The sequence below is a fragment of the Mytilus californianus genome, unplaced genomic scaffold (genome assembly GCF_021869535.1).
Source record: "Mytilus californianus isolate M0D057914Y unplaced genomic scaffold, xbMytCali1.0.p SCAF_11, whole genome shotgun sequence".
Taxonomy (NCBI): Eukaryota; Metazoa; Mollusca; class Bivalvia; order Mytilida; family Mytilidae; genus Mytilus; species Mytilus californianus.
The window spans coordinates 8,157,394-8,301,572 of record NW_026262593.1 but is presented as its reverse complement, the minus strand read 5'-3'; the positions used below and the strand labels follow the sequence as shown (position 1 = coordinate 8,301,572).

Here is a 144,179-nt window from a genome sequence, read left to right as displayed (position 1 = left end):
CCGCCTAAATCGCCAGCCGATATCTGTTTCCGGTATTTGGTATCCTGGTATATTTTTTTTAACACGAGGTGTTCAAAATTTCGAGCGATTTGAACACTGAACATGTAATGTTAATGAAATGAACGGATCATGAAATAAGATAAACAACGACATATTTTTATTACGATATTATCATAACAGGCATCATTGATATGCATAATTATGTCACTTATAAGTAAAACTAGTATATATAAATAAATAATAAAATAAATTCATAAACTATACATATATGCCAGCTTGGAAGTTTAATATTTCACAATTACTAAAATATTAGCCAAAAATTCACAAGATCATCATCCTGCGTATACATTCATATTTTTTAAAGAATTTCTTTTTGAATTTGCCAATTGGAAGGATAGAAAATCGGACAAACGACTATCTTCTTTTTTAGATCAGAATTTGAACACCGGTTTTCACTGCGTCTGAACACACATGTTAAGGATGTTCGCTCCTCTTGTTTTTGAATTTTTGCCAGATATTCGGAATCCTTTGGTTTTATCCATGTAGTGCCATTAAAAAATTTTCCCCACTAACCCTTACTTTTCTTTTCATAATTTGATTAAATGTAGTTTAAAATGCCATCTTTGAAAATCTTATTAAATCCTTGTTATTTGTTCATACTTTTAGACAGAAAAAAGGTGCTAATGTCAAATGTATGAAAAATCTAGAGAGAATCATTTCCCGTCAAAATTTCAATGGCTTATATCTCGAAAATAAGCACACGGACCCTTCATTTTTATCTGCTTTTTAAGTTCCTTTATTTATATACTATCAATTTATAACAGTCTTTTTAAAAGCTTGTTATTTTGAAACAGAGTAGCGAACATCCTTAATATTTTTAACACAAACGTTAAAACTTTGAACACGTCTCTAAGCATGAACATATGACGTTAAAATATTGAACATTCGGTGTACAAATTTTGAACGCGTCCGGACGCGTCAGGCGTCAGGTATTTATTTTTTTATAGGAATTTGTAAAATTGTTGAAAAATGTTTAAAGTATTATATGACATTGCCTCTTTAATATTTAATTTCCAGTAGGATTTGACAACTTTTAGAGTATGAACCTGAGAGTGATAAAAATGCATCAGAAATTGGCCATACTTCTCTAGTACTTTTGATCAGCGTTTTGTGTTAGTATCTGCTGACAAAGTAGCCAACAACGTTGTCGTTGATTGTTGTAAGTACAATACTGAAATACATGTACATGCATTTTCAAAACTGAGATCACAAATTCGAATACGTACATACCTACAACTTCTACTGAAGAAAAGATCGAAGATGAACACACTTCAACAACGGCTGAATTGAAAGTTGCTATGATCACACCAAGGTTCCTGCAATTGGTTGTCTTCTTAAATTAAACAAAGAACCTTATAAAGGAAGAGACATGACGGAATACGGGAGAAAACCACCCCTAATCCTTCATTGAGGGACAGACTACAAAATTTATTTATTTGAACTGTTTGATGCGCATAGAGAAATGTAAAACAGTGCATGGGAACAAATAATTTCATGGATATGATTCTGATGTTAGGTTACATTTGCAACCAAAGTATAATTATGCATCCGTCTTCATTCGTTAGGTTTAATACTGCATTCATTATTGTCAAAGAGGGTGGTAAAGGGTTATTTCCGTGCAACGTGATCGCCGTTTTTTATTTCACGTTCAACGTGTTTTTACTTTTTTATTTGACGTTCGGTCGTGCAAGACAGGTGCCTCGTTCAATGTGTTCTGCTTATTTAATTTTACGTACATCGTGATTTTCAAATGCTTATTTTGCGTGCTCGGTATTTTTCAAATAAAATTCAAACACTTGGCAGGTATCGTCAAGAAAAAAATGGATTCAATTTTGTTTTTTGATAAAACGGATTTGTTGATGGATTGCTGTATTGCCATATATGTCTCTAGTTCATGATTGTAATGTTAGAAAACATAAAAAAATAAAAGGACTAATGAGACCTGCATGGTATGAATTACTAGGGAAAGCTGTAGGATTAAGGATATATTACAATCAACTTGTGCGTCTGTTCGTCAATCCAACAAATATTTCCGTTAGATTTTTCTGAGAAACAACTTTACATAATGACTTCCTATTAAGTTCAAATCTGATATATTTTTAACTTGTGAACACTTTTCGGATCTCCTAGATACATGCTTCCTCATTGCTGATTCTTTGAATTTTTTGGTAAAATGAAAAGAATGACTTTAAATAGGATCGACATCTTAACAGTGATGACACTTAACGTGTTTGCACTTTCCATCATCTGTCAGTTCAAACTTCCTATTTCTGATACTTTTAACCACGGGTCGTGGTAGCTGGTGGCACGGATAACATGACAACGTGTTTATTCTTGTTAATAAAGACAATGAAATAGATCAAGAATACACTTTCGTGTCTGCGGGATATTTGCATTTTAAAAGTTAAGAAGATCGTTATATATACTTTTTTAAAAGCCGTAAACAATATAAATGTGTATACTAAATCGGGAATATCAAGTAAAACAGAGAGTTTATATATACAAGAAGACAGTGACTCAGTCACAAAAGGTTCACATCAAAGTCTTTATTTTTCGTGCAACGTTCATGACAGAAATTATAAAATTTCACGTTCAACGTGAAATTATGTCTTATTTCACGTTTTTCCCGTGCAAGCACCCCTTTACCACCCTCGTCAAAGTCGGCTGAAGTAAATCCAGATATAAAAATCAATCAGGAAAACGTAGTTCCATAATGAATTTTAAAGTTTTACTTTTTATTTTATTTTTTTCTCGCATACGACAGTATAGGGGCATTATGTTCCGGTTAGTGCATGCGTCCGTCCATCCATCTGTCCGTCCTTCTCTCCGTAAGTCCGTCCGTCCTATATAAGTTAAAAGTTTTGGTTTAAGGTAGGTTAAGACTTTATTTGTGTAGTTTGTGGTAACATTAGCTAGAAATTAGTGCAGATGTTTGTTATGAAGTGAACTGTTTCATGCATGTTTATGCAAAACTAGTATTTTGATCCAGATTTCATGGTTCACTGAACATGGAAATGTGATGGCTTAAATTTTGGTTTAAGGTAGTTTTTTGTCGCATAAACTCGAAACTTAGCAGTTATGATCATTATTCAGTGAACTATTTAGTATATATACCAGATTAGGACTTTGATCACGAATTCAAAGTTCATTGAACATGGAAATGTGATAGTGCGAGCGGGGAACGTGTCCTATGGAGTTGTCCATTTTTCTAAATGTTATAGGAACAATAAATATAGTTCACATTTCATAAGCTAACTTAAATTTAAATATTCATTGAATGGTGAGGTTAGTGAAATAAATCAAATTTTAAAAGATGTTTACATTGATCCTTTAAATTTTAAGATCTGGTCATAAATCGTTAACTCTTTAACGGTTGATAGGAATAGTTATTTGTATACGAAATCGGCAATTTTATTATCTACACAAACCAAGCTTATGACGTATGTTTTTAAGTTTGTACATTGTCTGCTATATAAGCTGACGTCACATTTTGTAACACTAAAGAATTGTAAACAGTTGGGATTTTAATTCATTTCTAACAGACGTAACGGAAAGAAAGAAAAACAAGTCAATATTCCGCGAACAATTGATATTACCCTTTCCGGAGCCCGTCTCACACCCGGTTTATTGATGGGACTGATGTTCAATTTTGAGTTTACAGTGTACTGTATTTCTGACCTGTTGTTTTTCTTTTAACTTTTTTATTGTATTATACCCGCTTTATAAGATAAGATAAAATATTTATAAGTGTAAACCCCAAGCAATCGGATTGCTACCAAATACATGAAATAACACAAACAAACAATAAACAATATAAATATGTAAAATTCACAAAAAAAATATTAAAAAAATAAGTTTTTTTTTTCTTTATAATGCGGTCGTTATAAAGTGACGTGGGAGTCCATCTGTCCCACTTTTGTATTCAAAACTGCACCTGAATGACTCTACACAATTTTGTGAAACTAATCACACGATGTACAAGTACCCCTAAACTTTCTTAGAATCTTTACCATATAATGCCATTGTGTACCTCCTATTTTGTTGTTGATCCGAATTGTTTTTGGGGTTTCTTTTACCAAAGCATGGACTTTGTCATTGCTTTATTTGAGGGTATCCATTTTTATCAACAACGCCTACTAAAACCTTTCTTCGATTTATTGAACCTTTTTTTTTCACAATCTTGATCATATAATGCCATTGTGAACTTATTATATTGTGTTTTTTTTTTGGTCCGAATTGTTGTTTTAGGTTTTCCTGAGCAAAGCATGAAATGTATCTTGCTTTATTTGGAGGATACCCAATTTGTACTCTTACTTTACTCCTGAATAAAATTCATTTCAAATTTTTCACAATCCTAACCAAATTGTGCATCTCCTATTTAGTCTGTGTTTTTACCTGAACTATTTTTAGCTCACCTAGCCCGAAGGGCCAAGTGAGGTCGTCCGTCGTCGTCCGTCGTCGTCGTTAACTTTTTACATTTTGAACTTCTTCTACAGAACCACTTTATGGAATGAAACCAAACATGGCATGAATGTTCGTTATGAGGTGTTGACCAAGTGTTGTTATTTTGTAGCCGATCCATCATCCAAATGGCCGCCAGCGGGGGACTTCGTTTAACATAGGACCCTATGGACAATACATACAAATGTCGTCTTCTAGAGAACCACTGAATGGAATGAATCCAAACATTGCATGAATATTCCTTATGAGGTGTTGACCAAGTGTTGTTATTTTGTAGCCGATCCATCATCCAAGATGGCCGCCAGCGGGGGACTTCGTTTAACATAGGACCCTATGGACAATACATACAAATGTCTTCTTTTAGAGAACCACTGAATGGAATGAAACCAAACATAATATGAATGTTCCTTATGAGGTGCTGACCAAGTGTTGTAACTTTGTAGGCGATCTATCATCCAAGATGGCCGCCAGCGGGGGACTTCGTTTAACATAGGACCCTATGGGAAATACATACAAATGTCTTCTTTTAGAGAACCACTGAATGGAATGAAACCAAACATAGTATGAATGTTCCTTATGAGGTGCTGACCAAGTGTTGTAACTTTGTAGGCGATCTATCATCCAAGATGGCCGCCAGCGGGGGACTTCGTTTAACATAGGACCCTATGGGAAATACATACAAATGTCTTCTTTTTGAGAACCACTGAATGGAATGAAACCAAAAATGGCATGAATGTTCCTAAATAAATGAGGTGCTGACCACATCCAAGATGGCTGCCAGCGGGGAACTTAGTTTAACAAAGGACCCTATGTGAAAAACATACAAAGTCTTCTTTTGAAGAACCACTGAATGGAATGAAACCAAACATGGCATGAATGTTCCTTATGAGGTGCTGACCAAGTGTTGTTACTTTGTAGCAAATCCATTAACCAAGATGGATGCCAATGGGGAACTTAGTTTAACAAAGGACCCTATGGGAAATATATACAAATGTCTTCTTCTAGAAAACTGCTTAATGGATTGAAACCAAACATGGTATGAATGTTTCTTTTGAGGTGCTGACCAAGTGTTGTTACTTTGTAGCTGATTTGTCATTGTCCTTATAAAGTCATTTTCTACAGTTTCAATGAATTTATTGGTAATTTCTGTAAACTTTACAAAAGTCTTCTGCTTTTGATTAAATAACGGGGCCAATATTAAACCAAATTTGGCCTCAATCATTATTATCGTATCTGTTATGATTTTAATCTATTTTTACATGATTTCCAAAACCAAAGTATAATCAGGTGAGCGACACAGGCTCTTGAGAGCCTCTAGTTTGGGTTTCCCTTAGGAAATCATGACCTTTGGAAGGTCAGGGGTATCGTTTTGCGAGTTTTGCGAGCAGTATTCTTGGTTTCTATTAGTCGTTGTGTTGTCTACCTTCTTCAAACTATGGATTGTAAATACCATCTTTGTAAAAATAAGAAGAAGTATGCTTGCCAATGGTAGCCGGTCTTTTTTTACTTTTTTTTTAAACCTACACTGTTTTGATTTAAGTATAAAAGAATACAAAACGCAAGAAATACTTCTTAAAATATATATGTTTAATCAACTAATTTTTATCTTACATGGAGAAGAAGGCTATTATGGTATTCAAATAGTCGGGTTGTTGTCTCTTTGACACATTCCCCATTTCCATTCTCAATTTTATATCTGGTGTCATATAGTTATAGTTTGACTACAATGATTTAAAAAATATATATATTATATCTGTGTATTCTGGTTTTTAGTTTAAACTTATCTTATTTGCAAAATATCGCAAAAAGGATTAGACACAAGTTAGTTCAACTAAGATCGTCTTCTCATGAATTCCTCGTGTCTGTACTGTGGTATGTAATGGAAAAAGAAAATAGCTCAAATTTCTTTATAATTGTTTATGTATCTTAAAATAGTTTTTAATAATATTACTATTAGATTTATTCAAAGACAGTTCCCAGGGTAAAATATTCTGCCGAATTCTTGATTATTAAATGCAAAATTAACATCAAGTGTTAATCAAGTTTTCTATTAAGTGGACTTAGGCGGATCATTTTGAGATTTTTCACAACAACAATACTGTAGCGCGTCTGTTATCAAATATCGAGGTAAAGTGTGTTCCCTTGTGAAAACATACGACCTGCTGATACACGTTAATGTCGAACGTATGCATAGCTTGTCAAGGTGACAAATTAACAGCTTGAAACATCTTATATATAAAAATAAGAAGACGTGGTATGGTTGCCAATGAGAAAACTCTCCACAAGAGACCAAATGAAATAGAAAATAACATGCAACTATAGGTCACCGCACGGCCTTCAACAATTAGCAAAACCCATACCGCATAGTCATCTATAAAAGGACCCGAAATGACAAATGTTAAACAATCCAAACAAGATATCTAGCGGCCTGATTTATGTACAATATAATGAACGAAAAAAAATATGATATACAGAAACAAAAGACAACCACTGAATTACAGGCTCCTGACTTGGGGACAGACACGTATAGAATGTGGCGGGGTTAAACTAGTTTGAAGGTGCCAACCCTCCCCTAATCTGAGACAGTGGTTTAATAGTACAACATAAGAACAAACTAAAAATCAGTTGAAAAGGTCTTGACTCATCTGTTCGATACAAAGCAGAAATACATCTTACAAAACACAGAGGTACTTGGCAGGGTACTTGTACACCCCCACAACAAAAAAGACACTAAGTACAGATCTGAAAGTACTCGCAGTTACTAACAGCTAGTTCAAAGCCAATAACAACTAATAAAAAAATGCTTCTAAGACTAAAATATCAATCAAAACATGACCTTGTGCGTTGCCAAGATACAGGTATCGATAGATTATACATCCATGAATGTGAATATGTATATAAAAATAATATTTAGTTTGAAATTAATTTTTTTGATAACAAAATCAATATTGAAATTTTAATATTTCATTGGTGGAGGAATCCCGGAGAGAACCACCGACCTTCGGCAGGAAAGACCAGTTTGTGTTCAACAGACTAAATATTGCTTAGAGAAATGCCAAATTAAGATGCATTTGTATTGATTGAAATGAATGGTATTAATAGTCTTAGTATCTTCCGTGAATAAATAAAAGTTTTAAAAAAAAATATATATTAAAAATCAGTAGCAATTACAGAAAGTCATTTAAATGTATGATAAGAGGTTTGAAATTCTTTTCACAGAATCTTTTATAAAGCATTACACTGAGCAATATGCTGTAAGCTATTTGATATGAATTTTAATTTCTGGGTTTGGAATAAAATTGAGGCATCAGTGGCCGAGTGGTTTAAGTAGTCGAACTTCTTTATCACTAGCCTGTCAACACCGAGGTTGTGAGTTCGAATCCGGTACGTTACAGGCGCGTTCGACTCCAATCTTAATTGACTAGAAGATAGTCAGTTTTCCTACCGAAGGTCGGTGGTTCTGTCCGGGCACTCCGACTTCCTCCATCAGTAAAAACTGACCGCCACGAAATAGCGGAATAAGGATGAAAGTGGCGTTAAAAACACCAATCAATCAATTAATGAAATAATTACTTTATAACAGAGATAATAGAAGATTTTGTATTATCTCTGCTTTTATTTATTTTATTTTAAACCCAGAAGTACAAATCCATACCCCAGTAGTAACAAATTTTGATTTTAAATCTAAACACTTTAGTTACTTTGCAAATTAATGAAATAGTTAACATATTGAAGAGGGTTGATTTTGTAAAATCGTCGTTTACGGTTCTAAGGGGAATAACTCTATGTTCTATTTGAACCTACTACAGCTGAAAGTAATCTGTGTTCAAGTTTACACCTTCCTAAAAAGGTATGGTCATACATTTTATGTTTGTGTAATTTTGTTTGAAAAAACGACGCAGTTTTAGTAATTTTCTAAAGTGTTTATTAGGCTTTTATCAAATTTACAGATGCTTTCATGTAGGTTTCAATTTCATTATTGTTCACTAATCACAGGTGCGAGACGAGATTTCTGATGTATATCTACGCATTCTCTGTTGTAAGAACTTAACTTTCGTCATCTGTGAAATTTTAGAATTGTACCAGCTCATATCGCACATTGCTATTCTTTTTTGGATGCATATCTATGTAGTCTCTGTTATAAATACTTAACATACGTCAAGTTTGAAATTTTAAAATTATACAAGCGTCGTGCAGTTTTTAATTTGTATACATTAAAGATTGTTTTAGTTCAATCAGAATAGATTGATATGATTCATTTTACATCCTCATTATATATCATACTGATGAAGGATTTCTGTTATCCGAAATATTTATAGAAACTTATATTTATTGTTTCCTTTTTTTAATCATATTGGCGTTGTTTGTACACTTTGTATACATGTGTATACATTATTATTTATCTTTCATTTACTACTATTGATTACCCAGTCTCGTTTCGTTTCGAGTTCATACGATTTTCTTCGGTTTTTCTCTTATTTATTGAAAATGGATTAAAACGACTTTTGGACAGTTTGCCCCCATTTACAAATAGACGCCATCTCTTATTTACAACAGGAAGTCTCTGAATTAAAAACGTTTTTGATAGGAGTATCACGACGGGTGTCACATGTGGAGCTTGATCTTCTAAACTTCCGGAGCATCTGAGATCACCCCGTTTTTTTGTTCGATTTTCGTTTTTTTGCCATGGATTTGTCAGTTTGTTTTCGACTTATAAGTTTGAATGTCCCTTTGGTATATTTCGCTTCTCAATACATAAAACAAGATAATAGGATAACAGGAGTCATCAAACTACTGGACAGTAAAACGGACTACATCCGGGCGACGTGCATTCCAATAAAAACCAGGGGCTCTTTTCAGAAACAATATTACGACTAAAATTAATATTCATGACTTTTTCTCGGTAAGATTTGTTTTGTGAAATGAGTTGCTGATGAACAAACAAAGGCATTGCACAAGGTCATGTTTTTCTCTGACTGTTTATGACGTCTTTATACTAAATCCATTGGATGTTGGATGTGTACTGATTGATAATTTAGTCTTATATGCATGATTTTTTGATTAGTTGTTATTGGCTTTGAGCTAGCTGTCAGTAACTGCGAGTACTCTCAGATCTGTACTTAAGTGTCTTGTTGTGAGGATGTTTTTATTAGATGTATTTCTATTTGTATCCACCTGATGAGTAAAGCCTTTTTCAACTGATTTTTATAGTATGTTCTTATGTTGTACTGTTACACCACTGTCCCAGGTTAGGGGGGGGGGGGGGGGGGGGGGGGCGCCCGCTAACATGTTTAACCCCGCCATATTATGTATGTGCCTGTCCCAAGTCAGGAGCCTGTAATTCATTGGTTGTCGTTTGTTGCTGTGTTACATATTGGTTTTTCGTTCTTTATTTTGTACATAAATTAGGCCGTTAGTTTTCTCGTTTGAATTGTTTTACATTTGTCATTTCAGGGCCTTTTATAGCTGACTATGCGGTATGGGCTTTATTCATTGTCAAAGGCCATACGGTGACCTATAGTTGTTAATTTCTGTGTCATTTGGTCTCTTGTGGAGAGTTGTCTCATTGGCAATCATACCACATCTTCTTTTTTATATAACATGGTCCAAATAGTCTGACTTGATACAGGCATAGCAAATGATGGGGTTAAACCAGTTTTACGTGCTCATAATATACGTAACTTGCTTTGCTTACGAACATCGTATGTCGTAAAACTGTAGGACACACAACAACAAAAACTGAACATTGTAGCTTCATGTACCAACATGATGACCACATTTTGAATAAGGAATTAAAAATTGGCACGTAATTTGGAAAGCTCCATTAAGATGTGTTTGCTATTACATGAATGTAGCATTAGTACATTTGTAAATATAACTGTTGGTTAAATATTGCCGCTCAAGAAAACTAAAAATAACCAATAACACTTACATAAACAGTTTTCATAAAAAAAATATATAAGCACTTTAAATAGATAATTATGAATAAAGGCAAATACTAGTATTTATAATTTTAAGTGTCGTAACAAAATATTTTCAGTTTGTTTAATTTTTTCACTAAATATATTTAAAAATAAAAAAAAATAAAGCCTTAAGCGAAGTAAAAAAAAACGAATATTTAATTTCAATGGCACTTTAGGTATCTGTATGATAACTATAATAGAGCTCTATAATATAGTAATAACTCCTTATGAAATTTCAATATTAGGGCTTTTATTATACATTTGCTTAGATTTTTTGCAAACATCATTATGATACATTGTCTATTTAATTACCTACTCAATCTTGGATTAACTTTTGTTGTCAAATTGTCAGATGGTTATAGACTTTCAGGGTTTCTGAAACAGAACACTAAAGTAAATATGAAAGTTGTCAAATTCAAGAACATATATGAATTCAATTAAGTCGACGTAAAACACAGCTACTGTAGAAACATTAATTTTCGTGGGGTTAAAATTTCGTGGTTTTGTCTATATATAAGATTTAATGGGGATTTAATTTCGTGGTTTCCAGTATTTGGAAGTGATCTTATATTTAGGTTAAATTTTCGAGGGGGTTTTAATTTCGTGGATATATTCTTTCCACGAAATAAACGAAATTAAATCCTCCACGAAAATTTCTGCTTTTACAGCTATATAGTAATTCAAATTGATATTTGGTACATCTTTAAAGTTATAATGGTCCGTGGAATTTGTTTCATGTTTCTTTCGATGATCAAAGTTATTCCTTTACCATAGAGAATGCATGATTTGTATCCCATTTTAAAACTTGTAAGGGCCGGCCAAGAAATTTACATCCTATGTATCTCTGGGTACCACAAGAATAAACGCTATTTCGTAAATGTTTTATTTCAAAACTGTATTCTTGAACGAAGGATTATCGCACGTAACCAACAATAACGGATAGCAAAATATACCCCGAATATTTCAGTCCTGTCTCTTAGTTGCGATGAAGCCATCGTAGAGGACAGCGGACTGTAACGACTAAATTACTCGGGTTAAACAAAGTCATGAAACGTTATTGAGTATGAACGGTCTGTAAAGCATTCTACCCATTCTTATCTTTTGTTAGTGCAAAGGTATCACCAAATACCACAGACAACCTCTGTGAAGCAATTTACTCATTGCTTGAGTGATTCCCAAATGGGAATCTCGTATTGAATAAAACTGTTCCCGTACAGTGACCTTTATTTATAAACTTCTATGTCATTTGGCCTCTGGTGGAGAGTTGTCTCATTGGCAATCATACCACATCTTCTTATTTTTATATTCCCGGTAGTTATGGAAGATTGCACTGTAATAAATTCATGTCCGGTATTTTAATTTGGCAAAACAGTGCTGCAACAAATTCATGCCCCGTATTTTTGAAGACCCTACTGTAAAAATAAGGAGTGTTTTTTTTACCAGAAACCTTGTTATCACTTGATTTCGTTAGTTTGTAGTTTTATTGTCCTTTATCCTCCACCTCCTTTCATCCATCCGTCCCATATCGGGTTAAAGTTTTGGTTTTCGGTAAGATAGAAGGCATTTCAGAAAATGTGAATACTAACTAAATCTGAATCACACAATTTTTACTGTGACGTCATTAGCAAGATTTATCATATTTTTAGAAAACATAGGCTTATTGTAAGTACATTTTGACTCTATAAGCAAATACTACAAGCGGCGACCAAAATGATTTTTTTTTGCCAATGAAAAAATAGACATAGAGTTTGGGTCCATTTTCACTGAATTAGTACACATTTTTGTTTAGAGGCCAGCTGAAGCCCGCCTCCGGTGCGGGATTTTCTCGCTGTGTTGAAGACCCATTGGTGGCCTTGGGCTGTTTTCTGCTCTTTGGTCGGGTTGTTATCGTTTTGACACATTCCCCATTTCCATTCTCAATTTTATAGAATAAACTAACTGTTTAAATATGTTTTTGGCAACAATCTGCTCTTTGTTGTTCCTTAGCATGTTCAGATTAGCCCCGATTTTGCATAATTTCGCAGTTTTACATAATAAACTAACATTCCTTGGTTGTAAAACCAATAAGAAAGAGTATATTGTTTATCTAAGAGAACATTTTTTTTATCAAAATTCATATATTCAACATTTAATTCTGAAAATCAGCGATAGTTTGAATTATATTTGATTTTGGGGGCAAATATGACCCGCAGTCGTACCAATTTCTTAGAGTTTTGACCCAAATTTCACGGTTTAATGAACATGAAAATGTGCGCAACAGTGTGAGCAGGGCATGGTATCCTATGGATACATATTTTTGTTTATAAAAGTCCCCAAGTAGAAACTTAAAGATTAATGTTAATGACCTGTTTAGCAAACACTTGAACTAAATTTGATCAAACATTGCTAATTCTATTGACGACGTTCTGGTATTTTTCGGTGTCTTGTAAGCAAACAGAACCAACTTGAACACATATCTGATCTACTATTTTTCAATCGTTTAGATCGAGAAAGCAAAATTTTAACGGATTCGGATATTAAAATGTGTCTACATTTTTTCGAGTACTATAATATACATTTTACTTGTGAATTCTAGATTTGTATACATTACTTTTATCGACTTTTCTAATTATATGGTAATTTTTTTGTTAATTCAAAACAGGTGATGTTCCTTTTTGTTTGTTTCTTGTACTTGTATAATACATTAACATTAAATACTAAAACTGGTCATCGTGCCTGTTAGAACCTCTTATAGGTTTGACTATTTATTTTTATATAGATACTATATTGATCTAAAATGGTTAGCAATTAAGTACATGAATATGTACATGTATATTCGTTTGAAAGAGTAATTGAGAAAATAAGACTATATGTATTGTCGTGTATTTTCGTCAATTCTTGATTACAACTTGAAGTTGCAAACTGACTTTCACATTTCCAGCTATAGTAATGCCTTTCTTTTCATTTTGAATATATTTTGTAATTATAAAAATAAGAAGATGTGGTATGATTGCCAATGAGACAATTCACCACCAGAGAACAAATGACATAGAAGTTAACAATTGAATACACTTGTACATTAACAGAATTACAATGTTGTCTTTCGTATTGGTTTACCTTAATGTACAGCAGTTTGTAAAGTTGTAAGGTGACAACGAATTATTTTTCTGGAAAGGACCGGGGCAAAAAGATTTTTTGAAGACGAAATATTTATTTTCACCTGTTGTTGTCTGGATTTTTTATTCATTTCAATTATGTACAAAATAATTTTCTGATTTTTGTCGGACAGAATAGTCATTTCCAATTTGTCTATACAATTTGTTTTCGGTTCTTTATAATAGGCCAGGATATGTATTTTTTTATATTCCCCCATTTTCGCTAAGACATCTAATGACTGTCCCGTAATGGCTATCCTTTATATTTTTTCTTCTAAAAAACATTTTTTCATTCGTGAAATACTAAATGCATCAGATGTTTAAAGCCGTACACGTATAGTAAATCTAGCGGTTTTTTCAATTACCAAAATTGATGTTTCAAATAGTGATACTTATGATATTGATTTAAAACAAATATTGGAACTTCCTTTTAAAATTACTTTTTATTACTTCATCTTATGTCAAACATGTTGATTCGATTTTCGATGTTTGGTTTGAATTTTATAACAAGATAAACAAGAACGTTCGGTACATGCATGTTTATCCCTTAAATGTTTGTCTACTTTAAAATATTAAGACTATTATAGGTACTGTTTGTCAATTCTTGTTTACCCACACGAAATTTAAAATTGAAACATATATATGTAGTCTGTTAGATAATTGTCATATTGGAAATCATACCACATCTTCTTATTTTGATATAGCAGGTAAATTGACTGCCTTTCTTTTCATTTTGATATTTTTTTTTATTTATCAGCGCTTTTTTTTAATTTGTAAATTACATTTGTACATTAACCGTATTACAATTGGTTTTTTTAATGTTTTATATCAATATGATTTAAACGTTGATATGTCCAATCAAAAATATAGTTATCAATCAATACATAAGTTTTTAGTATTCGTCTGTACAAGTTATCATTGTTACACAATTTTACAACATATATAGTATTACTGTTATTCCAGATACATTTGCCTGTATTTTATATTGCGAATATTACGATTTCAGATATTAGTAATACTAGAAAAATTTATGATGCGACTTTTTTTTTCTAAACATATCCAGTCGCAAATTTTTGCAATGATAAAATCATCGCAAACATTTCTTAATTTACAGATTCTTATGAAAACAAGTTAAGGCTCCGTGTTGAAGGCCGTACTTTGACCTATAATTGTTTACTTTTTACACATTGTGACTCAGATGGAGAGTTGTTTCATTTGGTACTCATACCACATCTTCTTATTTATATATAATATGAAGTTTATTATGAAAAATCAGATTTCTTTTGAATCGAGTGGGCTCTAGACATGGGAGACACCTGGTGAAAAGCCGGAGATGCATGGGAAATGATGTTGGACAAAATGCTGCATATTTTGTTTCCTTGTAGCAATTGACAGCCATCCTACAATATAAATCAGAAGATGTGGTATCAGTGCCAATGTGTAAAAAGTAAACAATTATAGGTCAAAGTACGGCCTTCAACACGGAGCCTTGGCTCACACCGAACAGCAAGCTATAATACAAGCTCATATTAGAAGTTATTTAGATGGATTTTTCTATTATTTTTAGATCCTTTTTGGTCATAAATGTTCAACTGTTTCGGTCCTCATACATCATTGGCTTTCAAATATTCGGCTTTGAGTGCTCCTGATGAAGGTAATTCCAGTAAAAAAGCAGACGTAGGAATTTATAAAGTGTTGTTTAATTTTTTTAATACAGTGTCGGTTATATTATGTTTTGCTCCTAATTGTTTTTTCTAAGTTGTGAGTATAACTCTTTTGTGTTTTTTTTTTTTTTTTCACCGCTTACATTTTGGTTCTTCGAGTTTGTCCCTTTTCTGGTACCTTTTTCTTCCTTTTTAGATTGCATACGGTATCATAAAACAGTTTATTCGTATGTACACTGATATTATTCTCACTTCTAAATTTCACGTCCATTTAAACATTTTATCGAGCAAAAAAATTATGTACATTACTGTTCACACATGCACATTTATAATTTTTTTGCTTTTGGATGTTAAATAAATCTGAATTTAAAAATCAATATTACAAAATATGACTGTTTTCCTAATTGTACTAAATTTTGATTGTATTTACAAACACATGCACTGTTTTGGTGAAGAATTTTTACATTTTTTCTAAGTAGTAATAATTTTGGTGAGTTTCATTTCCGTCAAAAAAATGTATTCAATCAGTGGTAAATTTTTGCTATTCAAACTTTTTGTCTGTTTTATTAGTTGTTTTTGGATATGGTTAAAGTATGCATTATAACTTTCTTTTTGAATATCAGATATATTTATCGCATGCATCTACGCTATAAAAGTTAAGAATATGTAATGAAAAGTGTAGATAAATCACGGATAGATTAGAATAATGTATATTGAGAATCACAGCACCCAAAATTAAGTAATAGTAAAAGTTCAATGATAAGTTAATATTGATATTAAAAGACCTCCGAACAAAAATGGATGTTCAGATCCCCGAGCCCGAAGGGGAGGAGGTCTTTTAATGTCAATATTAACTTAATCATTGAACTTTTACTGACTAACAAACCGTCAAAAACATAGGAAAAGTACACAAAAAGCACTCGCAGAAACCTAATTCCCCTAAATTGGACGAGTCTAAATATGTTTACCTTAAATGATAGTTAAACAGTACTCAGACTGATATATACAATTAACAGTTACCAAATTGCAACGGAAAAGGACCGATTAAATGGCAGTACATCATTCAATTTTTCATTTATTATATTTTGTTTAGCATTAAAATAACACCAAATGATAGTTTTACAAAATTAGGGGGTAAATTTATATTTTTGATCCAATTTTTCAAAATAACGATTTCTTATTTAATAAATGAGGCATTCAAAACCCTATACATACCTCATTTATAACTGACCAATGAATATTCTGCACAACAACTTCTTGTTATATATATATATATATATGATGTTTTTAATCTGTCAGTAATCATGAAACAGACCAGACCTAAGAAAACAGTAAGTAAATTCTTCCATCAATTAGCTTTTTAAACAACTTGTTTCAGAACTTTTAATCGAACAGACCTAGATGCATAAGGTCCTTCACAATATTCATCCCGTAAATGTTCATTCCTTTTCGATTCTGTAATTTTCCTACACTACGTTACATGCGAATGCAAAATAATTAGTGTTGTCTGTTCATTCCAATTAATTAATAGATCTTGCTTTGTTTTTTTTTAAATAAAAACTATGCATGCAAACTTCAATGAATAAAATTGTATTAAAAAGCATAAATGTGACATCTATAGCATCAACTAGGTTTCACTGACCCGATCAAAACGTGTTTAGGTGACATATATTCGTAGGTTCGATGCATTATATGAAAACAAACTCTTTTATTTTAGTCGTCCGTTATTACCATTGTATGTCAAACTGAAGCAAAACACCTGAAAAAAAAACTTTTACCTTTCTTAGTTTTATCCTTTCCTGACAAAACATCATGTTATAAATCGTATTAAAACAGTAGATAAGAACCATAGTAAAAAAATGAGTGCTAAGTACATGGAACAATTTATGAAGTTGATTGATTGGTGTTTGCTTTACGTCCAGTGGCAAATATTTCATGCATGTTCATGACTATAACACATGAAGTCTTTAAATACAATACTCAATAGGTAGGTCGTGCAATAGGAGGTCGACAGTGAGGTTGGACGTGAAACTTTAAAATACCACTGGAAAATGAGGGTATATTGAATTAGGACAGAAATTTAGACTTGCAACAGCTGGCCACATTCGGACCACCAAAATAATTTATGCAAGAGTTTTTAATTTGCCGAGAGCGTTGATCCATGAAATCTACACTAAAGTCGATCATCGATGTTTACGTGTAGTTTACAATATCATTTCACGCATTTAATTTAGGTTAGATACTTTTAGCTCGCTTTTGTAACTGTGAGAAGTCTGTGAAACTGTATTGTTTATTGTACTTGAGGTTTTGGTATATTATGTACTACCGCTCTACTGGTCGGTCTCATGTGAAGGTGTTCCCCTCGAGAGCGGGAGGTCGTTTGTTCGAATCCCGACCGGGCCAAACAAAGACGTTAAATTAGTATTGGCTATTACTTGGCGCTTAAAACGTGACATCATAGAGTAGGAGCACAGACTGGTCGGCTCAGAGTCGGAAATGTGTCCTGGTCGGGTGACATTTTTTCCTGCGAACTAATATCTTGGGAACTTACGTATAAAAACACCGACTCAGCGTGTCAGTCTAGTAAAAAGCGGGGTTAATATTCGTATTGTATCTACATGTTATCGTCCTGAATATTTTTTTTATTTGCCGCTGGTCGTCATCCATTATCGTCATTTATTTTACCATTTTATTATACAGTGAAGTGTTTTTCTTCTACTGGTTTATATTACAACTTCTTAAATTTTCACCGATCAAAATTAAAATAGGGCAGGTGAAATTTTTCAACCAGAGACTAGTGATTGTTGGGATATCTTTGACGGTAAATAGTACTAAATCAAATGTGACTTTTGGGATATATAATATTTGACGGTAATTATTATTGAGTTAACTCCGTATAACTATTATTAAGTCATTAGGCGGTTTTCACTGATTATTTTTCTGTATACGGATCTTTCTATAAAAAAAAGACTGAAAGTTGACTATAAATGTTTTGATATGTCTGTATATTTGTGTTGCTCTCGCATTAATGTACAGTATATCTTTATCACCTTTTATTCAAAATCAAATGATTCACTTGGGTATAGAAATATTGATATCTCGAGACCTCTCCCGTCCCACAGTATACCCTTACTAAATGGGTGCGTTCGTTTGGCTTATCGGATATATAAATACGCAGTTTTGTCCCATCGAAATAGGAATGTATATCAGATTCCTGGTGTAGTGAGAATTTCACGCTACCTATACGCTAAAAAAACATAAGGGGGAAAACGATCTATGCACGAGTTGAATGATCGAAATGTGTAATATCAATAAGAAAGGTCAGCTAAATCTTTTCAAATAAGTCGCATGGCTGATTTTAACACATTTTTTTGCGAATTTTGCTAGGACAATTGTAGATGAAAAAAAAAATATAACGAAACCGATTAGCAAAACAATATCTAAAAAATAAATAAATGAAACGCCCAAAATTAGTTGAATCCTTGAAAAATTGTTGTCAACATTTTTTTTATCCATTTTTGCTTTTATGGCAACTATTATACCAGTCTGAGATATAATAAATAAACTTGAAACAGCAAATGGTGATACGTAGACGAGACAGCCGTCATTGTTCGCTTCAATATATGAGTTATTGGCACTCAATGAAGATCGTTTTTCTGTTCTTATCCCCTCTCCTATTAGTTTTGCTAAAGGATACAATGTAACCCCTGATGTGTACTACGACAACGTTTTTGTAATGTTAAAAAAAAAGATTAAATGCAAAGAGAAAAATGATGGAAGAAAGATTTACTCTTAAAAATTCATACTTAAATAAAAATGAAATATAAATATTTGAAAACTGTTTGAGACGATTATTTATTGATTTATTGATTGTTGGTTGCTTAACGTCCAGTGGCAAATATTTCATGAATGTTCAGGACAAAAACAAGTTAACAATAAATACAATAGGTAGGTTTTGTAAAAATAGAGGACATCTGGGATGATGGTCGGGGAAATTTGGACTGCCACTGGACAATGAGAATATATTGGATAGGGACAGAAATTTGGCCTTGCAACAGGCCACCTACGGACCCCTCAAAAAGTTGTTGCAAGGGTTCTTAACGTGCAAAGAGCGTGGCACTTTCTGTACACGAGGTATCGGATTTAACGTCCCCAATCTGATCGGACGTCGCTGCAAACTTGATACATCCCGCACAGCCAAACGGACGCCCCACTTTGGCAAGCGTTTTTCTGCCGGTCGGAAAAAGACCAAGTGACCATATTTGTAATCCCCACAAGGATGACGATTATTTACTGACACCAAATGATTATACGTCACTAAATGAAGCTGATTAATTAATTGCTCCTTTTATGTCCAGTGGCAAATATGTCATGCATATTTACGACGAGATGCAAAGTGGATCAACCTGAGGCAAATGATTACAATTTTAAAGTGGCACTTTTTACAATAAGGCATAGCGTTAGCTAGAAGTAAAATGTATGCCGTAATAGAATACAGTTGAATCATGATCGAAGTCGTAAGCTAAGCTATTAGCCCTCCTGGGGGCCTCGGTGGCCGAGTGGTCTAAGTAGTTACTACTGTAATCACTAGCCAGTCAACACTGAGGTTACGAGTTCGAACCCCGCTCGTGCGGGTGCACTCGACTCCAATCTTAATTGACTAGGATTGTTTTCCTATCGAAGGTCGGTGGTTTTCTCCGGGTACTCCGGCTTCCTCCACCAATAAAAACTGGCCGCCACGAAATAGCCCAAAAGCGGTGCTTAAAAGTGGCGTTAAAACACCAAAAAATCAAAATCAAATTAGCCTCCCTTCCCTCTTTTTTCTCCACGGTAGACGAATGCCAAAAAAAACAGAACGTCATGAATTTACAAACAATAACGGCCACTATAAGGTTCCACTAAAGTCAAAATATAGGACACTTCATAAACATGTAAACTTTGCCTGTATTTTTTAACCTATAATGAGTAAAGTCCTAAACTATGAGAACATATGTTCATTTAAACATACTTAACATGTACATTCTGTGTAAATTGTAAATAAACTTGAAATTGTTATGTTGTGGCCAAACCGGTTCTTGGGGTGAACACTAAATTTTCGAAAAAATCTAAAGGCCTGCGAGACGACTTAATTTGTTTAAAATTGGTATGGACGAATACTGTTACATGTAATGCAGGGCAAGCTCATATTTATTTGTCACATACATATGTTTTAATGGCATATTTGTCCAATCTCTGTATTGTACCTTCGATATTTGTTCACCTAGATACATGAAATTAACTGAAACTCGAAAATCAATACATTTTCTGAAAAATCAACATGAGCATGCCCTGCATTAGATATAACAGTATACGTCCATACCAATTTTAAACAAATTAAGTCGTCTCGCAGGCCTCCAGATTTTTTTGAAAATTTAGTGTTCACCCCAAGAACCGGTTTGGCCACAACATAACAATTTCAAGTTTATTTACAATTTACACAGTGTGTATATGTTAAGTATGTTTAAATGAACATATGTTCTCATAGTTTAGGACTTTACTCATTGTAGGTTGAAAAATACAGGCAAATTTACATGTTTATGAAGTGTCCTATATTTTGACTTTAGTGGAACCTTTTTTTAATTTAAATAAATTCCTATTGCAGCCAACATCTCTCGGTTCGGGACAGGTTAGTATTTCCACCGATTGATTATTGAATGGAGATATTAAAGCAACCAAAAGCACTTTGAATCAAAAATTTTCTAAAATTGTAAATTATGATATTTTGCTGGGTGTTATTTCCCGATCCTATTTCGGACCCCTTGATTTTAAGAAGGCGTATCTAATTAGTCATGCCCGATTAACTTTTAGTAAATTGAACCTCAACTTAAAGACCTACACCGGGTATTTAAGTTTGAGGTACAATAAGTAGACAATAGAAATCCTTTGTGAAATGAGATCGTCCCATGTATCTTAGATAATTATTTTGCGTTGATTAACAATGACAAATGCATGAGCAGGTTTGTAAGCTGAATCATTGCATTAAAATTATTTACAGTGGTTGCAATGATGACAATGATTTAATATTGTAATCAAACATGCAATTGTTTGCACCTGTCCTAAGTCAGGAATCTGATGTTCAGTAGTTGTCGTTTGTTGATGTGGTTCATAAGTGTTTCTCGTTTCTCGTTTTTTATATAGATTAGACCGTTGGTTTTCCCATTTGAATGATTTTACACTAGTATTTTTTGGGGCCCTTTATAGCTTGCTGTTCGGTGTGAGCCAAGGCTCCGTGTTGAAGACCGTACTTTGATCTATAATGGTTTACTTTTATAAATTTTGACTTGGATGGAGAGTTGTCTCATTGGCACTCATACCACATCTTCTTATATCTATGTATACGTGATATTATTTTGATTTTTTAAATTCTCACCTGCTATTATATATAAATATGAAGTAAAAAGGCCAGGTTTTTATAACACAGACAAGACCAAAGACTCTTTTCACTTTCTATCTATTATTATACTGAAGTATTATTCGAAAACTTTGTAAAAACTATCAACCGACTATAATGTTTGTATTTTAAGGCAAAAACAGATATAATAATCTTTTGATCCTCAGAGCTCATTGATCGATAAGAACATTGGAATATATACTGGAAACAAATTCAAGGTAAACACATTTTTTTTTATTAAATTAAGATAATTGTATTTAGGAGAAATCAGATGCGAGAAGTACATGCATATCAATGATGACATTTGCTGCATGGACATAATCTAGAAGAGTTTTGTTTATTTTCAGTAAAACGAAAAGCATGATACGAATAAAGAAAATATTACACAGACAATGTTGGCGTAACATGTAAGTATTAGTTTCGGAGAAAAAACCTATTGATATGAAATAGGAAGATGCGGTATGATTGCCAATGAGCAAACACTATACCGTAGGCGTATAATACGTTTGATCCATATCATTTCCATTACCAGAAATACTCTTTTGCTATACGCTGATTTCTCACATTTAAACGTTTTATGGGCTAACTGGATCCTTGTATCTTTGAACTGATAAAGTAATTGTGACTGTTTGACCTTTTTCAAACACCGGTCTTTATTATTATGTACATAATCCAACCCTGCCAAAAGAAATGTAATAATTTAATCACTTAAAAACAGTTATCGAAGCAATCATATGGAATTTATTCCCATTAGAATATTCATCCCTTAGCTCAACGTACTGACGTAGATTTTATGCCCAACAAACGCACACATAACGTCAAATATCGTCACCTAAAGCCAAACACTTTGACGGAAAGATAACGATTGGAATCAAGCGTAATATCAGCAATATAGTATAAGTAATACAAAAGATCTCTAAATAATAATATATCCTTTGACAATCTTTGTAAAACGCATGGACCAATTCTTCCAAATAGTATGCACACATTTTTTTTCATCAAACAAAGGCTGCTCGAAAGATGTATATAATGTTTTATGAAACAAAAAAAGTTCTAGACGTAAATATGGAGATAAATGGTCTTTAAGATTTAGTAATTAGTTTGATGGGGGAAAAGTGCATATATGTCTCTTTACACCACACAAAGCTCAAAACATCATTGGTTCCAATATAGAATAATACACAGAAAATAAGGTTCAAATTCATTTTTATTCAAAGTTAAAATAAAACAAACGGATAAATGTACTTTCTGCAATGAAGCTTTTGACGATATTGAGCACATATAAAATAAAATATTAGATTTATAGATTAAACTCAGTGATTGGATTTATAACCAAACACTAATAATAATTCCATTAAACATGGATATCATTTTATTTGGAATCGAAGGAAGAGTAGGAAATAATAATATAAAACACTTAATAATACTCTTGACAAAATTATTATTTATAGATCAAAACTTTGTAAAAATCAAATAGATTTTACAGGACTTACAAATTATTTCAGAGAACTTCTAAAGCTAGAACAGAAATATATTTAAAGTAACGGTCTTCAGGTGATCAATATCTGTTGGGGCCACTGACTTCCAATACTGGAATCATTTTTATTAAAAAAAATAGGTATTATCTTACTTAGTCTCACTTTGCATTTTAAACCTCGTCCACATCACCATACATGTTATAGAATTAAGTATTGTTATAAGTTTTTTTTGTATGTGTGTGTTTATATTTACATGAATGTATGTTTTCATAGTTATTTGAAAATAAAACAAAAGAAAACGATCCTTGTGAGCTGTAATGCAGATATTATGAAAACTATATGGATATATTATAATTTAGAAATGTACCAGATTTAAACATCGGTAAAATACTGTCGCATTAATTTACCTTTTTTCGCTTAATAGGGTAAATTAAGGCGAGAGTATTTTACCGATGTTAAAATCTGGTAAATCGATCTTGAAGAGATAATTCAAGGTTACAAACAGAAACAGGGAATTGCACGAACTCCAAAGGAGCGGGACCGGCTGCGTTGATAGGACAAGCGTCTCCTGCTATGCATGCGTCATCTGCCATGCGAATTTAAATACAACCAAAAGGTAACAATCATGAATAAGACACAAATGGTAAAATTACCGATAAAGAAGTTTTACGTTACCGCCTGATTATTCGATGACTTTTACGTTGATTGACCTCGGGTCAACTGGTGTATCTCATAGACCTTATCGCTATTTGGAAATCAGCGCCGCTTGACCCGAGAATCTGCGCCGCTTTAACTATTGACGTCATACAACAATCACTTTTTCATTTTGGCGTCAGATATTTTCTATTGTGACGTCAAAATTTTACGGGAACCTTTGTGATGACGTGTTTTCCCCTAACTAAACTCTATTATGCAAGTTTTTCAAACAGATTTTGTTTTTTTTAATGAAATTTGGAGGCAAAAAGGAGCTTTATAAATGGTCGGACATATACATTAACACTACCATCTTCTAACTTTTTTTTTCAGATTTCTGATAATTCTGGTATTTTTGTGTGGAATTTGTTTCTTTTGGTGGCTATATCCAAGGATTTACATGCATATTGCTTATATGAAAATCGATTTTCTTATGCCTAATTCAAAGCAAATAATTAACGATATTCGAGAGACAGGAAATACAAAACTGAAACCCTTCAATTCCTTTGTCAAGGAAGATGCTTACAAGATAGACCCTTCAGAACATTTCTGTGATAAAACAGCTTGCAGTTCTTTGCAAATGCTGTTTGTTGTAAAATCACATGTAATGAACTTTGGTCATCGTTATGCCATACGTAAGACTTGGGGAGGTGTCAAAGAACTACGCACAAAAATAGTTTTTATTATTGGCTACACAGAAATTGCGACTCCATTCATTGAAGAAGAATTAAAACAATATAATGATATTGTCCAGCTCAACATTGTTGATACATACGAAAATCTTGTTTATAAGACAATTTATTCCATTTTATGGCTATTGGATCTTAATATTGATACAGAGTTTATACATTTTGTAGACGATGATCGGTTAGTTAACACACTGAATGTATATAATATTGCCTCTACCCAAATTGCACCATCAGATTTAGTAATGATTGGACACAAATTAAATTATCCAAGACCACAGCGAGATGTTACTTTCAAAAATTACCTTTCACCTGCTGAATATCCGTTTTCTTATTTACCATCACATATAATTGGAGGAACTGTTTTGACAAATATGAAAACCGTAAAAATGTTGGCAATTGGAGTAATGTATGTGAAGGTAATTCCTATAGAGGATTGTTACTTTGGAATAGTGGCAGCAGCTTTTAATATAGAAATGATACATCATTCTGGGTTTCTTACATATAAAAAGCGCGCAAATGTGTTACCTCATACTTTATCCTCTCCTGGTTACGAAAATATATACGCTTTACTAAGAGACTGGAAGCTTATTAAAAGACGGTGTTTCACGTTTCAGCCAGCTATGTATATATATGAATCATGGAGTTTATTGTTTGATAGATATGTATTTGATTATATAAGATAAATTTTTGTTCATATTTCAACACCACAGTGTATATGCACGAAGATATGTGGATAACGTTTGAAAAAAATATTTTAACCACTGCATTATTTTTTTGTAATGACCACGAATCTGTTCATTCTATATATTAAAGCCTAATTAAATGGGATTTGAAATGGCTAAAACAAATCCCGATTGTACAACTACGATCAACACGCGAAAGATCTACCGAAAATGATACCGTTTGTGGTCACACACAATCCTCGTTACTAGAATATGTTTTCTGTAGCGAGAAGAATTCTTGGACAAAATTCAAAATGAAGTACCCGAATCAATCAAGAAACGTTGATACAAGGCAAACGGGTATCGAAAAACTTAAAACGTCTATTGACTCGCGAAATTTTACCAAACAGAGATGAAAAACAATTCCAAGTGTCGAAATACAAGAATACTCGATGTGGTACATGTGCATAAAAATTGAAAACATCACGTGATAAAGTTCATGCTTTTCTGGGTTTACCTTCATCAGACACGCTCAAAGTCGAATATTTGAAAGACAAGAATGTATCATAACCTAAACAAAAAGGATCTAAAAAAATAGCCAAATTTATCTAAGGTCAACTTTGTCTGAAGGAGTTGAAACCTTAGTTTCTTAAAACTGATAGTCCACCAGCAGAGGTATTGACCCAATGCTGTAAAAAATGAAAACAACACGTTATAAATTCGTGCGTCCAAAGCGCTTTTCTGGATTTACCTTCATCATGAACGCTCAAAGTCGAACTTGATACTTGAAAGCCAAGAATGTATAATAACCTAAACAGTTGACGAGCTATGTGACCAAAAAGGACTATAAAAATCGCCAAATGTATCTAGAGTCAACTTTGCTTGGGGGAGTTGAAACCTTAGTTTCTATAATTTCTAAATTTATCAACGGACAATTTTAGAAAGATTTGTTATAAATCATTTCAGCACCAAAGTAAATCTATATCGGAATGCAATACAGTTTATAAGTACACGGGGCTAAAGTTATGTCAATGTTAATGTAAGACAATTAATCTCTTAGAACTGACGTAGAACACTTAGCTATAAGCGTTGTTCCACCCTTACTTCATACTGAGGTAATTTTACCTAATTTGACACGTATTAAATATTATATGCAAAACATGTATTATGCTATTGCCATGAGGTCAGCCTATTAAATTACCGTGGTTTCTTCTTCTTTACATCCCAACTCCTTTGTTCTAACAGGGGTGATCTGAGTCGGATTACCCCTACCAGATCACTCTACCTTGATTTCGATAATATAAAGGATTTTATTTAACAAAAAAAAAGTGCACGTACACTTGTTTTGTAGTAAAACTTAGCCATTCAAGTGTATAAAAAGTATTTAAAACATAATCAACTTTTTTTTTAATTTGAAAAGTTTTCTATAACTTTAATTTAGTTAGTTTTCAAAATGATTTTCAAATGGCATAATATTTTTCATAGTATAGATCTCTACATAGACTAATTATGACTGACTTAATTGCCGACTGTTTTCATATATGTAAAATAATACCTAATCTGCTTATAAAATATTCAATCTGTGCCAAAAAATGTTTTTGTGCAATTTTAAGCCGATTAATTTTTTTCTAATTGTTGGTATGATGTCTTCAACCTATACCAATATTTGATAAATATATATTCTGCATGCAAACAACATACAATAGGGGTTGTTATAACAATTATTAATTAATGACAGGTAAAATACAGCCAGTATTTTTAAGCATTATATATTACTCTTTTGAAATTAGAAACAAAACACGGTATTTACAAAATTGTGTTGTAGTAAAAATGAGTTGAATAAAAAAATTATAAAACGACAAAATTATTGAATAGAACACTTGACACTTGCAAAATTGTTATGAAGTATTACTAAATTAATCTAAAGCAAAAATAGATGAATATTCTAAAATAGAACACATAATATTGGAAAGAGAAAAAATAAAGTTAAAAAGCTATTTTAAATTTTATATGATAACTTTTGTTAATGATTTTGTTATACTAAATATGAAACAGACAATAAAAAAGCAACACAATGTACAAACATACCAAAATTTAACAAAAAATAAATATTTTTAATCAAATTAATTTTGCAATATAAAATTTAAAATAACTATCAAATAAACGAATTTTTTTTTCATTTATTAGACGGCGGCTTTTCAGTGGGAAAATGTGCCCTTTATTTGCAAAGCTCTACTTTAGAAAAAAGTACTTAATGTTTGTTTTTATCTATTAAATTTAGTTGTGAGTTTTATGGTAACATTTAGTTGATGTTTGGTTCAACGTATTAGAAGTAATAGTAAAAACTAACACAAACCTCAACAATTTGGATATAGCTTTACCGACTATGTCACATAATATTAAGTTGAGGATAACCGCCACCTCTGGAACCATTACGAAAAAGTAGGCTTAAGAACAAACAACCTCTTAGAAGGATGGCATCATAAACTACAGAATTATATTTAGCACCCACACACAAACATCTTCAACTTGGTAAAACTATTGAAGAAACACCAATGAGCTATTGAGTTTAGAATAAACCAGTACCCAGCCAGTGGTAAACGTCGTCAACGCAAAAGAAAAGTACATTGAAAATGACAACATGCTAGCTGACCTACATGTAAGCCAGAGAGTTCATGATATCAACATGACACCAGTTGAGTAGGCAGATGCAGCATCATATCTTCTACTTATTAATTAATGTATGACTTTTGAGACAATCATAGTGAACTTTATCTTATTCTGTGACTCTGTCAATATTGTAGGATTTGATAGTGAACATTTAAAATAGATATTTTACACAAGTCAGTATTAATGAAAGATGTGCTATAGTCACGACAGTCAGTATGCCAATGTATTTGAAGGAATCTATTTGAAGTATCATTAAATATTTTAATCACATATTTTATATTATATATGAGAATGACACTGGTATATATTTTATATAGATGATAACATTTAATAGAATTATAGAATACCTTATTTTCTATTGTTTTATCATATTTATTTTAAATTAATTCCTAATGAAATATAGATCCTCACCACATATAATTACCTATATTTTCACTATTACATGTATGTAACAAAAACGATATTGAGTATACTTGAACGCTAAGTTTAAACAGGGTTATAAACTGATAAGCCCTTAATAAATTTATATTTTTATAACACTAAATCTGTTACAAATCATTCAACCTATACCAAAATAAAATTCATACAATTTTATACCTAAATTTTAAGATGTTGGCATACGTTGAATGAACCGTTGGTATGCTGAACAAGTTTGAAAATATATACATCTACACGCAAATCTAATGGGTTATTAAGTAACTCTATTTTGCACTTGTGTGTGGATTTGGGGTTATCCTGTCAATATATGGTCAAATGTCATGTCATTAGTGTAACCCTTGGATTTGATAAAACAAATATCTGGCCAGGAGTCTATCTGCAATAAACATCTATATTTATTTGAGTGTTCTCTGTTTTCCACCAGGTAAGTTGAATTTTATAATTCATATTTAAAAATTATTTAAAAGCAAGATATTTTTTTTAAATTAGTGAAGAAAAAATTCGTTTTCCTCGGAGTTCAGTATTTTTGTGACTTTACTTTTTACGTCAATGTTTCAATTAGTTGTTGATACTAGTGTTTCAAAATATTTTTTTTTTTAAAGGAAAATCCTTTTTGTATTTGTATTCGGTCTTCATTTTATAAAAAAAAAGTTTGGGTTTGTTTTTCTTTTAGTTTGGAAAGGAAAACTAAAATCGGATATGTTCCTTATGTCATAACTACAATACTCTTCCCTTTTCACGAATGTGACCTACCGAATTAGACTATTTACCGGATTTGTAATAACATAAGGAACACGAAGGGTGCCACATGTGGTGCAGGATCTGCTTACCCTACCGGAGCACCTGAGATCACCCCCAGTTTTTGGTGGGGTTCGTGTTGCTTAGTCTTTAGTTTTCTATGTTGTGTCATCTGTACTATTATTTGTCTGTTTGTCTTTTTATTTTTGGCCATGGCGTTGTCAGTTTGTTTTCGATCTATGAGTTTGAATGTCCCTCTGGTATCTTCCGTCCCTCTTTTATATTACTGTCTAATTTAGACGATATTTTTCAAAAGCCTGTGAAATCATCTAAGGATTAGTTTTGTTTTCATTTTAACCCGACCAATATGATCACATATCGCGTTATACTGGAAGTGCACGTAAGGAAGTCAGTATAAATTTTATTTTATTGTCTCATACATAAAATTCTTGACTTAACCTGATTTTTGTTTTCCACTGTAGTCTAAATGGACAGATATAGCTATTAAATGTACTATTGTTTGCTTTAATAATAAAAAAAGGACATAATCTTTTGTAAAAAGTGATTCATAAAACATATATTAAAAGTTAAAAAAAAATCATAAATGTTCCGAATTTTAGCTACCATTTTAGATATAAGCTAACAAGTATTCAATTGATGAGCCTTTAAATTTACACGACAACAAATCGTTGGGTTGCAAGTTTCTGTTTGTTGTCGATATTTATAAATGCATACAGGAATTTAGGATATAACATGTCTCGTCGTATTTATGGGCGGTCAATAATAATACATCAAGTTTTCGAACAAATTCATTCCATAGACAAAGCAGCTTCCATTTTAATCGTGATAATTGCACATATTATCTACTATGAACATCATCAATTTAATTGTCATATTAAAACCTCATTGCTGCTTGCAATAGGAAAATAAATGAACGTTCTAATCAAAACACAAAATACACAGTATCAAACTAATTATTATTATTAAACCACAGTTATACTGGACTGGAAGTTAAATGAAAACAAGTGGTATATAGTCGATTACTCCTGTCGGATGATCCGTCTGATAAGTCTATTTTTGATAACACGGGACTCAGCCATGTATGGACTCAGCAATTTCCAGTTAATTCAGTCCAATTAAAAGTTACTGTAAAGCAAAGGCTCGTACATCAGTTCATTCAAAAATGATATAGCCAAATAGAAAATTCATCAAGAGGAAAATTGTATGGTCAATTTAAATTAGAATTTAATCTGGAAAACTACCTTCTAAAATTATTTCCAACAGAACGACAATAATTAACAAAATTGAGATGTTGTAATTTAAAAATACCCATAGAAACCGGAAGGTGGACAAACATTCAAAAGAAGAAAAAATATGCCACTTATGTCATATAGTAATTGGCACTGAATTTCATTACCTTTTTGAGTGTCAGTTTCCGACAGTCGTAAAAATACGAAACAAACATATTCCTATTTACTTTACTAGATATCCATGTTATCAAAAAATGATAGGCTTATTGTCACTAAGTAATGTAAAAGTGTTAAAAAATCTGACACTTTTTATTAGTAAACTTAAGAACATTTTGTAAAATGATTGTTTAAAAATGTATTCATTATGTTTTTTCCTTTGTTATACCCACCATTGTTTTGTATTGTTTGTATATATGTAAATATTGTATTCCTCTTGTTACACGTATTTATTGTGTCTGAGTGATCAAATAAAAGTTGTTCAAAGCAGCTGTATTTTAAACATGGAAAATTAAACTTAATACTTTGATATTATTACGTGAGTATTTCTGTATTGGCCTTGTTATTGGTCCGAGGCTTGCTGTATTGGCCTGAGGCGAAGCCGACGGCCAATACAGCTGGTCGAGGACCAATAACAAGGCCAATACAGAAATACACGTAATAGTATCTTTATTAATTAACTACAGTGTTACAATATTTTTTTTATTTCATTTCACGAGATAAAAATTTTTACCTTGAAGTGTAACTATCCAAATCTCAGTTTCTTTATATAAGATGCAATATCTAATGATCTCGTGCCGTTTCCAGGTGTCTTCAGCATTTTCTCATCTGATGAATTTTTCTACCCTTTCCAGTCACTATAAAGTGTTACAATTTAAATTTAGACACAACACATAAATAGTAATTGGAAAGGTACTGCCATTGCATGTGTTATGTAGAAACAAATTGAATATATATATTTAAAAAAAATAATGTAGGAGTTGAAAATGATACAACTATCCATAAGCCAACTGACCAAAGAACGAAGATTTGCACAATTACAGGTCACCCTCCCAGAATGCATATGCCTGGTTCGGATTTAAAAATAAATGACAGTTTACAAAACATGAGAAGCGAAAGTAAACAGTAAATCGATTTGTACCATCGTGAAATTATGAGGTCGACAAGAAATGAACTTTGTGATAGTCTACTCGTTCCCCAAACCTGAAATAATTCCATCGTCTGCTTTCAAAATGCTTTTTAAATGAATGTGACCGTCTTTAGCCTGAAATATATTGCCTTACTGAACGTTTCAGCATGTTTATGGTGAGTAAATGAAAACTGCGTCTTCCAAACAACTGTTTACTTTCAGTTTGTGTTTATCGTGACTTTCGATCTAAAAACTAGAGACGTTCCGAAATCCTGTATTGGCCGAATCAGAACTCGGCCAATACAGAAAAAAAATCTATATTGGCCGAGTTATTCTGTATTGGCCGAGTTGACACCTTTATATTGCATAGGCAGTTTTCATCATATTAAGTCCAATAACAGTGTAGTTAATTAATAATTAAGTATATTGATTATTTTCTTTATAATTCATTTCACTGATACAATTAAAAGCGTATTTCATTCAAATAGGGAACGGATATAAAAAGAAAATACCAAAAATCCTTCCTTGTGCTACAATGAACATGATAATCACATTTCCCTTTTTTATACTATATCGCGTTATCTAATGAAAATATAAATCTGAGCGCTTTATACTATAACAAATAGTCATATAAAAAAAATAAGAAATGGGGCGGAAGATGTGATACTTCTTTTTAAACTACAAAAAAACTACATAAATACCGTTAAAACTGTAACAAACATGATCGAATACACAATTAGATTAAACAGATTTTAAAACACTCTGTTTGGGTTTGTTTACGAATTCAGAGTTTAAATATAATCATGATAAACAAGTCCAGATAGAAACTTTTTCACGTTCTTCTTCAAATTTAAATTCAAAATATATGCGTTGCTTTTGAAAACCTTGATAAAATATTAATTAATTTGCCTTAGTAATCATTTCATTAAATAAACAATGATACAATATACGAATGTTTAATGTTTCTTCTTTCAAATCTTAAAAAAAACAATTGAAGCAAGACTGCCACAGTTTTCATAATTACGTTTGCCTTGGTTTTTGGTTAACTGCCTACAGCGCTTACAGTGCTTTGATTTATATAGATTAGACCGTTGGTTTTCCCGTTTGAATGGTTTTACACTAGTAATTTTGGGGGCCCTTTATAGCTTGCTGTTCGGTGTGAGCCAAGGCTCCGTGTTGAAGACCGTACTTTGACCTATAATGGTTTACTTTTATAAATTTTGACTTGGATGGAGAGTTGTCTCATTGGCACTCATACCACATCTTCTTATATCTATGTATACGTGATATTATTTTGATTTTTAAATTCTCACCGGCTATTATATATAAATATGAAGTAAAAAGGCCAATTTTTTATAACACAGACAAGACCAAAAACTCTTTTCACTTTCTATCTATTATTATACTGAAGTATTATTCGAAAACGTTGTAAAAACTATCAACCGACTATAATGTTTGTATTTTAAGGCAAAAACAGATACAATAATTTTTTGATCCTCAGAGCTCATTGATCGATAAGAACATTGGAATATTTACTGGAAACAAATTCAAGGTAAACACTTTTTTTTTTATTAAATTAAGATATTTGTATTTAGGAATGCGAGAAGTACATGCATATCAATGATGACATATGCTGCATGGAATTATTCTAGAAGAGTTTTGTTTATTTTCAGTAAAACGAAAAGCATGATACGAATAAAGAAAATATTACGCAGACAATATCGGCGTAAAATGTAAGTATTAGTTTCGGGGGAAATCTTATTATGATTACCAATGAGCAAACACTATACCGTAGGCGTATAATACGTTTGATCCATATCATTTCCATTACCAGAAATACTCTTTTGCTATACGCTGATTTCTCACATCATTTAAACGTTTTATGGGCTAACTGGATCCCTGCATCTTTGAACTGATAAAGTAATTGTGACTGTTTGACATTTTTCAAACACCGGTCTTTATTATTATAATCCAACCCTGCCAAAAGAAATGTATTAATTTAATCATTTAAAAACAGTTATCGAAGCAATCATATGGAATTTATTCCCATTAGAATATTCATCCCTTAGCTCAACGTACTGACGTAGATTTTATGCCCAACAAACGCACAAATAACATCAAATATCGTCACCTAAAGCCAAACACTTTGACGGAAAGATAACGGTTGGAATCAAGCGTAATATCAGCAATATAGTAATACAAAAGATCTCTAAATAATAATATATCCTTTGACAATCTTTGTAAAACGCATGGACCAATTTTTCCAAATAGTCTGCACACAATTTTTTTTTCATCAAACAAAGGCTGCTCGAAAGATGTATATAATGTTTTATTAAACAAAAATAGTTCTAGACGTAAACATGGAGATAAATGGTCGTTAAGATTTAGTAATTAGTTTGATGGGGGAAAAGTGCATATATGTCTCTTCACACCGCACAAAATTCAAAACATCATTGGTTCCAATATAGAATAATACACAGAAAATAAGGTTCAAATTCATTTTTATTCAAAGTTAAAATAAAACAAACGGATAAATGCACTTTATGCAATGAAGCTATTGACGATATTGAGCACATATAAAATAAAATATTAGATTTATAGATTAAACTCAGTGATTGGATTTATAACCAAACACTACTAATAATTCCATTAAACATGGATATCATTTTATTTGGAATCGAAGGAAGAGTAGGAAATAATAATATAAAACACTTAATAATACTCTGGACAAAATCATTATTTATAGATCAAAACTTTGTAAAAATCAAATAGATTTTACAGGACTTACAAATTATTTCAGAGAACTTCTAAAGCTAGAACAGAAATATATTTAAAGTAACGGTCTTCAGGTGATCAATATCTGTTGGGGCCACTGACATCCAATACTGGAATCATTTTTATTAAAAAAATAGGTATTATCTTACTTAGTCTCACTTTGCATTTAAACCTCGTCCACATCACCATACATGTTATAGAATTAAGTATTGTTATAAGTTTTTTTTGTATGTGTGTGATTTAAACATCGGTAAAATACTGTCGCATTAATTTACCTTTTTTCGCTTTTTTCGCTAAATAGGTTAAATTAAGGCGACAATATTTTACCGATGTTAAAATCTGGTAAATCGATCGATTTGGGAGAGATAAACCAAGGTAACGAACAGAACAGGAAATTGCATGAACTCCAAAGGAGCGGGACCGGCTGCGTTAATAGGATAAGCGTCTCCTGCTATGCATGCGTCATCTGCCATGCGAATTTAAATACAACCAAAAGGTAACAATCATGAATAAGACACAAATGGTAAAATTACCGATAAAGAAGTTTTACGTTACTGCCTGATTGTTCGATGACTTTTACGTTGATTGACCTCGGGTCAACTGGTGTATCTCATAGACCTTATCGCTATTTGGAAATCAGCGCCGCTTGACCCGAGAATCTGCGCCGCTTTAACTATTGACGTCATACAACAATCACTTTTTCATTGTGGCGTCAGATATTTTCTATTGTGACCTCAAAATTTTACGGGAACCTTTGTGATGACGTGTTTTCCCCTAACTAAACTCTATTATGCAAGTTTTTCAAACAGACTTTGTTTTTTTAAATGAAATTTGGAGGCAAAAAGGAGCTTTATAAATGGTCGGACATATACATTAACACTACCATCTTCTAACTTTTTTTTTCAGATTTCTAATAATTCTGGTATTTGTATGTGGAATTTGTTTCTTTTGGTGGCTATATCAAAGGATTTACATGCATATTGCTGATATGGAAATGGATTTTCTTATGCCTAATTCAAAGCAAATAATTAACGATATTCGAGAGACAGGAAATACAAAACTGAAACCCTTCAATTCCTTTGTCAAGGAAGATGCTTACAAGATAGACCCTTCAGAACATTTCTGTGATAATACAGCTTGCAGTTCTTTGCAAATGCTGTTTGTTGTGAAATCACATGTAATGAACTTTGGTCATCGTTATGCCATACGTAAGACTTGGGGAGGTGTCAAAGAACTACGCACAAAAATAGTTTTTATTATTGGCTACACAGAAATTGCGACTCCATTCATTGAAGAAGAATTAAAACTATATAATGATATTGTCCAGCTCAACATTGTTGATACATACGAAAATCTTGTTTATAAGACAATTTATTCCATTTTATGGCTATTGGATCTTAATATTGATACAGAGTTTATACATTTTGTAGACGATGATCGGTTAGTTAACACACTGAATGTATATAATATTGCCTCTACCCAAATTGCACCATCAGATTTAGTAATGATTGGACACAAATTAAATTATCAAAGACCACAGCGAGATGTTTCTTCCAAAAATTATCTTTCACCTGCTGAATATCCGTTTTCTTATTTACCATCACATATAATTGGAGGAACTGTTTTGACAAATATGAAAACCGTAAAAATGTTGGCAATTGGAGTAATTTATGTGAAGGTAATTCCTATAGAGGATTGTTACTTTGGAATAGTGGCAGCAGCTTTTAATATAGAAATGATACATCATTCTGGGTTTCTTACATATAAAAAGCGCGCCAATGTGTTACCTTATACTTTATCCTCTCCTGGTTACGAAAATATATACGCTTTACTAAGAGACTGGAAGCTTATTAAAAGACGGGTTTTCACGTTTCAGCCAGCTATGTATACATATGAATCATGGAGTTTATTGTTTGATAGATATGTATTTGATTATATAAGATAAATTTTTGTTCATATTTCAACACCACAGTGTATATGCACGAAGATATGTGGATAACGTTTTAAAAAAATATTTTAACTACTGCATTATTTTTTTGTAATGACCACGAATCTGTTCATTCTATATATTAAAGCCTAATTTAATGGGATTTGAAATGGCTAAAACAAATCCCGATAGTACAACTACGATCAACACGCGAAAGATCTACCGAAAATGATACCGTTTGTGGTCACACACAATCCTCTTTACTAGAATATGTTTTCTGTAGCGAGAAGAAATTTACCAATTCTTGGACAAAATTCAAAATGAAGTACCCGAATCAATCAAGAAACGTTGATACAAGGCAAACGGGTATTGAAAAACTTAAAACGTCTATTGACTCGCGAAATTTTGCCAAACAGAGATGAAAAACAATTCCAAGTGTCGAAATACAAGAATACTCGATGTGGTACATGTGCATAAAATTTGAAAACATCACGTGATAAAGTTCATGCTTTTCTGGGTTTACCTTCATCAGACACGCTCAAAGTCAAATATTTGAAAGCCAAGAATGTATCATAACCTAAACAAAAAGGATATAAAAAAATAGCCAAATTTATCTAAGGTCAACTTTGCCTGAAGGAGTTGAAACCTTAGTTTCTTAAAACTGATAGTCCACCAGCATAGGTATTGACCCAATGCTGTAAAAAATGTTAACAACACGTTATAAATTTCGTGCGTCCAAAGCGCTTTTCTGGATTTACTTCCATCATGAACGCTCAAAGTCGAACTTGATACTTGAAAGCCAAGAATGTATAATAACCTAAACAGTTAACGAGCTATATGACCAAAAAGGACCATAAAAATCGCCAAATGTATCTAGAGTCGACTTTGCTTGGGGGAGTTGAAACCATAGTTTCTATAATTTCTAAATTTATCAACGGACAATTTTAGAAAGATTTGTTAGAAATCATTTCAGCACCAAAGTAAATCTATATAGGAATGCAATACAGTTTATAAGTACACGGGCCTAAAGTTATGTCAATGTAAATGTAAGACAATTAATCTCTTAGAACTGACGTAGAACACTTAGCTATAAGCGTTGTTCCACCCTTACTTCATACTGAGGTAATTTTACCTAATTTGACACGTATAAAATATTATATGCAAAACATGTATTATGCTATTGCCATGAGGTCAGACTATTAAATTACCGTGGTTTCTTCTTCTTTACATTCCAACTCCTTTGTTCTAACAGGGGTGATCTGAGTCGGATTACCCCTACCAGATCACTCTACCTTGAATTTATTTTTTGTCTGCATGCTTTCTTTTGTTCTGTAACATTTTGGCGGGAATGTCGAACACACAATAAAACCTAGAAATATTTAAGCGGAAAAAAGACTAACTTTCAAAATTGATGTAGAAAACATCCACTAAATTTCCAGTGCGGGAATCAAACTCTTAACCACAAGCATATGAAGCCACGATACATACCCCTACATCAAAACGACTGGATACAAACTCATCGTTAATTTAACATATTTAAACATTGTATCCGGGGCTCATAAAGGGTATGTACTATAATAGTTATTTCTCTAATTCTTCGTCAATTTATCCCTTTCTGCACCCATTGTATAAAAAAAATTTAATCAACGTGTGGTTCGTTTGATCTCAGTTCATCATTGGTTAAAATCCGATTATGACGTCGAATTTTCTTGCTTTCATCTGAATTTCCTATTGTGGCGGCATGAAAAAAGGCGACCATGTCTGATGACGTCACATAGAAAGAACACATCTTTTTGCAGATCATTCGAAAAGAAGGAATAACTTTGCCTGCATATTGTTAGAAAATCATTAGAGAAACAGATTCCACCACCAAATCTCGTGTAATACGATATTTATCCACTCTCGACAGTTAAATTTTAAAAATTTAACTGTATCGAGTGGATAAATATCGTATCACACTCGATGCAGTGGTAGAATATATATATATATATAAAGTATATTATAATTATTGTATGGCATTCTGAACTAGATGTTATGAAGTATAAATGTTTTTTCATATAGTCTAGAAGAGCTGGGATGTAAAATAGTTTTCCCTTGAGGACTTGGTGTGTCAGTGTAAGATCACCCTCTGACCTCCGGCCATCGGGATGATCTAACACTGACACACCGCGTCCTCAAGGGATAACTATTACAGAATTAACGAAAATCTGTCGCTGAAATGAACTCACCAAATTATATTCAATTGCTTCCTTTGTGTGCTTAATATCATTACGTTTGAATTCACTAATTTACTAATTTCTGTTCGGTATATCGACAAATATGATCGTGAAAAAACAACTAACGGTGGTCAAGCATTGCGATTGGATTGGATCGTGAAAGATCTGGTATCGGATCGTGAATGTAACTTTAAAGTGTAAATCTACTTCAAAATCTGTGAAAAATCTGCTGTATTTTCAAAAGGTGGAACAAATCAGAAAAAAGAAATATGTCTGTCAAAATGATTCAACTTCCTTAATAATATTGTGCACTACGTTGAAGAAAAATAGCAGTACTTTTTAAGAAAACACAAAAGGCGACACACAATCCTATGACAATCATTAAAAAAGATCAAGTTTTGTTTCTATAATGGTTACATTCCAATATAACTTGATATATTTGAAACCTTCTCTTTATTGTGTCAAATAGTCCAGTAAAATCAAAGTACGATATTGCTTGAGAAGTTCATAATATTTTAGAAAAAAGTATATTTTGTTGATTTTTAATCAAAATTAATCGATAAGATCAGGCAACGCAATATTGTGATCGTGAAAGACAAAGCGTGACCAAACTGAATGATAAGAAAACCACATTTCTTTTACCAATTGATATAATTATAATTGGCTGAAGCGTGTGATTATTTTCTAATAATGTAAATTAATGCTTTAATTTTTTTTTTTGGTAATATATATATACATTATACATATAGACCCATATTTAGACCTGTTTTTATTTAAGAGGCAATGCTCATTAGACATCCATGATAATAAGACCTCCACGAGCGTAAATTGTCGAAAAATAAATATCTATGTATTTATAATGTTAAATGCATTTACAAATGAGTGAAGTGAAAGGGGGTCTGGTGGTCTTCCCCTGGAAATATCTTGATGTGTACGTTTTTGTTAACGAATCTATAACATATTATCGATAAATAATGTGTCATTCGGTGATTGTTGATCGCAAGCTAATTAACGTTCGATTTTGTTGCCGAAGTTTACCGGATCGTTACATCGATAAACAATCAACACAGAGCACGTACAGCACATGAAAATAAGTGAATTAATAGAGCCATAGTATTGATTTTGTCCTTGCGTTCCAATTTGTTAATCAAACTTTTCCTAAACAGTTGATACATGATTTGGTGTATCTAATTTTTTTTTAAGAATCAGTAATTACTATTTACCTTCTAGTGGACGTTTGTTTACATTTTTTCATCACATCAAGTTGAGGATAACCGCCACCTCTGGAACCATTACGAAAAAGTAGGCTTAAGAACAAACAACCTCTTAGAAGGATGGCATCATAAACTACAGAATTATATATAGCACCCACACACAAACATCTTCAACTTGGTAAAACTATTGAAGAAACACCAATGAGCTATTGAGTTTAGAATAAACCAGTACTCAGCCAGTGGTAAACGTCGTCAACGCAAAAGAAAAGTACATTGAAAATGACAACATGCTAGCTGACCTACATGTAAGCCAGAGAGTCCATGATATCACCATGACACCAGTTGAGTAGGCAGATGCCGCATCATATCTTCTACATATTAATTAATGTATGACTTTTGAGACAATCATAGTGAACTTATTCTGTGACTCTGTCAATATTGTAGGATTTGATAGTGAACATTTAAAATAGATATTTTACACAAGTCAGTATTAATGAAAGATGTGCTATAGTCACGACAGTCAGTATGCCAATGTATTTGAAGGAATCTATTTGAAGTATCATTAAATATTTTAATCACATATTTTATATTATATATGAGAATGACACTGGTATATATTTTATATAGATGATAACATTTAATAGAATTATAGAATACCTTATTTTTATTGTTTTATCATATTTATTTTAAATTAATTCCTAATGAAATATAGATCCTCACCACATATAATTACCTATATTTTCACTATTACATGTATGTAACAAAAACGATATTGAGTATACTTAAACGCTAAGTTTAAACAGGATTATACGTTGATTAGCCTTTAATAAATTTAGATTTTTATAACACTTAATCTTTTACAAATTATTCAACCTTTGTCAAAAAATATTTCATACAATTTTATGCCTAAATTTTAAGATGTTGGCATAGGTTGAATGAACCGTTGGTATGCTGAACAAGTTTTAAAATATATACATCTACACGCAAATCTAATGGGTTATTAAGTAATGTTTTTGTCACTTGTGTGTGGGGTTATCCTGTCAATATCCGGTCAATCGTCCTGTCATTAGTGTATCTGGCCAGGAGTCTATCTGCAATAAACATCTATATGTATTTGAGTGTTCTCTGTTTTCCACCAGGTAAGTTGAATTTTATAATTCATTTTAAAAAATTATTTAAAAGCAAGATATTTTTTTTTAAATTAGTGAAGAAAAAATTCGTTTTCCTCGGAGTTCAGTATTTTTGTGATTTTACTTTTTACGTCAATGTTTCAATTAGTTGTTGATACTAGTGTTTCAGAATATATTTTTTTTAAAAGGAAAATCCTTTTTTTATTTGTATTCGGTCTTCATTTTATAAAAAAAAGATTTAGGGTTTGTTTTTCTTTTAGTTTGGAAAGGAAAACTAATATCGGATATGTTCCTTATGTCATAACTACAATACTCTTCCCTTTTCACGAATGTGACCTTCCGAATTAAACTATTTACCGGATTTGTAATAACATAATCAACACGAAGGGTGCCACATGTGGAGCAGGATCTGCTTACCCTACCGGAGCACCTGAGATCACCCCCAGTTTTTGGTGGGGTTTGTGTTGCTTAGTCTTTAGTTTTCTATGTTGTGTCATCTGTACTATTATTTGTCTGTTTGTATTTTTATTTTTGGCCATGGCGTTGTCAGTTTGTTTTCGATCTATGAGTTTGAATGTCCCTCTGGTGTCTTTTGTCCCTCTTTTATATTACTGTCCAATTTAGACGATATTTTTCAAAAGCCTGTGAAATCATCTAAGAATAAGTTTTGTTTTAATTTTAACCCGACCAATATGATCACATATCGCTTTATACTGAAAATGCACGTAAGGAAGTCAGTATAAATTTTATTTTATTGTCTCATGCATAAAATTCTTGACTTAACCTGATTTTTGTTTTCCACTGTAGTCTAAATGGACAGATATAGCTATTAAATGTACTATTGTTTGCTTTAATCAAAAAAAAAAAAAAAGGACATAATCTTTTGTAAAAAGTGATTCATAAAACATATATTTAAAAAAAAAATCATAAATGTTCCGAATTTTAGCTACCATTTTAGATATAAGCTAACAAGTATTCAATTGATGAGCCTTTAAATTTACACGACAACAAATCGTTGGGTTGCAAGTTTCTGTTTGTTGTCGATATTTATAAATGCATACGGGAATTTAGGATACAACATGTCTCGTCGTATTTATGGGCGGTCAATAATAATACATCAAGTTTTCGAACAAATTCATTCCATAGACAAAGCAGCTTCCATTTTAATCGTGATAATTGCACATATTATCTACTATGAACATCATCAATTTAATTGTCATATTAAAACCTCATTGCTGCTTGCAATAGGAAAATAAATGAACGTTCTAATCAAAACACAAAATACACAGTATCAAACTAATTATTATTATTAAACCACAGTTATTCAGGACTGGAAGTTAAATGAAAACAAGTGGTATATAGTCGATTTCTCCTGTCGGATGATCCGTCTGATAAGTCTATTTTTGATAACACGGGACTCAGCTATGTATGGACTCGGCAATTTCCAGTTAATTCAGTCCAGTTAAAAGTTACTGTAAAGCAAAGGCTCGTACATCAGTTCATCCAAAAATGGTATAGCCAAATAGAAAATTCATCAAGAGGAAAATTGTATGGTCAATTTCAATTAGAATTTAATCTGGAAAACTACCTTCTAAAATTATTTCCAACAGAACGACAATTATTAACAAAATTGAGGTGTTGTAATTTAAAAATACCCATAGAAACCGGAAGGTGGACAAACATTCCAAGGAAGAAAGAATATGCCACTTATGTCATATAGTAATTGGCACTGAATTTCATTACCTTTTTGAGTGTCAGTTTCCGACAGTCGTAAAAATACGAAACAAACATATTCCTATTTACTTTGCTAGATATCCATGTTATCAAAAAATGATAGGCTTATTGTCACTTAGTAATGTAAAAGTGTTAAAAAATCTGACACTTTTTATTAGTAAACTTAAGAACATTTTGTAAAATGATTGTTTAAAAATGTATTTATTATGTTTTTTCCTTTGTTATACCCACCATTGTTTTGTATTGTTTGAATATATGTAAATATTGTATTCCTCTTGTTACACGTATGTATTGTGTCTGAGTGATCAAATAAAAGTTGTTCAAAGCAGCTGTATTTTAAACATGGAAAATTAAACTTAATACTTAAGTATATTGATTATTTTCTTTATAATTCATTTCACTGATACAATTAAAAGCGTATTTCATTCAAATAGGGAACGGATATAAAAAGAAAATACCAAAAATCCTTCCTTGTGCTACAATGAACATGATAATCACATTTCCCTTTTTTATATTATATCGCGTTATCTAATGAAAATATAAATCTGAGCGCTTTATACTATAACAAATAGTCATATAAAAAAAATAAGAAATGGGACGGAAGATGTGATAATTCTTTTTAAACTACAAACAAACTACATAAATACCGTTAAAACTGTAACAAACATGATAGAATACATAATTAGATTAAACAGATTTTAAAACACTCTGTTTGGATTTGTTAACGAATTCAGAGTTTAAATATAATCATGATAAACAAGTCCAAATAGAAACGTTTTCACGTTCTTCTTCAAATTTGTAAGGGTCTGTTCCTTCTACAGATTGCAGGACAGGCTGTTCTAGCGAGTTGCTGCCAATTTGTCATATCGCCTTTTAGTTTTCTCGTTTGAATTGTTTAACATTCGGGTCCTTTTATAGCTTATTATATGGTATGAAGTTATGCTCATTGTTCAAATGCGAAGGGTAGCCTATAATAATTAATTATATATAACTTCTACGTCATCTGGTCTCGGGTGGAGAGTTGTCTCATTGAAAATCATACCACATCTTCCTTTTTTTACGTAGTGTATATATACGCATAGCGTTTTCTGAATGTAGAGATCGTAATGGTTGGTATACCCTGGTAACTTCGTTATTGTACACGGGATCACAATTCTTTATGGCTTTAAATATGTACATGAACAATTTGTATTGACATACATGATCGTATCAGTCGGGATTCAAACAAAATGATAACGATCGGTTGTACGTTAGGGCATATATGTGATAATAATGTTATCAAATTTTAGTCATTTCATGTAAGCCAATTATAATGAAATTCCCTTGTATATTTACCCCTTATAACCACATATATCTATTGTGCCCAACTAAGGACACTCGGATTGAATCAGAAATAAACATTTTATTTTTTTTAAATTATGAGTTTTTTTTTTCAAATATACCAATGTGCTATCATAGTCGAAAAGTTTAATCGACAGTCCAGAAATTTGTCCTATCGTTCTTGAACTAATTATTTAGTATTTTTAATCTTGTTCATTTTGGCACATTGAGAATCAAAAGACATGAAACTACGGTGGACCTTTATGAGCCCTCTGTATTTTCTGCGTCAATTTTGAAAAAAATCTAAACTTTCATTGGCACCGAAAAACAATTTCATTCGCGCCATCATTACATATGAAAAGGTAAGATCAACATATGCCAACATTTTGAAATTAAGGTATAAAATTGTGTGAGTAAATGTTGGCATAGGTTGAATAAAATATAGATTCAAGATTCAATAGTTTATTAGAGTATCACCACATACAACACTCATTTAAATACAAGATACACATATATACAGCAATCATATATAACACAAGTCAAATATGTGTATGCGCCATTCTTTAAAGAATTATGAGAAACTATATAGATATAATTCATATCAATCTATAAATATAAGTTATCACAAAAACAATTAATGGTATAAAATACTGTTTCATTTTGTTACATTGTTTTGTTAGGTTTTTGCAACAATATTACAAATATTGTTATTATCAAATAAATATATATGTTTTTCTTTATCAGCCAAACGTATAATAGATTAAGTCTTCTAAAACATTTTGGGGCTAATCAATTTACAAGCAGTTTAAACTAAGCGTTAAAGTGTACTTAAAACTATTTTTACTGCATGTAATATAGAAAATGTAGGTGATTCTGTGCGTTGCTCATCTCTTTCGTATTAGGATTAACGTAACGAAACAATGGAAATTAAGGATATTTGTTATTTTATTTAAGGAATAATCATTCATTCTTTAAAATATTCACCAGTATCATTCTGCCTGATTTTCGTGAATATCATACAATATGTAATGGAATGCAATGCTGATTGGCGCAAACGCACAACGCCGTTTTCTGTAAAAAAGTTTAGAAAACCTGGAATAATTTTTTTGTTTCAGCAAACCACCAGAAAATAGATACACTATGATTTACTCTAGGACCATGAACGACACTAGCGCATTTATATTACAGTAAAGATACAAAATATATGTCCAAATACAAAACAAATAATTGAGAAATGTACAAAAATGAAGCATGGGCCTAGTTAACAAAAAATACTAACATATAATTCATTTAACATAATCTGGGATAAACTAATTCCCATAGTCTAATTACAATTTTAACACTAGTAAACTCCATTCTGTAATGCTGGCATGCATGTTATACAAACGTTTTAATTATTCGGTTTTTTTTAAGAAAAGACACGAAATTCAGCATTTTATCTCATGCATTTAAATGAATAGAAAATGTAATGTCTGTTTATTGTAATGTTTGTTTCCTATTGCAAACGTTTCTTTAAAATCGCAAGAGTTTCTTTTGATAAAATTAAAACATACTTTCCCTATGCCTTGATTTAGTTTAAAATTAAATTAGGTGAGACTGTTGATTTTTGATTGTTTAACCCTTTTACTTACTGATTTCAACAATAAGCATTTATTTTCTTTAACTTTACCCTCTCTTTTACACCAGGCGTTAAAGTTCACCAGACAGGACCTAAAAATATACGACGCATACACCGTAGAGGCACTTTTACGGACTTGAATATGGCAAAGATTATTTGTTTACTTGTAATATAACTTGTCATGTGTATATATGTGTGGCTAATGTACAGAATTCGACCCAGTATTAAAAAAAAGACACAACTAAAAAACACACTAATGGAAAATTATTCCAATCAGCTGTTACCAAGAACACACGAAGATGATAGTGTATACGTCAGTGTCTTCCCGTATATTGATTTATATTCTTATATGAACATATATTAAGTTTATACTGAATTAGTCAAAGATAAAAGTGAATTGCTCGAAGATTGTACTGTGAACAATAGAAAAACATTTTTTTTTTCATGCAATATATAAATCATTATATATATATAGAAGTAAATGAAGTTCGTAGCATTGTAAGTCACTTCACAGTAGAACATCTTGAGATGATGATGGTCTGACATGTCTGAGTGGAAAATTTTTTTTTTAATTTGCAACAGATATTCTCACTTCATCTATCATAATTCACACGTGTGATTTTAGGCCCGATGTATTTCAAGATCCAATCCAAGAGACCTTAAAGGCAAATACATCTACAGTCTGATTGTATACACCTTGTCGCTATTTGTCCGCCATTACTGGACATCACACAAGTTCCCGTAAAATGTTGACGTCATAATAGAAAATGTCTGACGCCACAATGGAAAAGTGATTGTTGTATGACGTCAAAAGTTCGAGCGGGACAGATTCTCGGGTCAAGCGGGAATAGCGATAAGGTGTATTATATAGATATTTTCCAAGGTTGTCGAAAGACAATACTTATTGATTTGTACGAGTGCACTTAGAGACGAAATTTCAGCTTCATATGCTAACTGTGTATTGCTACCTAAGAGAGAGGCAAAAGATACCAAAGGGATATTCAAACTAGTAAGTCGAAAACAAACGAACAACGCCATTGCAAAAAAACCCGACCAAAATACAAACAACAATACACAAAACACAACATAGACTTGATTCTGTTCTATAAACTGACAATGCCATTGCAAATAAAATGAAAAACGACGAAACGACAAATACAGTACATAAAACACAATATGGGAAACTAACGACTGAGCAACACGAACTCCACCAAAAACGGGGGTGATCTCAGGTACTCTGGAAGGGTTAGCAGATCCTGGTTCACATGTGACAACCGTCTTTCTACTCTAATAAAATATGTTGATAAGATAAATCATGGGATAAGTGATCACACATGACTCTTATGACATCACCAAATTCGTAACCCATCGGTCATATAAGTTTTCTAAACCTGAAATTTTACCGAGTGTGAAATTTTGAAATGCAAACGTTTTCATGACAAAGGATAGATAAGACTGTACCGGTAAAATCATCACAGACATTTTAAAATTTAAAGACACAAAGAACAAAACTTAAAACTAAAGCAAGAACCACCCTTTAAGGTAGAACTAGGGGTGATATCAGGTGCTCCGGAACGGTTTGCACATACTGATCCTCATGTGGCACGCGGTCAAGTAAGTATAAACTCAGTGATAAGTGTAATTTGGTTGGTCACATACGAGGAAAAGAAGACGGGGATGGTGGTTACGATAATTGGAACATATCCGTCGTTATATGTGAAACAGATATTTAATAATGGTCAACCAACTTGTGATGGCGTCCGTAAAATTTTCGAAGGGATGATTTCAACTGTCTGGTCAGAATGCCGTCGTTAAATATGATATACCGTGTAGGAGAGTGCTGCTCTTCAAACGTTAAAAAAAACTTTCTAACAAATATTTCAAGAGTTTGGAGTCGACATGGTGGGAGGCATAACTTTGTATCCTCTTTTTCAATAGCAGTCCAAATTTCGTATCGGTCGGCCAATTTGGTTAATTCGACATATTGAATTATATGTTTATTTGATATACTCTGCAACTGTACGTTAAAGTAAAAACAAATCAATCAAATTTCATTTCATTTGCCACTGTACTATAAATTACGACCAATCAATCAACATTTTGTTCATTAAAAACTGTTGTTTTGTCAATTGTTGTCATATTATTGTCACAAGGACATCAAAAGGGATACTTCTACATTCAAGCAACCGCATTGAAACACCAGTTCAATTTCTTTAATAAAACCAATATATCTTTAAAAGTATTTAATTCTCCCCTTTTAATAACAATTCCAGTAGTAAGATAAAAGTTCTTTATTTACATGAACTTTTCAGGAGATGTAAATAACAGTTGAATATAAAGGACAATAACATCTCACTGAAATACTCCACAAGTCTAGGATTAACAATAATCTTACCCGTTCTCTTGCAAAATACGAACTTTGTTTTTGTTTCTTGGAGTGTACCTATCTATCTTTATTTCAAGTCTAAAATCACTAAAATGAGCAGTACAGTACATTTATTGTACTAAAATACGATATTTTATATTTTGTTATTTTTCTCCAAGATTCAAGTACATGTATAACTATGCAGTTTTAAAGAATATAACAGATAAACATACCAACTAAACAAATTAACTCTTATTTTATTGAACAGGGTAAACATTTAGTGTAATCTGGATCTGAGATTTCTATAGGTTGCACTTCTGTAAAATTAAATATAGACAATGCAATTTCCAATAATAACTCCTTTTACGGCTAAAACTGTGCCACTTTTACTATGAAGTTTCGTAAAAATATATATCCTAGAATGGAAAGTTCATATGCACTACTATTTTTTTCAAAGGTCAAAACATAGGGCTGAGCGGCATATTTTCAACATTTATATGCACCGATCTTCTAAGAGTTTAAACTTATTCTAAAATTCTGTACTACCCATCCCTTCATTTTGGGTCTTTCTCATAATTCAATTTCGCAGCTATCCATGTGTATTTATACTGGTAACATTCACAAGTTATCTCTCTATAAGATGAAACATAGAGATCGTATCTGGGAACCAGTACGTAAACAAAAAAAAATATCTATGAATATTATATATTTCCCCAAAAGAGGCATGGTTTGTGAAACATCTGTATTTACAAGGTGCAACCTATAGAAGAGGGACGAAATATACCAGAGGGACAGTCAAACTCATAGATCGAAAACAAACTGACAACGCCATGGCCAAAAATAAAAAGACAAACAGACAAATAATAGTACAGTCCGGTGCTCCGGAAGGGTACGCAGATATATAGAACCTGTATTATAGTTATGTCAGTCTGGATCTTTAGGTGAAAATCACTTGTTTGAATAGTATATAATAATTTGTCAATCAGAAATCACCCCTTTCAGTAGCAATTTTCCAGCTGACCCTGACATTATCACCACCCCATAACACTTAACTTTTTAATGAGAACATTATTTTTTTAATGCATTATCTCAAAGCTAATAAATGTTTAAATTTTCAGGAAAAATACTGGTCCTGTTAGGAAAAATCTGATGACCTTAGGGAAACTATTTGAAAAATGTCCAAATACACTCCAAAATCTTTATAAAATGCAAAAATGCTGTAAATCACATGTTTAGTAATTCTCCTAATTGATAATACATGTAGATGAACTTTATTTTAAACTATTTGTAAATCTTTAATAAATAATAAATAATAAATAAGTATCAATGCCCCACAGATGTCCAGTTTAATAGAAGTCTGTGTCTAGCTTCTTTAAAAGATACTGTATGTTAAACCTGTAAATGACTGGTTTATTGTTTCTTCTAGCAAGTATTTTTTCTCAGATATCTCTGCCTGTGCTTCTAGTGCAGATCCTGTTTCATTCTCACTCTCTTTCAATGCTTTTGATCAATGCTATGTATGTTAAGTACAGACAAAATGTTGATTAATTGAGTTCCTCCAATGCCAGAATGTATCATACCTGGATATAAACAATTATAAGCAAATTTGTCACACATTGACATAAAATGAATATACAATATATACATGTAAGCTTACGAGTTTAAAATTTGGAAATGATTTAAAAAAAACAAAAACAAGATGGACTGTGAGCTAGCTATTGCTTACTTATAATATACACACTATAAGTTTTTGGTAAACAGAAGTTGATGAGTGATGGATGTGGGAAAAAAACAAATAAAGCATGCAAACATGACGCTCGATCATGATGCTAGCAAATTTAAGGAAGCTCTGATTTGTAGTTTCTGAGAAAAATTTGATAAAATTAAAATTTCATGGAAGGGATGAACAAACACACTAGAGCTAAAGCAGTATAAAGTAAACACTGGGACAAGATCTGATAAATCATCAGGATCCTCTATGTTTGACATTAGATGTCAGGCATTTTATTGGGGGCCATAAGGGAAGTTAAATATTGCTGCCTGCTAGGCAAACTGACAGGTGGTCATCCAGGTGTGTAACTTTAATGCAACAGATTGGAGACATTATCACACCATACAACCAACCTGCATCAATTCTTTTGAAACCCAACAGATATGATCATGAACATCTACATGTAAAATGGAAGCCCATTCAAGAGAAGGACTCAAATTATGACCTAATTTCTTTTTTTGTCATTGTATGTGCATTTTTGTCTATTTATTTATCACAATAGTATATGCTTATTGAAAATTAACTAAAATCATCAAAATCATTTTTTTTTAGTTTTCCTGTAATTTTATAATTGTTGTTTTTTTTAAAATTCTGATTGATTACATATCATGCATATGTGTTTCACAAATATTTACTTTTTTAAATCATAAATTGAACAAAGTAATCCATCTGCAAAGGAATAATATGCTATTCGATATGATTCAAACCTTGGGCAATGATACATTTACTGTTAATTGAAAACATGTTGTCAGCCTGGAGAGTTGAAAACTGCAACAAACTATGAGTATGTACATATTGAATATCTTATATGAGTTATGTAGCAGTTTAATTCTTTACAGATTTCTACTTTCAACTTTTTACTTACAATGAAAAAAATTAAACTCACTTTTATTATTCATATTAAATTCAGTATAATGACCATACCCTTGAAATGATAGTATATAATATAACAAAATAGATGATTTCAGGGATACATTAACACAAATACTTTAAAACGTTTTGTTGGGGAAATTATGCCCCTTTATCACAACTGTGTGTGTATTTATAAATTTCCTTACTTTAATAGAAGTAAAATTAAATGCTTCTTAACCTGTTGCTATTTTTGTGTTGACATCAAATACACCTTATCCTCTCTTATTTTCACCATTGTGATGTGTTGTTCCCATTTTATTCTGTTTAAATCACCACATCTTCTTTGTCTATGGCAGAAAATGTACAAGATTCCGGATACACCATAGCATCTTACACCCCTGAAGTCATGCCATGACGGGGATTGTTACAGCCTCCACAGCTTTTCAGCTGGCTAGCCTGAAAATTCTAGTTCACAAATGAACCTACAATGGTTTAGGGGGACAAGGTCAGATGGAATATATTCAGAATCTAATTTATCTTCGTAATATTTTTTGTCGGTTTCTGGAGGATATTCAGTAAATGTAGATGCTGTTGATGTAACAAAATATGGGTGATCTTTTGAAATGTGTGAGAGCTTTCTTGTGCTATTTGCTTCCCTAACCTTGAGTCTACGTTGTATAAAATTTTGTGTTTTTTACAGGTTTTTTAGTTGAAAATCGCCCTTTAATATTCCTGATGGAAGGCATTTTCTACAAGGCAGACGACATATTAAAATATTGCGATAGTCGCATAAAGCGTGAAATTATACCTTTTTTTCTTCTGTCATCAGGTCAACACTACGGTTTGAAGATCCGTTATAGATATGTGAATTGTGTAAAACTGTCCATGTTCTATATTTTTTTAGCAGCAAGTTAGTTATTGTAAAAAGCAGTTCATCGCAATGACATGTTAACTTCTTTACATCCTTTGCACAAGGTCATGCGCTTTTCAAACTGTTATGACGTCTTTACAATAAATTCGTTGGACGTGTAATGGTTGATGCTTTAGTCTTGGAAAACTTGATGTATTTATTAGTTGTAATTGACGTTGAATTAGCATTATGTAACTGCAACTACTCTTACGTCGGTGCTTTGTGTCGGTTGATTTTATGTTAGTTGTTTTTGTGCCTCGTACCGATCTTTTGAGTTAAGCAAATTGCAACTGTTTGTTCTTATGTTGTGCTTTAAAACCATTGTTCCAGGTATGGGGAATGGTTGAGCACTCACAAACATGTTTAATCCCACCACATTCTATTTGCGATACTTTATTGAGCAATTTTCAACATAAGGGGGTCTTAACCTTACTACATAAAGTAGGAGAAAGGGAAAATGTAAAAAAATTAGAGACCGCTTACTTTACTAAGTGTTGTGATTATAAAATTATTGCAAAAATGTAATCGGCAATGCTAAAAATAGTATTACCCAAAATTATTCATACAGATCAGAAAGAGTTATTTAAAGTTAGAAATATAAGAAGGCTAACCGGATGATACAGGACATTATAGAATATATTGCCAATGCAGATGTAGAAGGATTTCTTTTTAATTTTTGGATTAATAAAAAGCATTTGATAGGGTTGAATGGGAATGGGTTGATTTTGTACCGGAGAGTTTTGAATTTGGGGGGAAATTTAGAGCCTAGATCAAATTCTATCATTATATAATGCTACTTCGTGCAATAAAACCAATGCTTTTGTATCAAGATACTTTTCAATTGTATGTTATACAGGCTGAACCATTGGCATGTGCAATTAGGGATAACATTAAAATAGAAGGTTTAAAATTACCTGGAGAGGGGAAGGGGTGACTCTGTAGAAACTATGGATGTTTGCAGATGACACCCAGGTAAGTAATAAGAACGAAAAATCTATAGAAAAATCATTCAAGATTTTGTCCTTATATGAAAAAGCTTCAGGATCTAGAATAACTGATGACTAAACAAAAGGTTTACTTTTTGGGCTTCTAAAAGAAAAGGACCTAAATTTGATAAAATCGAATGGATCACAAGTAATGTTAAAACAATGTTAAAATAAAAAATTGTATACACGTATGGAAAAGTAGGATACTTACATCTACAGGTAAAACACTGATAGTTAAAAATATGATACTTACTCTGTGTTCTTACGAGATTGAAATACGAGGAATTCCGAATAAATATACTAAAGAGCTAAATAATATAATTTGGAATTTTATGTGGGACGGAAAGGTTAACCATGTAGACAGAAATGTCTGCTGCTTGCATGAAATAAAACGGGGGATGGGTATGGTAAGTATAGATATGTTTATAAAAAGTAAACCAATAAAACTTTTATATCGCTTCCCGCAGGATCCATTGGAAAGCTGGAATGCAATTGGTAAGTATTGGTTACGGAAATTTGATGAAAAATATAATGATAGATATAAGAAGATGTGGTATGAGTGCCAATGAGACAGCTCTCCATCCAAGTCAAAATTTATAAAAGTAAACCATTATAGGTCAAAGTACGGTCTTCAACACGGAGCCTTGGCTCACTACGAACAGCTAGCTAAAAAGGGCCCCAAAAATGACTAGTGTAAAACCATTCAAACGGGAAAACCAACGTTCTAATCTATATAAAAAACGAGAAACGAGAAACACTTATGAACCACATCAACAAACGACAACTACTGAACCTCAGATTCCTGACTACGGACAGGTGCAAACAATTGCAGCGGGTTTAAACGTTTTACTGGTACCAAACCTTCACCCTTATCTGAAACAATAGTGTAACGTCTCAACATAGAAAGACACACTATAAAATATCAATTAAAATGGCTTAACTCAATCAAAAGACATATTAACACCAGTGAACATACACTGAACAAATAAATTTGATACTTTTTTGTATGTAAATGTTCAAATTTGAATGGTTTAGATATGAACTAATTACCACAATTTTATCAGAAAAACATAAATACTTGGCCAGGTTTCATAATATTGATACACAATTCCACAAAAGAGATGTTTTAAATACGAGAATATTAAGGAACTCTCTATTTTGTTAAAAAAATAAACCATTGTTATACCCTTCATTTTTAGAAAGCGATATCAAAACTATCAAGGACATTTGGAATTCAGAAACTACTGATTTTATTACTTGCAATGAAATTTTTCGGAGAAATTGTATTTTGGAATTTTCTAGAATATTTGTCAAAATGGCAAAAACATAGAAACCCTACAACACTTATCTTTCAGTTGTAGTACATCAAAGTTAATGTTAAACAAGCTTCAAAAAAATACATAGGAATAGATAATCCTCTTGTTGAACAGGACATGCTGTAAGGAATAAATACAGGATTATTCAAATATGACAATTTTCTAAACTCAATTATTACATATTCTAAATGGACTGTATGGAAAATTAGGAATTCAATAAAATACAACAAAACGCCTAAAGCACTACAAGATATTTATAATATTTAGGTATGAAATTGTGTGAAAAAAATGTTAGCATAGATGGAATAAAATATAGATTCAAGATTCAATAGTTTATTAGATTCTCACCACATACAACAAACATTTAAAACAAGATACATATATATACAGCAATCATATATAAAACAAGTAAAATATTTGTATGTGTTATTCTTAAAAGACATATGAGAGACTATAAATACATATCTATATCAATCAAATAACACATAAAACATTGCAAAGAGCAATTAATGGTATAAAATACTATAAATTTTACTTCATCAGACTAGCTTATAACGATTAAGTATTATTTTGTGGCTAATCAATTTACAATCAGTTTAAACTAAGCATTAATGTGTACTTAAAAACTTTCTTTGTTGCATGTAATAGTTATACACCGAGGGATTAGGGGGGGTATTGTTTTTTTGCTAACAATTTTATTTAGTTTTTCAACGCTATCAATCAAATTAGTTTTCCCTTAAAGGATTTTTTTTTATTCAAAATAGATGCTTAATATTTTTATCGCTATTTGAATTTCCTAAAATGTGTTTATTTAATATCTTGAAACAATTTGTAGTGAACACTATTAGTAATTTCTTATGTTCATACTATTTAAAAAAATAATCAATTTCTATTGTAACGAATAATAATGGACTTTGTTTTCGGGATGTAGAAGCAGGGGTTTCCAGAAACCCCGCTCGTTACACCCTGTGGTCAAAATCCATTGTTATTCGTAACAATAGATCTATTCAATTTACACATGTTTCAGAAATAGAAACTATGAAGTATAACAATAGAACTGGAGTGTAAGTATTATTGGAAATGAAGGTAATTCTGTGCGTTGCTCATGTCTTCTGTATTAGGATTTAACGTAATAAAACAATGGAAATTAAGGATTATTGTTATTTATTAAAGGAATAATCATTCATTACTAAAAATATTCACCAGTATCATTCTGCCTCATACTTGTGTGAATATTGAACAATAAATAATGATAATTTAAGTAGAATAATATAAAACACATAAAAATACTCAATATAGCACTATTTAAATTCAGATTCACATTGAGAAATGTATTCAATCCACATATCAGTATTTATGAAATATGTATTTTTTGTATGTATGTGTTACAGTAGTGCTGTATCAGAGACATTTCTTTGTATCTGGCTATATTAAGTAATTTCATGTTTTTATATCTAGAAAAAAATACAACTTCATAAATATCGACATGTGAATTAATTACAATTTTACGATGTTCACTATTAAATCCTACTGTAGAATTATTTATGTTTTTGAAGAAAAAAATGTGTGTGTTATACTTTTTTTTTTAAATATTGTCAAATTCAACAGAGAACTATGTTTCTTATACCTTGAAATCAGAAACTAGAAATTAAAAAACTCAAGATCTGTCTGTTTAATTGTTATAACAATATCTATAGTATTTTGTTTGTAGGCGTAGCTTCAATATATAGTTTTCAAATGTTGGCATATGTTGAAGACACCAAAACCGTTACTTAGGTTAATCCAAAGGAACCAGGTAAGTGTTGTCAAATTAGTATATAGTATAATGGAGTGAAGTTCCCCGGCTAATCATGCAATTTGATTGGTTATCTTTACAGGGGATATTAGCTTATATACCCTGGAAGGCGGAAGGAGTACTTTCTGGTTTTTTTTTCGTATCAATAAATTGTATACAACTTATGTTTCTCATGATTTTGTTAACTTATAATTAGCGCAAATGGAAAAGATAAGCGCAAATGCAATGCTGATTGGCTCAAATGCAAAATGCCGTTTTCTGTAAACAAGTGTAGAACATGTGGAAAACCTGGAATAATTTTTTTCAGCAATAAAAACAGAAAAAAATAACAATACTGTTTTACTATAAGACCATGAACGACACTTTTTTTTACTTCGGAAAAGATACAACATAAATATGTCCAAATACAAAAGAAAATAACTGAGAAATGTACAAAAATGAAGCATGGGCCTAGTTAACAAACAACACTAAAATATAATTAATTTGACATCATTTGGGATAAACTAATTTCGATAGTCAAATAACAGTTTTAAAACTAGTTAATTCCTTTCTGTAATGCTGGCATGCGTGTTATGCAAACGTTTTATTTATTTGGTATTTTTTTAAGAAAACACGAAGTTCAGCATTTTATCTCACGCAGTTAAATGAATAGAAAATGTAATGTCTGTTTATTGTAATGTTTGTTTCCTATTGCAATCATTTCTATAAAATCGGAATAGTTTCTTTTGATGAATTAAAACTTTACTAATTAAAGATACCATGCTTATAATTTTGTACACCAGACGCGAGTTTCGTCTAAAATAGATTCATCAGTGACGATCGAATCCAAAAAATTAAAAGGCAGAATAAAGTATGAAGTAGAAAAGCATTGTGGATCCAAAGTTCCGAAATATTTTGCCAAATACAGCTAAGGTAATCTATTTCAGGGGTAGAAAAACCTTAGTGATTCGACCAATTAATTTTTCTAAACAGTTAAATTATAAAGTATGACCATATCAATGATATTTCATGTCAACACAGAATTGCTTACTAATGTGTTGGTGATACATTCGGGTAGGAAACCTCCAGCAGCAGTGGCATCGACCTAGTGGTTGTAAAAAATAAAACTCATGAGTGATACCAAGTTATTTAGTATTTATCACGATATGATTTAATGTGGTTTATTTAAGTTATTGTTTGGATACAGGAATTTGTTCATACATTGTACTTGATTATAATTGAACTTTGTGTAATTTCTTTCAAAGGTACACATTTTAAATATTTTCCCTATGCCTTCATTAAGTCTAAATTGAGATTAGGTGAAACTGTTGATATTTAATTGTTTAACCCTTTTACTTACTGATTTCTACAAAAGCATTTATTTTTCTTTAACTTTTCATTCTCTTTTACACCAGGCGTTAAAGTTCACCAGACAGGACCAAAAAAATATACGACGCATACACCGTAGAGGCACTTTTACGGACTTGAATATGGCAAAGACCATTTGGTTCCTTGTAATTTTAACTTGTCATGTGTACATCTGTTTGGCTAATGTGCAAAATGTGACCAAGTATCAAACAAAGAGACAACTGAAAAACACAATCATGAAAAATTATTCCAATCAGCTGTTACCAAGAAAACACGAAGATGATAGTGTATACTTCAGTGTCTTCCCGTATATTGATTTGTTTTTAGATTTTGATGAAAGTGTTGGGACATTTTCAGGTTACGCACTTTTCCGGTTATTTTGGAAAAATGATCATATGAAATGGAATGTAACAGAATACAATAACATATCAGAACTACAATTTCCAGTTGAAGAGGTGTGGTTTCCGCAGATGATGTTGAGGAATACGATGGAAAAACGGAACATCTTTACATTCGATGATAGTTTGGACCAAAAGACTTCATATGTTACTTTCTGTTCTGATGGTAACGCAACGGTTTTAGGTGGTGGTTTAATGAAATAGAGTGTTAACCCCTGAGTTCCTTTTTATTGATTTGTACAGACATATTATGTGGTAATAAAAAAACTATTAAATGTTATAAAAACCTGCACATTGCAAATCACATCCTGTAATATATTAAACGTAATGGGTAACTTTTGTGTGTGTCTTATTTCCTTCCATTTCACTTCATTCAATACATTTTGTATGTCTTGATACGGATTCCAAATTTATCCCAAAGAAGATTCACGCTATAAAAAAACAACGCCATGAAAACAAAATATACAACACCAAATTAAACGTCTCAACAGTTTTATAATAGCATGCCATTTAAAGCGGCCCTGATTAATTATATGCACAGTAGAAATATTATCGCAGTGAAAAAAACTAATACCTTTATTAGACTTTTCCTGTCCGCATAACAAAGCAGACATAATAATTGGGTATAATTCAAGGTAAGCTATCGAAATAAATTCATCACGTGGCTAAATAAAATCACAGGTCAAATTTCTTGAAATCATACAGCTAGAAATATCTGTTGGAGAATCATTTATATTACCATTCGGAAGATTGAACTGGCAGCTGTAAAAATAAGGAGATGAGGTATGATTGCCAATGAGACAACAATCCACCAAAGTTCAAATAAAGTAGATGTAAGCAGTTATAGGCAACCGTACGGCCTTCAACAATTAGCAAAACCCATACCGTATAGTCGGCTATAAAAGGTCTTTCATAGATACAAAGATTTGATTAGTAAATTTGGCTGTACCTGTAGAAAACTGATTAAAAACGGTATTTCACATCCTAAATTTTACGGTAATATTGTACGTATAGTGCGGAAATCACTATGTGATCCTTGTAAACTCATCGAACCTTTAAACAAACTTATTAGTAAAGGTTATCTTACCAATGTTGTAATTAGATCTTTGAATATAGTTTACATTGGCACTAATATCGATTTTGTAATCAGCAAGTTAAAACACAACTAAATTTATATTCTTTTCAAACAAGTCATGTCTTCTTTGACTGTCCATGACGTTTAAATACTAAATCCCTGGGATGTGTTTTAGTTGATTTAAGTCTCTGATGCATGATTTTTTCATTATTAATTGTTTTAAGCTTTTAACTAGCTGTCAGTAACTGCGAGAACTCTCAAATCGTACTATTTTGTTTATTTGACCTGTTGATACTAATTGTAATGCTTTTTTGTTATTTAATGTTATTCATGGTTATATCTGGTCTATATACCAGCTTTGATAAGTGTTTGGTATTACTATAAATTTTCACTTCTTCGTGCTATGAACATCAAAATTATTTATTGTGTAAAAATATTTCCTTTCTCCATATGAACTATACACGTATACCTAACAACAAAATTATTTTCATTTACCTGTGTTTAAAGTAATTGCAAATGGCTGATATTTTTGTTCAAGCATATTATTTTTCTGAAATTGTTTAACATTTCACAGCGGTATAACATGTTACTTTAATTATTCATCCCTTAGTTTTTTTATTTTGTAATTACATTGTACCATAGATCAAATTTATTTGTTCAGTGTATGTTCACTGGTGTTAATATGTCTTTTGATTGAGTTAAGCCATTTCAATTGATATTTTATTGTGTGTCTTTCTATGTTGTGATGCTACACTTATGTTTCAGATAAGGGTGAAGGTTTGGTACCATTAAAACGTTTAAACCCGCTGCAATTGTTTGCACCTGTCCTTAGTCAGGAATCTGATGTTCAGTAGTTGTCGTTTGTTGATGTGGTTCATAAGTGTTTCTCGTTTCTCGTTTTTTATATAGATTAGGCCGTTGGTTTCCCGTTTGAATGGTTTTACACTAGTAATTTTTGGGGTCCTTAATAGCTTGCTGTTCGGTGTGAGCCAAAGTATGAAACAATTCAATTGAGAAAACTAACGGCTTAATTCATAACAAAACAATTTACGAAAAAACAAATATGACAGACATGAACCAATGACAACCACTGAACTACAGGCTCCTGACTTGGACAGGCACTTACAATATGTGGCGGAGTTAAACAGACCGGACATGGAAGGGTGTTTATCCATCTATCATCCCTAACAACAAAAGGACACTAAGTACAGATCTGAGAGTACTCGCAGTTACAGACAACTAGTTCAAAGCCAATAACAACTAATAAAAAAATCATGTATTAAAGACTAAAATAGCAATCAGTACACATCCAACATCCAATGGATTTAGTGAAAAGACGGCATTAACAGTCAATGAAAAATATGCCTGTATATTTGCCGTATCAGAATTCATCAATTAAATAATATACAAAAGTTTTTATCAAAAAAACAATTTAGCTAAAGTTCCACGCATTTACAGCATTAACAGTACTTGGTCGATACCTCTGTTGGTGAACTTTCAGTCCCCGAGGCTATCATCAGCTCAGTAGTCAGTACTTCGATTTATAACTAATCTTTATAAAATTGTTGTTTATAAATTTTGAAATAGTAAAGAAAGTAAGGTTTCAACTCCCTCGGGCAATGTTGACCTTAGATGGGTTTTGCTATATTTTAGGTCATTTTTGGTCATAAAGCACTTCAACTGTTTCATTTCTCATAATCCTTGGCTTTCAAATATTCGTCTTTGAACGTTCCTAATGAAGGTTAAATCCAGAAAACTGCTTTGGACGTATAAAATGTATCTTGTGTTGTTTTCATTTTTTTTCAAGTTGGATAAATATCAACAGTAGTTTACCGGTGCTAAAAGAAGTCACTAAATAGAACACTAAAGACTGAGCAAGATAAACCCAACCATAAACTGGCGGTTATTTTTCAAATTCCATAAGTCTATTAAGAAAGATGCAACTCAAAGTAAAATCATATAACTGGTGGAATATCAGGAACTCCAAATAGAGCGAGTCTAGGTGCGTTGATAGGATAAGCATCGTCTGCTATTCATGAGACAACCGCCATACGTATCAAAAATTCAGTAGAAAATGTAATACTTTGGAATTGGCTGCAATTGGTAAATTAACAAATCAGACGACTATTCTGGTAAATAATAAATAAAGATAAAAAACTGAAAAACATGTCGCTAATGAGTTGAGACACAGACACATCGTATTGGTCAACAAGTTTGTGATGTTCGCGTTAAACTTATGTGGTGTCGATTTCATTTGTTATTCTCATAACTCGGATGGAGCAGCACACCCCTGTTAATGAAGTACGTATAGTGTAAATATGCTCGATTGTAACGTATTGATGGAGATATGTCAAAGGTATATGATGGGGCAGAGGGTATGCTTCCGCTGAGAAATGGTAAGTTGACAATAGGAAAGTTGAAATCATCACGTTTGTCATAGATTCTAGTTTGAGGTATTCCATCTGTGTTCATATCGAAAAAATCAAGATATGAAGGTGACTTTCTACTTTGAGCTGTATCCTTAATATCATGTTCACTGGAATATATGAGATACAAACACTCACAGACATATAACTCATTGAGTAACAGTCAATCTACCAAACACAACAAACACTTTGTCGATCAAAAAGTCCAACATTTTGATGATATCATATTCGGTGGATTTGAATTAGTGTGGTTCTTTTCAAAGTAAGTTTTTTTTATTTCCTAAAACAAGGAAGTTGTATCTACGCTTCTCATTTTTATAGAATAGAAAAGCTCGATGTAATGGGGCGAGGTGGTCTATCTTTCAATTGGGGATGGGTAATAGTACATGTAGTTTTTTAGCCATAACATTGTAAAATTTGTGATTAAATACTTTCGGGTAGATCTTAAGAATGTTTTCAAGACTCCATCTGATGGACACAGCTGGTTGAATATACCTCACAACAATATTTCTGAAGACCATCTTTTACTGTAGAAAGAACGGTAGTACAGTAAATGGTCATTGATTACTAAGATACCTAAGGAATACTCAGACTAATAAGTCGAAAACAAACGAACAACGTCATGGTCAAAAACAAACGACCAAAATACAAACAATAATGCACAAAACACAACATAGACTTGATTCTGTTCTATAAACTGACAATGCAATTGCAAAAACCGCAAATCGACGAAAAGACAAAAAACAGTACACAAAACACAACATAAAAAAGTAAAGACTGAGCTACACGAACTCCACCATAAACGGAGGTGAGCTCAGGTGCTCCGACAGGGTTTGCAGATCTTGGTTCACCTGTGACAACCATCGTGCTACTCCTATTAAATATGTTGATAAGATAAATCATGTGATAAGTAATCACACAATAGCTGATTGGTAATCGACTCCTATATTACCCTAAGACATCACCAAATTCGTAACCCATCGGTTATGTAAATTTTCTAACCTAGAAATTTGACCGAGTGTGAAATTTTTAAATGAAAATGTTTTCATGACAAAAGATAGACAGAACTGTTCCGGTAAAAACAACACAGACATTAAAAAGATAAAGGGCTCAACACTTATAATTAAAGCTAGAACACCCCTTTAAAACAGAACTAGGGGTGATAGCAGGTGCTCCGGAACGGTAAGCATATCCTGATCCTAATGTGGCACGCGTTCATGTAAGTATAAACCCATTAATAAGTCTAATTCGGTAGGTCACATTCGAGGAAAAAAGGACGGGATTGTGGTTTCGACTATTGGAACATATCTGTCGTCATCTATAAAACAGATATTCCATAACGGTCAACCAACTAGTGATAGCGTCCGTAAAATTTTCGACTGTCTGGTCAGAATGCAGTCGCTAAATCGGATACACCGTGTAGTGAGCGTGCCGCTCTTTAAACGTTACAAAACCTTTCCAACAAATATTTCAAGAGTTAGGAGTCGGCATGGTTTGAGGCATAATTGTATATCCTTTTTTTTCAGTAGCAGTCCTAACTTTATTTCGGTCGGCCAGTTTAGTTATTTCTACCCAATGAATCATATTGTTTTTGATATCTTGTCTACATTATGCATGACCACTCTGCCATTGTACGCTAAAGTAAAAACCAAGCAATCCAATTTAATTTCATTTGCCACTGTACATATACTATAAATAACGACATTTCGTTTCATCTAAAACTGTTCTTTTGTCAATTGTTGTCATATTATTGTCATAAGGACATCACAAAAAGTATTTCTACATTCAAGCAACCGCACTGAAATACCAGTCCATTTTCTTAAATAAAATCAGTTTATCTTTAAAAGTATTAAATTCTCCCCTTTCAATAACAATTTCAGTATTAAGATAAAAAAAAAAAATATTTACATGAACTTTCCTTATGTCGTAACTACAATACCCTTCCCTTTTCACGAATGTGACCTACCGAATTACTATTGACCGGATTTGTAATAAAATAAACAACACGACTGGTGCCACATCGTCCCTCTTTTGCAGGGAATGTAAAAAGTAAAATAACAAAGATACCGAACTTCAAGAGAAATTCAAAACGGAAAGTTCCCCATCAAATGGCAAAATCTAATGCCCAAACACACCAAACAAATGGAAAACAAGTGTCATATGCCTGACTTGATACAGGCATTTCCTTATGTAGAAAATAGTGGGTGATTTTTTTTTAATTGTATTATTGGTCATGTATTTACTTTACGGTGTATTTTCTTTCTTGTATTCTTGCTCTTAGAAATACGTTTTTGACATTTTACTTGTGTAAAGCAGTTTATCTTTTGTCACTCAAAGTAATAGTTGGGTAAAAGTTTAAAAGTTAAATTTCAGTAAAAGGTTTTGTTGAAGACCTTGTTGGTTCTCCATAATTGAAAATACCTCAGCTAATTCTATCATAGTGTGAAGGTTCAATCATATTTTTCATTGTTTTGTTGGTCATGCATTTACTTTACGGTGTATTTTCTTTCTTGTATTCTTGCTCTTAGAAATACGCTCTTGACATTTTACTTGTGTAAAGCAGTTTATGTTTTTTCACTCAAAATAATAACATGCAAACTAGCCAAACTGAATGCCAGTAGAATTTAGTATTTTATTATTTTATTCCCATGAAGGTTAAATGAAGGTTAAAAAAATTTAGTAATAGATATTGAATTGTTATTAGTTTATTCATGAAGAAAGTTATTTAGTTTGATCCATTTTAATACATTTTACTACCACTGATAATTAGATAAACATACAAAATCGGCAAAACTGTTATGTTTTTCTAAAATGATAAAAGATTAATATTTATATATACATTGATTTTGTTTTGAAATTAAAACATAACTAAAGATATATCCCTATATATGTACAGTTAGGAGAACTCTTGATGCTACATCCTGTTGATACTGTTTACATATATTTTGGCATTGCACAAGGTCATGCGTTTATCAGACTGTTTATGACGTTTTTACACTTAATTCGTTGGATGTGTATTGATTGATGCTTTAGTCTGGGAAAAAATGATGTATTGATTAGTTATAATTTGCTTTGAAATAGTTTTCAGTAACTGCAAGTACTCTTATTTCGCTGCTTTGTGTCTATTGATTTTATGTTAGTTGTTTTTATGCCTCGTACCGATCTTTTGAGTTATGCAAATTACAACTGACTTTTCAGTTTTTCCTTATGTTGTGCTGTAAGACCACTGTTCCATGTTAAGGGGATGGTTGAGCGCTCACAAACATGTTTAACCCCGCCACATTCTTTTTGTGCCTGTCCCAAGTCAGTGGTTGTCGTTAGTTCATGTCTGTCATATTTGTTCAACGTCAATTGTTTTGTTATGAATTAGGCCGTAAGTTATCTCAAATGAAAATTGTTTCACATTTTTTCATGTCGGGGTCTTTTATAGCCGACTATACGGTATGATTTTTTTTCTCGTTGTTGAAGGCCGTACGGTTGCCTTTAATTGCTTACATCCACTTCATTTGAACTTTGGTGGATAGTTGTCTCATTTGCAATATTACCAGATCAATATGTATATATGATTTGGTTCTGTGCTTCACAAAATTATTTGCAAGCCGGGGAATCTTGTTAGCATGTCCGTTTTCTAGTTTGTCATTGTTTTATAACATTAAATCTGTTTATAAAACATTCAACCAAGGTCAGCATATTTTTATGCATTTCTGTCTTAATGTTGTTTAGTCAAATGATGGGAAATGTTTAATCATGGAAGTATTTTGTTGACTCCATGGTTAAATGAACCGGGTTATTATCCTGACATATAACTCAACGATTTAATTAAGTAACACTTTGCCATTCAAGTGTGAATTTGTTAAAAACCATTTGTCCCCTGGGGACCGTCTGCAATAGATAGATATATAGATAGATATTTTATTCTCCTAAAACTGAAAACACTTTACAGAGAAACATACAATATCAATAATAAAAAAACATTAAAGTTGCAGGTAAGCAAGATAGTTTTCTATTATTATCTAACACTTTCATGCTGTTTTCCTCCAGGCAAGTTGATTTTATTTTTTTCTGTATTTTGTCTTCATTTTCTTTAATTTAATGAAAAAAGGGGGTTTATTTTAATGAAATAATCAAAATAAAACTAACGCCAATGCTTTACATCATAAAAATTGAATATCATTATTTTTTTGATAATTTTTATTTCAAAAAGTGAAAACATTTAATTTTTGTATTTTGTTTGATTTTGATATAAGAAAAATGTTTTGTTTTGGAAATTTGTAAATGAAAACTATTGTTGATTATTTAATTTGATTTATCAATTTATTTAAAAAACAAGTGAAATAATAAATAAACACTTTCATAACGAGCACAAACATTGCAGAATTATTTTAAATCTTCAAATTTTAATGAATTTTCTTTTGTATTGTTTTCTTAGAATATGAACACGTTTGAACTTGAAAAATTGAAGCAGTAGGATTATCTGTTATATGACTCAATGAAACAACATTAATTTCTAACATGAACAAACAGGTCATATCCAATCATTTGCGACAAATTATGACAAAAAATAAATACCCAATTTCGAAAATGAGAATTTAGTATTCATAGTATATATTAAATTCATTGAATCGTTTTTTGTTTGTTTGTTTGTTTTTTTATGTCACTGACATATTTAACAAGTCTAAGATTAACAATGATTTTTCCGTACTCTATGGAAAATACGACCTTCTTTGTTGATTTTTTTCTTGAATTTTATCACCGATTTCTTTAAATTCGTCGTTGTCAGCAAATGTTCGTTCAATTTTTTTTGTATATTCTGTTATTCGAATTATGGTACATGTTGTACATTGTCGTTAAATATGAATCGTCAGACATCGATTATATTGTATTGTAGGTCAGTCAAAATTTTTGTTTTATACCTTGATTGGTCCCCTCCATAATTGACAATACCTCAGATAATTGTATCACAATGAGAAATTCAATTATATTTTCATTGTTTGAAATAAATTGAAACTCAATCGGAAAATGCAAATGATTTAAATTTTATGTTGATGCTGTTAATAGAAACTTAATGCCTTAATATCTTATTATTTCATTCCCATGAAATTTAAATGAATGTATACAAAAACCACTCGTTAATATTAAATTGTCTTTAGTATAATGATGAAAGATATTTTATTGATTTTTTTTACTACCCTGAGATTTGTAAAAACATACAAATCAGCAAAAATGTTATTTGTTTCTAGTTTCATCATCATCCTGACATACAAAATAACGATTTTATAAACACTTTGCATTTCAAGAGTGAATTTGTTAAAATCATCTATCTCCTGATGATTCTCTGAGACAGACATCTATATTTTCTAGAGTTTTAATGCTGTTTTCATCCAGGCAAGTTGATTTTTTTTTCTGTGTATTGTCTTAATTTTCTTTTATTTTATGAACTAGGATGTCTCTTCTTAAGAATTAGTTTAAAAAAACTAACATCAATGGATTGATTTATAAAAAATTATTACGTTTTTTTTAATTATTTTTATTTCAAAAAATGAAAATATTTAATTTTTTAACTGTGTTTTATTTTAAAATAAAAAAAGATGTATATTAGAAAATTTGCAAATGAAATATTTTTATTTCAAAAACCGACGAAATTATAAATAAATAGTTTCAAAACAAGTACAAATATTGCAAAGTTATTTCATATTTAATTTTAATAAATTTTCTTTTGTATTTTTTTCTATTGTTAGTCAGCAAAATTAAATAAGGAAAAGTTCGAACTTGAAACATTGAAGAAGAAGTATTAACTGTTTACTGTATGAATCAATTTCAAACATGAACAAAGAGGTCATATTTGCAACAAATTATGACAAAAATTATTTACCTGATTTCGAAATTGAGAATTAAGTATTCATATTATATATTTAATTCGGGGTAGTAAAATAAATTAATTATGACCTTCTTTTGTATTGTAAGCTGTAAAATCTGGTGAAAGAAGATCAAATTATCCTTAAACTGCACGTTCCGCTATATAGACGATCTGTGTCATGTTTACCAGCAAATATTGTCTTAAATCAATGGTTTTGATGAGAAAACAACGCTCTGTAAACATAACAGCAATTGGATTTAATTGACAGTCCAGAATTAAATCTCATCGTTCTTGCAGTAACTATCACTACAAATGTCTAAAAGTCTGAAAAGACCAGTTTTTGTCTCAATTTGCATGAACAATTACTCGGAATTCTCCAAAAGTATGACTTGTGTCTTAAATTTTCTTGACAATTTCTGATTTATATTAAATTTGTATGAAATTTACTCGACAAATTCTCGACATTCTGAATATGGCCTTAAAATTTCTTGACAAATTCTCGACATTTGAACACTGTCTTGAACTTTCTCGACAGGTTCTCGACATTTTTTTTTCTCAGTACGACTTGACATATTCTGAACATTTTGAATTGTGTCTTACATTTACTTAATAATTCTGAGTTTTACAAATCATGACCAATATACATGATATATTTTTATCTTTATTTCTCTTTATAGAATATACTGTTATTTTAAGTTACACTTATTGCAACAAAAACAAAAGTTGGGCATGTAAATATTTTTATAATTAAAAATTTGTGTATATAAATATTTTTATAAATACAAATATAGGTATGAAATTTAAACTATTAACAAATACAAATGTGAGTATGTTGATATAAACAAATTTAAATGTGGGTTTGTAAATAATTACAAATGTTGATTTATAAATCTTAAAAATAGTTGTTAAATGATTGAAACCAATCATACTGTAGATATATCTCATTTTTCATGCATAATATTCAATGTTAATATAGTAAATAAACAATTATTGTACCAAAATGTGGCTTTTTATAATAAGCAATGTATTATTGTATCCTAATTTTCTAAGTTTAGTTTAGCGATAATAGAAATGAGTATGAAACAGCAAAAGAAAGTGTTTAAACTGTCAGGAATGTGTCTATACAAAATTCAGGCGAATTTTATACTGTTGAGATAGTGTCAAGACATCTTTAAGACCATCAAGAATCTGTCGAGATATATTCAGACAGCTTTAAGACTGTCAAGAATGTGTCAAGACATATTCAGACATTATTAAGAATGTCAAGAATATGTCAAGACTGATCGAGACAAATTTAAGACAGTCAAGAATTGGTCGAGACTAATCAAGACACTTATCAGATGACAAAGAAAGTGTCAAGAAATTTTTAGACAATGTTAGTACTGTCAAGACATATGTCAAGAAAAAACAAGAACTTTATTAGAAAAATTCAGACTTTATCAAGAATTTTTAAAAATATTTCAGACAAAGAAAAAATGTCGAGTGAAAATTCATGCAATTTCAGACAAAAATTTCTTTTTTTAGACTTTTTGACTTTTGTTGTGTATTACCAGTATAAAATATTGGTGAATTGGAAACAATTATAAAAGTAACTCTTTTAATGATAAAGTAGACAAATTCAATAGTGTGTTGGTCTATATTTATTTGTGCCGCAATACTTATTTTGTCCCTTTACATTAAGACAACTGAAGGTTTCATCCCTAAAACAAGCATACGACTGCGTTGATTTGACAAATTTGTTTGACTACCGACTGTGCTTGTCTTCTTACCAATCTGTTCCTTTATTCATATGAGACAGAATTCATATATGAGCTTCTCATGAAGAATGGAAACAGATAAAGTTATTCTTTAACTTCACGTTCCGCTATATAGACGACGTCCTCTCACTAGATAATTCGAAGTTTGGTGACATTATTGAATATTTCTATCCCATCGAACTTGAAATAAAGAATAACAAAGAGACACTTAGGTATTTTTCATATCTTGACTTACATCTTAAAATTGACACTGAAGTTTGCTTGAGAAAAATTTACTACAGAACAGGCGATTTCAATTTTTCTACTCCAATTTTCCATTTCTATGTAGCCACAATCCCGCTGCGACTGTAATGAAATACGTATTGGTACAATATTCCAGATCTTTAGTGTCCTATCATGATTTCTGTGATAGTGAGTTGCGCTTACAAGGAAGCTATTGAGCCAAAGTTCATAATAATGTTGAAGTTATCCCTTTGTAGACGACATTATGATTTTGTTGACCGTTATGGAATATCTCTGTAACAGATTACCACAGCTATATTCCTATTTTCGTTGCTAAAATCCAGTTCTCTTTTCCTTAAATGTGACATAAAGCCCTTATTTGGTCTCGTGATCAACTTGAATGCTTAAGTTCGTTGATTCGATCCTCAACCAGATTAAACCAAAGTCTTGAAAATTGATATTTGCTGCTTTTCTCGTTGCGTTGAATACTCATTGGTGGCCTAGGCTGTTTTCTCCTCTTTGGTTGGAATGTTTTCTCTTTGGCACATTCCCCGTTTCTATTCTCAATTCTATTTGCTACTTGTTAGACAAAAATTGAAAATACGATTCTTTTTGTTTCAAGTATTTATAAAAGCGGAATTTTGAAAAAAATCGTTTGTTATAAGCAGTCAGTTTGGCCTGAATCTGTTAAAATAAGCTCAAACACATCGCTGATGTAATATTGACTTGCAAGTCAATAACTTAATCTCATTCAATCCGTATTAAAGTGACCATTAGTTTCACAACTTTTGCTTGAATTGGGTAACGCATGTACTAGGCGTGTTCAGCTATTAAAAGGAAAAGAATGTCAACATTGAAAGTGATACGAAGGTGAACCATATGGTTGCCTGACTCGATCCGTACAAAATCATTCTTTTACAGGTAAAAACGATGATTAACATATGATAGTTAGCCTATAATAAGAAATCAAACAGACCTAGCACAATCGTAAGTGCTCGCTATCTATTTGTTCCCAGTCAGGAGCCTGAAATTCAATGGTAGTCGTTGGTTCATGTGTGTCATATATGTTTTTCGTAATTATATTGCTTAAATTATGCCGTTACTTTCCTCGTTTGAATTGTTTGACATTTTTCATGTCGGGGCCATTTATAGCTGACTATACAGTATGTGTTTTTCTCATTGTTGAAGGCCGTATGGTGGCGCTCTTATCGTCGTCATTTGAACTCTGGTGGCTAGTTTTCTCATTGGCTTTCATACCACATCTCTTTGTGTTTATATTAGAGTAATTTACTTCAAATTCATGGCCTAAGGTTTGGTAGGGTTCGTGTTGCTCAGTATTTATTTTTCTATGAATATTTTTGTAAATTTAGTTGTTTTTTCATCGTCTTTCGTATGTAGTTATGGCGTGAGAGCGATGAAAGATATCAAGTGGATATTTAAACTCATAAGTCGAAAGATATCAAATGGATATTCAAACTCATGAATCGAAACAAACTGATACTGACATGGCAAAATATTAAAAAAAACGACGAAACGACAACTAACAGTACACAAACCACAACATAGACAACTAAACACTGAGCAACATAAACCCTACCAAAAACCAGGAGTTATCTTAGGTGTTCTGGAACGGTAAGCAATCTGACTGTCGCCTTTGTATCTTCCGTGTCTTTTGTCGCCGTTTTTTTTTAAATGATTTTGTTATAATTCTCATAGCAAATGTGGCATTTTGATATGATGAAATTCGAAATTTTCGTTTGGTAAGATATTATTAGGTTTATTTAATATATTTGATTTGGATGCTTGAATCTGTTCATCAAGTTATGTGAAGCTGGTTCACTTCATTTACTAGATTTTTGGGCAGAATTTTTTAACTTTACATTTTGAGTTATATTTCTTGATTTAATTTTTTTGCAATACCTATCAAGTGAAAAGCTAAATTGTTGTGTAATATATTGATTGACACTTGTTATCGCTGTTGTCTACAATAAAACTTTCTTTCTTTTACACCAGGAGGTAACAGTAATTAGACCGTACGACGCATACACTAAAGTCACTATTTTGAACTAAATATGGCAAAGATATTTTGGTTATTTGTAGCCCTCACGTGTCATGTGCTTGTTTGTTTGGCTAATTTGCAAGAATTTGACGATTACCAGAAAGTGAGAAAACTAAAAAAAACCCTCATGGAAAAGTATTCTAACCAGCTCAAACCAAGAGCAAGTCTATCTGATGAAGTAATCGTCAGAGTTTCCCCGTACATTGATCTTTTATTAGATTTTAATGAAAACGTTGGAACATTTTCAGTAATCGCACGCTTCAAGTTAATGTGGAATGATCATCTTATAAAATGGAATGTTACTGAAAATGACATATATCATATTCATTTTCCAGTTGAAGAGGTCTGGTTACCAAAGATGATGATAAGGAATACGATATAAAAACGGTCAATTTTTACTTTCGATGATAGCTTGGACCAAAGGACTACTTATGTTGGTCATTCTTTTGATGGTTACGCCTCGGTTGTAGCTGGTGGTATAGTTGAAGCCATTTGCCATACCAGCATGTATTATTTCCCTTTTGATGCCCATGTGTGCACAATTGAATTATATTTTGACAGCAATGGAATATACATTGGAGATTACACATATGGCGATCAAACTAAGCCAGCACTACAAGGGTATACGCCTCATGACGGGTGGGACATTACAAATGTATCAACTGTACAAGACTCGTATGATCGAGCAACGTATAACGTGCAGATCAAGCTTGAACGAAAACCTTTATTTCTGTTCGTTAGTCTTGTCCTTCCTGTATTTCTTGTAGGTTTTGTCAATATATTTGTGTTTTGTTTACCAATAGAATCCGGAGAAAGAATATCACTTGCGGTGACATTATTTCTAACATTCGTAGTTATAATGACAATGGTTGTTGAAAATCTTCCTGAGAGCAGCGAGGTAAGTATTTTCATCTTGATTCTGTTACTTAAAGTGATAATCAGTGTCCTGACAACTGTAATGGCTATAGTAACTATATCATTATATTATCGACATAATGATTGTGAAAAAAAATCGCTGTTGAAATTGTGTACATGTGCCCAGATATGTAGACATCGGGGAAAAGTTAAAGACGAGCAGACAAGCCAAACTCCGACGCCCTCTACAGCTGGTGACAACAAAGAATGGAAAGAAATCGTACAAAAGATAGATCGATTCTGTATAGTTGTGTTAGGCTTGGAATTTTTATGCGAAATTGTAGCTGTGTTGATTTTATTACGGGATCGAGCGTTGTCATAATAAGCATTAATTAGTTGTTAAAGTATCAAAAACATTAAATTCTTTACGAAACTGAAACATGTCAGGAAAAACATTTTCACTGAATTTATTACCACAGCTAATAGATTATATAACTATGTTATAAGACCTTTGATATTTTTGATATAGACAGAAATTGAAAAATTAGAGAAAGAGAGGCCTTCTGCTTTAAAACATTATTGTACGCAGTAAATAGCTTTGTTTATGAAAAATGTACATCATTTTAAATAGAGATGTTTTTTCATATCGTAGCCCTCATTCACCTCATCATAGACGTCATGGACGAGCTAGATAAATCTTTATTTTGACAATTAGAATATGGAGTCGAGAGACTACACACATTTCAAAAAAATCATTTAAGGTGGTACATAACACTACAGGGAGATAACTCTGTAAAAATCAGCTGAACGTTTTAATCACGTTCTTTTGTTAAGGATATATTAAGCTTCTCAATGATCAAAATTAGTGTTTGTCAAACTGCTATATATCCAGTGAAATTTTTCCGATAAAGCGTGTGGTTCAAGTTTTTTAAAACTTTTATATTTTTGTCAAAGGGTCAAAGTAAATATTTTGTCAAAATTTTATGAAAATTAAACGAGCCAAAAGAATTTTAGTCAAGGTGTTTGGTACCACCTTAATAGTTATTTTAATATATTTAGTTTTGTGAATATGTCATTCTCGTACACCTTTATTAATGTCTGATTATGCATACTTAAACTCCTGTTTAAGCAATATGTACATTCAAGTGAATGTGTACATGCTATTCACCGGCTATACTACACTAGAGTGTAACAATAGTTCTTAACAAACTGACTGCTAAAGGTTCATCTAACATTGAAGTCAAATCATTATGTGCAAAATACTTTTCAATTTATTTGTGTCAATTCAATTACGCCCCTTATATTCAGCTACATTAGAATGTATTCTAGAAAATCCTACAAAGAGAGGCGAAAGACACTAAAGAAATATTCAAACTGATAAGTGGAAAACAAACTGACACTGTCATGGCAAAAAACGAAAATCGACCAAAAGAAAAACAACAGTACACAAAACACAACATAAAAAATTAAAGATTGAGCAACACGGACTCAATTAAAATCCAGGGGTAATTTCAGGTGCTCCGGAAGGGTAGGCAAATCAGTGTAAGCTTCAGGTTGTGAATTGATCACACAATGAAAGTTGGCAAGAGATACATTGCCTTTTAAAGTTTAAATCGTCTTTTTTTTCGTATATTTTAGTTATAATTATTTCATTTCTTCAACAATACATTAAAACAGACAATAGTGACTGGGGTTACCACTAGTCAGTACTCCACCATATGCTTTTATTGTAAAAATGTCAATTTATTTATCAGAATTTTGAATTTTCCCTTTCTAAAGTTTCTCTTTGAAAGAAGATTCATACAAAAAGAGAAAAAGGTCGGCAATGTGACGTGAGCAGTTTGTAGGAATTTGACAATCTCAAATCTTGTCATAACGAACAAAATTATTGTTATGCAAGAAATCTAAATTCTTAGGCTGTGCGTTCATGTCAAGGAACAGAACAATGAATTATATATATTTGTGAAAACACAAGTCAATGCGGGTCCTCGTTGGCCGAGTGGTCTTAGTAGTCTAATCACTATATCACTAGCCTGTCAACTATGAGGTTGTGAGTTCGAATCCCGCACGTGACAGGTACGTTCGACTCCAATCTTATTTGACTATAACTGTCAGTTTTCCTACATAATTTAGTAATATATATAAATAAGGAGAATGATGTGGTATGAATGCAAATGAGACAACTATCCACCAAAGTGCAAATGAAGTGGATGTAAGCAATTATAGGCCTTAAAAATTGAGAAAAACTCATACCATATAGTCGGCTATAAAGGGCCCCGAAATGAAAAATAAGAATCAATTCAATTGAGAAAATTAACGGTCTAATTTATGACAAAACAATTTACGAAAAACAAATATAACAGAGATGAACCAACGACACCCACTGAACTACAGGCTCCTGATGACTTTGGACAGGCACATAAAGAATGCATGTGCATGTGGCTGGGTTAAACAATTTGAAAGCGCCATCCCTCCCTCTAACCTGGGACAGTGGTGTAACATAAGAACAAACTATAAAAATCAGTTGAAAAGGGCTTAACTCATCAGATCGATACAAAGCAGAACAATATCTAACAAAAAAACAGACCGGATGTTCAATAATTTTTCATATTAGATATTTCTACGTCTATGTAAAAAAATAAAAACAGTTTTATATTTGTGAACAAAAACACTAAGTTTAGTATCGGTTCAACTTGATAAAAACACTTATTTCTGTTCATCATTAAAAGACATAAAATCAACTTTAAAATGCTTTTCTTTACATTGGAACGCTTTGGGAAATTACATTTTGATTCCTATGACTGATCATGAAATGGAAGGAAAACAATCCTTTAGAAGGCATTTATCATATGTTATTACTGTAGTTCTGATGAAATGGAAGGAAAACCATCCTTTAGAAGTCATTTACCATGTTATTACTGTAGTTCTGATGAAAAGCCTAATATTTGCTGTATGGACAAAGTATCCCCTAATGACCGATTCCGCCTCCTCTATTTAATGATTACATACGGTTATGAAATGCAGCAAATATAAATATTTGTATTGACTCACTTTGAAAGAATTTATGTTACGTAAGCATGTACTCATAATAAACATTGAATATTCCGATTTGAATTTTCAGTCAAAGTAGCCTTTCTTGTAACGTTTTATGAAATAAAAAATACTGAAAACTTTTAAGTAGTATCACACTTAATTTCAAGTTGTTATACTTGTCTTTCCTTTATTAATCTATTAGGAACTAATATTTCAATAACACAGATAGAGGAGGAATTATTATAATTAGAGCCCCCTTAGTCAAACTCAATGGGTCTCTCTGTCTCTGCTTAACTTACACAGATAGAGAAGAGACTGTATAACCATATATATATAAATCGTATCCTATGGGTCTCTGCTTCACTTACACAGATATGAGAGAGAATATATAACCATTGATTTATGAATCATATCCTCTCGGTCTCTGCTTCACTAACACAGATAGTGGCGAGACTGTATAACCATGGATCTATAAATGGTACCGACTAGGCCTTTGCTTAACTAACACAGATAGATGAGAGACAGCATAACTATGGATTTATGAATTGTACCCTCTGGGTCTCTGCTTCACTTACACAGATATAGGAGGGTCTGTATAACCGTGGATTACTAAATTGTATCATCTGGGTCTCTGCTTCACTTACACAGATAGATGAGAGTCTGTATAACCATGGATTTATAAATTGCATCCTTTTGGTCTCTGCTTTACTTTCACAGATACAGGAGGGTCTGTATAACCGTGGATTTATAAATGGTATCATCTGGGTCTCTGCTTCACTTACACAGATATAGGAGGGTCTGTATAACCATGAATTTATAAATTGTACCCCCTGGGTCTCTCCTTCATTTACACAGATAGAGAAGAGATTGGATAACCACGGATTTATAAATCGTACCCTCTGGGTCTCTGCTTCACTTACACAGATAGATGAGAGACTGTATAACTGTGGATTTATAAATTATAACCTCTGGGTCTCTGCTTCACTAACACAGATAGAAGAGAGATTGTATAACTGTGGATTTATAAATTGTACCCTCTGGGTCTCTGCTTCACTAACACAGATAGAGGAGAGATTGTATAACTGTGGATTTATAAATTGTACCCTCTGGGTCTCTGCTTCACTTACACCGATATAGAAAAGTCTGTTTAATCATGGATTTATAAATTGTACCCCCGGGTCTCTCCTTCACTTACACGGATATAGGAGAGACTGTATAACAGTGGATTTATAAATCATACCCTCTGGGTCTCTGCTTTACTTACACAGATATAGAAAAGTCTGTATAATCATGGATTTATAAATTGTATCATCTGGGTCTCTGCTTCACTAACACAGATAGAAGAGAGACTGTATAATCAGTGGATTTATAAATCATACCCTCTGGGTCTCTGCTCCACTTACACAGATAGATGAGAGACTGTATAACTGTGGACTTATAAATCATACCCTCTGTGTCTCTGCTTTACTTACACGGATAGATGAGAGACTGTATAACTGTGGATTTATAAATCATACCCTCTGGGTCTCTGCTTTACTTACACAGATAGATGAGAGACTGTATAACTGTGGATTTATAAATCATACCTGGGTCTCTTCTTTACTTACACAGATAGATGAGAGACTGTATAACTGTGGATTTATAAATCATACCCTCTGGGTCTCTGCTCCACTTACACAGATAGATGAGAAATTGTATAACTGTGGATTTATAAATCGTATCCTATGGGTCTCTGTTTCACTTACACAAATAGAGTAGAGACTGTATTGCCATTGATTTATAAATTGTATCCTTTTGGTCCTTATTACTCTTACGCAGATAGAGAAGAGACTGTATAACCATGGATTTATAAATTGTATCTTTTAGATTATTGCCTCACGAACTCAGATCGAGAAGAGACCGCCGTGTAACCATAGTTGCATTAATCGTAACATTGGTACAAACAGAGAGAGTTAGTGGGGGAACTACATGTTGATAAACAGTTTTTGTCAATTAGTTGTTCCTCTATATGGCTTACAATGAATCTGAGTTGATGATATTGTTGAATTGGTGTTTCTTCGACTTTTACACCATATGTAACCTTTTATTCGTACTGATATTCAAATGTGTCAAAATAAGTCGCCGATTTCTCAATACAAAAAAAGAAAAATGATTTTCTCAGAGATAGATGAATCATATGTCCGGGGGTTACATACTTGTACCTTTAAGATAAAAGTGAAAGAGCTACATGTATAGGTTAGTCTATGAAAAGGTATATACTATGAAAATTAGAGCGAGGTTCCCCCTGGAACAAAACTATGGATAATAAAAGTTCTTGGGAACAAACATTACATAATACTATTTCCACCTTCATAAGATATTTTCCTGGAACTAAAACGTCATATAGTTTCATAATATTTGTTCCTTTAAAGAAAGAGTGTCATTTGATTTTTTACACCTGATTACATCTTAATTAATGTTTACCTCACATGACATTTACCTGTATATGTAGTACATACAAAGAATGGAGTCTGAGGATTACAACAAAAATTGTACATAATTAAACGATGGCTCTTATTCTGCTCCACTGTGACTTACTTAACTAAATGGTCCGTTAGTCTGTACCAATGAAGAAAGTTTAGCTTATACTTTAGTCAAGCATGAAGTTAGCCACAAATTTCAGATGAAAATGCCTGTACTTTTTTATTGGAAATTTAGTTCCATACATGTGTAGCTAGAAATAATTTTGGATATTGTAGTATATATTCCTAGAACTTTGATCATATAATAAATATTTCTAGAACTTTAATTATCTAATAACCATGATAACTATTCCTGAAACATTTATAATATTCCAATATGCTGGATCTTTTATAATATAACAAATATTCCTTGACCTTTTTATAATATAACAAATTCTCCTGGAACTTTTATAATATAACAAATATTCCTGGAACTTTTATTATATAAAACATTGTCCGTAATATTTATTCCAAAGAACTTTTAGCATATAACAAAAGTTCCATTAGGAACTTTCCTTATGTAATATTTTTATCCTTTGTGAAGGAAATTTTCGTAAAGCATTGGATAAAATATTATATAAGGAACTTTAGTTATATGCTTAAAGTTCTTTGGAACAAATATTATGGGGGAACTTATATTCTGTCACCCCTAGCTCTTAATTTCATAGTATATATACCTTTTCATAGACTATCCAATTAAGCACATATTTACAACTCGAGTAACCTTTTAATTGATCTATTGAGTTTATTTTGGCTGACTACTTGTATCACAGGTGTTTGTAAAACGGAGGTCATTAACGAAATTTTGTAAATCCACACACTAGTATCATTGTAAAATATGTGATTTCAAAAGGCCCTTGACTCCAGAATGAAAAGATGGTAGCTGCTGGTGTAAGTATGTTTATTGGTATAAAGCAGTGTTTTATTATACATGTACTTCCTTACATGGTAAGATGACAAAATATGTTGACCAAAAGCAGGCAATAATTAAATTGCAGTGGATGTAATAGTGGTATGATTCCGCCAGTGTAGTTTATCCGGAGGAAGAAAATCCCCAGTGATTTTTATCCACCAACGAAAATTCACTTGGTTTTTCTATCCGGGTCCAGTGTAAAACATCCACCAGTCATTATAAGGTTCTAAAAAGATATATAAAATGTGGCTTTATAGTTTTTAGTGTATTTGAAACTTGCATAGTTGATTTATGTAAAAAGTGGAGAGTTTTCATCCAAGGAATGTTCACAATAATGTTTTTAAATAAGGAATGATTACACTAGTGATTTTGTACCGGAATGATTGCACTAGTTATTTTATACCGGGATTAATTACACAAGTGCTTTAGATCCATACATTAATTGTGAAGTGATTAGTATTCATTTGAACACAAGATAAAGCAATAATGGTTATCAACGAATTAGATTTAAATAATTTTCTATGCAAATCTATAAAATCATATCTTCTAAGTCAATATCAAAGGATGCTTCTATAATTGAAACTTTATGTAAGAACAAATCTGCTCTTTAAGTTAGGTGTATATCAAGTTCAATGTCCTGATCATTGATACAGTATTTTGAGTTATAAAAACATCCTCCTCATCATCATCAATATTATTTACTAGATTGGCTCAGATTAATCGTTTTAATTTAAACCCATTTATTTATGTAAACAATAAACTGGTCTTATACAAACAAAACAACGATATCAAGATCGACGCTTTCACACTATTTACATCCAATATTCTCTAGTGAAAAACAGTTACCCGGAATAAATACACGGCGGAATGAAAGTACGCTTACATATGTAAGAAGCTTTACATGTCTTGAAAACATTTTTCAGTAAAACTAAAGCTATAATAAATTTGAAACATATAGATAGTATGCAGTGGTAGATCCAAAAGGAGGGGTCCGGGGGTTGGAAAACCCCCATTTTTGGACGATCAATGCTTTTGAATGGGGACATATGGTTGGACCCCCCCCCCCTTATATCCTGGGTTGGAACCCCCTTATAAAAATGGCTGGATCCGCCCCTAGTATGTCCCTATAGATAGTCTAGCGGATACTCATTAAAATGCAACTACCAATAGATCAAAGATACTAGGTTTTATGTTTTTTTTTTATTTCAAAGTAAAAACTAAAAGATATACATATATATATATAGGTGGCATTCAGACATTATTACGGTTTTTCAATTCATGACATCGTCCTGAACATGCATGAAATATTTACCACTGGACATTAAGCAACTAATTATCAATCAATCAATTCATGGCGAAATAGATCAAGTTGCCTTAACTTCCCTTCACAAGGTTTCATAGTACACACTTTTTTGTGTACAAAGTAATTGCATGGATGATAAATTATCACAATTTTAAGATGTCGTTGTACTCTAATCAAGGTATAAAGAACCATATGTGTTACTCTTTATTTAAATGAAAGAAACTTGCAATTGTCAAAAACAATTTTTAGCCAAAGCTTTTAATAGCAGGATATTTAAAACTCAATGTGAAAACTATATTACCAACTATTTAATTTATTTTGGAACGCAGCATTTTATTTCAAAATAGCCAGTGGCAATTTTTGTTTTGATATCTTGATTACGATACAATGAAATCTTACCCTTGTGGTCATTCATGCGTATAGTTACTTAGTACACGGAAAAAGTATGAAAATTAGAAGGCAAATTCTAGCAATTTGATTGGACGAGAAGTTGTAAGTATGTGCTTAGTAACAGTAATTTTTAAACACCAATCAATATAAACGTACACTTATCTCTATTAGGCTGATTAGATATAAATACTCGGATATTGTACTACATGTAGTGTATCATGTTAAAAATTTATATCATGTGATAACGTTTAACACATGATTATAGATACATGTATCTATTACATATTAAAAATTACAGTAATAGATATTGTGATCGAAAATGTTTAATGTTAAGAAACATCTTCCGCGTGTCTTAGCGTTGGTTGCAGGATGTTTAGGAATGGCGATTGCCGGGTCTGTCTATGCATATGGTGCCTATATAGTGGCTGTAAAGAAGCATTTCAACTATACCCAGCCTGAAGGTAGTGCGATTTTACTTTTAATTGTTATTATCTTACTTACAACAAAATGATTTTTTATTGGAAGATTGTTGATTGGTTGACCGATTGTGGTTTAACGCTGTGCCATTACAAATAGGTCACTTTGCCAACGAACTCAATTTCCAAAAGTAATAAAACAAAAGTATAATGTCAGACAAATGACCCATGAAATAGATTCATTGTTGTTTAAGACGATTATACTTTTTAAATTTAGAATAAAATTAAATAGTAAAACAACCTTAAAAAAATAGAAGAAATATAAAATAACATCAACCGGAAGATGGAACTCTATACCTAATGGATATCTTATTTTCACCAGATACAAATTGAAAAAAAAGATAAATTACTTTCAACGAATATGTAGATTATCCTGATTATATTTAATAGGAAACTAAAACATACTTAGTTGGGGAAAACAGCAAGGAAAAATGCTTTAAATTCAAATAAAATCGAAAACTTACATATTTTGATATCACTTTCATAACATCAAAAGTGTCCCCTTTTTCTTTACAAAATGACCATTATCTTTCATATGTGTGTTTCGTAAATTGTTCTGTTATGAATAAGATCGTTAGTTTTCTCGTTTGAATTGTTTCACGTTTTTCATGTGGGGGCCTTTTACAGACGACTATACGTTATGGGTTTTTATCATTGTTGAAGGCCGTACGGTTGACTGAAGGTGCGTACATTTACTTCATTCTATCTCTGTTGGAAAGTCATCTCATTTGCAATCGTTCCATATTTACTTATTTCTATAGTGATATATAGTTTTCTGAAATATTTATACAATAAGTGTATGTATGTGTATTATGTGTATTGGACATGTCTTTCATTTACATCTGTATTACAGTTGAATTGTTTGGTTCGATGTCAAACTTCGGAATATCTCTAGGATTTCCTGCTGGTATTGTATGCGAAAAGTTCGGACCAAGAATAGCATCTTTATGCGGGCTCATCATAGCTTCGGCTGGGTTTACATTATTATGGAGTGCTACATTAACGGAGGAGTTTTATGCGAACAAAGCAGGATTACAAGATATCTACTATTTTATTTCAGGTAATTGGTATACTGTAATTAGTACTGTATAGAATTATTATTATATTAGTATAATGGAAAAGAAAGCATACATATAGCGTATTAGTTTATGACACAATTAAAGTCCATACTCTCACTTGACAAAAAAAAACTAAATCAAAAGAACAATTGCTGTTCTTTAATTTAAAATTTACAGTGAGACCTACAACACAGTGCAAAAGTTCAGGCCTCACTACAAGTGGACTGTTCAAGACGAACCAATAGTACCGGTTTGAACGCAATCATCTGCTAGATTCCGCAACGTTAACTCACAAGTGTTCGTTTATACCAACAAATATTGTTATATTTTCCGAAAATCTCAGCGAAAAATACAGAAACAATACTAACATTTAGACAACCACAAGCACAACAAGATATTTGTTAGATAATTTAAATGAATATGTAAAAACAGTTAATAATTCGAATGGACTGCATGACAATATAAATGTAGTATGTGGTGTATATATGTTTTAAATCCTAGACAATAAGCTCACGCCTAGGTATTAAGTTATTGTCTGAAATTTTCAGGCATTAAGCTTATTTCCTGAAATCTGATGATGATTTTTCAACCTATTGCCAAACATCATTTCAGGCAATAAGTTAACTTTGGGATATTTGTTTATCAAACACATGTACATTCGGGAAATATTCTAAGGAATAATATTCGAAAAAATCATATGCCAAAATTTGATATAAACTGATTTAAAAGATCTTAAATTTTTAGTATTTTTTCGTATTCAAAACAGAACATACTCATATTTTTATGTGGTTTTTTGTCTCTCTTGACGGAGTCAAAAAGCGAGACATAGGTATGCTGTTTCCGGCGTCGGCGACGACGACGTCAGCGGCGGCGGCGGCGGCGTGAACAATGTATTAGTTTGTGATTAGGTCTTGTTTGTAGTGAACCACAAGTTGTAGGTCAATCATATTTGGTATACAGTTGTATTAGCATTGGCACATCTCATTTCCATGGAGATTATTTGGCCCTGCTCCCTCAGTCATGGTCTATCGACTTTGAAACTTTTGCTTATTTTACATGTATTAGTTTGTGATTAGGTCAGTTTATGGGGAACCATTAGTGGTAGGTCAATGATATTTGGTATACAGTTGTATTAGCATTGGCACATCTCATTTCCATGGAGATTATTTGGCCCTGCCCCCTCAGTCATGGTCTATTGACTTTGAAGTATTTGCTTATTTTACATGTATTAGTTTGTGATTAGGTCAGTTTATGAGGAACCATTAGTGGTAGGTCAATGATATTTGGTATGCAGTTGTATAAGCATTGGCATATCTCATTTCAATGGAGATTAGTTGGCTCAGCCCCCTTAGTCATGGTCTATTGACTTTGAAAATTTTGCTTAGTTTACATGTATTAGTTTGTGATAAGATCAGTTTAAGATGAACTGCTAATGTTAAGTCAATGATATTTGGTATGCAAATTTATTTGCATTTGTAAGTATCGTTTTCATGGAGATTATATAGCTCCACCCCCTCTTCATGGTTCATTGACTTTGAAACTTTTACATAGTTTACAAGTTAATGTTTGTGTAGGTTTGTTTAAAGGGAACAACTTATAATAAGTCAATGATATTTGGTATGCAGTTGTATTAGCATTGGCGCATCTCATTTACATGGAGGTGGTTTAGCCGTGTACCTCAGTCATGGTTCATTGACTTTGAATATTAACCTAACTTGTTAAGTATTGCCATTTTAATTTCAACATTTGAATAATAAAAATTACAAAAAAGCGAGACATATCTCTGTGATAACAGTTTATCTCAATGATCGTGCTGGTTTTGGCTAGTCAAGAATAGACAACTGAAGATATGAAATTTTGCAAGTCATATTATCTTTCCATCGGGTTTATTGTACATGTAAGTTTTCTTAGATACCCATCTTGTCTGTTCACTTCTTGATATCTGGATTATTAACATTTGAGCAAAAACAAATTTCTCGAATCTTTGCCGAATATAGATTTGAATCAGGGAAAACAAAGATTATATATGCTCTTCAACTTTGTACTTGTTTTGGCTTTCGAACTTTTTTTATCTGAGCGTCACTGGTTAATCTTGTGTGGACGAAACGCGCGTCTTGCGTTTAAATTTTAAACCTGGTACCGTTTGTTATCTATTATTCGTATGTTTTTCTGTCCTATATGTTCTCCCATTTATTTGTATTGTAGTCCTGTCATGTAATGTTGTCATTTTGATGTTATATTTAACATTGCCATAAAAGCGGAAGGTTTGGCTAGCCACAAAACCAGGTTCAACCCACCATTTTTTTCTTAAAATGTCCTGTACTAAGTCAGAAAAATGGACATTGTGTTTCTGTTGTGTCGTAGTTCTCCTCTTATATTTAATGTGTTTCCCTCAGTTTTAGTTTGTAACCTGGATTTGTTTTTTTCTCAATCGATTTATGAATTTCGAACAGCGGTATACTACTGTTGCCTTTATATACCCAAAACAAAAGTAAAGTTTAAAATGGTATGACGTTTTTTACCTTTGGAGGTTTGAAAGACTGGTAACTAAAGTATAAGAAAATGATGAGGAAAACTTCAAAAAGTTTATGTTTTTTCTAGAGGAACTATGTGGTATTTTGGGAAAACAAACAAATAAAGAAATATGTCAAAGCGGCCTATTGTTATGTTATAGACCGTAGATTTAAACAACCTACTAATGACTTCGCAAACATTTTCCCTGATTCCATTGTACTATTTCTTCCATTTTGTGAAAATTGTAACATGAAAAATGTGCATAGGGAAGGGAGAAGAAGAAAAACGGCAAAGTGACAAAGGTCGTGAATTTACAGCTAAGGTTATATCTGAATTTATGCTAATGTGGCCAGAACTAGTTATTGTTCACGGGAAGACAACACAATTCCAATCAAAGGGTAGTATCGAGTGGTCAAACGGAAATAATCATGACAAGCTTACTGTATGGATGGGGAACAACGAATTAACAGTGGTTAATTTGAATTATAGATTTTATTCAATATGTTTTAACATCAATATTTTACTTATGATTTTGTTTCATGTAATTCAAACTTCAGTTCTTTATCATGTACAAAATTTACTTTAACTTTGAATAAATTCCTTTTTATTTACTCCCATTTTCATTTTAGGCATTAACATTAATGCCGGGACATAATTTTCAGGATTTAAGTATAAATCCTAGGATTTAAGAGTAATGCTTAACATTATTTAGGCATTAGACTTACTGCCTAGGCGTTATCTTATTATTACCTAAGATTTAAGCTTAATGCATAATTTCACTTATTGCCGCTAACATATATAAGGATTATGAAGGTCAACAGATGCGAACCACTAAATACAAGATTTTTTCTTGTGTTTATCAAAAAAATAATTTTCACAAGGATATTAAACAAGAAATCGTGTTTTGCTAAATGTGGCAGTTACATATTTTAGCATCTTTGATGGATGGCGCAAGTTTCCTGATTACATCCCCTCTTCTGATCATTTTGTGTAATCAAGTACATGTTCGACATATTATAGTTTTACTTGTATTGTGCAATATTCCATAGCATAGTATAGAGGTAGAAACAGGTATTACTAATGGTCAATCTCGCCATTGCAGAATCGTTTTTTTTTATTATCTTTTAACCTTTCTAAAAATAAGGATATGCAGTTAAAATTCACTACTGATTGCTTTATATAGACAGCATATTCTGCGTTTTTATGGTTGTTAATTCTATTTTAAGGTTTTGGAGCAATATTCTTATACATGGCTGCCATGACAACGAACGTCATCAACTTCAGTCCAAAACATCGTGGAAAAATAATCGGTTTATTAGACGCTTCATTCAGTGGAGGACCGGCAGTGATGTCATTTCTTTACGGTGTTCTTTTTGCAAAAGGACGCAATGCTGAGGACCAAAATCTAACAGGCTTTTATCTGACATCCGCAATATGTTTTGCCATTATAGGAATGTTTGGAACAGTTTTTCTTAAATTCTATCCATATAATCCGGACCCAGATGAAGAGATCATAATTAATACTGAAGATTCTGTCAATTCAAAAACACAACAACACAGTGAAGACATCACTGGGTTGTCTCTCATTAAGAGATTTGACTTTCATTTTATAGCATGGGGTTATATTATGTGTGCTGGACTACAACTGATGTTCCAGAATAATATTGGAACTTATTTAGCGTCATACGACATGACAAAATTTACGACAGTTTTTACTACAATCAATCCAGTTTGTGGTATTCTGTCAAAATTTTTTGCTGGTTTTTTATCTGATGCACTTGTAGAAAGATATCCTAGAGTTGTCGTTCTTTTTGGATTTAACATAATGCAGACAATATTTCTAGCGCTTTCTATATTCTTTTCTGACAAGTTTGCCATGATTCTAGTCGTCAATTTAGTTATTGGGTTTTCAAATGGTGCTCTTTGGTGTCTAACGCCGACTATGATCAGCGAATTTTATGGATTGAAATATTTTGGACGTAACTGGGGTTCTATAATGCTTGGTAACGCATTTGGTGGACTTCTATTACAACAAGCTTTTGGATGGTTGTACGATAGTAGTATTCGGTTCAAAGGTCAAACAGACTGCAGTGGCTTGCATTGCTTTACGCTAAGTTTTACCTTGGCTGCAGTGCTATCGTTCTGTTCCTGTATATTTAACCTTGGTCTTCTGCAAGGTGAATTAGACAAAAAACGCAAATCAGAAGCAAATTAAATCTGATATACACTTTTCACATTCAAATCACGCTAATTTCTAACAAAAAGATAACCGAATTTACAGACTTTTGTTCCGAAAGAAACTGAATTTCGTGCGTCTGATGCGTTCTAAGTGTCGGAATTTACGATGGAAAAGATATATATACATATGTGTAAGGCTGGACCTTGATTGATATGAAGTATGTTCAAAACTAATTTAAAAATGAAATATAGAAGACCTTGAGATGCAAGATTTATTGCGAAGGCTGTTATTTTGGTTTTGTTATTGTTTTTCTGTTATCTTCCTTTAAAATCAAAACTTATTTTGTCTGATATTGCTTAAATCCGTCCAGTAATTACCACATGTGTCGTGTCTTACTTGTTTCAATGAAATAAAATGTGATTGCATAGTACAATTAAAAGTTACTTCAATTGATATTGTCTATATGTGTTTAAAATTATATAAATATAAACATTGTATTTATACTTTGTTACCACGGCGTTTTAGTTTGTCTTCGACTTACGAGTTTGAATATACATATGGTATCTTCCTCCGCTTTAAATATAGTTGTGTATGCTATATGTGCATTTCCCTTTCATATAATTAGAATGTTACAACTTTGTCAGAGACGTTTTTGGTAAATACATTCAGAACTTTTAAAAACAGATTTAATTGGTTAGTTCACTGCTGTTGTTTATTATGCAAATAAGACTTCATACATTTGATGCGTCAAAAGGACTTCTCAAGATTTATTTTCATCAAGCACACTAAAGCCAAAATAATAAAAGCGAACGGGATGTATATAATACTTGCATAGATGTGGAGCTATATTATTAATTCGTATATTTTAACTAATTTGATTCGTTCAGGGATAGTCACATGTTAAACTATATTTTCGAAGGTAGAGAGAAAACGGCGGATAGCAAAAAGCATATTGCACGGCAAAAAGCATATTGCACGGTTATTTTTAGAATATCTGAAAACCGATATACTTTGTGACGTCATGTTATGAATTTCATGATATTGTTAAAAGTTTTATAAAAAAAATATCTATGATCGATTATTTGAAGAAAAAAAATCTTCAAATACATAACATGTAAAAAAACAATCAAAAAAGTAAATGAAATAACAACTAATCTGTTGTTATTGTCTAGAAGACAATATGATATCTATAGAATTACAACAAAATCAAATGACGATTTTGATACAAATATGGTCGGAATTTAATAATATAACAATTATAGCCTATTTATGAGGTCAATACAGGATATATCGACCCAAAGAAGTATATCGACCTCGGACTTCGTCCTCAGTCAATATACTTCTTTCAGGTCAATATATCCTTGTATCGACCTCCTACAAAGGCTATAATTGTATAATATGATCAACCGAATTTCCCATGGTCAACTTTGCCTAATGGAGATGTAAGGTTCACACAATTTAAAGAGAATAGAAATTGTCGGAAAGGATGTCCCTTAATTTTTTCGATGACTGCTGAATTTGAAAACGAATAGTTTTAGTAGTGTAGATGTCTAAGACTTTAAAAAATTTGTCAAAATATGAAAATAAAAAAATCCAGGGTAATGTTCGGTTTAGTCTTTTTTTATAATGTAATAAGCTGGCAAATTATGAAAGCTCGTGTCTTAATTGATAGGCAAAGAAATAAAAAGAAAACGTATGATAACCAATAACAATCTACCGGAGACAAAATAACGTTGGTTTAGGCAACTAGTACGATGGTCTGGATGCGGGGTTCTTCATTTCTGTATTCTTTGATATGTTATACCATTTTTCTCTATTCTTTAATTAGTGTTTTAGGCCATTTATCTCTATTCTTTATTTCTTTTTACTTTTTGCCAATTATTTTGTTCTATTCATATTTAAACACCTCATTATTCTATTTTTTTATGTCTTGGTTCATTGTCTCTTTTATTTATATTTTTTGCCCACTATTCTCTATTCTGTAAACCCCCATCCACACCCTCCAGTTAAGGTCACCATAAAGCTTTCACAAATAAGCAAAACTAATACTGAATAGGCTCCGAATGGAAAAATGATTAAATGCTAATCCCGGTTTGAATTGTGAAATTGCGCAAATTTGTTTTTCAATCAATTGATCAAGCAAAACACACTATCGTCCTGAATGTTCGTATAATACTGGCAGATGGATCTTGGTCATCAATTCTAATCATCTTAGATCAACCTTTCTAAACTTAAAAGTAAAGATCACGCACCCTTATTGTTCAGATTGATAAAGACTTTTTAATCTGATTACAGTAGTAGTCGTCTGTTTATGTAGTTCATACGTGTTTCTCGTTTCTCTTTTTTATATAGATTAGATCGTTGGTTTTTCCGTTTGAATGGTTTTACACTAGTAATTTTTTGGGGCCCTTTATAGCTTGCTGTTCGGTGTGAGCCAATGCTCCGTGTTGAAGGCCGTACCTTGACCTATAATGGTTTACTTTTATAAATTGTAACTTGGATGGAGAGTTGTCTCATTGGCACTCATACCACATCTTCCTATATCTATTTTGCATCCGTCGACATTAACTTCGATTTAAATACTATAGATCTGATAAGGGAGCTACCATTTGATTTTTATGGGGGAGGGGGGGCTAGAATGAAATTTGAAAAAAAGGCAGGACAGAAGTTTTGAGTAAAAAAAAAAGGCAGGATGAGCAACTTGGTAAAAAAATAAAGGCAGGATGACAAATTATGTATAAAAAGTCAGGATAAATTAAAAAAAAAAAGGCAAGACTGAATAAAGTGAAAAATAAAAAAGGCAGGACCAAGATTACAACTAAAAAAAAATGCAGGATACAATTTTTCATGTTGAAAGAACACCGGGATGTTTACATTGGCATTATTTACTATCAATGACTGTGAAACAAGAAAGGAAAACATTGTACATAATAAAACGAGAAATAATTAAAATTACATACAAAATTCATCATTAGTGAAATCGGAAACACTTTTGATTTTCATTTTGGTTTTAGAGAAATCAAAAACAAAAAATGAAAACACTTTTGTTTTCATTTTGGTTTTTGAGAAATCAAAAACGAAAAATGAAAACACTCTCGTTCTTTGTTTTTTGTTTTTGATATTTCAAAATGAAAAACGAATGAACGCAAATATACACGGACCGATTAGCCACTTGTAGCAATACAAATAAAAACTTTAAGGAGATTTTTATATATTAAAATATATTATATGATCGCCAATCAGACAACTACTTTAGTTCAAATGAAGTTTAATGAAGTGGATGTAAGTTATTGGAATCCACCGTAATTACCTTCAATAATGAGAAAACCTATACCGTGCAGTCAGCTTCAAGAGTCCCCGACATGGAAAATATATAACAATTCAGTAGAGAAAGCGAAGTGTCTACATTAACAAAGCAATTTACGAAAATTCAAATATGACGGACATGAACCAACGGCAACCACTGAAATACAGGCTCCTGACTTGAGACAGGCACATAAAGAATGTAACAATGTTAAATATTTTGTGAACGCTCATCACCACCACTAGCATGGGACATTGGTGTAACGACATAACATAAAAACAAAATTTAAACATAATTTGAAAAGAGTTCATTTCGGTTTAATCAGGCACATATTTCTGGTGTTGAAAAAATGTTGTCGTAATTTACACTAAGTGTCGGTTAGTGTATGGAAAGGTATATACTATGAAATTTAGAGCGAGGGGCTTGCCCCGAGCTCTTAATTTCATAGTATATACCTTTCCATACACTATCCAATTTAGCACATATTTACAACTTGAGTAATCCTGTAATTAGTCTATTGATATGTTTTGGCTGACTAGGTGTAGCTCATGTACGTAGTTTTGTAAATCTACTCACTAGTATCATTGTAAAATATTGAATCCAGAATGAAAAGATGGTAGCTGCTGGTGTAAGTATGTTTATTGACATAAAGCGGTGTTTTACTATTCATGTACTTCTTCACATGGTAAGATGACAAAATAAATTGACCAAAAGCAGGCAATAATTAAATTGCAGTGGAAGCTTTACAATCTTGAAAACATCTTTTTCAATTTCACCTAAAAACTAAAACTATAATAAATTTTACACATATGGATAGTTTGCACTGGCGGATCCAAAAAGGGGGAGGGGGAGTTCAGGAGGGGGATGGAAAACGCCCTTTTTGTGATGATCAATGCTTTTGAATGAGGACATACAGTTGGACCCCCCTTTTATCTTGGGTTGGAACCCCTTTTAAAAATGACTGGATCTGCCCTGGTATGTACCCATAGGTAGTCTAGTGGATAGTTTACATGCATGAAATATTTGTCACTGGACATTAAGCAACCAATAATCAATCAATTCATGACGAAATATATCAAATTGCTGTAATTTTCCTTCACAAGGTTTCATGGTTCACTCTTTTTTGTGTACAAAGTAATTGCATGGAAGATAAATGATTACAATTTTCAGATGGCGTTGTACTCTAATCAAGGTATAAAAAAAAACATATGTGTTACTCTTTATTTAAATGAAAGAAACTTTTAATCGTCAAAAACATTTTTAGATCCAAAGATTAAATAGTAGGATGTTTGAAAAACAATTTGAAAACTAGTTACACACTATTTAGTTTAATTTGTAACACAGCATTTATTTCAAAATAGCCAGTAGCAATTTTTGTTTTAATATCTTGATTACGATACAATGAAATCTTACCCTTGTGGTCATTCATGCGTAGTTACTTAGTACATGGAAAAAGTATGTACTATGAAAATTAGAAGGCAAATATAAGCAATTTGATTGGACGAGAAGTTGTAAGTATGTGCTAATGTGGTTCTATTTATGTTAACACAGAGATAATTTGTTAGATAATTTGATTATTTAGTCATGTAATTTGGAAGCTTTTTTCATTTAGAATATCTTACAATTCGTCATTAAACCTATATATTTTATAATATATGACAACATTTGGTACACCAAGAAATACACTTCACCTAAAAAGGAACTTCAATTGAGGCGTTGCCATATTCGGAAATTGTCAACTAAGAGCAATATATGTGATATTTCAAATAAAATTGATTTTTGAGATACTTAGTATAGCTTCGATCATTAGGATATATAGAATGTACGTCATAAAGATCCTGTAAAAACACAATGAACCCCATATTCGAGAAATATTTGCTACTGACGCTCTACACGTAGCTTAGAATTTGAAAATTTGATAATTCTTCACCACCGGACTTTTCAACGATCAAATTTAGAAAGGATTTTAATTTTTGATTCAAAATTGCTGCTTTGGTTCAAGGCAATAACTCTTGTTTAAGCATTTCGTTGTAAATCTTGTCGTTAAACACAAGATTTGGACACAACAAAGTACGATCTTTACTATGTTTATATAGCTTACTATGCGGTATGGGTTCTTTTTTTCCTATATTTTTATACCAATTTTCTCAATTCTTTAAATTTTAGCATCTCATTATTTTCTATTCTCTATTCTTTATTTTTTGGTCTATTTTTCTCCATTCTATATATTTTTTTACCCTTATTCTCTATTATGTAAAACCCCATCCACACCCTCCTGAATCCTACCATAAGTGCACCGACGATATTTGACCAAGGTTTACTACAATAAACATGTATCTTGTTATAGTAGTCTCAGCATGGAATGAAAAAAGAAGAGTTGTTTAACTTGGCTATTTGGCCGAACAACTTTCCCTATGTTTCAAGTGTAAACAGTCTTTGAAATTGTACAGAAGAAATGTGATATCCGGTTTCGAAAGCTTGTTTTAAATAAACTACTAGCATTGTAATCTAATAAGCACAGTCTATACAGAACCAAAGGCTTTAACATGTGTTATGTCAACACTAAATGTGCACTCGGTTAGGAAGAAATAAAATAAAATCATTCAGAACCCGTTACATTTTTTTTCTTTCAATCCCATTCTGTAATCAATTATTTACTCGAAATTTACAATGAAACGATTCATTATAAACATGTGGCCCCACAATAAATGCATAATCGGTGCTTCTATGACCGGACAATTTGGACTGTGCAATGAAATTAATTTTTAAACAACATTTTATGAATTCAATTGTATTAATGTATATTCTTGATTTCCATTTAGCCGGAACGCCGTTTTACCCGGCTATATCTGGTGTTAGGACATCCGGGCAACGCGTCTATCGGATACCTTGTTCTACCTGTGAAGCTGATCCCCAGCAAACAGAAAAATGGATCCGCGGAGAACCAGAAATTTTGGCCGAGACTGGAGATACCAAATGTCTGATCATGGAACTACCTTTCAGACAAGAAATTTTCAACATATGGACAACTACCTGTGTAAGTTTTGAACAATCAATTTCATTTTAGACAATGTATAGCAAAAACGTCATTTTGCTATAAGTGCAGAAGTTTTGGACATTACGCCAGAATGTGTAATTTTCACAGACAACCGGACGTGAAAGTTGTTAAGGTTAAATCGAAATCCAAGTTACGTCGTGACGCAGAAAGAATGAGAAAATTCATAGAACAGAAAGCTATGTCAATGTTTCCTTGTTCGGAACTTAATACCATAGAACTGATGGACTTCTTTCCAACAAGGAATTCATAGATAACGTAAGACTCAGGCACGACCGAGTGAATTCCGAGAGAGTTAAATTCAAAATTAAAAGTGTACACTATGAAAAGAAATATAAAGAGTTAAATCAAAATCATACCAGTGTTGTTAGCAATCTAGAAAAACTTCAAAAACAAAACGCAGATGACCAAAAAGAAATGGAAAAATTACGTGAACGCATTAATAATCTTGAAGAATCTAATTTTGGGCTGTACGATCAAAGATGTGAAGCAATCGATAAGCAATTCAATCTACAACGCGATAAAGAACATATGCGGAATCGAATCACCAAACTAGAAGACGAATTGGACAATTTTCGGAAAAATACAAGAGAAGATAACTATTCAAACCAAAACTATCGTTACAGAGGACGCCACAACCACAGAAGACACTTTCGGAACAATTTCAGATGAACAGTAAGACCCGGGTCGTGTCTTCAAGGGCCGCGGGAATATATGACCGGACAATTTGGACTGTGCAATGAAATTAGTTTTTAAACAACATTTTATGAATTCAATTGTTTTAATGTATATTCTTGTTTTGCATTTATTTTATTATTCTGAACTTTGTCGTAAATTTAGGCATAAGTGTTTTACACGGATTATGTGTCATAATCTTGGACAAAGGACTTAAATTCATTTACTCTATTCATTTAATTATTTATTCTCTGTAACAGTTTAGACAATAATTTACTTATACGTGTCGGACATTAATTACTCTTCTAGTCTATTGTTATTTCTATTTGGCATATGTTAATCTTCTTAATCCTTTAATTGCTTGTGCTTATATATATTGTTATTGTTTGTATGTTACTTTACATTTGGTTTGGAGTTTGTTGTTCGGTCTTGCCGGACTGCTAAAATAAAAGTTTAAGGAGCGAAATATTCCTTCTTGATTTCCATTTAGCCGGAACGCCATTTTACCCGGCTATACTTCGATAAAAGTAAATCCAGAAAAGCGCTTCGATGAAAGTAAATCCAGAAAAGCGATTCGAACACAAACACGTTATAAAAAGATATTTTCATTAACATATTTTATTCAAACGGCAAAAACAAACTGAATAAAAGAACATAGTTTTGGCTGTTATTTGTAGATCCTTTATGTTTTGGCTGTTATGCGTTGAACCTTTATGTTTTGGCTGTTATGTGTAGATATTTAATGCTTTGGCTGTTATGTGTTGATCCTTTAGGTCCTTTATAATTTGGCTGTTATGTGTAGATCCTTTATGTTTTGGCTGTTATGTGTTGAACCTTTATGTTTTGGCTGTTACTTGTAGATATTTAATGCTTTGGCTGTTATGTGTTGATCCTTTAGGTCCTTTATAATTTGGCTGTTATGTGTAGATTCTTCATGTTTTGGCTGTTATGTGTTGAACCTTTATGTTTTTTCTGTTATATGTGTAGATCCTTTATAGTTCGGCTACTATGTGTTGCCCCATTATGCTTTGGCTGTTATGTGTTGATCCTTTATATCCTTTATAATGTTGCTGTTATGTGTAGATCCTTTGTGATTTGGCTGCTATGTGTTGGCTCTTTATGTTTTGGCTGTTATGTGTTAGATCTAAGGTTTTAAGCCACAAAACGTTCGTTTACGAGTTGAATTGATGTAGTTAGTTAATCAGAATTAATCGAGGCAAATTATTTGAAAGAAAAATGCATAAAAAATATAACTATAACTATAAGCACACAAACAAAACAACCAAAACCTCGGAACAAAACAATTTGAAGAAAATTTAAAGAAAAAATGTCATTACTTTTCCACTGAAAGTTTACTGTGTAATTCTATTTGATTCATTTTCAATATGTTAATACCCCGACACATTGGCTAATGGAAAAAGAAACATTGCTATATGCATTAAAATATGTGTTATGAAATGACACTCTGCAAAAAAGTGATTCAAAAGTCATACCGAAAAGGTACGCAAAAATGTCATAGGAACAAATGGGGAGCGATTCAACTTACGTTGACTATAAATAAAAATATTTTCCCCGTGACTGCAGGCATCTGACTTTGGTAATGAAAAGTTATAAGTGTATTGCGGAATTCTACATGGTGTTTTGCCATTAATATGCTCCAATGTCAAAGTCTTTGTTAATGTGTATTTTCGCGGGTTGATATTTTCGCGAGGTCCTTTAGGTCCTTTATAATGTTGCTGTTATGTGTAGATCCTTTAGGTCCTTTAGGTCCTTTATAATGTTGCTGTTATGTGTAGATTCTTCATGTTTTGGCTGTTATGTGTTGAACCTTTATGTTTTTTCTGTTATATGTGTAGATCCTTTATAGTTCGGCTACTATGTGTTGACCCTTTATGCTTTGGCTGTTATGTGTTGATCCTTTATATCCTTTATAATGTTGCTGTTATGTGTAGATCCTTTGTGATTTGGCTGCTATGTGTTGGCTCTTTATGTTTTGGCTGTTATGTGTTAGATCTAAGGTTTTAAGCCACAAAACGTTCGTTTACGAGTTGAATTGATGTAGTTAGTTAATCAGAATTAATCGAGGCAAATTATTTGAAAGAAAAATGCATAAAAAATATAACTATAACTATAAGCACACAAACAAAACAACCAAAACCTCGGAACAAAACAATTTGAAGAAAATTTAAAGAAAAAATGTCATTACTTTTCCACTGAAAGTTTACTGTGTAATTCTATTTGATTCATTTTCAATATGTTAATACCCCGACACATTGGCTAATGGAAAAAGAAACATTGCCATATGCATTAAAATATGTGTTATGAAATGACACTCTGCAAAAAAGTGATTCAAAAGTCATACCGAAAAGGTACGCAAAAATGTCATAGGAACAAATGGGGAGCGATTCAACTTACGTTGACTATAAATAAAAATATTTTCCCCGTGACTGCAGGCATCTGACTTTGGTAATGAAAAGTTATAAGTGTATTGCGGAATTCTACATGGTGTTTTGCCATTAATATGCTCCAATGTCAAAGTCTTTGTTAATGTGTATTTTCGCGGGTTGATATTTTCGCGAATGCATTGACTTTTCGCGCTGGAGTTTAATTAACGTTTTGTTTGGACGATAAATGTGCCTTTATAATCAATATTGTTAATGTATACAAACTATTCACACATGTTTGCGCTTTTCACGTTATCGCGAAAGTAATGAACGAAAATGTTTACGTTTACAGTATTTATATTTTGCTGTCAATACCATTTTGCCTTCAAAAATAGTAGGCCAAGAAGCCCGTTATTCTGAGAAAAACGTTCAAAGAAATTCCCGAAATAATGATTAATGAAAAAACTTTTTATGTTGGAAATAAAATAGAGAATGGTCTTTTTCTGTTGAATCGTGTTTCAAAGTATCTACGTAGAAACATGCATTTTCCAGTGTTTGATTATAAGTACGTGAATGCAAGAAATTTAAACAACTCGGAAATTGGTAAACGCTTTAATGTTTTATCATTTTACAGTTTGAGCTAAAATAAAAATTAGAGCTTCTGCATGAAAAATTAATAACATCCAACATTGAATGAAAATTCTATGATAAGTGACCAATAGTTTTTCAGTTTTTTTCTCGATAAAATAAAAGTTTTGAAAGCGTGTGACAGTGCAAAAAATGTACTAGGCTATCAGTGGTGTATCTACACATTACATACCGAAAGATAAAATTCTGATAAAATGTGTCACTATAAACTACCCTATATTGAAACTAGATATATACTATTATCATTCAGAAATTATTTGTATATTTAATAGTGTATTATAATAATAAAATCATATAAAATGGTACACATTTCTGCGAACGTACAGCGTGCTGTTGCCTTGGTAGTAGGATGTCTCTGTATGGCTATTGCTGGTTCTGTCTATTGCTACGGAGTATACATTGTATCTGTCAAGAAGCATTACAACTACACCCAGTCGGCAGGTAACAAATAATATTTTGATATGGTTATATTACGCTAAAAAATCTTGTCAAAACTGTTCTTTCTGAGACAGTTTTTTTCGTATCTTTTTTAAAAGTAAATTAAAAAATCTTACGCACAAGACACTCATTAATTCATCATCTTATTTAAAACCCTTTCAATTGCTTTCGTCGTAAAGTAAGAAGATCGCAACATGTGAATCAAAAGCATAAAAAAACATTATGTTCAAAACAAAAAAGACGGAAAAAACAAGCATTAGTCTACAAAACACTACAACACAACTTTTTATTGAGCCCCGCTCACCGAACTAAATGCAGGGATGAACCCGCGTGCATCGTCAAGGAGGGAAAACAGCTCCTCCTCTTGATGCATGCGTCCCATTGCAAGATAACATCTATTGATATATCCCACTAAGATGTTCAGTGATGGATAAATTAAAAGACATTATGTGTTATTCAGGATTTTCACAGGAAATATGCGCTTTTATGTTACCTCCTATACATTTCTAGGAATATGATTGGTTAAAAGCAACTGCGTGGAGACCGTGTATATTTCATATTAGGTTAGTAGGCTGGGCTTATTTCAATACACGGTTAGTAGTGGTGTTATGTCTCTTTATAAAACAACACGGTGTTGAGGGAAAATCTGAAAGCTTTCAACAGACAAAGAAATTGATGATGAACGATTGAAATAAATTCATAAAACATATTTTAAGCTAACAAGTTGTTATTGCGGGCATTTGTTTTTGTATAGACCAACGGAAGAAGGTTCTTAATACTAAGTATTGAAGACTTAATCACTTTGATAGGCCACTAGTCTATCACCCCCAGTTTTTGGTGGGGTTCGTGTTGCTTAGTCTTTAGTTTTCTATGTTGTGTCATCTGTACTATTATTTGTCTGTTTGTCTTTTTTTTTTTTTTTGGCCATGGCGTTGTCAGTTTGTTTTCGATCTATGAGTTTGACTGTCCCTCTGGTATCTTTCGTCCCTCTTTTCTAAATACCACATGTTAAGATAGTCGGTAAGATAAATGCGTTCCACAGTTTGCTAGTGACCTAATACGATATATATGGAGTCAGTAAATTCCATATGGTGATTCAATCTTCGCTCTCACCCATATGGAATTTACTGACCCCATATATATATATGTCATATTTGGTCACTAGCACACTATATAACCAATAATATTTCCTGTAAGTGTTTTATATCTTCTGAGTCGTCAGGTGATTGGGATATAGGGCACTGACACGGAATATGAACCTATTATTCCTGTTTTGTTCACAAGGGAAATCGGCTGATAACAGCATATTTCTCTCCAATATAGTATATGTATGTACGCCATGTGTAGTTGTTTCATAAATATTTAAAGTTCACAAATGAAAGGTTGAAGTCATCTGGTTTTTATATTTTCGTCGACCATCAAGACAACATCGATTTTACAATGTTACTGTGAGTCATAGAATGTTTATATATATGTGGTTGTGATACCTTTTATAAAAACTCAGTGGTTTTGCTTACTTTGATATAAATATACGAATATATGGTATGATTGCAAATGAGACAGCAATCTACACGAAACAAAATGACGTTGATGTAAGCATCTACATGTAAAGGCACTATTGGGCATTGATTTTTTAAACTAAACTTTCGACTTTTTCAATGCGGATTCTTGAAAATTTATAACAGTATAACAGTTGACCATGCTACAATACCTATATATAAACAATGGGACTTGTGGTACGGAATAACGTAAGTTTGTAAATGTCATTGTATTATTCTTTATTGTTCCTTTGATTTCTTTCCTCTTTCCCCTGTTATTTTTTACAAATAATCACAATCCTATTTGTATATACGTTCTAATTTTGACCTACCTTCTTTTTCTGCAAAGTTCTTTATTTTGATATTCTAATCGGCAAGGAAAATTTATTAAGCAAAGAAAGACAATTCACATTACATATTTTTATTTTCAGTTGAGCTGTTTGGTTCTACGTCGAACTTTGGGATATCGTTAGGATTCCCAGCTGGAATGATGTGTGAACGATTTGGAGGACGTTGGGCATCCCTAGCAGGTCTAGTGATATCATCATTGGGCTATATGTTGTTATGGAGCACCACTTTAATGAGTCATTTCTATTCAACAACGTCCGCTCTTCAAGCGGTTTACTTTTTTATTGCAGGTATATGTATATCGTTTTAAGATATCATAAGTTACATTAGAACATTCAATTACAGTTTTTTCTTACTAGAATTTAACTTGATTTTTTTTTATTAAGTGCCTGTCTCAGACAAATCCATGCAAAGTCATCCAAAACCAAGGTTACACGATCATCTTCATATTCTGTTGCAAGGAAGATCTAGTCATGTAACAAATTAAGAAAAAAAAATCCAAAAGATTCACGGATTTGCCTTATAAAAGGCTGTTACTAAAAATGGAATTTCTATGAAGATAAAATGTTAAAAACATGCTATTTTTGATATATTAACTTTAAGATTCATGTAGGTATTTCAGGCATTATATTAGTCGACTAACATTTTCAGATTTATCCTGCTTAACGTTGTGTTTTTTTTTTTTGTTTAAGTGCCAATCTGCCTAAAAATCAGGCATTTGTGAAAACATGACAAACAAAAACCCGCTCAAGTTTACATTAATTAAATTCAAAATGTATAATGGTGCACGAATATAATACTCGTTTTCTTTTCCTGTTCTGGTATTTCAATATCCCTATTTGGTTGAAATGCACTAGAAATTATCAATTAAGGGGAGCTAACTTCTTAATTTGCTATCATTCTAACCAAAAGTTATCTATAGATTTCTGGATTTACCAGACACGCAGAAACGAAAGACCTTCCATTTGTAATTCAGAATTAGGATAACTGAAAATAGGATGGTTAGGTCGGTGGGTTTTTTTTCGACCATGCTTTGAAATTCTTCTAAATTGCCTGATTCTTACAAAAACTGGCAGTTTTAAAAATACAAGGTGTCACCTGATATCGACGCCGTAGTGTGATATAGCTATGGATCACTTATGTCGCTTTTCATCATCGTCGTCGTTTGCATCGTCAACATCACACTTTATATTAATCCTCAACTTCTTGAAAACTGATTGATAGAATTCACAGATTCTTCTTTAGGGCATATAATTGTGCACCTAGTATAATTTTGATGTTTGATCAGAATTATTTATTTTGTTATCCATATCAAAACAAGGAATTCTTCATTTCTGCTTTTATCGGTTACTTTCCAAAACATGGCCATATCTGCTTTAAAAGTCATTTATAAACAACTATAATATGATGCATACCTTTAATACCATCATTTATTTAATAAATATATTTTTTCGTTTTTTTTATTTTTTTTTGTTCCATTTCTCATACGTGTGATCGATGTTTATTATGATGGTTTCATGATACTTTTACGATTAAAAAGTAGATCAATATTCATACTTCATTTATAGGTTTTGGTGCTATTTTCTTGTACATGGCAGCCATGACAACTAATTCCATTAACTTCAATCCAGAGCACAGAGGGAAAATAGTTGGTATTCTAGATGCTTCATTTAGTGCCGGTCCAGCAATTATGGCGCTCCTGTACGGGAAAATATTTGCCGCTGGACATGTTCACGATGAGGAAAATCAAAATCTTGGCGGTTTTTATCTCACGACAGCAATTTCGTTTGCTGTTATTGGATCAATGGGAGTTTTTTTCCTTAATAACTATCCATATGAAGGAGAGAGAAAGATTGATGAAATCTCTTTAAAAGTAAACGAATCTACAATTGCGGGAACATTTGAAATTGACACCGGTCCACCAATCAAAAATATTACAGGATTAAAACTGTTTCTTAGGTTTGATTACCATTTTATCGCATGGTCATATATTTTCTGTGCAGGTCTACAATTAATGTTTCAGAACAACATACAAACCTATCTTAAAACATTTGATCTCGAAGAATTTACTACTACTTTTGGCACGATTAATCCGGTTTGCGGTGTCTTATCAAAATTTATGGTTGGATTTGTTTCTGATTTAATGATGCCAAAGGTACCACGGGTAGCCCTGTTACTTATTTTTAACATCGTCCAAACTATCACTTTAACATTGTGCATATTCTTCTCAGACAAATTCCCCATGTTAGTAATGGCTTTATTAGTTATTGGCCTGGCAAATGGTGCTGTTTGGTGCTTAACTCCAACAATGATCAGTGAATTTTATGGACTCAAATATTTCGGTAGAAATTGGGGAGCAACAATTTTCGGAAATGCAATAGGAGGGTTTGTTGTGCAACAGATTTATGGATGGACATATGACAACAGCATTCGAATAAAAGGTGCGACCGATTGTAAAGCAGGCGTCCATTGTTTTACTTGGAGTTTTGCCATGGCTGCAGTTCTCTCTTTTTGTGCATGTGTATTTAATATTGGACTTTTACAGAATCAAAACGACATAAAGAAGCGACAATCAAAAACACAGAACGAGCCAAGAACCGTTCTATAGAAATACATAATCATCAGTACTATCAGATTGAAAAGCAAATGATGATTTGTTCATTTAAACGAACACAAGGAATTTTTTTATTGTTCGCAATACTACAATTAGGAAGTTTCTCGCTATTTTACTTGTACCAGATTTTCGTAAGAAATATTAGAAAAAAACATAATAATTACTCTGACATAAATAATACATCACAATTATTGCTATTAGTAATTGTTTGATATTTTACAATTATATGACCATCGATAGAAACATTTGGGGACCAAGTTGTCTAAGTATATGAGTATGTTAATTACTGTATCACTAGCCTGTCAACACCGATGCTGAGGGTTCGAATCACGCACGTGGCAGGTGCGTTCGACTCCAACCTTAATTGACAAGGATTGTCAGTTTTCCTGTCGAAGGTCGGTGTCTGTCCCCGGGCACTCCGGATTCCTTCACCAATAAAAACTGACCGCCACGAAATAACCAACAGTACTGAAAGTGGCGTTAAACACCAAGCAATCAATCAATCAATAGTATCGTCGTAAAATTAAAGGAGAATGCTCTGATTGTCATGTAATAAGATTTACTTTATTAAACTTGCTTAATTTACATGTTATATCTATATATGCACGTACTTTATTGAAAGATTGATATTTGTGTTAAAATTATTCCCCCCTCGAACGTTATACAGCCAAGAATTGAAAACAAAAACTTTAGTAAAATGAAAAATTACACGAAAGCGTGAACGTTTAATAATATATGATAAAAAAATGCAGAGAAATAATGTTCTACTCGCGTGTGAAATTGATTTTTGACATTTGTGATTTCAGTCAAAATGTTTCGGAAATATAATGTTTATTGTTATAATCTTGTATACATATATGGCTTATGACTTCTTTGAAATTGGACAATAAAACCTTAGTTAATATTCATATTTTCGTTTCTTTCAAAAATTTCAATAATTTAAAACTGGTATCCGCCTTATTTTGTTGTTGTTGTTTACTTATAGAACCAAATAAACCCTAGAACATTCATTCTGCTTATTTGATGACGCTCGAATAAAACTCACATAAACAGACAAAAACAAAACCATATGTGTTGTTCATTCTTTTTGCTTCATTTTAATTGGTACAAGTGCTGTCGGACGGTCAACTTCTGAGAATAGTATCATCTGTCTTGCAGCAAGAGTTTTGTTACAACCATTATTTTAAATGACTCATTGCAATTAAATTTTTAGTTCTTAAATAACGCAATTGTAATAAAACAGTACTTATATCTCTCGAGTGCAGAATTTATTGTGGACTGCTTTAAGTTGTGTGATTAGTTCCTGGTAGCTGACAGTGTTGTTCTGAAGCTATACCGTGTGAAATCCTGACACAGGCGTAACATGTAATGAACACGATATCTTACTTTATGTGTATATAACTAACAGTACTGAATCTACATTTGATTTATTCTCTAAAGTCATCGAAATTAACATTTACCTTTGAAAAGAGGTGAAAGATACCAGGGACACATTCAAAACTCAGAAGTCGAAATGAACTGACAACACCATGGCAAAACATGAAAGACGACAAAAAGACAAACAAATTCACAAAACACAACAAAGAAAACTAAAGACCAACACGAACCCAATCACAAGATGTTGAGAGATCGCATGTGCTCCGGAAGGGTAAGCAGATCCTGCTTAATAAGTGGTACCCGAATGAATGATTAAAATTACATTCAAAATTTTCAGTTTATAAACAATGTAGTTGTTCTTCATCTTAAATGTCCTAAATTACTTTGACCTTGAAGTTTGCCTTTGTTCTGTTCCGATTGTTTTTGTTATGATGTTTACTTCATTTCATACTGTTGAATTAACCTCTTTGATGTCGAATTTGCCTTGTGAAAGAAAGATGTATTGATTATGTGTCTTGCTTTTCGGGAATCAATTTGCCCATTATATAAACATCAAATGGGTTTATTATATTGTAAAAACTATTTACGTACATGTGTATAGACAATGATAGAATTATGAGTAATAAATAGAAATAGTTGTTCCGTGTCTCATCCGTAACCTTCTGGTTGTTGTCAGGCATTCATTATCGTAGATCACCTGTAAATTAAAAGATAACATTTGTTAGTGATATACAATGAAGACATAGTCAGAAGTGATCAGAAGTTGTTAGAAGTTACAATAAAATTGAGAATGGAAATGGGGAATATGTCAAAGAGACAACAACCCGACCATAGAGCAGACAACAGCCGAAGGCCACCAATAGTACAGTGATCGTCCATAAGAAATTACCAACTTGTGATATTCACACAATTATATTTTAAATACTAGTAATAATTTTAATTTTGGCTGACCTAAATCTTGACGAAATAATACCTCCTACAAATATAACAGTCTAAACCAATCAGAACGTCAAAAATAGTGACTTTCCCTCAATTTAACACCGTTTCACAAACTCAAAAATACAATTCTGTTTTGTATTTCATATACAGCTCAAATCTATACAAACTTTCAAACTGACAAATACATGCCCAGATATGATGCTAGTTTGCAAGTTTGTGTACAAATTACACATATTTCTTGGGGAATTTTTCAGGCAGAAAGAAAAGGAATTATTATTTAACGTATCGTACATGTACCTAAAATGCATTTAATATCATTTACTATTATGGGGTTTCTGCTGCTTCTGGACGCCATTATTACTGATTATTCTGTCACTTCGTCCATTCTCGCCTGCGGTGAACACGTCTATTAAGCACGAAATATGTATCGTTTTCTAGGTGCATTTTGACTCATATACTCACTGATATATCTTGTTGATTTTTTTTCACAATACAGCGGCTCTTTTCACAAAAAATCTTAAGAGTAAAAATACTCGTAAGTCATACACATTTCAGTATAACTTACGATCAATTTTAATCGTAAGATTTTTTGTGAAAAGAGTCGCAGGTCACCAGTGATCTAGCATCAATAGGTTCATCGTTTTGAATATAAGGAAGGTTACGTACTAAACCCTTCTAGATTTGAACTTGTCAGTCATAACAAAATGTCAGTACATGGTATAAATTGTTTAAAACCTTTGTTTTCTTTTCAGAATGACTAGAATGACAATACAGGTATCTAAATCATGGCTGTATTTGCACCTAATGCAGTACTGAATTTTCATATTTTTTTACGGGTATTGTTTTGTCTATATGGCCTTTCAAAACTTAAAACTTAAAACATCTGAGGTCAGTTTTGCCTGAGATAATTGCTATTTTTTAAGTGGACGGAGTCAGTTTTATAGATTTGTCAGCTTAGAATTAATGGACTGATATTGTTCAAGGGTCATGAGATTATCCTTTGAAAGTAACAAAAAAACAGTATTACGCTCACAGTAATATATTCGAGGAAATGGCCATTATTACAGCTGTTACAGTATTTTCAAACATGATGCGAGTAACGTATATTTTGTATTTGTATAATTATTGTTTTTTGTGATATTCAAGTTTCAGCTAATTTTTCAGTATTGTATTTTTCTTGCCAGAGAAGGAAAGTCGCTCCAAAAAAAAAGATGCAAGAAAAACAGACTAATATTAATTGTATTGAAATGTTCGCAAATTCAACATCATCAATTTTATATGCTTTATTTAGATCTTCTTTTTCAAATCAATATACGTGTACCTTTTTGCATTTTATCCATTTATTTTTTTATCAGAAACTGCCATCTAATGAGGAAGTAATGATAGAACAATTTTTGCACCGGAAGAGACTTATTTTTTTTATCTTATAAGTCTAGAGAGAAATGACAAGGTAATTTACCACCTAAAATGTAAAGTCAGGTCAGTCCAAATCAATTTTCAGCGACAAAATTATAAACACGCCTTGAAAGCTAATCAGTAACTATATTTTTTCAAATTAAGATGTATTATTAATTCCATTAAAAGCTCTATGCAAAATAATATTCCAATCTTTCATTCTAGTTTTGTTATATTAGTATGCCGAACAATGCCATGATCAAAAAGAAATTAAGGGGAACAGACAAATAACAGTCCTATAAACATTATTAATAAACTACTTGATATAAACCAAAATATAAAGCCACACGAACCCCACTAAAATAGAAACGGGAATACACGTAGGTGCTCCTGAAAGTTAGGAAGTTCCTGCTATAACAAGTGCTTATGTAAAGTGATTGACAGTCGGAAAACAAGGGACATATAAATGTAATTTCACAATGGATCACCTACGGCCCTATTTGAAGTCCTTTACTTGATAAGAGCATTAATCGCAATCAGACACCCATTTAGAGACCTCTTTCCACACATACGTTTCCTATAAAATTATATGAAGAATATGATCACACGATTATGAGAAAAAAAATGTTTCCCTGCTATAATTAAACACTTTATTCCTACTGAAAGACTTGCAAAATATCAAATTAAAAGGAAATATACGAATATTTTAATATATATATTAAGAGTGCCTGTATATCCCCAAACGCCTACCAAATGTACAGTATTTTATTAATATTGTCTCGAATTACAGTCATTTAACTTAATGTTTGACCTAGAAAATTATATGAAGATTACAAAAAAAAACTATTTTAATAAGGAAGACATTTGTGAAATCCGAAACTATTGCTGTATTCAATGAATATATCATAAGCCTGTAACAAAAAATGCACTATTGCGCAAAGGAAATTAACAGACGTGTTGACCTCTTTTAAACAATGATAAGAACACTGGTGCACTTTGAGAAGGAAAACTGTTTTAGAAACTATAAATATGAAATGTATCTTTAATAACAAAAAATTGGCACGAAATATAAAGGTGATATACGGACGTCAGGGCATCATACGTCCAGGTATCAAAAGACAAAAAAATAAAGGACGAAACTAATAGACATCCACTTTAATCTACACAAACAAAAATAGGGAAGAAGACACCAATCAAAACTCATACGTCAAAGAAGAACAGACAATAGTACGACAAAAAATGGGTTAAAAAACAAATTCTACAAAACGCTACATAGAAAACTAAAGATTGGGCAACACGAACCACACAAAACCGGGATAATCGCAGCTGCTCATGAAGAATGAAGCTGCTCATGAAGAATGAGCAGAATCTACTTCACTGGTAACATTTGTCCGGTTACTCTTTTTTAAATAAGTTAATGCATGTATAACCCACCATTCACACGTACCGGAAATCACATCCAGTAGCACGAGTCAAGGCTTAGAACATGTATAACCCGTCATACGAACCGGAAATCACACCCAATAACACGAGTCAAGGCTTTTATTGTTACAATATATCATAAGCCTGTAACAAAAAATGCCCTACTGCGCAAAGGAAATTAACAGACGTTTCGGCCTCTTTTAAACAAAAAGAAAACTGATGCACATTAAGAAGGAAATGTTGTAGAAACTATAACTATGAAATGTGTCTTTATTAACAAAATATTGGCACGAAATATGAAGGTGATATACGGACGTCGATAGCTGTCTCATACATTTAACAGATCATATAAAATCAAAAACTGCCAAATGTCTTTTTACTGGCATGGTTTTACTCGATCTACAGAAGGCATTTGGTTTGTTTGATCACAAAGTATTATGTGATAAGCTTAATGTGATAGGAGTTAGATCTGTAGAATGGTTCTATTCATATTTGACAAACAGGAAACAGATTGTTAATATTAACAAAACAAACTCTGAAGTGTTTGATGTAACTTGCGGTGTACCCCAAGGTAGTATACTGGGGCCGCTTTTGTTTTTAATATATGTGAATGATTTACAAGTTAGCATTGATCCTGATTGTATTGTTTTATTATATGCTGATGATACAACTATTATTTTTTTACATTCAGATCCAAAAATAATTTCTAGAAAGCTATCACTTATGTTAAAATCATGTAATTTAAAAGATTGGTTTGTTGATAATAAATTGTCTCTTGATCTAGGAAAGACTGAAAGCATTTTATTTGGAACAAAAAGAAAACTTCAAAATGTTAATGAAAATAATTTTTCTATTGAATGTGATATTGAAATTGAGAGTAAATCAAATGTGAAATATTTAGGTATCATTTTGGACAAATTTTTATCTGGTGAACAAGTTGTCGATAATATTATAAAAAAAGGCTAATCAGCGATTTACATTTTTATATAGTTATAAAGAATTTTTGTCTCAACAATCTAGAAAAAAACATTGTGTACTGCATTAATACAATGCCATCTTGATTATGCATGTGCTTGTTGGTATGAAGGCTTATCCAAAAGACTTAAAGACAAGCTTCAGGTTATTCAGAATAAAGTTATATGGTTTATACTATATCATCCTCAGAGAAGACGAATCACTTAAAATGAATTTGAAAAATTGGGATTATTGAATGATTGTAACAGAGTGAAACAACTTCGTCTGAATCATGTATTTAATGTTTTTCACAACAAATTTCCAGAATACTTAAAAAATGGTTTTTCAAGAACTTCCTGGAATAGGAATACTAGAACAACTGCTTACAATTTTTATGTTCCAAATGTCAAAGGTGTAGAATCTTCTTCTTTCTGTTTTAGTGGTATTAAAACATGGAATGCTTTGCCAGATTATGTAAAAGGCATTCATGTGAATTCAAAAATAAAATTTTAAGTATGAAGTAAAAAAAAAACACCTAATGAGTAAACTCAGGTCAATGTCAGATGCAGATTTCATATTTTATTAGATTGCTTTTTATACTAATGTTTTAAGCTGTCATTCATGGATACTATTTATTGCTGTAAAATTGAATGATAAATTATTTATTTTATTATCAAGACTATAAGGACCCCATTGGAAATAAGCTTGTTTGCGTTCATGTGTCATCCTTGGGTTAAGGCATTAGAGGTACCTATGTCACAACCATTGCTATATTTTAAGGTTGTATTATGTATTTGTATATATTGCATTTACATGAATAAATATTATTATCATTAGAACATGTATAACCCGTCACACGTACCGGAAATCACATCCAGAAGCACGAGTCAAGGCTTAGAGCATGTATTACCCGTCACACTTACCAGAAATCACATCCAATAGCACCAGTCAAGGATTAGAACATGTATAACCTTTCACAAGTACCGGAAATCACATCAAGTAGCACGAGTCAAGGCTTAGAACATATATTCCCCGTCACACGTACCGGAAATCACATCCAATAGCACCAGTCAAGGCTTAGAACATGTATAACCTGTCACACGTACCGGAAATCACATCCAGTAGCACGAGTCAAGGCTTAGAACATGACCAAATTGTTACAATGTCAGAATGGTAGATGACGAGTAGGATCAACTATGGTGATTTCATTTTTAGAGGTAATTCAATAACTTTTCCCTTCTTTTCGTCCATAATATACATGAAATTTAACAAACTGTATTTAATCAATCATAAAACACGCGATCGGGCGAGTCAGATGATGTGTTAATATTTAAACTAAACTTTTAAATTATAGACAAATTTTCACAAAACAGTGATTGTGGTAGGTGCAAATATATGTGGATCTTTTTTGTGTATAAGCATAAATTCCGCAGAAAAAAATACCCAAAAAAAGATCATAGATTAAAGCATTAATTTGCATCTCTGCCCCCAGAGACAGTTTTTGTGGCAAAAATACCAAAAATAGCCAATAATTTCATCGAAAAGAGAAAGTCAAGTATACCTTTTTATGTTCAGGCGTGTTTGAGTTGACTATTCTGTCTTGAAAACGTATAAAAGAAAAATATTGGATACATCATCTTACTTCAGATTCTATTATTTTTATATATTTAGGTTGTAGGTTGATGTAATAACATGGGGATCTTTTAGCGTACTTTTATGCATAGGTCAACTTAAAACTATTGTCTGATTGGTTGTCAGGGGGGATTTTCGAAAGTTCAAAAATATTTTTAAAAATTCTAATTAAATATTTCGTCGAAGGGCAGACTAATACTTTTCAGAGGTTGAAGACTTATTGCCCTAGATAAAACACACAAAAACTGAAGTTGTGTACTATTATTGAAACAAAACTTAGACATTCCACAGGGATACGCACAATTATTATATGATTTTGAAGTTAAACAAAATATCGAGTGATATAAATTATGCCGTTACACTCTATAGTCGTCTTATGATGTAGTTACTTGTGGTACGAATTGTCGTTATGCAGAACTTTCAGGGAAGAAAAATGGATATTGGAGTACATTTTCAAATGTATACTACAAGGCATTTACAAAACGTAGAGACACTATCATATATAACTAATAGGTTTACTGCAATAGTTACCTTTCCTCTCCTTCTTTTTATTTTCACCTTCCATGTGTGGGTACCAATATTTGGAATGTCTAAGGCACTGATAATTATATCACAGTTTCTATTTACATCGTAGTCAAGGACAACATTGTATGGATTACTCTGTGATGGAAATTTAAGGTATTGTTGTAAAGCAGCTGAAAATATGGCGTTGATTATGTCTAAATTTGGTCTTAATGGAATTTTTGTTGCGAATAATAATTCTTCCTGGTCATAGGGATCTTCAGCCTTTACTTCAATTCTGATAATTGGCTAAAAAAACATAAATGATTTATTATGTATTATTATACAAGGACAACTCCAAAAACGTTGTCGTATCATATTTCATCAGAATTGTTTTAAAAAGTTAATGAAAATATTTTGATCCAAATATATGTATTAAAATGCTTCCGTCCAAAACAAGTACTGGGTTGGTATAAAGCAGGTATTTATTTTACTTATATTTTAGTCACAATCCGGAAATTGTCAGTTTTTCATCCAGTCACTCGGTATTAACAGTTTCACGGTAAATCACCATTTGCAGATATAGCTCAAATATACTTTAGTCATGTAGATCTTCGCGTGTTTCGGTACTTATATATCCTTGATTTTTCAAATGTTTGGCTTACAGCGTTCATGATAAAAGTAAATCCGGAAAAGCGCCTCGGACGCATACAATTTATAAAGTGTTATTTTATTTTAGAGACGGGTCGATACCACTAGGGAAAACGGTACTATTTATTCTGCCATAGGTGACAATACTAAAATTTTCTAAATTTACCACTTTTTATAATAAAAACCTATATAAAACAGTTATGTGTGGTGTTAGTACTTTTTTATTCTGTTTTAAAAATTGAAGCCAAATAGTATCATGACCTACTTCCAACGGAGCTTGTTTATGTTATCCATGCCCACCGTCATTTTACACCAAATTTATGAAATTTTGGAAGTCTATTCGAATAATTCTCTAGAAAATATTTCAATAGGTTTCAAAATTTATATTTTAAATATACACACTGCAGTTATTCATGGATAAATAAAAAAATATATTGTACCCTTACATCCAATCACAGCGCTCCTAACTTGACTTCCTTCACCTTGCCTTGGGTACACAAAAGACCAACCTAATGCTGGGAAAATGTAATAGTACCGTTTTCCCACTACCAGTTATCATCAGTTCAGTAGTCAGTGTTTCGGTACTAACATGATTTATAATCATACGTTTCTTAAATTGTCCGTTAACAAATTTATAAATGATTAAAAAAACTAAGGTTCCAACTCCCTCAGGTAAACACGACCTAAGATAGATAAGTCTATTATTTTTAGGCCCCTTTAGGTCAGATAGTTCTTCACGTGTTAAGTCAATTATACATCCTTGGTTTTCAAATATTTGGCTTTGAGTGTTCCTTATGAATGTAAATCCAGAAAAAAGGTGTGTCGGGCGCATGCAGTTTAACTTTTCTAAAATTGTCCGTTTATAAATTTTGAAATTATAAAGAAACTAAGGTTTCAACTCCCTCAGGCAAAGTTGACCTTAGATGGATTTGGCTATTTGTTTTAGGTATTTTTGTCATATCGCTCTTCATGCAACCGTTTCGGTACTTATACATCATTCGGATTTCAAATGTTTGGCTTTGAGCGTTCCTGATGAAGGTAAATCCAGAAAAGCGCTTCGGACGCATGAAATTATTTTGTGTTGTTTTCAAATTTTTAATAATAAAGTGTTATTTTCTTCTTTTTGTAATTTGTCTCAATGAAAAAATTATAGCGTAGTGATCTATTTTTCAGAAAAATGTACTTCAAAATTATTGAACATTCTATCGGCTCTTACTTACATGGACAACTATGTGTTACGGGGTCATTAATTCAATTAAACAGTTGCTTCAGACGTACTCATTATGTACCTTTTACATCTGGAACAAATCACTATTTTACCTAATAATTCATGTCTAAAACTGTTTTAGAGTGTAACTTCATCTCCATACTTATCATTTAAAGAAAAGACACGGAAGATTCAAAACGGACACATCGAAGCGAAGCTGACAACGGTATGGAAAAACGAAAGGCGACGATCCAAAAATAACCTTGTATACAAAAAAATAAATACTGAGCAACACGAATCCGCTCGGTATCCCGTCTTAAAAGTGTTTTCTTTTTTTGGCTTTGAGTTTAGTAGTTATGTTAAAAAAATTAGATTGAGAAATGAGTAATAAAGATTCTTTTTTTAAACCAAGTAGAAGTTCCTTTTGTCTTTAAACTTCCACATTTGTAGATAGCTGAGATAAAGATATAAGACCAGTTGACTGTACTCTATGATTCTGTACATGTAGATACGACCACTGCATCAAATAATATATATTTCTCCTCTTCAAACTATTTGATTTTACATTTTAAAACGCGAGGCTTGCCGAGCGTTTTGCTTATCTCAAAACCATCAGGCATGGTCGTCTTTTTCACGACATCACAACAGATATTTTAAAGGAAACCAAAAAAACTGACGCCATTACTGAATTTTGACAAAGGAAGAACTGAGATCAAACGAACCACACGTTGGCCATAAAACCTGGCTGGTAAAGTATACATCGGCTAATTAAAATATCTCATAAGCCAAAAGAGATTTTCAAAAATCAGGCATGGTTCGTTTGATTTCAGTTCTTCATTTCTTAAAATTCAGTTATTGCGTCAAATGTTTTTGCTTTCCTTTGAATTTGCTGTTCTGGTGTTGTGAAAAAGATGACCATGCCTGACGACGTCACACAGAAAGAACACATCTTTTGGTAGACCATTGAATAAGAAGGATAAAGATTGCCTACATATCAGCTACAAATCACAAGAGAAACAGATTCAATTTCGAGATAAACAAAGCGCTCAGCAAGCCTCGCGTTTCAAATTGTAAAATTAAATTGTTTGAAGTGGAGAAATATAAACAATTTGGAATATTTTAGTTGAATCTAAATCAAATGAAACCATAAAATTTCTGCGTTATTTTTTCCACGTATCACAATTATATGAACCCTGCAGGTTACTTCAAATATTTTTGACTTTCCAGGAAACGAACAGGTTGATAGGTGATTTAAAAATCTTGAAAACAAACATGTTCATGTTTTTCTCACTTTTAGTTGTATCTAATGTAAAAAAAAAAAAAAAGAAAAAAAGAAATTGCAGTATATTAAGATGTTTCCTTTTACTTAACTCAGTAACATGCATTTATGTCTTAATAAAGGATTAATGGTAAATATAGTGATATGTTTTGCGTGGTATGCTCCTCCCCATATATAAATGTCTTGTGTCATGATTCTGACCACTTGGTTTCTGTAACTGTACGGATTGATTATATTATCGACTTAACTTGCATGTATGACATATGGAGACCTTCTGATTACGACTGTTATCGTGTTTAGAGTGTTAAACTGGATACATAAGGGTATTAACAATTAATGCTACAAGTAGAGAATTAGAACCAATTAGTACTGTCTGCTTTATGTAACGGGATTGTTTAGGAATGGTAAGGCGTCATATGGATCAATAAGTCAGTAAGATATTCAGTGGAACGCTTCAATCATCAAAATGATTTCAAATAGCCCAATCGTGAACTAGAAATGCTTTTCTAATCAAATGTTTAGCAAATGAATACATATAAACAATGTTTACTGGCCGTTAAGATGTAAAAAAAATAATTTTAATTCTTTCTTCTTTTTTTTTTGTATTTCAGATTGAGAGAAACATTTTAAGTTTTCTCCAAGTCAGCGTTGTGTAATATGTTAGTTTTATGAATACATCAAAGTTTAACAAGAATTCATTTTTTTAGTGACAATATATACATCTATAAATTAGCTTTCAGTGAAATGTATGTTCTTGGGGTGTCATCATCTTGCATTTTGTTGTTTGGCACAGTTTCAAGGCGGAACATGGCTTTAAAAGGGGTATGATGAAGTTAATAGAACGATATTCTGTCAGGAGTATAAATCATTTGAAAGATTTCTCTAGGGCAGGTACCTATCAGACAGGTTCTTTTACAGAACTAACTTACTCGAAGTGACAAACGACTGAATACCATTCCGTAACTGCGGACAGCATTGAAGGACGTACTGTCTGGAATAGAACGTGGCGTTTCCTCTACCTCGTTCCCGACATGATTAAAACTGGTTTTTTTTAGGATAATATGTTTCTGTGGTTTCTGTAGTAGATCCCTGTCGTCAAAGTTTTCGATTGTATCTGGCAGCTCATAATCATCCTGAAAGTTGAAAAATAAAACTGAGGAATAAATGTAAATGTGTTGGTTCACGAGTTGCAACAATAATTGTAGCAAGAAAAAATACTAACCAATTTACTTAATTCAAGGAGTAACAAGAATGTGTCCATAGTACACGGATTCCCCACTCGCACTATCATTTCTATGTTCAGTGGACCGTGAACTTGGGGTCAAAACTCTAATTTGGCATTAAAATTAGAAAGATCATATCATAGGGAACATATGTACTAAGTTTCAAGTTGATTGAACTTCAACTTCATCAAAAACTACCTTGACCAAAAACTTTAACCTGAAGCGGAACAGACGGACGAACGAACGGACGCAAAGACCGAAAAACATAATGCCCCTCTACTATCGTAGGTGGGGCATAAAAAATCAGTCCAAATATAATACCAGGTTTTGGGAGTTCTCATGAGAACAATTGGTTATTTGGTGTCAAGCATATACTCCTATACACCCTTATGGTATGTATATTAAATAATTCAACCTATATCGATGTGTTTCTGTATTTGAAGGTAGGGACCACTAAGAAGCACAGAGTCTACTGGAAATCATTTTAATTCATTTTGTTCTAAAACCGTAGCAACGAAGAAAATGTTGATTTATTGGATAAGCTAGACCTATTATATAATTACACGTATTGGTATCCTGTATACAGTATTCTCGTGTGAAATTCAGATCTGTTCGTCTGCCGGAAACCATTTTTTTACTAAGATGTTTATTTGCTCCATGAAATATTTTACATACATGTATCTGTAACCAATGAATATTTGAATGTGTTGGTCAAATATTAGATTGATTAAGTATGAGAAATTGTGTGGGATATGCGTCAATGAGACAGCAACCTGAAGACAAATAAAAAATAAAAAACCTAGAGTTCAACAAACTGTCTTCAATAAAAGATAGGTGTCTACACTATTTGTCAAACTCTGAATAGTCCCGATTCTAAAAAAAAACGTAAAAAACGTGTGAATTGGGTAAACCTGTATTGTTATCCAAGTATTTTATGTTATACTTATAATCCCACATCCTGTCGATACTTATATTTTGGTAAGACACTTGGTTATGCTTTCTCATTACGGATTGACATTTATTCTCGGAGAACCGATTTATTTATTAATTGATATTGGGCGTTGAGCTAGCTTTCAGTAACTCCGAGTACTCTCAGATTTGTACTAAGTATCTTTCATTTTTTTGTTTATTTTTTTATTTCACGAAATACCGAACTTGTGTGTCAAACCCTCTGATTTTTACAGTTTGTTCCAGTGTTTTGCTGTTACACCACTGTCCCAGGTTGAACTCTCACAAAAATTATTAAACCCTGCCATATTCTTTATGTGCCTGTCCCAAGCTAGGAACCTATTGTACAGTGGTTGTCGTTTGCTACTGTCTGTAATATTTGGTTTTTTTTGTTCATTGTTGTCGTATAAACCAAATAGTTGGTTTTCTATATTGAACTTTTATTTAATAAATGTGAAATGTCAACGCTGTATGAAAGAGGCGAATAAACATTATCAATCAGAAAAGGAAATCTACTTTTTGTTAAGAGATATTAAGAAATAAATATGATGACGTAGAAGTCATATCGCGTTCATTCATCAATTAGTGATATCTACAGATCCGTCAATTGTATCTATTATAATTTATACAATTTGAAGGTAGAGAATAAACAAATTGAGATGAAGATATAGTTGTGTCAGTGGTATCTTAAATTAGTGGGTACACAATCTTGATATGATACATGAAATCTCTAGCTCTGGTTAATTGTAGACTACACCATCTGTATAGCTGCAAATGAAGTAAAAAGAATTGGAAAATCCTCTTCGTGTGATCATGTATACGACAATTTAAGGAAAATTTTCTGCAGAAAATCTATGATTATAGACTTGTTTATCAAAGAATGTTTATAGATAATCCCTATAAATGTATATATGCAACGTTAATTTGTCAAACGTGTAAGAACTCTGCTATTATCCATTGTATGTTTATGGAAATGAAATTTTCAGCTTGGACTTTGATTTCAACTGTATCGAAATTAAATCAAAGAACAGAAGTAATTTTTATTCGGATGACATCAAGATCTGATGGCTGACGAATAAGGGATGATTTCCGTCTACCATAGAACTATAAGAAACTTTGTTGTTTAATCAACGCTCGGATTCAAATAGTTCAATGTATTTTCCGGGAGATAGCAACTTGATTAAAAAATTAAAATCGATTAAAAAGGGGCATTCTGAGTAGAGTATAAACTCTTCAGTAGGCCTAATAATTGAAGGGATCAAGAACTTGTTGAAGGGTTCTTTTTCATGCATAGCAAATGAAAGTCTTTAGACAAAGAGGATGATACATGACTGTTTAACGGTATGTTACATCAGCCACACAGCCAGAACGACTTAAGTTGCTTGACTTTAGAAGTCTGGGTGGTAGTGACCACATTTCTATACATAAGTCAACCTTGTGAGTATCTACATTATGTAATAATTGGATATCTTTGACTACATTTATCGTTTGGTTTTTACCTAAAAATTCATACCTATAATCCTTCATATTTAAAGAAAACTGATTTGAGTTATTGTTTGTTTAGTTCTCCCTATACCGTTTTCTCATTTTAAAGACAGACCTCTCCTATAATTGTGCGATTATTACAACGTGTTTTATAATTGTAAACATCTCAATTGTTTTTGTGGTGCTATTTAAATGTATCTACTGAAGAGGTAATTCGCAGTGATCGTTTAAGGTCCGGCTAAGCTAAACCAGACGAAGATCCAAAAATTATTCAAAGGATATATGATGTGTGTGAGGAAAATGTAGAATGGTGAATTTGGCTGATATTTACCTTATTTCAAAAGCAATTTGAAAAAGTGGAACTTTTGAAACCAGGACTACTCCTCCCTTCATTTGCAAGTACATTTTTTTCCCTAATCATTGAAGATCATAAAAATTACGCTAGCTGATATTTAATTTGTCATAAAAACTGTCACTTTATATGGACATTGATTTTAATACATGATTTCTAATCAGAAATATCGGCGACACAGCTATACTTGGTAAATATCTAGAATTTTAAAAAGGTAAACCAACACGATGGCATGAAAGAAAATATGTCTAAAATTTTAGTGTATATATGTAAATAAACTCATCATAGATACCAGGATTGAAATTTTGTATTTGCGCCAGGCGCGCGTTTCGTCTACAAAAGACTCATCAGTGACGCTCGAATAAAAAAAAGTTAAAAAGGCCAAATAAAATATGAAGTTGAAGATCATTGTAAGTAAAATTATAACTGGTGTAGCTTCTGTCGCATGCGTGTAAGTAAATTATATTTGATGTAGCAACTGTCGCATGCCTGTAGTAAATTATAACTGATTTAACTTCTGTCGCATGCATGTAAGTAAATTATAATTTATGTAGCATCTGCTTCTTTCAGATTAGTAATTACAGTCATTCCACTCCGCAATCATTTTGGTTTTATTGTTGTACTCTCTGTTTTCTAAACTGAGCAATAGTTACGTACTCGATTTTAACCTTAATAACATTTTTACTTTTCAATCATTATAATGTTTATAAAAGAGATGGAAGATATCAAGGGGACATAACTCAGAAGTCGAAATATTACATTAAAAACCTTGATTAAGCCCATTTTATCTAACAGTGAGTTCGATTCGGTAATGTACATTCGACTCCGATCTTTAATGACTAGGGCTATCAGATTTCCTGCCGAATAATAAATATCTGTGGTTCTCTTTTGAAACGCCGGTTTCCTTCACTAATAAAACCTGGCTGTTATGTATGATATAGCTAAATAAATTCGACTGAAAGTTACGTTAAACATCAATAATCATCAAACACATTGCAGAACTACTAATTTTTACATTTAATAACAATGTAAACATTTCAGGAAACTTTTACATTACAGACGAAGTTTTTATACAAATTATAGACTGGGTCTTGTTAATTCGTGTTTTATCAATCGTCTTCGTCTAGGATTGACAAATACACTATAAACCTTAATATTGGAAGTTCTCACGGGAATCAGAGCCATGTATTGATAACTAAACTGCTGTCAATCGTAGGATGCCTGATCGTGAATAAAGTGTATATGCTTTTGATGATATTTAATTATGGCATCCCTTTCCGGGTCAGCTGGTTCTAACGATATTTATAGGAGTTTTCGTCTTCAAACAACTATTGCATTTCGCATCAATCTTTAGTATTATATCTACCATACACTAAGTGCTCTTGTTATTATTAAAAGAATCACATGAAGATACCTTTTCGATGTCGTCTATTTTTGCCAATAGAAAATTTAAGGTCATAAAATCACTGCAAGTTCAGGTACAAATCGACAAAGCTGTCGATCTCAAACAAGAGTAAGACCGTTTAAGAAGTTGGTGTTGTGCATACGTTAAGTGGTTCCAAGATACTACGATGTAGAAACACGACAAAAACTTTAATTTGTCATTTCATACGCGTTGACTATAATAAAAAAAAGGTAGACCTATTATAGATAAGCATCTCTTTCTCTCGGAAATCGTTATACTTTACTGAACCAACTCGACGGGGCAACCGTTGAATTTTGAAAAAAATGATATTCTTTTACACATTAAAAAAAACATTGTTTTTTCCTAAACGTCCTTGTTCGGTCTATTGCAGTGTGAAATTAATTTAAATTGAAATGGATTCCAAAGGACAATAACATATTTTTTTATGATGTATCTTTTTTTAATACTGAAGCTATATAAAACAAGTGTATTTAAAGGGTAATTAGCCTTCTTTTATGAGATAATATAACATAATAAAAGAATTTCAACAATTAACACAGAACTCTGAAAATTTCAAACTAGGTATATAATGTAAAAGTTTACAACTATATGTCATCGTACGGCCTTCCACAATTAGCAAAATCCATACCGCATAGCACGGTATAGAAGGCCCCGAATAAACAAATGTAAAACAATTCAAACGAGAAACACGTCCTGATTTATCATATGGCAAGATCCCAAGTACTTTATTCATATATGATTTGCACCACGTGACCTTATACGTCATACGTTGATTTATAACCGCCAAGTATATTTTTTTTTCTAAACTACTCATGTAGATCGTTAAATCATATACCATATTATCCTATCACAGCCTACCGGCTATCGGTATGGCAGATACGATAGAGTCTGTTTGGCTATTGTGTATAGCAGAATTTTGTCTGTGTTTCAATTGCTTTTGCAATGCAATGGATTTTGCAATCTTTTACAGTAGATGTTGATCTGTGTTATCTATTGCATCCGCCGTACCGATAGCCGTTAATATGATGTGCTAATGGAATCCGAATTTCCAAGAAGACTTTCATCATGCAAATCAGTATTTCTGATATCCTTTCCCTCCTTATACAATTGTAAAATTTAGTGTACAGATAAAATAAACAATCCGTCCAGTTTATATTCATTTTATATTGTCTTTTGTTTTAATCGGGCGTAGAACTGCAGCAGTAAATCTACCATTCGTCCATTGTCTTACAAATCGTATTACAATATTTAACAGAGGTTGTATACATAAAGGGAGTTACCATTTGATTTTTATGGGGGGCTAGGATGAAAAATGTTGTACTGCAATTTCTTTTAGTTGTAATCTCTGTCCTGTCTTATTATTTTTCACTCTTTTCGGTCCTTCCTTTTTTTATTTGTTTATCCTGACTTTTTTACATAAATTGTCATCCTGCCTTTTTTTTTTTTTGCGAAGTTGCTCATCCTGCCTTTTTTTTACTCAAAACTCCTGTCCTGCCTTTTTTTCAAATTTCATCCTAGCCCCCCTCCCCCCTCCCATAAAAATCAAATGGTAGCTCCCTAACCCTAAGGGAACAGTAGTTTACCGATGTGTAAATTTCCTAAATCGATTCAGAAGACTTATCAAGGTAACAACAAAAACCGAAGGAATCGTATGAACTCCAAAAGGAGCAAGACAGGTTTCGCCGACATGAAAAGGACTCATACGTGAAGCCGAATCAAATCAGTTGGAAGATCAAATCAAATAAGAAGTTGAAGAGCATTAAAATCCAAAAAGACCAGAAAATTGTGCTAAAAATATGTAAAGCCATCTATGAATGGTGGTAGAAACCTCGAGTGTTTCAAATAATTTAAATCTTTGTAAGCAAAAAAAAGACCGTATCATTAGTATTACATGTCAACACAGAAGTGTTAACTACAAGGCTGGTGATTCCGTCCGGGAAGAAACGTTCAACAGCACTGGCATCGACCGAGTGGTTGTAAAATTTCATCAAAGATACCAGGTTTATAATTTATCACGCAACACAACGTCTCGTCTACATAAGACCCATCAATTTTGCTCGAACAAAATAGTTTGAGGGTCAAATGAAATACGAAGTTGAAGAACATCGAAAACCAAAAATTCCGAAATATTGTGCCAAATACTTAGCCCATCTATCCTTTGGATCAAAAACCTTAGTTTTTCGAATAATTCAAAATGTTGCAAACAGAATTTTTACAGAAAATAACGGTTTCATTGATATTTCATTCCAACACAGACGAGTTGACTACTTGACTAGTGATTTATGCTTTCGAAAAGATGACTTTAGCGTTAGCCGTATAGGAACCGTTTATTCAGTAGCTTCTTTGTTAGCAGAATTCGTCTGCTGACATTAAAGAAATCCACACAAAAGTTAAAGATCTGGATTATCGTATCCGTTGCGAGATATATACCCCATATACAATTTCTGCTGGAATATTGACTTTTAAGTTTTGGATGAAAAATGTTTGTTCCAATTCTACATGTATGAAGAAAAAAACAGATCTTCAGGGTTTTTATTAAATACACGTCTGATTCACCCACTCCGAGAATAAGTAATTTAACAGTCATTCAGAAATCTTAATCTGATTGCCGATATAGTAGATATAAGTAAGATTAAAAGCGATTGCTTAGAGTTTTTGACATCAATTACAATATGCCATTGCTATGCATTTAGTTATCAAGTATAGAAAAGAAATATAAAGTCATTGGCATTATTTTTTTTTTCAATTTTAGAAAATCATAAAAGAGGCATATAATGTTCATGGATTTCCTCTCTAATAAACGCCAGTAATTTATCAATATTTGGGTCTTCGAAATAAAAGGCGCGTGGTTATTCATAAATACATAAATATTTTTAATTCTAAGTTTGTACATTTGAACAGGCATCAACGACCTCACAGTTTTAACACATTCGGATGTTATCCTATAGACAAAGTGATGCTCGATGTCAAAATATTTGAAAATCCAAAGCTTATAAAACTAGAGGCTCTCAAGAGCCTGTGTCGCTCACCTGATTCTACTTTGGTTTTGGAAATCATGTAAAAATAGATTAAAATCATAACAGATACCATAATAATGAGTGAGGCCAAATTTGGTTTAATATTGGTCCTGTAATTTACAAAAAATCCTGGTGGCCATCTTGAACAGTAAATCGGCAACAAAGTAGCAACACTTCATCAGCACCTCATAAGAAACATTTATGCCATGTTTTGGTTTCATTCCATTCAGTGCACCTCTAGAAGAAGCATTTGTATGTATTTCCCACAGGGTCTTATGTTAAAGGAAGTCCCCCCATTGGCGGCCATCATGGATGAAGGATCAGCTTCAAAGTAACAATCCATTCAGTATGTGGTTCTCTAAAAGAAGACACTTGTATGTATTGTCCATAGGGTCCTTTGTTAAACATTGTCCCAATCTGGCGGCCATCGCGGATGAAGGATCAGCTTCAAAGTAACAACACTTGGTCAGCACCTCAAAAGGAACATGCATGCCATGTTTGGTTTCATTCCATTCAATGGTTCTCTAAAAGAAAACATTTGTATGTATTTCTCATAGGGTCCTATGTTAAAATAAGTCCTCCGCTGGCGGCCATCTTAGATTATGGATCGGCTTCATAGTAACAACACTTGGTCAGCACCTCATAAGGAACATTCATGCCATGTTTGGTTTCATTGCATTTAGTGGTTCTCTAAAAGAAAACATTTGTATGTATTTCCCATAGGGTCCCATGTTAAACTAAGTCCCCCCGTGGCGGCCATCTTGGATTATGGATCGGCTTCATAGTAACAACACTTGATCAGCGTCTCATAAGGAACATTCATGCCATGTTTGGTTTCATTCCATTTAGTGGTTCTCTAAAAGAAGACATTTGTATGTATTTCCCATAGGGTCCCATGTAAAACTAAGTCCCCCGCTGGCGGCCATCTTGGATTATGGATCGGCTTCAAAGTAACAACACTCAAACAGCACCTCATAAGGAACATTCGTACCATGTTTGGTTTCATTCCATTTAGTGGTTCTCTAAAAGAAGACATTTGTATGTATTTCCCATAGGGTCCTATGTTAAACTAAGTCCCCCGCTGGCGGCCATCTTGGATAATGGATCAGCTTCAAAGTAACAACACTTGGTCAGCACCTCATAAGGAACATTCATGCCATGTTTGGTTTCATTCCATTCAGTGGTTCTCTAAAAGAAGACATTTGTATGTATTTCCCATAGGGTCCTATGTTAAACTAAGTCCCCCACTGGCTGCCATCTTGGATGATGGATCCGCTACAAAGTAACAACACTTGGTCACCTCATAAGGAACATTCATGCCATGTTTGGTTTCATTCCATTCAGTGGTTCTCTAGAAGAAGTTCAAAATGTAAAAAGTTAACGACGGACGACGGACGACGGACGCCAAGTGTTGAGAAAAGCTCACTTGGCCCTTGGGGCCAGGTGAGCTAAAAATGAAGAGAGTACAAAGCAAAAAGTAGAGCCAAAGTAGAGCAAGGAAGCGGAGCTTTGCATGAGTGAGATATATTGCTTAATTTATAATAATTTCCCCAAGTTTGTAACCTCAAACTTTGATAACACAAAATCCGTATTTTTATGCCATAAAATATTTATTATTATGATACAGTTTTTTTTTCTGTTCATCGCTTATCTTACTCCAATAGAATGTATCGCTATTTGGGAATTTTTTACACTTGACCCGAGATTTTGCAACAATTGAACTATTGATGACATACAACAATCGCTTTTGCATTGTGACGTCAAATATTTTATAAATTAGGTGAGTCAGAAGCGCCTTTCTGGATTAACCTTAACCAGGAACGCTAAAATTTAAGAGCCAAAGATGTATAAATACCTGCATATTTGAGGAGCAATATAGCCAAGATGAACATAAAAGGGTTAGCCAAATCCATATATGGTCAACTTAAACTGAAGATGTTGGAAACTTAGTTTTTTTTTTATTAATTTCTGAACTTTTCAATGGAGAATTAAAAAAAGGTATGTTTTAAATCATGTCAATAATGATGTACTGACTACTGAATTGATGATACCATCGGGGACTAGCAGTCCAACAGCAACTATATTGACCTATAGCTAGAAAATAACACTTTATGAATTTGGTTTCGACTGACAAACTTTTCTGAATTTACTTTCATCAGAAACAAGTGTTATAAACATGACTTTAATACTTAAAATCGGATACTTCTGAGCTGCGATACTAATAACTAATTACTCCTACTACATTGTGCATCTTAAACAAAATTGTGAATCTTTTTTTATAAAATTTATACATATTCATTTAAAGGTGGGCAGTCATTTTTAATATCCAGAAGATATAGATTTTAGTAGTACAAAGCTAATCTAATAACTCTTGGCTCAGAAAGTTTTGTCTATAATGTTAAGTATCCTGTTTTATTCAATGACATTATATGTTCCTCGATATTCTTCTTCACCTGTTACGACTAGTTTAACGAGAGAAATACTAGAAAGTACACCTTAATGGCATGGTAAATCAATAAGCTTTAAATATATAACTAATCAACGCTTCATGATTGTTTACTGGCTCATTTGATACTATACATGTTCTTGTTTATAAAATTAGTAAGTTATTAAATGGGATCATGTCGATTGGAAAAGTTAATGTGTTTAAAGAAACTGTTACTGAAAGGCCAACAATGAATACGTGCGTGTTATACTAGCAAGATCAGCTGGTGTTGAGGAGTATTTTGAAAAGAAAAATATAGTTTATAATAGGTCACACTCATCATAGATACATTTGTATCAGGATTAAAATTGTGTACGTCAGACGCGCGTTTCGTCTACAAAAGACTCATCAGTGACGCACGAATAAAAAAAGTTAATAAGGCCAAATAAAGTGGAAATTTGAAGAGCATTGATGACATTCTTATTACTTGAAGTTATATTTTGTAAAATTCATTTCTATCCTACATTATCTTGACATTGGAAAGAGAAACGTACTTGAATATGAAGTTGTAACTTTAATTAGATTATTTCTGTTTAAGTTTAATCTATCAGTGTCATTCGTCAAAGCAATGTCCTTCAACTTCGTAATTTATTTGGCCTTTTTAACTGTTTTGATTCGAGTGTCGCTGGTGTGTCTTATGAAGACGAAACGCGCGTCTGGTGTAAAATATTTTAATCCTGGTATCTATGATGAGTTTATTTGATAAGCATAAGGAACAGAAAGAATCTAACTGCTATATGATATGTAATGCACACTTCTATAAGTAACTTCTAAACTTACATTTCACTTTAAAAGTATCCCATTTTAAACATCAGATATATTGATAAGATATGTCCCTCTCCACGTTGACTGAGTATGCTTTTTTTAATTGAAAATGTCATTTATTAATTTGTTTATTAATTTCATTCTATCTTATTGTTTTCTATTAACTTGTATGTTTTACTTATGTATTTACTTATTTTACACTTATCAGAAATGATTCTGTCCTTGTACCATATTTGGTTTTTGTTTATTGTTTTTGCATAAATCAGGCCGGTAGTTTTCTCGTGAGAATTGTTTTACGTTTGTCATGTCGGGACTTTCTTCAGCTTGCTATACTGTATGAGTTTCTCTCATTGTTGAAGACCATGTGTTTACCTGTAGTTGCTAACGTATACCTCATTTGGTCTCTGGTGGAATGTTGTCTCATTGGTAAACATACCCCATCTTATTATTTTTGTCTTCAAATTATTACACACTTCTTCATTTTGAAGTGCTTTACTCATAACATATATTTGTCACTACTTTTACTGAGTGCTAAAAATTATTCAATTTACAAAATTTTATTTTATGAAGGTGATAAATCCGGCTACAGTTGTCTGACGCTGCGTTGACTACACAACCATTGTCACCTCGTACTATACATGTACCAGTATAATAAAAAATATCCACTAGAGTCCAAATGACGTGTATGTAATCAAATATAGGTCAGTATTTGGGCTTCAACAATAACAAAAAATCATACCGTATAGTATGCTACTATAAATAAACTCATCATAGATACCAGAATTGAAATTTTGTATTTGCGCCAGACGCGCGTTTCGTCTACAAAAGACCCATAAAAGGCCCTACATGGCATAAAATTAAACAATTTGAACGAGCAAACCAACGGTCTGATTTTTGATATAACAATAAACGTAAACAAATATGACAAACAGAAACCGACGACAACTACTGAATAATAAGCTCATTGCTATGGACACGCACATACAAAATCTTGAGGGCTCAAACATGTTTGTGAACGCTCAATCCTCATTTATAACCTTGGACACTAGTGTAACTACACAACATAAGAACAAACTTTTAAAATCAGTTGGAGATCACTGAACTCATAAAATTGACACGAAGCACAAAACAACTACAAACATAAAGACAAATGTGCCGATCTATTAGTACTCGCAGTGACTGAAAGCTAGTTCAAAGCCAATAACAAGAAAAATTAAATCACATTTCCCAGACTAAAGGATGTGACGCATATAACCTATTTGGATTTAATCCACGTTATTATAAAAAAAACTTAGCAAATTATTTTATGAATGCATGTGTATCATAAAATAAACTTCTAAAAATATGAAATACTTTTAAGCATTTAATGACATTTGCATATTTTCCATGTGATGACATATCTGTCCTTTAGTTTATGTAATACATATCATTAAATACTAGGAAATAGGATGCGTCCGTTCACCATGTTATTTCTTGGATATAGGATGCGTCCGTTCACAATGTTATTTCTTGGATATAGGATGCGCCCGTTCACAATGTTATTTCTTGGATATAGGATGCGTCCGTCCACAATAATGTTGACTAGGAAATTCGGACATTAATATAGTTTTAGTTTACGTTATATTGATGAATTACTAAACGAGCAAAGTATTGATATTTACAAAAAAAAATATTTTTAAAGCAAAGGATAGCAATTCATCCTACCAAATGTTATTCATTATAAAAAATATTTCGAATACTAGTATATAATAAAAAAGATAATTATGCGACGCCTTATGATTGTGAGTTTTAATTATTTTGTATGAAAATATCAATACTGGACGCAATGAATGATATAAACCTATAAATGTTTATATCAAACTCCCCCCTACAAAAATCGTTTTATTTTAAAAATTCACAAATCTCAAATGTAATAACATGCAATAAAAGTTCAACGACCAAGTAACAAAAAAAAGATCATGGGTTATAACACAATTGAATAATATGAAAATATCGCTAATTGTTTTTACAAAACAATTGAGGCAATATGTTAAATACCTGCTATTAAGTTTAATATTCCCAATCATCGGATAAAAACTTAGAATTTAAGCTTATTGACTAAATTCACCTTTTATCGCAGAGCTGCTTTTATCGCAAACGTATACTTCTACTTCAGCTTTTACTAATTGCGTTAACGACATTTTTCTATAACCTTTTTAATTTCTGATAATACATTAAAATATATAGATATAACGGTGTTCGATAACAAGATGCTTGATTACAGCATTAATGTGCTTCTAATTACAATGGAACTAGTTAATCACTTCAGATATAACCAACAAGAGTTATCATTGCGTTGAAGCATTGCATTATTTTTTGCAATTTATCGTTTACATTTTACTGTAAAGGTCATAGTTAATGTTCATAAATGTGGATAAATAGTCGTTCTGTTTAAGATTGGCTTAGATCGTATATCCATAAATTTTAGTTATGATACCTTATATGTACAATTCTGTGCAAAAACATAAACTACAAAAAAATAATTTTAATGCTTTTGGAGAAATGAAAATATATATTTTGAAAAGATGAATGCATGGTCAAAAAGTTCACATCACTACTTTTGTGATAAAGATGTTGAACTAAGGTTTCACTTATAAAGAAAAGAAGCCAGTATTATCTTCTTCGCTTGTAAGTTTGCTGTAAAGATGATTTCCTCTCAATAGATGTTTAAATCAAACGGTGACTTTTAACGCATCTATCCCATCGAACTTGAAAAAAAGGAAACCACAGACACGGCTAAATCTGCCTCATTTCTTTACTAATATCTAGAAACTGACCATGAGTGTTGGTTCAGAACAAAAATTTACGACAAAAGGCATGATTTAACCTCCCTTATTATAAACCAGTTCCCTAAAGCAACATTCCAGCAGCTCCTGTATATGGATTACATATATCAGGTTAAACGATATTCCAGAGCTTGCATTTCCTATCATGATTTCCTTGACAGAAGACTGCCGCTTACACGAAAACTTTTGAACCATGGGGTTCAGGTGTTAAAGTTGAAGTCATCTGTTCGAAAATTTTACGGACCTTGAATTGGTTGGCCGCTATTGGATATATGTTTTCACAGATGACCATATATATCTTACATAATCCCGTCTTCTTTTTCTTTATTTGTGACAGTACTAAATGAAACTTATCACTGAATTTGTACCTGCAATCAGTAACATGATGGAAGTCGCTTGTGGAGCAGGATTTACTTACCTCATGGAACATCTGAATTTACCATCGATCATTGATTGGTTTCGTCTTGCTTGGTCGTTAGTTACTATGTAGTGTTTAGCCAGGAATAGCCTCTCACGAATCTTTTAACTTTATCGAAAACACGTTTAACTTACTGAAAAATTGTTAACACTTGGACATCATTTCGTGAACAGTATTTCAATTAATTTACGTACCTTGCAAAGGGTGCTGGGGTCAATGGAACAGAAAACCAGGGTCGTTTCCCGAAAGTTTACCAAAGAAATAAAAAACAATTTCAATCTATGTGCTTTTGGTTTTGTTTTTTCCCCCGCGTTTTAGACCTTATTTTGACGAGTACAGAATCCCTGTCATAATTCCACTCAACCAAAACGGGCAGGTCGTGTATTTGGTACATATTCCTTCATAAATGCATATCCCTAACGTTGGAATCCCCTATCCCAGGTCTACCGCCTTATTCTTTAGTTATAAAGCATTCCCATTTCATGTGTTAACACACATTAATTAAAGTTTAAGAAGAAAGCTCGAAGTGTCTGTAATGAGTATAATTTATATGATAATGGATGGAAGTTTGTTCGTGATCGAATCGAGGTTTGTATTTGAATTTTCCCGACATGTTTTGGGTGTGAGAACAGTAATATAATGAACAGCAAGACGTTGGCTCACACACGAAAGAAAGAATTTAGTCGAGACATCACATTATTTACGTGACGTACGTGTATTTGGGACGGAAGTGACGTTGAAGTGTGTGCTAAGTGGATATTGTTAACATTCAAGGAACTGCAGTCTGGAACATAGGTCACCTATAAAAGTAAATATAGAAATAAGAAGATGTGGTATAATTGCCAATGAGACAACTCTCCACCACAGACCAAATGACATAGAAGTTAACAACTATATGTCGCCGTACGGCATTCAACAATGAGAAAAACCCATACAAAGCATGATATACTGTACTGTAGATCCAAGTTAAAGTATTTAGCAATCTTCTTTTTGTTTTTAGTGAGTATTTATTTTCTTTATAATACGGACTTGTTGTTTTGTGGGAATCTATTTTCCCAGCGCTTGGTGTGTACGGAATTGTTGAGCTAACGAATTTTTCATGTAAACGAAGTAGTTTTAATTGCCATTGATATTGAATTCTAATGACAACACATTCGTTTATACAGATATTCCTTAGTCTCTCCAATATTTACGAATTCACTAAGAGTACATTCCAACTGTTCATCTTTCTTTACAAAAAAACATCCATAGACAATCGACAGCAATGGAAGTAATAACAAAACTGATATGCCGTTTTATAGTTTCAGCGGACGTGTCGCTTATTAAAAACTATTTCATATATATGCAAAACAATAGTAGAAATTTTATGATTTTGAACGCTTTTAACGCAGAGCTAAACTCTACTTAACACTTCATATCAAAGTCATATACTGTCGGAAAATTTCAAATTGTTGGTACTTTGGTCTACATGAATATAAAGTGTACAGACAGAAATGTGTACCTAGGCGAAACAAAAATCTTAATTTTTACCATTTAATTACATTTTCTATATGATTGATTGCTTGTTGTTTGAATAATGCATAGTGCCAAATGTTTGCTGCTTATTCGGGAAGAGAACAAAATAACAATAAATCCAATCAGTAACTTTTGCAATGTGGGTAGAACGAAGGGCGATAATTTCGACTGCCACTGGAAAATGTTGAATAGAGGCAAAAAACTTTGCCTTGAAACAGCTCAAATATGGACTCCTAAAAGAGTTGGTGCAATGTTTATTTAACGTACAGAGTGTGTAGCTATCTCCATAATCTAGGAATCGGATTTAATGTCCAACTTCCGATAGAACGTAGCTGTGTATAATAGTCAAAAGGACTCCTTACTTTTTAGCATGTATTTTGCTGCCGGTTGTTAGAAGTGTCTAGGAGTGACTATATTTCAATTTCCTAGTAAAACCTTGGGTTAGTATTCTATATGATTTAATGGAGATATACGCCAATGACAAAACAACACAAACAAACAAACAAACAAATTATTCCGTACAAATACGTGCCCCAATTTAATTGCATTGTCATTAGAAGCAAGCGAGAGAGACATAAGCCGTTACATTGTTTCGGAACAAGAATGCTGTCAATACATATTGCGTATGCACCTTATTTCGTTCCCGTTCCATTTCACAGAGTTAATGTAAAACACAAACTCAATAAAACTAGAGAGAACCGTTGTAAGAAATCTAACTTTCAAAAAAGTGTAAGCGATCAAAACCTAAAGTACTCTATGCGTAGTACTTTTTTAAATATCAATTACCTTTACAATGCCCATTAAGGTTGTATTCTTCTGATATTTCAGTCTTGTTGAAATCTCGTTCGGGAATTATTTCCAAAACATGTGATACAAGTGGAAAATATTAATGAATTCAAAAAATATTATAATCAAACTAAACTCTGTGAAAAAAACTGTGTACTTACTATAAGTAGTTTTTGAGTAATAAAAATTTCAAATTTTATAACCAATACGGTCAGTTTCATCAGCCGAAATGTTGAGAAAATGAATGAGGGGTACAAAGAAATGATTTTACCAAAAAATGTACATCCCATATCAATTTTCAAAATTCTTAAAGATTTTTTTTTTTCAATCATTTATAACAAAGAAGTTGAAATAATATGCTTTTTGTTCTAAGAAAAAAGGGAAAAATCACAAATTTACAAAATTGACAGCATGGTCAATATGACACGAAAAAGCAACTATATTTTATAAAACTTTCTATTATTCACACCAATCTATAGTGTTTTTTTAAGCTAAATTTATTCAGATTGGTCCACTTCATCTTTAGTGAAAGTATGACAAAAAGTTTAATTGTGAAACATGATTGTAGCCCAAAAATAGGTAAAAATTGATGAAAATGGGAAAATCATTAAAATTGGGTACTTTTTTCAAATCGCCGTAGCAAAAAAAAAAAGAAGTGCACCACCATATGATTTTTTCTTCATCAATTACTTTCTCACAGTCACATGAACCCAAAAATCAGGTTAAGAAAAAAAGTTTAATTCAAGAAATTTCTGGCTCCTCAGAGGTGTAGATCCTTACACGTCGAGCTTTGAAATTAAATAAGCATTCTTAAATTCAGAATTTAAAATTTGATAGATTCTTGTTTATGCATAAAAATCCTGGCCATTGCATGCATATGCTTGTTTATAATATGGAAGTCTTATGACTTAATGATTACAAAATGTATGTAACTAACAGAATGTGATAATGTGATAAAAAAAAAGATTAATAAATTTAAAAACAATCAACAATGATTAAAATACATAAAACAGGATTTGAAAAAGATTAAATGAAATTTTGAAGAGGACCGTAGATCCATATTCATAATTATAATAAGCAAAATTCCAACATTTTTAAGATAACTTTTAAACGAACAAAACCCCAAAACTCTACAAATATTTGACTACAAAAATGTGGTAGGACAAAAATATGAACATTGTTACAACATCTGACGCATAACTTACATGAAATTGGTAGTCTAAGTCGTACAAAAGGGTTTTATATACACTTTCAGTGTTCCGTGGGTCCAATAGAACTTTTGCTAAAATTCCTTGTAGATTTCCGAATGGTTCATCCTGATAACCTCGTTCGATATCTGATGAATCGTCCACTGTTTCTGCTGAGTAACAAATATGATAACATTGATAAAAAAATAATAATTCTAAAATCTTCATGTTATGTATCTTATCAAAAGTTTGAATATGAATGAAAGGCTCTACGGATTGTAATAATATTAAATATTTACAATGTGTAATATTTGTATTAACTGCCGCCTACAAAGCTCTGGAGATCAAATGTATCAATTTATGTTAATCTGAATTATGACACCGAACATCTTTGTCTATTAACCAACTATGAAATGCTCAACTAATTAACGCAATTTTTTCCTTCCGGCAATATATTCATTCGGAAAACCAATATCAATATATTTGACTGCCTTTATCAGCGCTTACTAGCCACCCACTACTGAAAGACTTTGCGATAAAGAGTGAAAAATCTCTGGGTTAATCTAAGAATGACAATTAACCTTCTATTTAACATGAACTCAACCATAGCTTCTGATTTCAACAGTTTACCAAAGGTTTAAAATTCTTACGGTATGATAACGTTTCATATAATTTGTTTTCTTTATTTAGGATTCTGTTGTAATGCTAGTAGAGGAATAGTTGTTTCGGTCGTCATAAATTACCATTTATTTAATTGTTTAATGAATTGCTTCCTAAATTTATTTCCTCATTAACTTAATTTTAGCTTTTGTGAATTTCTTAAATTTGCTGTATAAGTGCTTAATTTAAAACTTTTCGATTTTTACCGCTGCTGATCTCCTGTCGGGTGTTCCAGAAGTTGTCCATAGAGGCGCTCGCCAAATCAGCTGTAATTTGAAATTTGTCAGACAGTTCTAAATTTTTATACAAGTTTGTAAATTGTAAAAAATCTGTTAAATTCTATTTGGTGCATTACTGTTTGTTTTTCATACAATACTCTCTCTCTCTCTCTCTCTCTCTCTCTTTCTCTCTCTCTCTCTCTCCGAATACACAATGTACTAGAACTACACTATTACAGAATACTGATATACGGCCATATATTCGAAAAATGTTTTCTCTTCAATGCTCGAAATCTAATATTGCAAATTTAAGTAAACAGTTATGTGAAACAATTGTTACACCACCTTGTGAAACCTATATTGAAGTTGAGGGCAAAGTGAAATGGAAATTGAACATGTGTGCAGGTTCTTTTTCTCTTAGTCTATATTTTAAATTGCAGATTCAATGCCGTATCGAAAATTTTATAAAAAGCGCATGATTTTAAGTAAACAACCATCAATTATGTATATTACATTAAAACCCAGAAAATGTTTAAAAAAGTATATGAAATATTGTTACAGAATAAATTGATTTCTTCTTTGTCGAGAAAGATATACAATAGTTTGTTTTTATATTGTTGTTCATGTCGTAATGTTTTAAACGAGTGGATAGTGAGATAAGTCATATTAAGTTCAATTCCTTTTTGCATGCATAGAAATATGGATTAAAGAAGACATGAGGTGTACGTTAATCAGACAGCAACACAACCATACAAATAACCAAAAGACCTCTAGAGAGTAACATTCAGATAAACACAAAAAAGACAAAATAACCAACAACAAAAATAACACACATTAAGATAAATATATGAATATATGTACATTGTCGGAAAATATAAAATTTAATTGTACGAGCTTTAGACACAGGACGAAAAGCAAGGCTCGCCGAGCTTTTCTCTTGTTTCGTAGCGAGAATAAAATTAAACGTGCATGTGAACTGTCACGCAATAAGAAATAGTCACATTACCGCTTGCTCAACAAGGACGCGGGGTAACAGGGGACTTTATTTGTACAAATACAAGTGAAGCAAAAATTTATTTGTGCACCTGTAATTTGTGCAATCGTTGATTGCAGGATAAAACATAGGACAACCACTGAAGATGTTATAGACTTTAGTGAGAATGTATGAAATCACCTCATAAAAAACTAATGAGATTTTTTTTTCAAATTTAAGTTTAAGCCTGGTATCTATTATGAGTTTATATATGACCTTTAAGTCAGTGATTTTGGTAAGGGCATTAAACCACATTTCTAGATAAATTTTAGAAAAATATATTTACTATTGGTCACTTTTGTATAATTTCTTTCTGGTGGTTACCATTTTAAAAAACTTAATGTGTTTCTAAACTGTATTTTTTCCAATTTGATGTATCATACAGCAATAAAATATCAAATAGAATAAAAGATGAAAAGGGGTATGCCATCAGTTGCGGATCCAAGAATATGAAAGCGGGTAATTTTATTCAAAAAATGTTATGTCAAGAACGTTTTTAGTTTTCTTTCAAATTAGTGTAACAAGTATCACCTCATAGACAAAAAATATAAAATCAATGTGCTTCTTTAAAAGGATGGAACAACACCAGGCGCCGCTCACTGACTCTACAGTTGACACCGTTCAATTGTTAGTTTTCTAGGAATATAAGAAACTAATGAATTATGATTCACAGTTCTCCTTTCTTGAATCCTTTCAAAAAATGGCAATTAAGGGTGTAGTAGTCACAATTGATTATGTACGTGATGTTCCCTTTTTTCAGAACATTAATACAATGCGCTGTAAGTGTACATCAATGAGACAGCAATCAAACGACTGTATGAACTACTAAAAGCAATCTGGAGGTCAGAATATCAGAATACGGCTATCAATAATAGATAGATGTGTATACTGTGGATTCATTTATTTTCGTGGGTACCAATTTTCGTGGATTAAGGAAAACTGACATGTTCGTTGATATTTAATTTCGTAGTTTTGACGAAGTCTGCATACACGCCTATGGAAAATTTGTTATTCGTTGAACATTTAATTTCGTGGTTCACCTGTACCCACGAAATCCACGAAAATTGGTATCCAACGAATAATAATGAATCCACAGTACCACATGTTAAACTCTAAATCACTCCGGGAACGCGTTGGTATGCCTCTACAGGTGTGAAAACAGGTTTAAGGAAACACACGGTTTTAATATGTTATAGACCGTTTTTGATACTTGTATTCTTGATCCACGTTTTACCGAAGATATGAATTTTCTTTTTCTTTCAAGTAAAAGTGAAAATAGTGCTAACAATGTTTTTACAGTCAAGATAGGGGAATCATCGGTTCTGTTGTTTTCGTTTTGATAGTTATAAAGGTGATAGAGTTCAATCTAGCCTTCGGATTGCATTAATTGCATACCATTATAAAAAAAAAAACCTTTTGAAATTTCTCTTGTCAAGTAATAATTTTGTCTTAATCATCCGTTTTCCAAATGGTTCAATATGTTGTCTTATTTAATTAAAACGGAGTGTAAAACTGGCCTTTGGTTAAACAATGATTATAAATCAACATATAGAATTATCAATGGAATGGTATAACCCGCGGGAAGTAATATATTTAGTTAATATCCAATCTCCAGCAGTATGTTAAATAATATGACGGGTTGTTATGTATTATTGTTCGTTTAATTGGATAAAACGAAAACATGTTCAAAACAAGAAAAAGGTTGGAGATCAAAGACTTGATTTTAGGGGAGGGGCAATGAACTTATCTGGATTCCAAGACTTTTTTCCCATCAATTCACAGCCGAACGTTTTTCCTTGTAAGATTGGTTCCTGCATATTTTTTTTCATAACCAAACACTATTTACAAACACACAAAATTTTAATCGATATAAGATTATTTGGAGAAGTTAATACCTTATGTCTTATAAAGTTAATAAGTGTACGAAAAACGAATAAAAAGTTAAGTTTGAAAATTTACCTGAGCAAAATCAAAAGAATTGTGAGGATTTTATGGCTTTAGAATGTTCCCCACTTGAATGGAACAGGTAGAAATTAAGATATCGAGTAGGTAAATAAATTGGAAGCAAACACCAGATTTAAAGTGTAAATTCTACTGTTGAAATACATTTCAGTTGTCATAGTTACAAGTTTAAAATCATTTAATATCCCAAAACTGAACAGCACATTCATTTATTTATATACAGCTTAAAGTTGTCCTTTTCTTTCTGTAGTTGTTGGGTTACTTTTCTACTGACCAATAAACAACAGGATTTTTCTGGGGTTTTTTTTTTTGGGGGGGGGGGGGAGAATTTTGAGTATTTACAAAGATATATAATTGCTTCTATTTATTAGAGATAAATGCCTAGGAAAACCGAATTACTAAATATTTCTCCTTATAACAGTCATAAATCTTTCTTCTAAGTCAACATGAACAGCAGGTGGTTAAAGATTTAGTTTCGGTCTCCACAAATTGAAACAATCTCAGAGAAACTATGACGGAAGAGTTATTCGTACATTCCAGACTATAGAATGAACATACGATGAATATAGTTTCCATTTTTGCCATCCCTTGACTTTGGGAAATCTGGGTAAGATTACAGGTTAACTTATTTAGGTAAAAAGCGCAATTGTCCGATCAATTTGGTTCAGGTGTATTAAAGTTTAAAGCGCAAATGTCCATATTGGTTGAGCGCAAGTGTCCAGTTGTGTTACAGGTAAAAAATCGCAAACGTCCTGCGCCCGTTGAGATCTGGTAGCCGAGACAAATCTGGAGAAAATTGTATTGATTTTGCTGACATGTTGACAGTGTCGTCTCGTATGCGCTTGTCTATTATAGTATTTACTAATATAACACCGTATAAAGCTAAGCTACAATGTGAAGGCAAGAAAAAGGAATATATAATCAAAGTTTAAAAGACAATTGGCAGAGACAAAATCCGGATAATTTTCGATCATTAATAAGATAATATGACTTAATTTTGAATCGGAATGGATAAGACATTAAAATTGATTGTTATTATACTGCATTTGTACACTGCTACTTTTGCATAGTTACTATTTCTGTAATTAAAATCTGTAGTACTGGAAATTTATTTTTGATATTTAGTACTATTTCTTTACTTTAAAGTCATTGTAATATTTAGGTACCTGTATTTTACAGTACTTGATTTGTACTTAAAATTTTGTTACAGAAATAATACCAACAGTGATCACAATATTCCATGTTTGAAAATCATAACTTTAAGAGATTTGAAATGGACAAACTTTCTAAATGCTAAAAATGTAATGGTGTAACCAAAAATCTGTAGTACTTAAATTTTAAGTACAAATCAAGTACTGTAAAATACCGTTACCTAAATATTACAATAATTTTAAAGTAACAAAATAGTACTGAATATTAAAAGTAGATTTCCAGTACTACAGATTTTTGGTACAGAAATAGTACCAATGCAAAAGTAGCTGTGTATCCCTTGATCTGTCTTTTGTTGAAGACTATATGTTGCCCTCTATGTGTTATTTGGTTAATAATTGATTCGGGTTGCTGTCTCGTTGGCGAATACCCCACATCTCCTTTCATGCATCTTTGTATCCTATAATTATTCGACTTCTATTGGGACAGACCTTTTATTTGTTGAATCGAGGTAGGACTCATTGAGAATATTAGTTCATGAAATCGCCCTATAGTTGGCACTTAATAGACGGATGAAGAACAGGAAAAATGATCGTAACAGTTACCATGATGACGAAAGACAATCAAGATTGCATTCTAAAAGAAAATTGCATGATTTAAATGTGAATTCAAGAATTTTGAACGACTTGTTAAGACAAATTTGTCCGGAAAGAATTTTGGGGTCAAACCTAGCTGTCAAAATGAATCTATTTATAATATAAAAATTCATAATAACGGTCAAGTTACAGTAAATGGATAATGTCATATATTTCATAATATATAATTAGTATACCAACTCGGCATGTTAAACTAATTCGAAAAAATAACGCATTTATCTTTGTAATCATCTATATATTATTGAATGGATTCTCTTGAATTATATGTATTTTCGTATGGATTGCTCGTAAAATAGTCATTTATTATTAAACAATCTAAAAAAAATTTTAATAAAAAAAAAATATGTTATAGCAAGATATATTTCCATTTAATTGACGAAAGTTAATCATATGGTTATCGACTTTGTTTTTTTCTTTTTCATGTAAACACCATCCTTTCACTATGCTCGTGGGTGTTAACGTCTTCAAACTCTCTTTAAAGTTTCGGTCATACCAACCTTGTTCTCATAACGTCCAAACAAGTGCTTAAAACATAAAACGGGTTGGGGTTTGGCTGGAACGTATAGGTTTGGCCGGACAATATCTATAATGCGACCATAGTCAGTTCTTAAACAGTTTTCGATACGTCCATCTCGTCTTTATTCCGTCTGCAGTCCGTTTATATCCCGTTCAGATCGGGTAAAACTGCCATTTTAAATCATGGGGATACCATTTCCAAGCAGTCAAAGTCCGTCTGCAGTCCGTTTAAACTGGTTCGTATCTTTTCTACTTCGTTCCTTATACGTCGAAAACCTTTATACTAGTTCCTAGCTAGATCACCTCGATCACAGACAGTTTAACTAGTTCGGACCACGTCCTCATCTCGTCCCTAGTGCGTTCATCACTGTCTTGCCTGATGGCTATAAAAACCAAGCACGTGTCTGCTAGTCTTCATTCTCGTTCGCCGCTTTTTATAAATTTTTCAGTTGTGCTGGATATTTTATAACTTGAGTTTTTTTTTAAAGATGATACTGCATATGGTAACATACTTTATGAGTGTCTGATATTCCGTTTTGTTACCTATGATGCTATTTTGATATTCATTGCTGAAGTACAGCATGCAAATAAATATGTTAATATAATATGTATTGAATGCTCCTCTATACAAGTTAGAACTGTGATCACGCTCACTGAAGATGCTTCCAGTCCCCCAGAACTGCAAGGTTATACATGTTTCTGAGCATATAACTAACGAAGTGATGAATCAGTGAGAAAACGGCCTCTTTTTATACCAAACCTTGTCTGATTGTACTGCAGACGGGGTGTTTGTTTTAATAACTGCATAAGAACACAATAAACGTACTCAAAACGAGTAGAGAGTTTTAAGAACTTACTGCAAACGTTTTGAACTGAGAAGAAACGTGTTGCCAACTTGTTATTTTGTTTTGAGCGTATTACGACGGATTAAAGATGCACTAAGGACGTAATGAGGTCGAGTTGGGTATGTGTGTAAACGGGATGAACGTGCTACAAACGGACGCGGTCTGTTTGCACACGTACATCCAATTGACACCCGACCGAACCAAGTCATATCCCGTCCCTAGTACGTCCCATGAACGGCAATTTCGTTCGTGGTACGTTGCCACTCCGTCTAATTGCAGGATGGGATGGTCGCCCGAACATTTTGAGTAGGCTCAAAGCTCTGGAGCAGCAATCCCGACCAAACCCATCCATGAAGTTCGTTAACAGACCGTTAAAGGTTGCTTCTATGTCCACTCCGTTAGCACACAGTTTAAACCCTTTCGGCTACATTTTCCAAATGTAGTGAGAACAAGTTTGGTGTGATGGGGTCATTAATTCAAAGAATGAACGTAATTGGCCGATGTTTTAGATTTTATCAAATTTTGTATTCAAATTTTGTATTTATTTGAAACCGCGGCAATTGAAGAAAGAGGCAGAAATACTAAAGATACAATAGAAAACCTTAAGTCGAAGAAAAAAGACAATAGAATGGTTACAAGGCACGACTACAAAAGGCAAAATACACTATTAAGACTGTGTAACACACACCCATCAATAACAGAGTCGATCTCAGGTGCTCATGAAGAGTAAGTAAATCTTGACTGTATCTGAATATCAAAATTTGTGAAACAGATCTGTAGAATGCAATTTTAATCCGCCGTTAAATGAAATAGTTTAACATTAAATTGAAATGTTTAGAAATCCTGACCTAAGAATTTTGTTTCAAAATGACATTTTATTACTTTTTTACAATATAAAATGTTTCTTATAAGCAAGCATTATCGGGCTTATATTTTTCAGTAATTACCATTTTGTCGCGATGTGTAGAGTGAAAAAAAAAAACTATACGCATAAGGACTTGTCGGCGTCACGCTGCAAAATCGTACTTTATTTGGGTTTTTTTCATACATTATTCAGACGTTTTTTATTTAGACAAATAGTAAACATATAACCTAATAATTTTTGTAAAAACGGAAATGTTCACAGCTATAAATTGTCATGTTATTCTTTAACTGGATACAGACAATTTTAGTTATCTTTCCCTCTTTATGTATGGTATACAACTGTAAGCATTGTATCCCTCCCTGGATATTGCTGTTATGCTCCGTAAGAGGAAAAGGGTATTCAAACGGAAGAGCAGGAATTAAATCTGAAAGCAATAACCGCGATTCAAGGGTTGTTATATATGGAAGAAAATTGCTCGACAGGGGGACCAGACAGTATAACATTTCTACAAATATATAAAACAGGGCCATCATAATAGTTTGAAATGTATAAAGCGGCTGCTGAACCAAACTCATCTGATCGTAATACAATGTATATTGCTATAGGTTGCATTTCTGTAAATATCAACAATGCAATTTCCCATAGGAGCTCCTTTCACGGTTGAAACTGTACCACTTTTACTATGAAGTTTTGAAAAAAAATTATATCCTAGAATGGAAAGTTCATATGCACTGCTATTTTTTTCAAAGGTCAAAATATAGGTGTGCGGCATATTTTCAACGTTATATGCCCCGAACTTCTAAGAGTTTAAACTTACATTAAAATTCTATACCTCTACCTTGACTTAAGGATTTCCACAGATTTCAATTTTATCGCTATGAATATGTATATTTACTGGTAACATTCCCAAGTTATGTCTCTTCAAGATGAAACATAGAGATCATATCCGGGAACCAGTACGTAAACAAAATTAATTATCTATGCAGATGACTATTATATATCTCCCCAAAAGAGGCGTGGTTTGAGAAAAAGCTGTATTTACAAAGTGCAACCCAATATGCTGGATGATTTGAAGAAGACTTCAATAATCCATTAATATATTTCATTTATGAAACATTATCGACATCTCAGTTCATACACCTGAATTCAGCCTACACCTTGAGGCGATGTACTTTTATATACAGTGCATTAAGTATGATATTAAGCCAAAAGGAAATGAAGGATGGTAAACTGGGAATTAGGTACAATGAATCATATATCTGGAAATTAAACAACTAATTGTATAATGTTTACGGTGCTGGGCTAAAGGAAGTGCTTAGTTACACACATGTCTAAAATGACGAGTCTTTGTTAATTGGTCAACACTGACTTGGATAAATAATTGCTAGTAGCTGCAAACTAGAAAGGAGAGAGAAAAAGTGCAAATTATGAAAAAAAATACAACTACCGTTCTATTATTATTTTCTATAAATTTATATCAACTTTTTTTTTTAATAATTTGTTACCTTTTTGTAGTTTTGACCATTTTATTTGCTTTAGAAATTAGCAGAGTTTTTAAAATAGTAAGAAAAGATGCGGATCAAAGAATTTGAAAGGAGGCACCAAGGCAACGTTAAGTGTGGGACGTGTAAAAAGTCGTTGCACTAAACATATATTTAGGTCCATCAGGAGGTTTGATTTTATATGTCAAGTTAACATGGATTTATTTTTTGTTATTTCTGGCTTAGACAATAAATTTTTAGAAAGGGATTTAATCTATTGTCAAATGTCAATTACATAGAAAAATCGCGAAATATAACCAATCGTAAAAGAATCTCAATACTTGTGAAAAATGATACGCGATATAATTATAGAACATAAAATATAATTACGTACTCAGCAGATAATATATAATGGAGAGTACGTTTTTCACAATGATAATGCTTGTTTAATGACTTGATATCAAATGCATTCTCAGAACTACCTTTTTTCATTTTGTTTAGCTATTCATCTCTCTCAACGATAGAATCGTTATTTCTGCACATAGAGTTTTACCTATAGCTATTTTGTTCTAATCAGAGGACATACTCGAATTCCGTCTAAAATTTAAAAAAAAACAGATCTGATATTTTTATTGTTCTTTGTTTCTTTGGTCGTCTTTTTACTGTGAACTGACATTTTATTCTTCGTTGTTTCTATAGTCGTCCTTTCATTGTGAACTGACATTTTTATTGTTCTTTGTTTCTATAGTCGTCCTTTCATTGTGAACTGACATTTTATTGTTCTTTGTTTCTATAGTCGTCCTTTCATTGTGAACTGACATTTTATTGTTCGTTGTTTCTATAGTCGTCCTTTCATTGTGAACTGACATTTTATTGTTCGTTGTTTCTATAGTCGTCCTTTCATTGTGAACTGACATTTTTATTGTTCGTTGTTCTATAGTCGTCCTTTCATTGTGAACTGACATTTTTATTGTTCGTTGTTCTATAGTCGTCCTTTCACTGTGAACTGACATTTTTATTGTTCGTTGTTCTATAGTCGTCCTTTCATTGTGAACTGACATTTTTATTGTTCGTTGTTCTATAGTCGTCCTTTCACTGTGAACTGACATTTTTATTGTTCGTTGTTCTATAGTCGTCCTTTCATTGTGAACTGACATTTTTATTGTTCGTTGTTCTATAGTCGTCCTTTCACTGTGAACTGACATTTTTATTGTTCGTTGTTTCTATAGTCGTCCTTTCATTGTGAACTGACATTTTTATTGTTTGTTGTTTCTATAGTCGTCCTTTCACTGTGAACTGACATTTTTATTGTTCGTTGTTCTATAGTCGTCCTTTCATTGTGAACTGACATTTTTATTGTTCGTTGTTCTATAGTCGTCCTTTCACTGTGAACTGACATTTTTATTGTTCGTTGTTCTATAGTCGTCCTTTCATTGTGAACTGACATTTTTATTGTTCGTTGTTCTATAGTCGTCTTTTCATTGTGAACTGACATTTTTATTGTTCTTTGTTTCTATAGTCGTCCTTTCATTGTGAACTGACATTTTTATTGTTCGTTGTTTCTATAGTCGTCCTTTCACTGTGAACTGACATTTTTATTGTTCGTTGTTCTGTAGTCGTCCTTTCACTGTGAACTGACATTTTTATTGTTCTTTGTTCTATAGTCGTCCTTTCATTGTGAACTGACATTTTTATTGTTCTTTGTTCTATAGTCGTCCTTTCATTGTGAACTGACATTTTTATTGTTCTTTGTTTCTATAGTCGTCCTTTCATTGTGAACTGACATTTTTATTGTTCTTTGTTTCTATAGTCGTCCTTTCATTGTGAACTGACATTTTTATTGTTCGTTGTTCTATAGTCGTCCTTTCATTGTGAACTGACATTTTTATTGTTCGTTGTTTCTATAGTCGTCTTTTCACTGTGAACTGACATTTTTATTGTTCTTTGTTTCTATAGTCGTCCTTTCATTGTGAACTGACATTTTTATTGTTCGTTGTTCTATAGTCGTCCTTTCATTGTGAACTGACATTTTTATTGTTCGTTGTTCTATAGTCGTCTTTTCATTGTGAACTGACATTTTTATTGTTCGTTGTTCTATAGTCGTCCTTTCATTGTGAACTGACATTTTATTGTTCTTTGTTTCTATAGTCGTCCTTTCATTGTGAACTGACATTTTTATTGTTCGTTGTTCTATAGTCGTCTTTTATTGTGAACTGACATTTTTATTGTTCGTTGTTCTATAGTCGTCCTTTCATTGTGAACTGACATTTTTATTGTTCTTTGTTCTATAGTCGTCCTTTCATTGTGAACTGACATTTTTATTGTTCTTTGTTCTATAGTCGTCCTTTCATTGTGAACTGACATTTTTATTGTTCGTTGTTCTGTAGTCGTCTTTCACTGTGAACTGACATTTTTATTGTTCGTTGTTCTGTAGTCGTCCTTTCACTGTGAACTGACATTTTTGTTTTGTGTTTCTATATTCGTCCTTCGCTGTGAACTGATATTTTTACATCATGATGACCGTGAGGTCATTCCGATGTATTGCTATCGCCTAAATTTTGCACACGTAACTTTCGTTTTGGGATTGTAACCGATCTATAAACATGATAAATACGCGGATATTAAACTAGTGCAAACTAACATTCCTTATCGTTTGTTATAAATACATCTCTTCAATGAATACTGATAAAAATATTTTTGTTTAGAACATAAATTAATAATATGAAAATGTTTTGTCGTTAGATATATATATATATATATATATATATATATGTAAAAAATCATTGATAATATCTATGCACACGTACCGAAAAAATTGTGTTAAGCGGAAGAATATCTCAAGAACGTTTTGCGACAATACCGGCAAGGACCGGTAACTCTGTAATTGTTTTTGCGGGAAAATATGAACTTCTTCTCATATCCAATCTTATCTTTTAGAAAAATCGAATTTTTACAGAAGAGTGTCCACCATGCATTTGCACTGCACTATTATTAGAATAGAATGATATACAAATGGATGAAAATTATATATACATGTAACTGTTATATTAATATAATATATAACAACAAACCTGTGTATACTGATTTGTATCACTACATTATAATAGTTATTACGGTGAGGTTGAATTTCCTGTCATTTATTCATCATCCACGCACGAACTTGTCTCAAAAAAAATATATCTCTGTATATTAACCTCAGTTTCATGTATAGAGATGTGATTTTTTTCTGTGACAAGTGCTTTTGACCAGCCACAAGAACTTGCGGTCATCCGATGTTCAGTACTTCAGTACTTTGATTATTATTCGTTGTTCTGTAGTCGTCCTTCAAATTGAAATGACTGTTTTATTGTTCGTTGTTTCTATAGTCGTCTTTTCACTGTGAACTGACATTTTTATTGTTCGTTGTTCTGTAGTCGTCCTTTCACTGTGAACTGACATTTTTATTGTTCGTTGTTCTGTAGTCGTCCTTTCACTGTGAACTGACATTTTTATTGTTCGTTGTTTCTATAATCGTCTTTTCACTGTGAACTGACATTTTTATTGTTCGTTGTTTCTATAGTCGTCTTTTCACTGTGAACTGACATTTTTAATTTTTGTTGTTCTGTAGTCGTCCTTTCACTGTGAACTGATATTTTTATTGTTCGTTGTTCTGTAGTCGTCCTTCACTGTGAATTGACATTTTTATTGTTCGTTGTTTCTATAATCGTCTTTTCATTGTGAACTGACATTTTTATTGTTCGTTGTTTCCATAGTCGTCTTTTCACTGTGAACTGACAATTCTATTGTTCGTTTTTCAAAAGTCGTCCTTCGCTGTGAACTGATATTTTTATTGTTCGTTGTTCTGTAGTCGTCCTTCACTGTGAACTGACATTTTTATTGTTCGTTGTTCTATAGTCGTCTTTTCACTATGAACTGACATTTTTATTGTTCGTTGTTTCTATAGTCGTCTTTTTACTGTGAACTGACATTTTTATTGTTCGTTGTTCTGTAGTCGTCCTGTCATTGTGAACTGACATTTTTATTGTTCGTTGTTCTGTAGTCGTCCTTCACTGTGAACTGACATTTTTATTGTTCGTTGTTGCAACGTCTGATAGTTTAAGTGACATAATTGTGTATTTGGCAAGAATTTAAGACCTTTTGAGGATCACATGTATATCATACAATATTCCGTTCTTGACGGGGTTCACTAGCACCACCCTCCATTTTTTGTTTGATTTGTTTACTGCGGATAGTCGTCTTTTTCCCGTTTTTTT

At 32.3% G+C, this 144,179-nt stretch overlaps 3 protein-coding genes across 3 annotated transcripts; 2 read left to right on the top strand and 1 right to left on the bottom strand.

The window, feature by feature from the left end:
* Positions 1-79,840: 79,840 nt before the first annotated feature.
* On the top strand, positions 79,841-86,197 carry LOC127720774 (uncharacterized). Its single transcript, XM_052227527.1, has 3 exons — positions 79,841-79,982; positions 80,851-81,057; positions 84,796-86,197. Exons 1-3 carry the CDS (start codon positions 79,841-79,843, stop codon positions 85,782-85,784), a joined length of 1,338 nt encoding a protein of 445 aa, XP_052083487.1. The 3' UTR covers positions 85,785-86,197.
* A 9,916-nt stretch (positions 86,198-96,113) lies between these two features.
* On the top strand, positions 96,114-101,081 carry LOC127720773 (uncharacterized). Its single transcript, XM_052227526.1, has 3 exons — positions 96,114-96,255; positions 98,222-98,428; positions 99,707-101,081. The coding sequence occupies exons 1-3, from the start codon at positions 96,114-96,116 to the stop codon at positions 100,744-100,746; spliced, it is 1,389 nt and encodes a 462-aa protein (XP_052083486.1). The 3' UTR covers positions 100,747-101,081.
* An 88-nt stretch (positions 101,082-101,169) lies between these two features.
* On the bottom strand, positions 101,170-130,775 carry LOC127719480 (uncharacterized). The gene is made up of 4 exons (XM_052225629.1): positions 130,560-130,775; positions 113,039-113,242; positions 109,003-109,281; positions 101,170-102,826 (listed from the first exon to the last, which is right to left on the bottom strand). Exons 1-4 carry the CDS (start codon positions 130,767-130,769, stop codon positions 102,743-102,745), a joined length of 777 nt encoding a protein of 258 aa, XP_052081589.1. The 5' UTR covers positions 130,770-130,775; the 3' UTR covers positions 101,170-102,742.
* Between the last annotated feature and the right edge of the window lie 13,404 nt (positions 130,776-144,179).

What these genes read in the sequence shown, in the direction of transcription:
- LOC127720774 (XM_052227527.1), top strand. Translation starts at nt 79,841, where the DNA reads ATGTTTAATGTTAAGAAACATCTTCCGCGTGTCTTAGCGTTGGTTGCA. An exon ending in CAACTATACCCAGCCTGAAG is followed by an intron (nt 79,983 to 80,850) that starts GTAGTGCGATTT and finishes TCTGTATTACAG; the next exon opens with TTGAATTGTTTGGTTCGATG. An exon ending in TATCTACTATTTTATTTCAG is followed by an intron (nt 81,058 to 84,795) that starts GTAATTGGTATA and finishes TTCTATTTTAAG; the next exon opens with GTTTTGGAGCAATATTCTTA.
- LOC127719480 (XM_052225629.1), bottom strand. Translation starts at nt 130,769, where the DNA reads ATGAAGATTTTAGAATTATTATTTTTTTATCAATGTTATCATATTTGT. An exon ending in TCAGTCGTTTGTCACTTCGA is followed by an intron (nt 109,282 to 113,038) that starts GTAAGTTAGTTC and finishes ATGTTTTTTTAG; the next exon opens with CCAATTATCAGAATTGAAGT. An exon ending in TAAAAAGAAGGAGAGGAAAG is followed by an intron (nt 102,827 to 109,002) that starts GTAACTATTGCA and finishes TTTAATTTACAG; the next exon opens with GTGATCTACGATAATGAATG.
- LOC127720773 (XM_052227526.1), top strand. Translation starts at nt 96,114, where the DNA reads ATGGTACACATTTCTGCGAACGTACAGCGTGCTGTTGCCTTGGTAGTA. An exon ending in CAACTACACCCAGTCGGCAG is followed by an intron (nt 96,256 to 98,221) that starts GTAACAAATAAT and finishes TTTTATTTTCAG; the next exon opens with TTGAGCTGTTTGGTTCTACG. An exon ending in GGTTTACTTTTTTATTGCAG is followed by an intron (nt 98,429 to 99,706) that starts GTATATGTATAT and finishes CTTCATTTATAG; the next exon opens with GTTTTGGTGCTATTTTCTTG.